At 44.9% G+C, this 144,179-nt stretch overlaps 1 protein-coding gene and 1 long non-coding RNA gene across 2 annotated transcripts; both read left to right on the forward strand.

The window, feature by feature from the left end:
• The first annotated feature begins 47,256 nt into the window (after positions 1-47,256).
• On the forward strand, positions 47,257-104,565 carry LOC140695089 (uncharacterized). Its single transcript, XR_012070777.1, has 8 exons — positions 47,257-47,531; positions 47,984-48,123; positions 52,562-52,780; positions 76,006-76,127; positions 77,158-77,382; positions 95,992-96,118; positions 103,940-103,989; positions 104,480-104,565. It is a non-coding gene; the product is annotated as an uncharacterized lncRNA (long non-coding RNA).
• A 3,403-nt stretch (positions 104,566-107,968) lies between these two features.
• Positions 107,969-116,913, forward strand: LOC140695088 (uncharacterized). The gene is made up of 8 exons (XM_072958008.1): positions 107,969-108,007; positions 108,163-108,283; positions 108,862-108,940; positions 114,044-114,231; positions 114,430-114,628; positions 115,201-115,291; positions 116,204-116,320; positions 116,740-116,913. Exons 2-8 carry the CDS (start codon positions 108,194-108,196, stop codon positions 116,807-116,809), a joined length of 834 nt encoding a protein of 277 aa, XP_072814109.1. The 5' UTR covers positions 107,969-108,007; positions 108,163-108,193; the 3' UTR covers positions 116,810-116,913.
• The last annotated feature ends 27,266 nt before the right edge of the window (positions 116,914-144,179 follow it).

Consider the following 144,179-nt stretch of genomic DNA (forward strand, 5'->3'; position numbering starts at 1 on the left):
TCTCTAGAAACATTTATCAGAAAGGAAAAACAAAAATGTAGCTTTTCAAACCAGTTATATTTTTATATCTGAGTTCTTAGGTTAACCATTAGATATATTTTTCTGCATTTAAACTTTATTTTAATAGGTACCAATAAAACAGCCGTTTATAATGAGATCTCTTTAAACTTTCACCAATTAAAAAGTTTTTCCAAATTAAAAAATCCATCATATGGCCATCAATTTATATATATATAAATAAATAAATATATATATATATATATATAGTGATTTTAAACCAATAAGATGAAGAGGCCCTTCCACATGAGAGTCGGGGTGTTGCCTAAATAAAATTCAAAGGTTTACTCTCCAAAAGCTTAAAGCCTTCGTGGTCCAGGCTGATGCAACAAAGTTTAAGATGGCAAAATATCTGAAAATTGGTACAATCAAAGAATTGCTTAGAATCCCAATTTATTTGCGTGGCCACCGTATGTACACAATACTTGAACTTTTGTATGGCAGAGTCCAAGGTTTCCTTTAAAAACTAAACTAAACATATATATACTTACATGCACACACTTAAAACATCCAGAGAAAGATAAAACGTTTACATTTCAAGGACACAGGAAGAGAAATCCAAGTTCCCACTAAAGGGGATTTTGTTTTTATAAGTTCAGAATGCCAAAAAATGTTTTTATCAGGCCTGGTTATTTCCAGAGTGAGTTTTTTTTTTTTCTTATTCCCGATTAATGTTGTAAGTTTTGTATGTACATAAATCTGGCTGGGGTTTTACTTGGAGACTGGCAATCTGTCATTTCTTTTTCTTTTCTTTTCTGTTCTTTATTTTTTTTTTGAAAGTTCTATTCCCCATTGTAAGGTCGGGTTCTCAGAATAAATTTGCTAGTAAGATTTCCCACAGGGACAACTCTGTGGCATGAAGTCTTTGTGTCTACCACTCCTGGAAGATTCCCTGTCACCTGAGAATGCTGTTACCAGCCAGGAGGATGGTCCAAAATTTGGAGTTGAAAGTTTCCTCATAAGAGTTTTACTTTTATCCTGAAAAATTCAATGGAGGTAACCAAATTGAGGAAAACATTAGACCAGCCTCTTACCTAACCACTCAGTCCTGAACCCAGTGTCTTTCAACTTGGACCCACTCGGGATGTCTCCACTGGGTGGGTAATTCACCTCAGTTTCTTTCAACTGGAGGGCCACGTACCTGGATACACCGCCAGATAAAACTTAGGATCATCAACCAATATGTGAGATCTGAGAACCAGGAGAGACTCAGCCAAATTCATCTGGACCCCCCGAGGAGGCGGATGAGCACAAAGGGCCACTGCTGGTACCAAGGCTCTGGTTACTTGGAGAGTTCAGGTGGAGAGAAATCTGCTGTGGTGCTTCATGGTGTCCAAAACTGTTGACTGAAATAAACGTGCAGCCTAAAAGTTAAGAGTTATGTTTCATTTGGCGGGAGGACTCGAGCCAGGATGACCGTCTCTCAGAACTCTCTGAGGGACTGCTCCCAAGAGGTTGAGGCAGAGCTAGGATATATAGGAGCTTTACAACAAAGACCAGGTTGTTGGAACAATAAAAGATTACTTGTTATCTAAAGAAAGCCAGGTATCTCAAGTTCAAGAATTTAGTGATTTTGTATGAATGGGAGGAAGCAAATATTAGGACTCACTGAATTCATTTTTTAGACAAGCACCTAGCTATCTCGGGCCAGTAGCCCGTCCTTTCTTATTCTGAGTCTGCTCAGAGGGCACCATTGTGAGTTGCTGCAGTGGCTGGGCTGCAGGCCTGTCCTCGCCGGGGAGTGGCGGAAGCCTTTAATGACTTGGTATCAGTATTCTTTGTTTACTGACATGGTTGCAGTATTCTCATTCACATTGTAGTATTTTCGTTCACAGACCGAATATGGATCATCTGCAAACTTGGAAAGCAACCGAGATGGAATTACTGCAGATACCTTCTGCTTTAATAAGCCGTGTGCAAACATAAACACGGAGGAAGCATACACTTGGATTTGGAGGTGTAGGAAAGGGATCCTGCACATTGCAGGAGAACGCAATGCAGAATTCCTTAAGTCCAACTTTCTTTACTGTAGTGGTTTCTGAGAACAGTTTATGGTAATTAAACAACATTGACAAACGGTGGCACACATTGCTTTTAAGGGATGGCCGGCTGCAAACTTTTATATTGGACAGGTGGAATTCATAGGCAAGTGGTCAGGTGGATGGGAGAGAGATGGAGCCAAGGCCTGGGCCCAGATTCCGGTTTAAATTGCCATTTCTTCACCATAGGGCCTTGGAATAGAATGCATACTCTCAACCTGTTGGTGAATCTGTGAAATGGGCATGATAATATTCATTTCTTCCTGGGATTGTTGTAAGATCTAAAGAGTATTATAGCACACATGAAGCATTTAACACCCTGGCACTTAGCAGTGTTCACTGTGTGGGGCCGCCCCGCTTAGCGTGCGTCAGAGCCGTAAAGGCAGCATTTGTCTGTTGAGGATGCACTTGTAGCCCCTTGGCTAGGTTGTGAATTTGTTGATTTCCTTTAATACTTGTAACTCTGTGTGACATGGGCAGTTATTTTCATGGACAGATGAGGAATCTCAGGGTAAAGAAGACTGTGTAATTTGCCCAAGGTCAGACCATAATTTTGGGTGCAGGGGCCTCAGTTCAGCATGGGCCCCTGGGCCTTCTGCTCTCTCCGTTCAGCACCAGAGCCAGATATGGAGTTGGCTGTTTCCCTGCCCAGAATATCCGGCAGGACCCAAGACACACCTGGCCCTGTGCTGCTTGAGCAAAAACTCCGGAGGAGAGGGAGTAAACAAAAGGGATAAACATAAAAACAGACGACAGCAAACTGTGATCAGCTCTGAGAAGGAAAGGAACACGTCTCGCCGTGCAGAGCTGGGAGCTTTCCCGTCTGGGCTGCTCTGGGGGTGTTCATCTCAGCTAAACAAGTTCTGCTGTTGCAGCAAGGCAGGAAGGCAGGGCGCATGTGGGCAGGTAGACAGGGCCTCATTGATCGTACTCATTCCCCATTAAGCGGCAGCTTTCACGGGCACTTACCTAGTAAACATTGGCCATAATCTTCACGCAATTTGCTTGGTAGTTTTATTGACCCCAGCTTTGAGATGAGGTCATTGAAGCTGGGGAGTTTGTTGCATGCCCGTGATTACCTTGCAAATACCCCCACTGGTCTTTCAACCTAGACTGGTGTGGCTGTCATGCCCCATCCCTGTGAATGGCATCGTGTAGCTTCTCCCAAGTGGCCCAAGTGACTGACATTGATATGCTTAATTCGTAGGAAATGGTATGTGGCAATAAGAGAAAAAGATAGTAAGAAATTGTTTGGAAAACAAGAAAAAAACCTATTCTTCCCCAGCTGGGGGAGCGTAACCTGTATCACCCACCCTAATCACTGCCTGTCACCTCCTCCCTGAGGATTCTGTGTTCAGAAGCCACTCTGAGCCTTGGGAGAACATTTTTCCTCATGACACTTTTGACTAGGACCCGCGACATCTCTGTCCCTGGTTAACACTCTCTTCAAAGCCGTTTAAATTTTTTGCAGGTTCCTCCACTCTGATGTAAGAATACCCTGTATAACTTCTTGATGCAGCTCCTTAATGAAGATCTTGTGATGGAAACCTAGCCAAAACTGGGATGTATGCACATAGTGACTGCAACTTCAGCACATTGTGAGTTCATAATCAGAGGGGTGGGTGACTCAGGAAAGGCTTTTTTAAGGTAACAAGGGGAAAGTGAAAGGACGCTTGCTGTGTGAGAAAGAAACATCTCGGTCACAGCCAGCAAGACACCTGTGTTCATGATGGGGTGTGGCGAGTGCAGAGTTCTCACAAAGAAAGAAGTGATGTGATGGGAGGGAGGACAGTTGGGTAATTTATTGGGGAGGAAAAAAGTGGGCTGAACATTTCCTGGTTGAACAAGAGGATTGTGACATGACGTGCTTGTATTTTGGAGAGAAGGGTTTTGTGGGGACAGGCCTAGGAGTACGCTGTATGGCTGGGGAGTCAGCACAACAGAGAAACACAGAGAACCGGGCAGACCCCAAGGCCCAAGCTGGGGGAGAGGCTGCCCGCAAATTGGAACCCTGGAAGCTGGTTCTGTCCCTTAGCTGGGGCCTCAGACGTCACTTCACAGCCCAGTCCTGTTGATACAAGAATAAAAAACGTTGGGCATGAGAAGGGCTGTGTCCCAGGCTTTCGTTGAGCCCCTGGGATGTGCCCCACCAGATTTTGTTCTTTGACTTCATGCAGTAAAGAATTCAAGAGCAAGCCAGTGTTGAGTAAAGGTATATATATTCAGACAGATACATTGAAATGCAAGAGAAACGTCACGAGGTGTGGGGGTTTCATGCACAGATTAGAAGTAGGTACACACCCCACAGACAGAAGGTCTGTCTTCTCCAAAGAGGGACAGAGAGTGGTGACCGCGAGGTGGCGCTGTGTTGCTTGTTTTCTTGGGCTTGGTGGTTTCATATGCTAATAAGTAGAAGGACCAGCCTTAGGGCAAGGGGCTAGGATTCCCAGGGAGTTGGCCATTTCCCACCCTTTGACCTTTTGTGGCTATCATTGGGACTGCCATGGTGCCTGGGGCATGTTATTCACCAGGTTACTATTACAATGGATGTTTATTGAATCTCAAGATCTGCTAGAAGTTAAATCTCTTCATCCTGAGCCTCAAGGCCTATTGGGGGTTGAATCCTTCACCATTTTGATGTCAATTGCTGCGGCCTTCCTTGAATGGCTGTGCTCTTCCCCCTTCCATCCTGTATCACTGTGATGACACAAAGACAGCAAAGGCCGGGCCCTAACCGTGCTCCTGCATTTAACGGCAGGAGGTGTGGTGTGGGCTTATGATGACTCTGAGTGGTGAGAAGGATGTTTCAGATTTTCCCACGTGAGACATGGCGACTTACCAGCAGCCTCCCCAGATTTATCTCACGGGCATTATCGCTTGTGTTGTTATGGAAACAAAAGGCCAGCCAAGAAATAAGAATCACACAGAGGGTTGGAGTACTGAGATTTATTACGCTGGCGGGCTCAGAGGGGTTTCTTTTCCAAAGCTCTGAGCACCTCCAAGACGTGCACATGAGGTTTTATAGGGTTAATTACAAGTATGGGGCTAATACCCAATAAGGCTCAAACAACAAAAAGCAAGGAATCAGTACACTGAAGCTTATCAATTTGGAACAGATCACGTTACTGACAACTGTTGACCTTGGATTTTCGGGTTAGCTTATTAGCCCAGTAAACTGACACTAAACTTCAGATTTACCAGGTAGCCCAGCAAAACTTAGATCAGGAAACCGACACTTATCACACTTTGATTTGTGACTTAGCTTGTTAGGCCAGCTGTGGTTTTCCTTCAGTGTCACTTATCTTTTGAATTTTTCTTTTTTTCTTTTTTTTAATATTTAATCCAAATTTAATATCAGGGTTCTTTGGGAAAGAAATTTCTCTTTTTCTTTTCTTTGGTGATCTTTTAGGGGGGCAGTTAATTAGATGTATTTACCTGTTAGTGGAAGCCCTGGGGCTTCAACCCAGGACCCCGTGCACGCTAAGCACACGCTCTACCACCCGCCCCATCATCTTTTCTTTTTGGTTTCGCTGCCAAGAATCCTACAGCTGAATTTCTAGTCAGCCTTAAGCCCTTCCCTGACTTCATGGAATCCATTTTTATGAGTTTACTTCCCCCTGGTTTCATTTAAGTATTGAATCTCCATTTTCTCTTCACTCTCCGTTTTGCCTTTTGTTGTTATGGTTGTTAAGCTGTGTTTAACAGAATTGTTTAAATTCTCTTTTAGCAAGAGGCTGAATGTAAATAAATATGTAAGCAAACAGCACAATTAAATGCTTTTATACATTCTGAGCTGTTTAGTAGTAACTTAAAAACCGAATTGAATATTAAAGTGATAGCATTTTAAAAATATTTTTTAATTTTTCATAAAAATATAGCTGATTTAAAATATGATATTAGTTTCAGGTGTACAATAGATGCTCCATTTATAGTTACTGTAAAACATTGTCTGTATTCCCTGTGTTGTAAGATACATCCCTCTAGCGTGTTTACATTACATGTTGCAGTTTGTATAAGAAAGTTGGGTAACGCAGAGTCTGGAACGTGGCTGTGTATGACTCAGGTTCACGCTCACCCTGCCTGTCAGAGCTCAGGCCTTCACTCCTTTCTGCAGGGGAGCGAGTGGAGGCAGCTCTCATCAGCGCTGTCACCACCCTCTGAGTGGCAGTGACAGCAGTGACTGTGTGTGGACGTGCAAATAGTTTTTCCAAGAGCTTTATATGCGTTTCTGCATTTAATAATTAAAGCCCTCCTGTGAGGAAGCGTTTTAAGTTTTTAATGCATAATACATTTTATTTTGATATTGATAGATTTCAAACCTCTGGAAAATTTACAGGAGTAGTACAATAAACGCTTAGATACAGTTCACTTTAAAGGGCACTATTTGGCTTTCTGTGTCTGGCTTATTTTAGCATAAAGTTTCAAGGTTCATCCATAATTGTAGCCTGAATCAGTACTTTATTCTTTTTGCTTGATAATATCCTTTTCCTTTGTTTTCGTTTTTGGTCTATTTAAAAATATTTTCATTGAAGTCTTGTTAGTTTATAATTTTGTGTTAGTTTCTTGTGTACAGCACAACACTTCAGCTAAATAGGAACCTACCTGTATTCATTTTCATCCTCTTTTTAAACATAAGTTACTATAAGATATTAAATATATTCTCCTGTGCTATACAGTATAAACTTGCTGTTTATTCTTTACATACTCAGTATCTGCAAATCTTGAACTCCCAGTTTATTCCTTCCCACACCCTCTCCCCACTGGTAACCATAGTTTGGTTTCTATGTCTCTGTGTCTGTTTCTGTTCTGTAGATAAGTTTATTTTTTTGTTTCTTTCTATTTTTTTTTTTTTAGAGTCCACATGTGAGCAATCTCATGTGGTATTTTCCTTTCTCTTTCTGGCTTACTTCACTTAGAATGACATTCTCCAGGTCCATTGATGTTGCTGCCAATGTCATTATTTTATTATTATTTTATGGCTGAATAGTAGTCTATTGGACAAATATGCTACAACCTCTTTATCCAGTCATCTCTCAGTGGACATTTCGGTTGCTTCCATGTCTTGATATTGTAAATAGTGCTGCTGCGTACATTGGGGTGTAGGTGTCTTTTTCAATTAGGGTTCCTTCTGGATATATGCCCAGGAGTGGGATTGCTGGGTCATCTGGGAGGTCAATTTTATGTCTTTAGAGGAACATCTATACACTTTTCCACAATGGCTCCACCAAACTGTATCCCCACCACAGTGCAGGTGTGTTCCCAATTCTCCGCAGACTTTCCAGTATTTATTGTCAGTGAACTTCTGAATGATGGCTATTCTGACTGGTGAGAGGTGATACTTGATTGCAGTTTTGATTTGCATTTCTCTGATAATGATATTGAATATTTTTTTATGTGGCTACTGGCCATTTGTACGTCTTCATTGGAGAAATGTTTCTTTAGGACTTCTGCCAATTTTTGAATTGAATTGTTTGTTTTTCTTTCTTATTAAGTGTAAAAGCTGTTTACATATTCTGGGAATTAAGCCCCTAGCAGTTTCATTTATTGTAAATATTTTCTCCCATTCCATAGGTTGGTTGTCTTTTTGTTTTGCTTACTGTTTCCATAGCTGTGCAAAAGCTTGTAAGTTTAATTAGATCCCTCTTGTATATTTTTGGTTGTTTTTCTATTGCTTGAGTAGACTGCTCTAGGAAAACATTGCTGAGATGTATGTCAGATGTTTTGCCTATGGTTGCTTCTAAGAGGTTTATAGTGTCTTGTCTACATGTTTAAGTCTTTAACACATTTTGTATTCATTTTTGTATATTCTGTGAGGGAGTAGTCTAACTTCAATGATTTACATGCAGCTGTTAAGTTTTCCCTACACCATTTGCTGAAGAGGCTGTCTTTACTCCATTGTATGTTCTCACCTCCTTTGTCAAAGTTTCAATGACCAAAAGTTTGTGGGCCTATTCTTGGTAAATGTGTTTATCCGTTCATTGATGGATGGATATTGTTAGTAACTTTTGGCTACTCTGAATGATACTGCTATGAATATTGATGTGAAATTTTTTATGAGAATATGTTTTCATTCTGTTGGCTGTACATTTGCCCCGCCATATCTGTAGTTTCCACTACATGAATCCAGATGGTTGATTGTAAAGGGACTCGAACATCCTTGGATTATGGTATCCAGGGTGTGGGGTTCCTGAAACCAACCCCCCAAGGATATTGAGAGATGACTCTATATGTAGGAGTGGAATTGCTGAGACATATAACTCTAAGCTTTTGAGGAAATACCAGACTTCTCCAAAGAAGCTGCAACATTGTTCCTTTCCCCTGGCCGCATATGAGGTTTCTCTGCCTCCTGAACGACATTTGTTATTGTCCATGTTTTGGTTATAACCATCCTAGTGGGTGTAAAATGAGATCTCATTTTGTTTTTGACTTCCCTAGTGATGCTGAGCATCTTTTCATATGATTATTGGCCATTTGTATATCTATTTAAATTCGTGGTAAATTTAAAAATTGGGTGTATTTTTTTGTATTGTTCAGTTGTAAGCATTCGTTATATATCCTGGATACTACTCTCTTATTAGATACATGCTTTGCAAAATTTTTCTTCTATTCTGCACATTGTCCTTTAACTATATTTTTTTAAACATTAAAACAATTTCTTTACAAGGGAGGTAGTTTGATGTAAAGATTTATTTTATTTTTTTGCAAAGCACGCACTCTCTGACTTGAGATACCCTTTTCCCCTGTCATTTCACTTTCTTGATGATGTCCTTTGTAAGAAAAAGGTTTTAGTTTTGAAGAAGTCCAGTTTATCTGCTTTTTCCTTCTATCACTTGTGCTCTTGGTTTTGTATCTAGGAAACCAAAGCCTATCCTAGGCCCACAAAGATTTATACTGTGTCTTCTTTTAGAAAGTTTATAGGTTTAATTTTTACATTTCTGTCTGTGATCTATTTTCAATTAATTTTATTTGTTATATAAAATATGGGTGTTCAGATTCCAGATTGATTCTTTTGCCTGCAGATACCCAGCTGTCCCTGAACCATTAGTTGAATAGACTATTCTTTCAATGGAGTGTGTTTGGCCCCCTAGTGGAAAAGTGTCTGTAAATGTAAGTTTTTCCCCGTGGGTTTTTATTGTGTCTCTTAGACTTATTTATCCAAACTTATGCCAGTATCATACTGACTTAGTACTATAGCATTTTAGTACACTTTAAAGTGAGTCCTCCAACTTTACTCTTCTTTTTCAAGGTTGTTTTTGCTGTCCTGGGCCCCTTGCACGTCCATGTGAATTTTGGGATCAGTTTTTCAATTTTGCATAGAAGTCAGCTGGAATTTTGATAGGGATTCCACTGAATATATAGTTCACTTTGAGGATTCTTAACATTTTTAATAATATTGTCAATCATTCCATGAAAATGGGATGTCTTCCATATATGTAGATCTTTTAAAATTTATTCTGGTGATACTTCAAAAAGTTCAATGTACAAATCTTGTAAATTTTTGTTAAATGTATCTCTCACTTTATTTTTAATGCTGTTGTAAATGGAAAGGCTGAATTTCTTATGGGTGGGACTATGTATCAATCTTCTTATTTGTAGAATTCCTTCACAACAAATACCCTTGGTATATATTTGCTACATAAATCTATCCACAACTATTCCCCGCCCCGTGTTATAAGAAACCAAGACCCAAGGTAAGCTACTTGAAAACACCTATGTGGAAGTGAGAAATGAGACCCTTGGGTGGGTCTTTGTGCAGATGATACTGAGAGCTTATTCTGAATGGCTTCTTCTTAATTACTTTTAAACAACCCTTTCAGTGTATTTAGTCAGATACATTAAGATTATGCCCTTTTGATGTGCGGAGTAGCTAAGACTATAATTTTCAAATAAATTCTAGTGAGAGTGTTGTACTTGAAACCTAATTTGCATCAATCTTTGAAGATTTATGTTTCAGGAGCTTTGACTAAAGAACAACTGTCTTTATTCTATAATGAGAACTAAATGCTCAAGCAACATGTAAGAGTTTGAGCAAACTGCCCCCGCCCCGTAGTGCTGGGTGGCTGCAGCTGTAACTGGAGTCAGCACTTACCTCTCCCAGTATGCTTGTGCTGATCTGCTCAAAGTGGTTCGTCCAACAGTTTGTCAGTAGTCTGTTGGACAAAGTCATAAAACATTGATTGAAGGTTGCTAGAATGCAATATATTCTTATTAATATTAAGTAAGCACATATTGAATGCTTACTGTATGATGGAATTGTCCCTCAGCCTCACATGAATATTATTTCTCTTGAAACCTCACATATTTCCTTGTTATTCTCACTTTACAGATAAGGAGACTGAGAATTAGGTCTTCTCTCTTTGGGGGGAGCTCATTATTAATGATGGGCAGTTGTAAGGAAAAAGATATTGATTCATCATGAGAAAATATTTTTGTGAGAGTCAGCAATGAAGAAGATGAACACTGAAGAAGGTGATCATTGTTCGAGTGAGACAAGCCCTGGGTTGTGCGGAGTCAGCATCCCTGTCCTAGACACGGCACGTGTAGAGCTGCGTGGTGGGTGAGGCGGCGCGGCCGTGCAGGGAAGGCGGATGCTGGGGCCTTAGGCTGTGCTCAGGCCTGGTTGGGCTTTCTCCTAAGGGGAGTGAACCATCATTGACAGATTTTAAGTAGGAGAGTGGGGTGCTCTCATAGTTCATATTTGTCTTCTAGAATGTTTGGAAACATTTAGAAGGCTTGGCAGGAGATGATGTGATGAGTCAGAGTAGGGTGGCTGCGAGGTGTAGCAGTGTCCAATTTTCAAGTGGTTTTCAGGCCCAGGCTTGTGGCTTAGTAGCCGTGTCAGTTTGAATGACGCACGCAAGGAAGTGAAACAATTTATCTAATCAATTGAAGCAGTGATGTACCCAATTCCCAGGACTATTGTGGAGATCCAGTGAGATACACTGTGCAGTGTGCAGCGTGGTCTCCAGCAGAGGGTCAGTGCTGAGTGAGTGCCAGTGAGTATCTGGTAGGTCAGTTGAGGGTAGTGGGACTCGGTGTCTGAGGATATCTGGTCCCTGAAGGAGGGGTCCATTCACATCTGTGAGTGATGGGCCTGAGTTGGGAGACGCAGGGAGACCTTACCCTCCGACCAGGGGCCCTGGTAAGGACGGCTATGGGAGGAACACCGTGAAGTCAGCTCTTTGCATGTGGAGTTGGAGCTGCCTTTGAGACAACTAACTGCAGTGTCACGAGCTTAAAGAGGAGATCTGGGCCCAGGTTGTGCATTTTCCTAAAATCTCAACTCCTAAGGACGCCGAAGTATTGATCACTGAACGTGAAGTCATACTTTAAAGGACAAACGAATAGTAGTATTATCTCTGTCATCAAAGCTCACGTCTATTTATTCATCACTCACTTTGCTAATTGGGTACTTACAGAGCTCACTTCACCGTCCTCCCGTGGGCTCAGGCTCCACAGAAAAGAGCTGGTGAGACTCCCTCTTTTCTAGAATAAGACACATTTAGCTTGTAGACTTCTGTACCTCGCCAGACTTAGGAAATTAGTTTGTTGGTTTAATTGTATTTTCTGTTGGCCATGTCCTGACAGGAGAGAAATTTTACCTCATGGTCATGTTTCAATTAGCTGTTACTGAGAATTGCTGATCTGATACATAGTGTATGTATTACATTAACTTTGTAGAGTAGTTATCATTTTTCTGTCTTTGCCCTTTAATTTTGTTTGCCCCTTCAGTGTTCTATTCTTTTTGGGGCCTTATTTTTTTTTAATTAAAAAATGTCTGTTAGCAGTTAAGAAAAAAAAAGCACAGAAAAAATGCACATGAGAACTAAATTTAGAAAATGTCTAGTGTGTTTTCTGTCTCGGCAATGGAGGGTACTAGAAACTCCTGAAAACCTTCATTACACAAGTTCCTTAAAATGCTGATTGAGAAATAAAACCTTCCTTCCTCATCTTTCAAGCTGCACAACTCATTGTCAAGAAAGTGAGGGAAAATTCTCAGAAGCCAAGACAAACGAGAAAGCAGGGTTTCTGAGAGATACGTGAGCGTTAGAAGCCGTGGTGTGCTGGTTGGCTCCTGAACTGATTTTCAGTTGCCTTGACAGGAGGGAGGGATGTGAGCCCCAGACCTCTCACACTAGGAGTTGGATGGGTGATCATATAATGGGCCAAGCCCATCCTGAGAATCTTGCTTTACTAAAGGGTGAAATAGGAAAAAAAAATTCCTCAAAACAAGAAAGTAAGAAAAGTCAATTTTGTTGGAAGAGGGGAAAAATAACAAATCCAAAGTAAGGATATAGTTTAAAGCTGTTCTGGCATGAGAGTGACCACAAACTCCTGGCAGAAAAGCACAGCTACTCCTTGATTGATAAGTTGTATTTTGAATGAATCAGTGAACAGCTATTCCGAAAAAGGCCTCCAGAGTCTTGTGGATCAAGATACTGGACAGCAAACACCTCTCTTCCAAGGTCTCATTCAAATAACCAGAAAGGTTTTAAAGGAAACTAACAATAATCTGAGTTGTATTTATTGACATTACTATATGCTAAGAATTCAGAGGTGACTATGGAGTTGTCTCCTATTTTATGGACCTTATTTTCTCTTTGGGGAGAAAAATGACATAGCTGGGTATCTTGGTGGAGGGAGGTGTTAGTCTGTTGCAATTAGCCAGGAGAGGAGATTAAGAAAACAGTGAAAGATCGGTGAACTTTTTAGCTGAGGACAGTCTTGTTCACTTGGCTTTTAATTGCAGGCTCAATGAGCTGTCACTGGGGGGAATAGATCTTACGGAGGATGGACTTAGCTCAGGCCTCTTTTGAATGGACAAGTGAACCTGGAAAAAGACAGTCAAATCTGTGCAGACATTAAAGTTCACTTGAACGTGCTGCATCCCTGAGCCAAAGATAGGACAAATATGCAGCAATTCTTGAGGACAGAAGAGTGGTTTTTAAGGTTCTCCAAGAATGAATCCCATGGAACCGAGATGGCCAGTTGTCAAACTGAGACTTTGTTCTTTGGACGGTGTACCCAGCAAGGGTATTGGCCTTTTATATGTTTCCATTTGTCTTTAATACATGTCTGTTGATGAGGACATGGGCACAAATGTTTGACACCTTGTCGAGGCGATTTTGGATACCTGCCTAGAAGCACGGGCACAGTTGTGGCTGCTTCATACATCTTGCAGCCCATCCCTTTCCCCGGCTCCGTGATCACGGCAGAGTGGTTCCTTGTTGACCTGTCCGTTTCCTCTGTGACATCATAACCCATGAAAAGACCGGAGCATATTAACTTGGCTTTGTTAAAGTCAAAGAAACAGATCAAATATGGAGTCAGATTTGTTCTTTCCTATTTCAGTAGTACCATGGAGATGGCAGTTTGGGCAGCTTTTTGTAGTGTCCTGGAGGCTTTCTCTCTCAGCTTCTGGGTGCCTCTATTGAAAACCCTTCATTGCTGTCTGGCCTGCTGGTAATGCACACTGCCTGTTTTGCCCTGAAGATGTGTTCTGTTTATAAACTCATCTCTACTCCTTGGAAAACAACTCAAGAAAAACTCAGTTGGTTTTCCACCAGCCATGGGCAGGGGTGAGGTAAACCGTGTTATTATTTCATAAAATAATAGTAATAATAGTAATAGTCATAGTAGTAGTACTTGTAGTAATAGTAATAATAATAATAATAATAATAATAATAATAATAATAATAATAATAATATTAATAGAAGTCTTAAAACAGGACAGAGCACATTGGAGAGAGTCAAAAAATGCTTTCTGGCTTAAATCAAAAGTGATGACTAATGATTCCATGGCTGCTGTATTTGCTAAGCTAATTACTCCTTTGCTCCATTACACATTTCTTTTATCTGAAAAAGAAATACAAGGAAATGGTTTAAAAAAAACTCAGAGAACAAAAATACACAAGTGAAAGAAGTTTTCCCTCATCCTCTGTTCTTTCAGCCCTCTCTGGAGATGCCTCTGTTTACTATCCTTTGGGTGCTTTTCCAGATATGCTTTGCACATTCCCACCTATGTATGTAAATTCCTTTAAAATTTTAGTTATTTTTAACTTAAAGGGGTTTAAATCCTCAAGTGGCATCTGGCCGGGTAATATAACAGAACAAATCTGACTCCATATTAGATTTGTTCCTTTGAATTTAACCCTATGCTCTGTCACCTAGGCTTCATCTTGCTTGTAAAACAATGTTGCCTAGAGCCTGAAATAAACAGGAGACCCTATTCTGAAGGCTCTGACCTTTAAGGATATTTAACACTTTTTCATTCATTAAAAGATAGCAAATTGCAGAATAGAAAATAACGTTTCTTTTGTTGGAGGTTTACAGGGATCTGACCCACGCAGATAGCTGCAAGAAGAAAGGATTCTAACAAGAAGGAATTCCTACACTAAGAAGTTTGCACTAACCAAGCACATAGGAAAGGAGCCTGAATTGTGACTTGGGGAGATGGTTTTCCAGGACATTAGTTTGCCATCTAGGTCTACAGAAACTTGCTATTCCATGCCCCAACATCTGGTCTCCCAACTTATTGGCCTGTCCTGCACTGAGGAGAATTAATTTCGACTTGGTAACACTCCTATCTACCTAGAAAGCTGGGCACTGGAGCTGAGTGTTATGGAAACAGGCCAGCCAAGACAAAAGCACCAATCGGAGTGTTGGAGTACTCAGAATTATTATGCCGGTGGGCTCAGAGGGGCTTCGGCTCCGAAGTTTTGAGTACCTCCAAGACGTGCACATGAGGTTTTAAAGGCTTAGTTACAAGTAAGGGGGCATTAGCCAATAAGGCTCAAAGAACAAAAAGCAAGGAATAAGTACACTGGAGCTTATCAATTTGTAACAGATCACATTACTGACACTTGTTGAGCTTGGAATTACGAGTTAGGTTGTTAGGCCAATAAACTGACACTAAACTTCAGATTTACGAGATAGCCCAGCATAATTTAGATCAGTAAACTGACACTTATCACACTTAGATTTGTGACTTAGCTTGTTAGCCCAGCTGGACTTTTCCTTCACATGAGGACAGCTCTCCCACACCCAGGGAACTACTGTGAGCCCTTGATGTTTCCACTAGGGTGGGGTATGGTTTACCCAGGAGGGATGGGGACTATGCACCAACACTCAGGCAGTCTGCTCTGTCTGGGGCTCTGATCTTGTACCATCCCGCTCCCCGCCAGCCCAACACCTGGGACAGTGGAGCTAAGGCAGAGATCCTGCCTGCCTGTTTCCCAGCGTGTAAAAGGGGAATATGTGCTCTTCCCAAGGTAGTTCTGAGCGACAACACCTGCGGGTGCTTGGTTCTCAGAGCAACAGAAAACCCAGCTCCGCGTGGGGGCAACGGGTGTGATCTCCCTAGGGTTTCTGCAGAAGCATCGGACGGAGGGTTGGATCACGGTGGTAAAATTGAGCTGCGGGGCTTGAAGGGTAACAGAAGGGTACAGAGGCAGGTCTGCCGCCTAGGGGTGCCCCAGAGGTAAAGCTTTTTTTCTCCAACTCCTCTAAGACCCTCCCTTCTCCAGATCCCTTCCTTCTCTCTGCTCATCCTGTCCATCTGTATCCCTCCAATTTTCCCGTCCTCTCCACCCGCTCCCATCTTCTCCCTCCCTCGCTGTCCCACCTTCTCTCACAGAACCCAGAGAGGATCGCTGGCCCTCCTGCGCATGCGCAGTCAGTGCCAAGTGGTCCGCTGGTTGGGAGCTCCATATCCGAGCCGGGGATCGGGCCCAAAGGCTTCTCAACTACGTCGCCCGGTAGGCCTTTGGTTCCTGCCTGGGGTCGGGGCCTCTGACTGTGGAAGTGCAAGGTGGGGGGCTCCTGGGAAAGGGGTCAGGCGGCTGCGGGAGGGCGGTCCGCCTGTCACAGACCCCAAGGGCGCTAGTCAGCCCGTGTTCAGATGAATTGCTCAGGCCAGACCCCTCTGCCAGCGCCACCTGCCCCGGCGTCCCGGCCACAGTGTCCAGGGCCTGGTGTGCACCTGCCATCTCTCACCCAGCCGGGATCCCCTCAGTCCGCGGCTGGCGTCCCCTTCCCCTCTCCCTCCCGCTAGTCCTCTCCTCCCGGGCTTCCTCTTCTCGTCCGGCGGCCCGTCCCCGCCCCTGGGCGGGCTGTGTCCCGGGCGGGCGGGGTCTGCGGACCCGGACGGGGGCGGGCGCTTGGGACTGTGGCTGGGGCTGTCCTCCGAGCGAGGCTGCAGCCCGCGTCCCCCTCCCCGCTTTCCCTGCCCCGCGACCCCGGGGCTGCCCTGCTCTCCCTTTCCCGCTCCCTGAGGACCAGCTCTGTGGCGTGGGCGCTGCTACCTGGGCTGAAAGCCTCCGGCTCTAACGCCCAGCTTCTCCTGGTGGAGTCGGGAAAAGGGAGCGTCACTGCTAAGCGAGGTTCTGTCTCCCCCCTCCATGTTTCTGCCTCAGGTAAGTACCTTGAACACTTTCAGGTGTTATGATGGCGGTGCTTGTTGATGTCACGTGTTTTTATAGTGAGAGGGATTGCAGTGGTGAAAGCAGGGCTTGGTTCTGTTAAAAATGTGCTGAAGGCATGAGGCTGTGACATCCTCCTTCCTTCCCTCTCCCAGGGTGAAAGGAGTGATCCTCGATTTTCAAAAGATAGTTACAGTCCCTAACTAGCCCAGCCCAGCTATTGTGCGTTAACAGGAACAGCACCACCAGAGGCCTTGGAGACCCAGGGATATTGCAGTCCTAAAGTGCTCCTGGCAGAGTTTGGCTTGTTTAGGTTTTTTGTTTTTCTTAAATTGTGGGACAGACTAGTGTATAAACTGAAAAATAATTGTCAAGAAATAATTTTCATAGGACAGTTTTATTGTGATATAGTTCACAAACCATGAATTCCATCCATTTAAATGGTACAATTCAGCAGCTTTTTGCATATTCACAGTGGTGCATCCATTATTATTCCAGAACGTTTTCATCACTTCAGAAAGAGCAGTGGAAATGAATGACCTATCCACCCCTCCCAAGTGGTGGTTCTAAAGAAATTTCTTGGCTATTCCTGACCATAAATTAACTTGTTATATTCCAAGAAAAATCTGGTAGGAATTCTAACCAGAATTGAAATGAATCTGTCTATCAAAACAGGAAGAATTTATAACTTTATGGCATAAACTTCTTCTACCCATGAATATATCTGGGACCCTATCTTTTCATCTGACCAGAGCCTGGCCCATGTGAAGTTCTCACTACTTTTTGGGCTTGTGAATGATGAGATTCTATACATCGTTAGTTGCAACTGTAGCCTTTCACAGAAGAGAAAAGTAACCTCAGTGAAGCAAGTGACTCTCTGATGGTCAGAAAGAGTGACAGCCAGTGCTGGAGTGATCCAGTGGACTTGGTGTTTGCAGCTAGATTTCTCGACCACCTACAGTTAAGGGGATTAGAGAGTTCTTTTATTTTTTCTTAATGGCGTTGCATTTATTTTTACTTATTTTTTAAAATTATTTTTTATTTAAGTGTAGTCAATTTACAATGTTATTTTCAAGTGTGCAGCAGAGATTCAGTTATAAACATATGCATATGTATATATATATGTTTTAGATTGTTTTTAGTATAAATCACTACAAGAAATTGAATATAGTTCCCTGTGTTATATAGCAGGCCCTTGTCATTTATTTTATATTTACTAATTTGTATCTGTTAATCCCCCCTTTCCTGCCTGCTAAACACAGTTTGCATTCTATGTCCATGTGTCCATTACTAGGAGCACCGTTTTTCCTAGTAATATATGCTCTTTTGCTGCTTTCAGTTTCAGTAATTCCATCTTATCTGTGGGCGCTTTTCTTCTGGTGGCCTTAATGTGGTTTGCACACGTGGTAATAGAGATCTGTATTTGGGAGAACCCCAGGCCTCGTGTAGTCCCTGGTACAGAGTGCCCACTGAATTGATGCTTGAACTGGGAAAAAAGCACAGTAAATGTTGGAATTTCCACTATGGTTGAGAATTCTATAACCTCTTTTGACAAACTTAATATTGGCTGCACCCATTCTGGGTAATTTGGTGGAAATTCATGTTATGGTGGTGAAGAGACGGGGCCTTGTATGCTTCTTCTCTTTCTGTTTTCTAACACTCATTCTCCTGGGCCTTCCAGATCCTCCCCTAGAAGTGCCAGGTCTGGCTTGGTGCTGCACTGAGGCAATATTTGTTAATAAGGCCCTTTCCTCATCTCTTCTGAGCCTCCGGTTTTTTCTCTGCACAATGAGGGCTTAGACTAGATAACTACTTTTCAGTTTCTTTTAAAGCCATGTTTCCTTTGAGAAACAGAAAATGCAAATCTCTCCTCTCAAACCAACCCTTTAGATTTTGAAAAGTCCTCCAAGGAGTGACATAGCTCTTTGTGGAAAATGAATGTGATTGTGATTCCAGGTGACACAGAAAAGACTCTTCAGAGATTGATTGCAGGGAGAGGGCAGGAAAGGGGCAGTATGTCACACTTTCTAGTGTGAGCACTGGAGCAGGGGCTTGGATTTAAATACGGTGTCTGACGTGGCCTCTCTCTAATCTTGTAGAATGTGATAAACTTCTCTACCTCAGTTTCTTGATGTGTCAAGTTGGGGTGATAATATTTTAAGGCTTTTGTGAAACATTATGCACATAAGCCATTTGTGTATGGGTAGAAACAAGACCTGCTAGGGATTCAGGGATTTGTTTAAAAAAAAAAAATCTTGTCCATAGCACTCTGTCTGTGTGTATTTAGTAGTTCCTGAAGGGTGAGGGTGAGTCTAAAGTCCATCGTGGGACAGGTGGCCCATGGTTCTCTGTGCCCCTGAATGCCCCCTCCTCCCCAGTCCTCTTCCTCAGTCCAGGATGAAGTTCCCTAGTAGATTTACTCAGAGGTCTTGTGAAAATGGCTATTCATTTTATTGTTTCACCAAGAAGGGCTGCCATCATGACCTCAGCCCTCCCCGGCCGCCACACCAACCCGGATCCCACCCCGGTCCATGTCCACTGGCCCCGCCAACGGCGCTGCCGTACGTTTACCGTCTGTGAGACGCCGCCCCAGAAAGGATGTCGGCCGCCGACTGACGCGGCCAGAACTAGTGGCCCGGCCAAGCAAGCCGCCATCCCCAGCAGCAAACACCGCCATGGCCCCGGGCAGCTGCACACTTCCGGAGCCCGCTGCCTGCCCCAGAAGCGCACGCCAGCCCGCGAGGAGCGCGGCGTCTTTATCCATGGCAACGCCGCGGGGCCCTCCCCTAGCGCTTGCGTCTGCGTCCTCCCGAGGCTAGACGTGCAAGGGCAGAACTTTCGGAGCCAATGGGAGCAAGGGCGCGGCCAGGACGGGGGTGGGGGGAGGCTTATGGGGCAGCTGGGCGGGGCCGGGGCGGGCGGGGCCGCGCGGAGGTCCTCAGCTGCAGGTGGCACCGGCCGGAGGCTGGGGCAATGCTGCCAACAGTGGGCGCGGCGGCGGGGCAGCGGGGCGGGGGCACCCTCACCTGTCTGTGTGCGGGGCTCAGCCTGGGCTCCGCGGCCTCCGCTTGCACCGGAAGTGGACCCAGGCTACCTGTGGGCAAGATAGAGGACTGAGCCCAGGCAGGCACGTCTGGCCAGGTAGGGCACCTGAAGTGCAGATCCGCCAGGCCGGCTGCCGGCCTTGAATACGCGCTGCTAGGCAGTTTCCAAGAAGACGGGATCTGTCCCAAGAGGGGAGGTAGGGCAGGGTGCCAGATGCCTGGTTGGGTGCGGTCTTACAGGAGAGCCACGTTGAGAGGGTGCAGAGCAGCCCCTGTGTTGGCGGGGCTAGGAATTTGGGGTATAGGGTGGGGATGATGTGTGCCATTCCCTGTGGTCTCCCAAAGAACTCGCACCCCCAAGCAAAGGACCCTGCTCCCTCCACCCTTCACTGCATCCCCTGCCTTCCCCAGCACCACCGCCCCTGCCCCCGGAGTGTCCCATGACCTCTCCCCACACCAGGCACCGTCCCTGTTACAGGTACTTATCTCCTGGTGGTTCCAGCCCAAGGGTGGGGGCTGTATCTAACCAGTTAGGATGCCTGGAGCCTTTGTATGAAACCTCAGACTATAATGCAGGCGTGCACAGAGGCCCCTCAAACAGGATTCCCTGCATTCCCTCCCCACCACGCACCCACAGCGCAGCTGCCACACCAGGCCAAGCCTGCAGGAGGACCGCTGTTCCCTCTCCTCCTGTCCCTGATCAAGAGTGCACCGCCCACACTGCTGGGTATTTAGTGGGCCTTAGAAGAGCAGCTGGTATTTTCATGGACAAATATTTGCTCTTTTGGGAAGAGTTGAGTGCAAAGGGATGTAGGGTATGCCTTTTCTGTTGTCCTGGAACTGGTGACTAGGATGCAAACTTAAGTCAAAGCAGTTTTTAGAGAGAGCCGCAATATATCTTACCCAAAGATCACTGTTCCCCTACAAAGGCAACACCACCTGGCGGGTGGGGTCCTGGTCCCTCTTTCTGGAGGTTGGGCTTTGCACCCTCCAGCTGGGACAGAGCCCGAAACAGCTCTGAACACGCTCCAACAGGCTTTCCCAGCACAAACTGCCTTTATTTTGAATCTGGCTGAAGGAAGCAGCTGAGAAATCTGGGTAAATCTTCCTGGGTGTAACCATGCCTTTTGTGCTGAAAGAAAGAGCGGCTCTCCACATGCTAACAGCTTAGAACTGAATGTGTGTCGAAGCCTTCATGCATGTAGCATGTTGGGAACAGCGTTTCATGGTGAGGGGAACTCTATAACTTACATGTGTATGGGGAAGCCCTCACTCCAACAGGGTTTTCCTGCACAAACTGCCTTTATTTCGAAATTGGCTCTTGCTGAGAAATCTTGGTAAGTGTTCTTAAGTGTAGCCATGCCCATTATGCAGGATGAAAGAGCGGCTCTACACTTTTTCACATCTCAGAAATGAATGTGTGTTGAAGCCGTCATTCATGTAGCGTGTTGGGAACACAGAATTTAGTGGTGAGAACTATGTAAATTACATGTCTATGATGAAGCACTCTCTCGAGCCGGGTATTCCAGTGCATACTGCCTTTATTTCGAAACTGGCTTCTCAGAAGCCTGTGGTCTCCACTGCAGGTCTGTCTCCAAACCCAGGGCCAGCATGGTAACTCTGCTCCCCCTGTCTATTCTGGAAGTTCTAGGTGTCCTCCATGGCCCTTCCACCATTATGTTTTTGGAAAACCCCGCAGATGGAATGGGCCTGAGAACAGGAGAGCTGGATGCCAGAAGCCACTGCTCAGTGTGAGGCTCCTGGGAGGGGCATCTCCTCTCCGTGGGCTCTGATCTAACCTCCCCTCTCCCCCACCCCCACCCCTCTCCTCCTGCATTTCCTGATTGATCCCTGGATAATGGTCCATACCAGGAATGACCTGGGAGAGGTTTTATGAGTCTTTAAGTGGAAAAAAAAAAGAAATCTTTAGACAAGTTACTGAAAGTAACTTCCAGCTTTACCGGGAAAGACCTCATTCCAATGTTTAAGGCTAGTTGACAGGGTGTCAAATTGCTTAACCACTCACATCTGAGCAAGTGCTACCTCTCTCTCCAGCTCCCCGCAGCATCCACCTGTGGCAACTTGGCCAAAAGAAGGCAAGAAAGCTCTTTCCCCTCGCCAGCACCAGCGTGGCTTTGGAGTCAGTGGAGGCTGAGAGAAAGAGCCCCGCCCTGAGGTTTGAGGGGCCTCCAGCCACAGCCAGAGGAGCGGGGGTTTTCAGAGTGGCCCAGCAGGGAAACCAGGCAAGGCCACCTGGCCCAAGTCTTCCCTGCCCAGAGAGCCCCATGAACTGCTTTGGGCCACACTCCCCGTTTGGGCCCCCTGCAAAAAGATACCACGGGAGCCACACCTGAGAAGGCAGAAGGACAGCCCTTTAGCCTGGGGTCCCAGCAGGTGTGTCCTGTGAGACCTGTGGCCACATAAGTTCCTTGTCTCTCCAGGTCACTGAAGGGACTGTGCTGGGCATCTTGGTGGTCAGGGACATGGGAACACCTCTAAACTCTGAAGAAGGACAGAGAGACTCTTCCTGGAAGCAAGGATTCCAGGGAGACACCTTGCCCAGAACTGGGGGACTGTGTCCTGAGCAGACCCCTGGGAGGCAATGTGGGGCTGTGGGGTCCTCTTCTGAGAAGGGAGCAGGTGAGTTTTCCGGGGGTGGGGTCCTGCTTTGTCCAGATATGTCCTTGTGTAAGACTCATTTACAAACACCTCCAAGTCCACCTAGGGGTGGCCCCAGAGGTGGGGGTAGAGGAGGAGAGTGAAGGGTGCAGACTTAGGGCCCCCTGAGCCACCCAGGGAGCCAAGGGTCAGTGGGAACATCTTGGGAGTCTAGTGCAGGGGTGGAGGACGAGCACTAAGAACATGCCAAGTCATGCAATAAAGTGACCCGTGACCACGAGACACAGGTGGCCGTACACCAAAAGAGGCAGATAGAAATTTAGACCCAGGATCTGAGAACCTTGAGAGGGGCTGGAGGGTCCCAGGAACCCTCAGGAACAGCTCTTCTAGGGGCACAGACATCCCAATACACACATTTCTCATGGAAGCTTTTTGGGGTGCAGAGTGAGTTACCAGGATCCTGAACTTAGTATGGAATCACGGTTCCTGGCAATAAATTGCTGTCATTTGTCCCTGGACATGCACAGGGGAGCTGACTGCTGTGGGGGTCACTGCAGGACTAGAATCTTCTGGTGTCTGCTCTGTGACCACAGAAACCCAGGGGGATTTCTCAACGGGAGAACCTGGAGACCATGCCTGCAAGGACCACCCTCATGGGATGGCCAAGGAGCTCGTGGTACCCAGGTCACCAAGTGACGAAGTTGTGAGGTTGCCTGGGGAATCGTGGGGGCATGTAGATTTCTGAGGTCAGCACGTGGGCCCAGCACTGCTGGATGGTCTGCACAAAGAGGGGCCTGCCCTCCTGATGATGGCTCTTAACACCTGCAGGGAAACTGCTCCCAGGGCTCCTGGAGGTCCATATTGAGAGTGTCCTGCCAGCCTTGTGGGGTCACCTTCCCCTGATGCAGAAGCAGACCTCTCTCCCTTGAGGCCCAGGGGACACCTGGCTCAGGTGCCACCTGTGTGCCCTGGACACGCAGAGCCCCAGAGCTCTGGCACAGCCTGGGGTGTGGTGGTGTCCGGGCAAGAAAGGCCCTGGGAAGGGGGTCATTCAAGGGCAGAGGCCACTCTGCAGGGATGCTGGACCTGGCAGCAATGCACTGCTTCAGTACTCCCTTGGGTTGGGTCTCCAACCTGTGGGATGGAAGGGCCACTCCTTCCTGTGTTGCAGTCGGGGGAACTAGATCCATCGTCAAGGTCAGCCCTGAAAATGGAGGCTGCGCTACCTCCATTCCTGGAAAGAAAATCAGTCCCCTCCAGTCCAGGTGATTCAGAAAGTCATTCAGCAATGTTCGGGGCCCCCACTTTAGGCTTTGAATTAGAGCTGAGCGGCTTAGGAGGCCAGATCCCTGACCGTGGCTCCAGGAGCAGGTTTTCTGCTGGGGGACAGGATCCTCACAAACACCTGTGTCTTTGTGGGACACTCCCCTCTGACAAGCTGGGAGGCAGGGTGCAGTTGTGGGAAATCGTGTTTACATGAGCAGAGGGCCACCATGTGGTGGGGGCACAGGAGACTGTGAGAATGAGTCCCACAGCCTTTCTGGAATCAAAAAACTGGCAAATGTGAAAAAGTGCATAATTTGTTTTATTGAACAGGCTGCTTATGTACGTTTGGAGGACCAGGTTCAAGGACTCAGCATCCCTCCAGGACAATAGCCTCAAGAGAAGAACAGACAGAGCAGGAGGAGATCTGGGGTTTCTCCCAGGAATGAGGTGGAACAGGGATTTCTGCAGATTTGCAAGGAGTCCCCGACCACTGAGCATGGGGTTACAGCCCCACGAGACCCCTGTCATGTTTGGCTTGGGCTCTGGTTCTGGCCTGCTCATGTATTCTTCCAGCAGAGTTCCAGAAACTCAGAGGGTGGACTTAGAGGGGCTGCGTTTGGAACCTAGTGAGGAGTTGGAGGGTCCTTTATATTGAGTCCCTTCATCCTAATCACCGTAGCTGAAGCCCAACACCCCCCAGGCCCCCATGGTTGCCGTGGAGGGAGAACAAGCCTGGCAGGCGACCTAGGGGTCCCACTACTGTGTCCTTCCCTTGTCTTCGTTCCCTTTCACCCCGGAAGGTGTGATTGTCTCGTGTCATGGTGGCCTCCACAATGTCCCTCCCGGTAATCTCTCTTCTCCATCAGGTGGGGTTCCCAACCCCGCTCAGCCTTCTCTGCATGGATGCTGAAGGACCAGGCCCACCTGAAGTTCTGAGCTCGAGCAGTAAGGTGGAAACAAAGAAACCAATGGAAAAAAGAAGCAAGTGATTGTGGCAAAGCTCCCCACCACAGAGAAGCTGCCCTGAGTGGAAGGGAGAGTGTGGGCATGCCCGTTTGTTTCCTATCTCCCAGTGCTCTTAGCTTTCTTATTGCCTACCTGCATGGTTACAACAAAATGATCTGCAAAACTGAAAATATTTACTCTCTCGCTTTTACAGAAAAGGCTGGCCAGCCTCTGGTCCGGTACCAGGCAAGAGATTGGAGTTCCTTTCCAGTTTGGAAACATCTTGGCAGGCCCAGGTTTGCAAAGGTCTTTAAGAGTAGTTACGGAGTTTTGCTTTTAAACTTTTTTACGGCTGTATATACTTGTGAGATGTGGTTGTGATGTATAATTCTGAGCCGGGATTTTCTCAAACTGTTTCTCACTTCTTATACCAGACATTCCTAAATTCCAAGTGGAACTGCATATTAAGGAAGCCATGGAATTTAGCAAAAGGATACAGATCTCATTTCCTTTTAAGCATCGGTGTACCTCCATCATGGCAGTATTTGTTATGTGTTATTGATAGGGGAACTAAGTAGTAAACAGATTAATAGAAACTAGGGGATTTTAGGTACACAGGTTCATCTTTTCAACATTGTTTGTAATATTTGCAGTTTAAGATGACCATTCCTGAGAAACAGGCAGCCTCTTAGAATGAAATAGCATTTCCTCTGAACCATAATTAATTTTTATTTTGTAGACAGCAGGAAGGGTAATAACACGTCACACATTTGGGGACGTCAAAGAGAAAATGTAACTTTCTGGGAGCGCACTCCCCCGCCTCCCCCTGCCCTTTTTACTGTCCCATTCTCCCTGGAAGGCTCTTTCTTATCTTCTGCTCATGGCTCCAGTAACTCTTTCTTCCTCCTTGTTCCTCAGCTGGTAAGGTTAGTTTTCTACTTTGAACAAGCAAACAAGCCAACAGAAGAGAAATTTCACAAGCAACTCCCAGCACATCCGCTCGCCTTCTGATGTCTGTGACCTCACTCTCGGTGCCCCACCGCTTATTAAAAGTGGCATCGAAAGCCAGTTCCTCCAAAAGTCCCCGAGGCCCCATCCCTCCCATCTTCTCTGGGTTGTCACTCCCAAAACCATCCTCTCTTTCACTGCCTCATCTATTTTGTTCTCCTGCTAGTTGGCACCATCAGTATATAAACGTCCATCCTCTTAAACCAACAGCACTCCTTGACCCTAATTCACCCCCACCAATTGCCACCCTGTGTCTTTGCAGCAAATCTTTAAGGAGTTGTTTAAACTCACTGTCTGCATCTTCTCTTGAGCCATCCCCTTTTACACCCATTCTGGCTTTTCGCCTGATCCCTCGCTCTATGGAAACTGCCCTGTCAAGGCCATCAGTGACCCCATGTTGCTAAATATAGTGGTCAATTTTGACTCCTCATCATGCTTGGCCCCTCGGCAGCATTTGACCCAGCTCTTCCATCCCTCCTACCCCGTGTTCCTGCTTCACTCAACCCCCAGCCCATCTCTCTGTCTGTTTCTGCTTTTGGCCTGCTGGCTGGTCCTTTGCCAATGTCTCCTGTTTTTTCCAAACATATACTGTGGGTGTTCCCCAGGGTGGGTTCCTGGGCCTCTCCTCTCTCTCTCTGCTATTCCTTTGGTGGAAGCAACCCAGCCTTGGATATTGGCATGCCATCAATTTCTCGATTTCTCCAAAATTCCCTGATTTCCCCTTTCCATCTGAGCCTTTATCCCTGAGACTCACATCACATTCTTTTCCTTTCATTCATCTTGCTTTCACATTCATACATATGTTCTACTATGAAATTACTTTTCCAAATTTTGAATCAGTACATATATATCATGTAAAATGCTCAAATATGTATTATTTCCACTAAGATGCTAATTCTACCTTAGAACATTTCTGCACTTCTGTATTTATGTGAATAAAGCGAATAGTATTTCTACAAGCCTCATAGTTAAACACTGTTAGTTTGGGGCTATTATGTAACATGAAATTATGGTACATCAACATAGTCGTTTTTCATTTATTTTTATGTAACACCGAGATGAGGTTTTTGCCCTGAAGACTGGTTTTATTGAAATTTTACCTACGTTACGGACAGTCAGTTTATGTGAAAGCCCTCATTTCTCCCCTTTTTGATATATGCTCCATTTGGCTATATATAACATATAACTTGGCATGAAACAAAATTCCCAAATCATTCACATAATACAATTAATATGTTTAATTATATTTTTTAAATGTTAAAAAGAAAAAGAAAACAGATTCCTCTACCTATTAGGCACTTCTGTGGCAATATGTAACACACCCCTTAACCATGACATTGAAGAACTGAGCTGATACCAGCCCCTTTCCACCTGCTCAGCCCCACCTTTTCCCATCCCCTTTCCCATCCGGAGAGGACATCCCTCCCATTGTCCAGGCCCAGATGTTGGAACCATGTCCTTTCTCTCTCTTTCTTTTACACTCACAGACAGCAAATCCAGCTTGTTAGAAAATTCTGGATATTCTGTCTTAATTAAATACCTGCTCTCTGCTCCCCGCCCTCCTAAGAGCCACCTTCAGCCTTTCCTGGATACCAATAGCCTTCTGTTTCCATCTTTGCTTTCCTACAATCTCTCATCCACACAGAGTCAGAGGGAGCCTGTAAAAACATACATTGGGGGTGGTGGGTGTTGCTCAGTGGTAGGGCGCATGCTTAGCATGCTTGAGATCCTGGGTTCAATCACCAGCACATTTCATTAAAATAAATAAATTACTTCCCCCCAAAAAACACAAACACAAAAGCATAAGTTGGACTACATCACCCCTCCCCTCAAAACTCACTAAACGGGTCACCATGTCATTAGGAGCCAAAGTCGTCACAAAGGCCTCAGGACCCGGCGTGCTCTGCCTCTCTGCCCACACTCTCCCCCTCACTCTGGGGGCCTCTGGCTCCGGCTCTTCCTTCTTCCTCCGGATCTATTCTGCTTCAAGTTCATTACTCCGTGAGATCTGCCAGGATTGCCTTATTCTCTCCTGCCTGCCTCCCACCCCACCGCCATCACCCGAGTTTGCTCATATCACTCTTTTTTAAAAATTTTTCCAAACTCTTGCTACCCCAACATGCTGCCTGTTTCCTCTGCTAAAATTCTGAGCCCCCAGTGATGGGGAGTCATGTCTATTTTGTTGACTGATAAAGCCCGAGAGCCTTGGGAACGGTCTAGTTAGGAGATTCCCGTATGTAGTAGGAGCTTATACACATTTGCTGAATGAATGTAGATGCCCTGGTCCAATCCGATGGAGCACTTCTGTGACGTGCTCAAAGAATAACTCTCCTTTCCACCTGAGAGGGGGTGACAACTTCCCTGGTGATTAAAGGCAAGAATTTTTTGCTTTATGCTGTTAACCTTAGGCGGGGAGACTGGGGGATCTTCATATATATTTTTAAATTTGGTTCACTCTGCACTTGGTCTTTGGTCTCTGTATAATTTTGAGAAACTCTTTATGAGTGATCATTCTTTGATCAGATTGAACAGGTTCCAGGGGGAAGGACCAAGCCTGTCCCATCAGCCATCCTATGTGTCTTGTCCTGGGACCCAGTGGATGCTCAGCATGTAAGTGAACCGACAGGAGTGAGTGAAGAGATGGGAGCATCTCATTATTGTGGCGGATCTCTGTCCAATGCCTTGAGATTTGGGGAAGGGTTTACGAGTGCAGAAGGGAGAGGTCAGGTCCTCTGTGCTTTTCCTGAGTGCCCTGGCCTTACCCATTCCCCCAGCCCCCTCTGGGCAGCCAAGCCAAGGAGCTGGGCCACCAGGGGTTGTGCTGATCAATAATCCACCTTCACCCCAATTCCGGGGGTAGGTACACATGGTTGTAGACACTGGAGTCAGGTCCTTGGAGGAATTCCTCACCGAACTATGTTTTGGACCTTTTATTTTTCTCTAGAACCTCCAGCTGAAGAAGATTGTCTTAGACACATGAAAGTTGAGGACACCTTCTGTCCCCTCGCAACCCAGGTGGGCCTGGGAGTCTGCTTTTTCTATAGCCGATGGGCTCGTGTTGATTTGGGCATCCCTGTGCCTGAATTCCTGCAGTACACTCGGTGGTAAGGATGGGGGTGCCTGGCAGGGAGGGAAGCGGGTTGGGAGACTGTACAGCTGGGCTGATGTTAACCTGGGGTGAGCGGGAGCTTGCTGATGCATGGCATCTCGGGGCAGGGAACTCTCCACACTCAAGAGGGGTTCCCACTCCCGCAGGGTCCCTTTGATCAGGGTGCTGGGCTGTCAGGGGACCACAGGGGTCCCAGTGAGGATTAGGGTGCCTTCAGGCAATGGGAAGTGTGGGGTCCAGTGGCAATTGAATTAACTCTGCACCCAAACCCAGCCCCCACCTCTTTCAGCCTGTTTCCTAATCTGCAAAACTGGAATGTTATTAAACATCTCACGGGGTCATTGATGGGCTGGGACAGACTACACAGTCAGGAGCTGGAATTCTTCTGTCCCCTGATTGTTTGCCTTCTTTCTGACTATTTGCTCTCACAAGCTCAGTCTCTCTGTCTCTCGCTCTTTCACTTCTAAGTTTCTCTCATGCTCTGGTTTCATTTGATTTCCAACCACCGCCCCTCCCCTCCGCCAAACTCCAGATGAGTGAACTTGATTTCTATGTGTCAGTTCCAAATTCCCAGGAAAGATGCTCTGTCACCCTCTGGATCTGCTGTCCAACCCATGAGTTGTGGCCAGATGAGCGAGTCCCTCTGGGACCAGCAGAGGGTCTCTGCCCAGCCCCCAGCCACCACTGTGGGAGCACATAGCTCTCCATGGAGGAAGTACTGGCTGTGACCTTGTGTCACTAAGTGTGAATTTATGTCTTCTCTTGAACCACCTTCATCCTCCTAAACAAAGATGAAAATTAAACACTCCCGGGATTTGTGTCATGGAACACTCAGGGTGGGGGCTAATGGGGCTGGAATTTCTGCTGTATTTAAGGGGCTACAGTGAATCCCCAACGAGAGCCTGCAAAGGGAACAGCACCAGCCCCACCCGGCACTTAGGGCGCTGAGTCTGCGTGACGTTGAGCCAGGCTTCTGACCACAGCTCAGGGGTCTGGTCTGACCAGTTAGCCTTTGAAACCAACCAGCTTTGGATTCCTCAATCCCACCCTGAGGTTTTACCTGAACCATCAGCTTCTGTATCTCTGAAGACAGATGCTGAGGACCCTTCACGTAAGCCGTTCGCACAGCCCTGTTCAGGCCTTTGTGCTGCACGGTCTGCCCGGCGAGCTGACCGAGGTTGGTATTTTACTGATGTTAGAAGTAGTCTGGTTTCCCGATGTACTGTTTCACTGAACAAGCAACAGAAGCCACTTCTCGCTGATAAAAGCAGAAAAGGGACATAATGAAAAGATACTGGGAGGGTGTGTGGAGTGGCCAGGACCGGAGCCAACCCAGGAGCTGTAGGAGGTGTTAGGGAGCCCCAGGCACCAGGCTGGGAGGGGTGCTACCGGGCCCCCTGCCACCCCAGAAGGGACCCCCCTCCACCCGACCCTCCACCTCACTCACTGCAGGTTCATGTCCCGGCAGGGCCAGGTCACACTGAAGCCACCAGCACACACCTCAGTTGGGGAGCTGGCCCCGTCTGAGCTGCGGGCGTGCCTGGTGTGGGGAGAGGCCCAGTTAGAGGAAGGCAGTTCCCCTACTGTTCCGAGTTAAGGTGCAAGTCAGTGCCCATCACTCAGGAGAGCCAGGCTGGACGGACCTCATTGTGGTGACTAGGCTGTCTGAGTTCACTTATTACTTTCTACGTTTGAAGGCCCTGGAGGGAGAAAAAGTGAAGGTTCTAGTACTTATTTTGTGTTTCCCACGTACCAGGTGTGGTAAACAAGCCACTTCAGACAAGGCCCGGAGCAACCACGTAAATAGGCCACGGAGCAAGTCGTGCAGTCAGGCCTCTGTGGTCCCGAAACCCGTGTCCCCATCGGCTCCATAGTTACCAGTGGAAACTAGGGGGATTTATGGGACTGTGTGCTCCTGTGAGGGCTGGGATATGTGTGTTTAAGTCCACATCTTCAGAAACTCGGCTAGAACCACAGCCACTGATTGCACGGTGGCAGAGGAAGGGAGGATTCCAGCCTCTGGTCCAGCTCGTGTGGAGCTCAGAAGTTCTTCCTCCTGTCCTGAAAATAACACCAAATCTGAGGGAGCTGCAAACCCACTGCTCTTCTTAGATCCCAGAAGACTGAGGGGGAAAGCTGCTTCCAACCCAGAGAGGTTGCAAAGGGAACAGCGGGCAGGCTTGGAGAGTCACAGCTCCCAAGGCAGAACCTGCTTTTGTAAGAACCCCGGGGGCAGGCAGATTTAACAGGTCCCTGAGGCCAGCAGGAGGCTCAGTGTGGGGAAATCAGAGTGTGACAACTCCAGGGGGCCAGTCAGAGGGGCCCCATGCTCTTTTTCATGTATTTTACATCCAGGACCGTGTCCTGTTCTCAGAATGAAGGTCAGAGGATAACTCCTCATGCTTCCTGCCTGGAGAGGAGAAAATAACTGTATTGAAATACACCCAGAACATTCTGTTTCATTGGGGGAAGTTGTTTTTTGTTTGTTTTATTAATGAGAAATTATTTTACCAGAGCCTAACCAACCTGGGAGAAGGGAAATCCCTTCTGTGTCACCCAAATTGGGGTGGGGGGAAAGAGACACACTTGTGGAGGTCACAGCTCAGGGCACAGGCTCAATGAGAACTAATCACAGGACTGCAGATGCCCTGCTCTGTCCCGCTCCCCCAACACCTTACCTCCATGTCAGTAGGGCCCGTGTGTAATAACAGGAATAATACTAACAGAAGTAAATGTCTCAGGAGTGTCTAGGGAAAACCCAAAGACAGCGGGGAGATGAAAACAAGGACACACAGGCTGTTTTAGCCTCTCACACCAATAGCTGTAGCAAACTACACACAGCCCAGCCCCAGTAGATAAACAGACAACCTCACAGAAGAAATTATTTATTTTGGTTCTCTTACCCAGTGCATTCCATGGTGCATCCTCGCCTAGAATTGAGTGGAAGCAAGTCCATCTCAGAAGGGACATAACTGAAGAGGGATGGCTTCCCAGACTCTGAGGGGCAGAGAGAGCACCAGCCTGGGTTAGAGAAAGGTGAGGGGTGGGGTAGGGTGTGGGCTGCCTTCTTCCCCATATAAGGAACCTTCCTGAGGCCAGCACAGTAGGAGGGAGGGCCATGGGGTGGAAGCAGCCAGACTTCATCCTGAGAACTGTTGGGATGCCTCAAAGGGACCATTCAGGTGCCCAAACTGGGCCCTGATTGAGGGAGCCAGTCGGTCTGACTCAGAGCCCAGGACTGAGGTGGGCTCACAGCAGGCCGGTATTACTTGGCCGGATCCATTTCACTTCTCCGAAGCCCTGTGTAAAACATGAAGCGTGGACGGCCTGGTGAGCACAGCTCTGCCCTCAAGACCGGTTTCAACTCCTCTCTTCCCAGAGAACAGCATCTCTGAACCCGTCCTGGGTGACCTCACAGAGATCACCCTAGTGGCCCAGGCTAGTGACCGGGAACATGTACCTTCCTGCAGGCAACCCCTGACGTCCACTGATGCATCATATACTGGCAAAGAGTGAGTCACTGTGCATTGGTCTAACAGCAGAGACTCTGCCAAAGGCCCAAGAGGTGGTGTGTGGGACATGCAGGGGTGCAGGAGTGTAAGCAGTGCAAAAGTGTAACTGGTGACAGGGGTGCAGGGGCTGTGGAGGGCGCAGGCATTTCAGGGGATGTGGGGGTGGAGGGATGCAGAATTGCAGAGAGTAGCAGGGGTGCAGAGGTGCAGGGAGTGTAGGGATGCAGGGAGGTGCTCAGGGACCTGGCCAGGATAAGAAGGCAAGTGCACATCCTTGCAGTCAGCCTGACCCCGGTAGGCTATTGCAATGCTTTTGGGCGGCGGCGGCGGCGGTGGCGGTTGGGAGGCTGCCCGGGCAAGCCGATCGATTTCTTCTCTTCCCTGCAGCCTGGCCTGGGGTGGGGCTTGGCCGCCGGAGATTCGCCAGATGTTGCACTCCAGGTAAGCTTGCTCCTGGGAGGTGGGGCGGTTAGGTCAGAAGGCAGTGGCAGCGGCAGAGGGGCGGAGCGGGTCTACCCCTGGTGAACGGGTGGAATAGCTGCCTTGTCCCGGCTGCTGGGCCTGGGAGCGGCCTCTTCTTCCCCAGGTCGCCGGACACTCCTGTCCCACTCAGCTTGCTGAGTGCGGAGTGGGGGCGGGGCCGTTAAGGTGCGGGACCCACGGGGGGAGGGAGGCTGCCGCGGGGGAGCCGATCAATTCGCTCCGCTCTCCCCAGAGGCGGAGCCAGGGGCGGCTTCTGCTGCCCTAGAGGCGGGACGCGGGTCTCCAGATGAACTTGCTCCTGGGAGGCGGCGGCGGAGGCGGCAGGGGCAGGGGATGTGTTCCAGGGAGTTGCTCCATTTCTTCTCTCCCCCACGGCCTGGCTTGGGGGCGACGTCTGCCGCCGGAGATTTGCCTCAGGTCCGACTCCAGGTGAGCTTGCTCCTGGGAGATGGGTGCGGTGCGGTCAGGGGGCTGGTAAGGTGGTGGCTGCAGGCATAGGGAGGCTGCCCCGGAGGAGACTGTGGATTAGCTCCATGTCTGCACCGCGTGGCCTGAAGGCGGCCTCTGCTGCTCCAGGTCCCGGGACACCCCTGTCCCACTTTGCCTGCTGGGGGCGGGAGGCAGGGTAGTCAGGGTGCAGGGGTGGCGGTGGTCGGGGGCCTGCAGCGGGGGAGCGGACCATTTGCTCCCATCTTCCCCGCGTCTTGTCCTGGGGGCGGTCGCTGTTGCCCTGTGTTATGAGACGCGTGTATCCTAGTCGGCCTGACCCCGGGAGTTGGACTTGGTACTTTGGGGGTGGTGGCAGCAGCGGCAGGTTTTCCCATGGAACTTGTCCATTTGCTCCCACTTCCCCCCATGGTTTGCCCTGGGGGCGGTCCCTGTTGTCCCAAGTTCGTCGGACGTCCATCTCCAGGTCAGCCTGCTCCCTAGAGGAGGCCACTGTGAGGTCATGGGCAAGAGTGGTGGCTGCTGCGGGGGTAGGGGCTGCCTTGGGGAGCTGGTGGATTGGCTCCCGTCTCCCCGATGGCCTGGTGTGGGAGTGGCCTCTCCTGCCCCAGGTCACCAGACGCACCTGTCCCACTCAGCCTGCTGGGGGAGGGGCGCCCTGGGCGGTGCCTTTAAGGTGCGGGGGTGGCGATGGCGGGGGTAGAAGACCTGCAGCGCGGAGCCTGTCAATTTGCTCTCCTCTTCCCCGTGACCAATCCTGGGGGCGTCCTCTGCTGCCCAAGAAGCCGGATGCCCGTCTCCAGGTCAGCTTGCTCCTGGGAGACGGGCCCGATGCGGTCGAGGGGCAGAGGCAGTTGCGACGGCCGGCTGCCCCGCCTAATGGGGCCACTTCTTCTCCTCTCCCCTGACCTGGCCTGGGGACGTCCTCTCTGGCGCAAGATTCGCCTGACACCCCACACCTGGTCTGACTGCTCCTGGAAGGTGGGCGCGGTGAGATCAGGAGGTGGAGAGGACAGGGGCTGCCCCTGGAGAGCTGGAGGATAAGCTCCAATCTCTCTGCAGGCCTGACGTGGGGGCGGCCTCTGCTGCCCCTCGTTCCCAGGTCACACTTCTTCGGGTCATATTTCCCCGGGGTTGCGGTAGGGTGCGGGGGCGTCGGGGTGTTGGCGGGGGTATGGAGCCTGCCGCTCGGGAGCTGGGGGTTTAGCTCCCATCTTTTCCGCAGATTGGCCTGAGGGCAGCCTCTGTTGCTCCAGGTCGCAAAGCAATTTCCCTGACAGCTTAGCCACCAGAGGTGGGCAGGATGGGCTGAGAGGGCTGAGGCAGCCGCCAAGGCAGCGACGGAGGGGGCTGTCCCTGGCCAGCTGGTCAATTTGTTCCCATCTCAACCTTTGCTGCCGCAGTTTCGCAGAACGCCCTTCTCCAGTTTATTCTTCTCCAGGGAGGTGGGCGCAGTGCATGCAGCCCGAGGTCTGGGCTCTCCCTTGGGAGGGGCAGAACTCTCTTGTTCTCCTTTGTCTTTATTCTTCAGCGAAGTGGTTACTGGACGCAATTCTTAATTCTGAGAAAGTGTAGCCTGTGTTATGGAAGAGCTGCTGGACAGTGAGGTTTCTGGGTGGATTTTCACATCAGCTGATGCCCCAGGCAGGCAGGAAAGCTATTACTCAGAGCTTCTTAGTCTGGGGTTGGGGATGGCCCCGCCATCCTTGCCATGCTTTTTAAAAATGTGTTACTCCCCTCTTTTTCCTAGGTGACATTTTAGGTTATTGGGTCTCAGATTGCTGGCACTCTCATCCCTGTTCTCAGACATCTTTTAAACTTGGGTGAAGTGATAAGTAGGGGAAGATGATTTACTGAAAGGTAAGAATACTTAAATTCGCATTAAAGCTACATTCTGTCAATCTTTCTAAAATGATTTTCCTCTGATTCTAAATCCACGACTTAGTGAATGTTGTACTCCTGTGTAAATTATTGATCTTCACATCACATTTGTTGAGTGGTCAACGAGATTTGTTAATTAGATTATTCCTGAAAGGAAAAGTTCAGGCTTTTCAGAATTCCTTGTCTGATGTCACCCAGGCAGTCACAGTAGAAGACAGAGCTGATATAAAAATCCCTCAGCTGCCTGAACTGCAAAGCTTCTGGGATTACTGATCCCTGAAATGCAGGTGACTCTTGATGATAATCTGGGGGATGGTTTAAATGATCAGATTCTTCCAGTCCTATAAATGGGTTCCGTGGCCCCAGCCCCGGGAGAACTGGACATAAGGGCCATATCGTGTGTGGTGGGATGGGAAGGCAAGGTGTAAGAGCTGGAATCACTGAGATTCCACACTCGCTAAACACAGACTCCAGAGCCTAATTGTTGTCAGGTTCTGTTCTGGATTTGAGAGTGTGTTCATACATGATTCTTGCCCTTCTGGAGTCACTGCCTGGGTGGAAGTAACCTTTACATAGATCTGTGGAGGATGACATTTAAGTAGATGGGCTGTTATGGTTCTCAATGTGCCCAGGCTTGCTCTTCCAGGCACTCGTGGGACTAACGCGAGTCATGTTATTCACTCATTCACTGATTTATTACCCTTGAATTGATCACTCGTCCCACAGTAAGTGAAACAAGGTAACAGGAAGCTGAGTTTTGTCCCCTCTCCTATCACTGATTGTTTTTCAGTCGGGCGCCCTGCGTATGCATTGTGAAACGGTGGTATTTCGTGCCCAATGGGGCAGCACTGTCAGTTCTGAGAATCAGGGGAGACACATGGGTAGGACAGCACCCTGACACACATGGCACCCCCCATCCCGTGAGACAGAATTGTCGATGCTCAGGTGACCCGATGTAGACTGCGGTGCTAAACCTGAGCATGTTTAGTTATCCTGGTGGCTATGAAAATACAGACTACCAGTCGCTACCTCTGGAGACTCTGAGGGTGTGCACCCCAGGATTCTGCATTTTAAGAAGCACTTTAACGAATCCTGATGAAGAGATCTGAGTGTCCCACGGAGAAACACTGGTGTGCGAGGCACCAATATTGAGGATTCTCAGGGAACGATGTCTTTTTAGGATGGTCCATGGGCCCTCACTTTAGACTTTTGCCTTGGGTTTAATTGTATGTGTTCAGAAGTGATGTCTTTCAATTCCAGTGCATGTCAGCATGCTCTGTGCAGGGATTTACTCTCAGTAGATGGCAAAAACTATGATTCTTCAGGTCACCGAGCTACACTGTGAACGATATTTTATTTTGGTTTTCTTTGTAGCAATGCAGAGTCTCCCGAGAAGAGATTTAGACTCAACAGCTTTGTGTCAGACTTTGGAAGACCGCTGCTGCCCAAGGTGTTCTCTGGCAGTGCAATGACGAATCTAGGTCCCTCTTTCACTGTTACATCAATGAAGTGGACCACTTGGACAAGGCCAAAGCTGGTATCCCTACCATAGCCCTTTACAGTGTTATTCGGCTCCAGGAAGCCATCAGATGCAGCAGGTGGCCAGAGGAGGAGCCGAACAGACTCATGAAATGTGACATCCCCAACTTTATCAACACGGACCAGAACTCTGCCTTTGTGGAAGATGATTTCCTGATTTTGTAACTACCGATTGTTCTAGAAAATAAGCCAGTTGCCCAGAACTCACACAAAGACTTGAATTGAGAAACGTGCTTTCTCAGGTATCTTTCTGAAGATGTGAAGTCTGTCTTTGTATGGAAGGAAGTCCCCTTTCACAAAACTGAATGTGTTTGTGTCTGAGAGAGGGAAATGGAGACAGAAAGACGAAGAAGCAGAAGAGAGCCCCCTCAGAAGAGATCTAGTTAAGGTGAGTTTTTGTGCCTTTAAAAAACATTTGGGGTTTTAGGGGGAACAAAGTATTTACACTGTCTTATTCTCCTCATTGGAAACCTTGGCCCCGTCGTCAGAGTCAGCGGCCTTGAACGGGGGTTGCACGCTGCGTTTCATCTGGCACTGCCACTTCCACGCTCTGCCTTTAGCACGTTGCTTTGCCTGTCAGGGTTGCCACCCTTTTAACTGTAAGGTGAGGAGTCTGGAGTAGATGATCCACCCCAGCTCTGCTGTTTTGCAAATTTCTGATTTCGTATTCGGATGAGTCTGGGATACACCCAGAGCAGTATAAACCAGGCCCTACCTCCTGCCTATTGCTGGGGCATCCCTCAGGTCTGTGCCTTCTACTCAACCCTTTACTGAGCCCAGCTTTTGTCAGGAGCCCAAGTGCCTACCGGGATGGCAGGGGACTTGTCTTTCGTGGTCACGGTGGCCAAGAATTCTATTGGTGTGCTGAAACAACTCTTCTGAGATCCTCCACCCACCCCTGCTCAAACCTAATGACAGCACTACGGTTCCTTTCCTAGGAGGAGGATCAATCCATGGTGCATTTTATGACAATCCTGTCCCCAGGGATGCACGGAAGTTTATCAGCTGAGTGAGGGGAGGTGCCTCTGTGTCCCTGTATCTCTGTCTGCTGACAGTTCGCTGCCACCGGCTACTGAACAAGAAAAGTGCTATTCACCATGTTGTGTGTTTTCCAAATGTGTAGGTGATGGTCTTGTGGCTCGTGCGTGGGCTTTGATTTGGGATGGTGAAGGGCTTATAAATACCTCATCAACATGTATTCGAGGTGGCCTGGTGCCACACAGATTTGATTCATGAAGGCATCAAGCCTGCACACTGGTTTGGAAACAACTTGGTTTTGATCATTCACACTGCGTGCATGACTCGCTGCTAATCTCTGGGTGGTTTTTTCATTTCAGATTTATTCACCCCATGTCTTGCTTAAGCTGAAAAATACATTTATTTCACCAGAATATTCTCTGATTCTTTGTTTACACACATCCAGTTTTTTTAATTCCTTTAAAAATGATTCTGTGTTTATAATGCCTCCTAATTTCTATCATCTCTATGTTGCCAGTGGCCTGAGACATGCACCAGATTTGATGCCGGAACAGTTCCACCAAAAGAAATCCCTTTGCCGTAATATCTTTTGAGGAAAATATTATTCTTTAAGGCTCTAACAGTAAATCGTAGAAGAAAGCATGGAACATTTCTTGTAGTTAATACATGTTCATGCGAAAAGAAATGATATTTTCATTAAACAATGTTGATTTTAATAACTTTTACAAATGTGAACATTATTATTCATAATTTAAGTAACCAGATAAAACCACAGTTATTTATTATGAAGATTGAAAACTATTGACATGGTCTCTTAATTAGAAGTAGCTTTATTAGAAGACTGAAGGGTATTTAAAAGATGGAAAAATACCCATGATGACACCATCATTTTTATTAACTAAATATCAAGAACTGTGCAGGGATAAGATTTAACCCTCTGCAAACTGCCAAGTTAGCATGAGGTAGTTTGTGGATGCTGCCAGAGGACAGGACACTCCCCCAGGATCAGAGACAAAGGACTCCCTGCCAGCACAGAAGGCAGCCTGTGGTTCAAGTTCATATTGGTTCCTGAGTTCCTTTCCTATTGCTGTTGTAACAAAGGACCACAGACTCAGTGGCTTAAAGCAATACACATTCATCTTCTCACTGTTCTAGGGTGCAGTAGTGCAAAGTCAATGTCAGTGGGCTAAAACCAAGGAGTGGCCAAGGCTAAGTTCCACACCTAGGCTCTTGGGAGGGATTCATCATCCTACCTTTCCCAGCTTGCAGAGGTGCTCACACTCCTTGGCCCAGGGCCCTGTGTCACTGTGACCTCTGCTGCCACTTTACATCTCTGTCTCTGACTATATAGATATAGAGGAAGAGTCTTCTACATCTGGTATGGACCCTTTTTCCTACATGGACATTGTATCCTTATTTATGTGCAGATGAAAACCCCTTCCCTCCAGGGTGCGGTGGCATCAGCTCACAAGATGACCACTCTGGGCTTTAAGTGTCCTCTTTGTATTGTCATCAGGGAACTTCTCTTTCCATAGTTAGCTCTGTGTTACTTTGTTGTTATATTTTACCCAGAATTACTGAAAGTTTTACTTAAAAGGGATCCTAATTAGCTCTGTTTACCTGTTTCCAGAGCTGAAAGCTTCAGTTCTAGAGTATCAGTTTGATTTTTCCTAAAAATACATTCCAGTATATTTCTCTGGTGAAAGTCTCTACCCTGTTATCTATTCTCCCATCATTTCCTTATTTTCTTGAATATATTAAAAGTATTTTATAGCCTTTATTGGTAACTCTGATGCCTACATCACCTGGGGTTTGCATCCTTTGTCTAATGCTCCTTATTCTCATGTTATCTGTCATATAGTCTGGACATGTTGCATGTCTAGAAATTCTTTATTACATGGCAGACATTGCAAATGAAAAATCCATGTTATCTTCTGTGAGAGCTTTTCTACCTTCCCGTTAGGCAGACAGTGTGAGGGACTGATCATGTCACTCCAATCAGGCGCTGAGGTGGATCAGGACTAAAGTGCCTTTTTTCTTAAAACAGCTTTGAGGTATACTTGGCAAAATAATTTTCACACGTTTAAAGTGTACAGCTTAATATGTTTTGACGTAAGAATATCCCCAAGGAACCATGACCACACTCAAGACAGTGAACATACCCATCACCCACAAAGCTTCTCTCCTGACTTTTTTTGTCCCTCCCTCCCTCCCTGTCTCTTCCCCTGGGAACCATTGATCTGCTTTCTATCACAACATATTGGTTTGCATTTTCAAGATCCTTATATGAATGGATTCATGCAGTATCTACTCTATGTTGTCTGACTTCTTTCATTCAGTGTAATTATTTTGAGAATCATCTGTGTTGCTGTATTAATAGCTTATTTGTCTTATAGTAGAGTATTGTTTAGTGCTGAGTTTTTACTGAAGAGTTTATTGTGAGCAGTGTTTGTATAGACCATCATTTCTTTCTGCATTTACTTCTTGATGGATGCATGGGTTATTTACAACTTGTGCTATTATAAATAAAATAGCAGTGAATATTTGGTTATAAGTCTTTGTATGGACATATGCTTTTCCTTTCTAAAGCACCAGATGAGGAATATCTGGATTATATGGTACATAGGTGTTTACCTTTTTAAAAGAATCTGTTAAAGACTTTTCCAAAATGGTTGTACTATTGTAAATTCCTCGTGGTGTGTATCAGTTCTGGTTGCTCTACTTCCTTGCCAGCACCTTGTAAGGTCAGTCTTTCTAACTGTATTCATTCTAGTGTGTATGTGAACTAGTATCTCACTGTGGTTTTTAAAAGCATTTCTCTAATGACTAATGACACCTTTAATCAGCATCTTTTCATATGCTTATTATCCATCTGGATATCTTTACTGAAGTGTGTTTTCTGGCCTCATTCATTCAGGTGTTTGAATTATTATTGAATTTTGAGACCTCTTTATTCTGGATCAGATACAAAGAGAGACCTTTATCAGATATATGATCTGCAAATAGCTTCTGTCTATGGCTTGTCTTTTCATTTGCTTAGCAGTGTTTAGAAGAGCATTGAAGAGTCTTCATGTTCATAAAGTTCACTCTATCAGTTTCTTTTTAAAATAGATGATACTTTTGGTGTCATAGCAAAGAAAAATTTGCCAAACCCAAGGCCATAAACCTTAAGCCTATGCTTGTTCTCCTAGCTGTTTTATAGTTTTAGATTTCCTATTAAGATCTATGATCCATTTTGAGGTAAATTTTGTATATTTTGTGAGGTGTGGATCAAAGTTCATTTTTTTTTTTTTGCGTATCACGATCTAATTGTTCCAGCACTACATGCTGAAAAGATCCTTTCTCCACAGCATCCTTTTTGAGAATCAATTGTCTGTATAAGTCTTGGTTTAGTTCTGAACATTCTATTGTGTTCCATTATTCTATTTTCCTGTTTTACACCAACACCCTAATTTCTGATTACTGTAGCTTTACAAAAAATTTTGAAAATCAGATAGTGCAAGTCTTCCAACTTTGTTTTTCTTGTTCAAAGTTGTTTTGGATTTTTGGGATCCTTTGAATTTTTATATGAATTATAGAATAAGTTTTTAAATTCCTTACATCCTGTTCTGCCAAAATTCCACCCATGTCTTTGGCCGTCTCCAAAGCCACATTTTCTGAAGAAGTCTCTCTAGATCCCAGGTGAAAGGAATTTCTCTTTCGTCTGTGCTCAAATCACATTTGATATTATTTGATTCCATTTAATCATATTTGCCTGTATGTACTTGTCTGACCTTTCCAGCCATTTAGTAAATCTCAAAAGATTAGGAATCTTGACTTGGTTCCCTCTGTGTGCTGAGAAACTAGTTCTATGCTTTGCAGGAGTGAGCCCTGCAGTAAGAGGTATCTGCAGCACACATCTAGCTCATTGCTTGAATATTGTCAAGGAATTCTGCAGATTTAGAATTGTTTATTGATTGTTGTCTCCAAGACGGCTCAGTCTTTTTTATTTCTATTGCTACTGCTGCAGTTTCAAAGAACAATGGGCTAGTTATTTTGCAAATATCAAATCATACTCTAATTGTGTTGTCACGCAAATTATGTGCTGCTGTGTCTTAACAACCTGCTTAGTGTTCACAGGCTCCTTCACTCATGGAAAATTTGGGAGAATGTCATATCCTTAGAGATAGCAATGCTGTCTTTGGCGACCTGAGCAGCAGTATCTGAATTCACTCCTGCTGTTTTTCCAGTGTCCCCTCTAGACCTCCTCCAGCCCTCCATGGGGGGCCCTGCAGTTCTGCCCTAGAAAAGCCTGTTGCTTCTCAGGAAGACTTCCCTATGAAACATAACCATGTCCTTCTTGTGGGGACATTCAGTCCAGAGACCTGAAAGCAGGGGAAATTATTTAGCCTGCTTTTGGTAGAACCTAAATTCTTCCATACTTGTTAGAAGCAATTTCAATGAGGAAACTGTTTTGGCATCTAACAAATCAGCATAAATGACTGATGAGGAAGATCAGCTTCCCCATCCCACTCAGTCGTCATGTTGATGTGACACACACATTGGCAAACATTTTCTCCTGTGAGCAACATAAAGTTCAAGACGTTATGAATGGCTTTTTGTTTTTATTTCTTAGTCTTTCCACATTCACTGTGTCTCGTGAGATTATATGAATCCTGCTTATTTTCAGCCCAGCACTAAACTTTTTAAAAGGATCACGTGTTTAAAAGGCTAGTGGACAATTTTTTAGAAGACAGAAATCCTTAGATTTTGGTCCCAGAGTTGAATCTTGGTTAGTGGTGAATGAAAATTCCCGTTAAAATTTTAAATTCAGTGATATAAAGTCTTAAAAATAGTTAAATATTAGTCAATTTCATTAAACACTATAAGAGTTATTTACCTTTAAGCCTGTTTCTGGGGCAATTTTGCAATGATTCCCTCCCTTTATCGATTCCCTCTTTATCAGAATCCTTGAGAGGCCCCTGTCATCATTGTCAGTATCATCATCATCATCATGGAACTGATTCTTCTGGAAGATTCTAGGAAAATAAAGAGATGGACGGGATTATGTGTAGGTCAGTGTGTGCATATACAATAAGAACAGCTGTCAGACATTAGATGCAAGATACCCATTTCATTTAGGGGAGAATGTGGTCATGAAATCCTGATGTGGTGAATGAAGGAAGCGGTGGGAACAGGATAGTCAATGGAAAGGAGGAGGAAGTGAGTGAATTGGAGAGCATAGATCCTTGGTTAGTTGATCAGCACATTGGTGAGAATGAGGGGAGTGTGATGGCAGAATCATGTCCCTCCCCGGCCACAGGGTAGCCACCTGTGACATGTTACTGTACATGGCAAAAGGGATGACAGATATTTTAGGATTAAAAATCTTAGAGGATTTCTGTCTCCTAAATTGTCTATTAGTTAGCCTTTAAACCCATGATACATTATTATAGATTAGTGCAGGGGCACAAATAAAATGGATTCATATAATCTCACCAGACAAACTGAATGTAGAAAGGATAAGGAAGAAAAACAAAAAGTCACTTATAAGTGCCTTGAACCATAAATTGCTCATGAGGAAATGTTACACAAGGTGAATGTCACAGCCACATACACACTGCCTGAGTGGGATGGGACAAGGGGATCCTGAGATGAGACAATAGGGTGAGTAGTCTGGATTGTCCAGGTGGGCTGAATGTAATCACAGGGGTCCTTAAATTGGAGGATATTTCCCAGCTGAGTTTAAAATCAGAGGGAGGTGTAGCGATGGAGCAATGTTCAGAAAGGCTGCTGACCATGAAAATGGAGGAAGTTGAGGGGCACAAGCTGAGGAAGGTGGGTGACCTCTGTAAACTGGAAAAAAAAAGGAAACATTCTCTTCTAGACCCTCTAGAAGGAAGGAACCCTGCTGGTATCTTGAATTTATCCCAATGAGAACTATGTTGGATCTCTGACATCCACAGCCATAAGCTAATAAGTCTGTGCTGGTTTAAGCTATTAAGCTTATGGGAATTTGTTACAGTGGTAATAGGAAAATAACATAGTGAGTGGTAGTGTAAGGGATTAAAGGTCTAGGATGGGGTGTGGAGAGAATTCTGACATTTACACCTAAAAAACAACCAGGTGAAGTGGGAAGGTGTTTTAAGGAAGACCTACCTGGCAGGGCTGTCAAGCAGACTGGAGTGAGCGAATCCTTGGAGTTAGAGGAATCAATTAAACCTCACAAGGAAAATAAGAAATAAAATGTAGCAGGGCTTCAGTGTTAGTAGATGTAGGAATGGAAATGGGCAGAGAGATATAAACATTATTTTGAAATTAGCTACAGGTTTGATGACTGCATGTTTGGGAGAGTTAGCCGATGTGTGGACTGAATGCATCCCCTCAAAATCCATATGTCGAAACCTCATCTCCCAGGGTGATGATATAGGGATGCGGGGCCTTTGGGAGGTGATTAGTAGGATAAAATGAGGTCATGAGAGTAGAGCCCTCATGAATGGTATTAGTGCTCTTATACAGGGCCCCAAAGTGCTTGCTTCTCTCTCCTCTCTGGGCCATGAAGATAGTGGGAAGACAGCCATCTTCAAGCTGGCAATCCTCTCCCAGATACATTGACCTTGAAAGCCTCAGCCTCCAAACCATAAGGAATATGCTGGTTGTTTAAGCCACCCGACACACGGTAATTTGTTACAGAATCCCAGACTGACGAAGACAGTGGAGAATGCCACTGTGTTTTGCACTGATTGCCTGGAGAATGCTGAAACCCAGGGAAGTGGGCAGCACAGACGTTTACTCATTTAATCCTGCCAACACTGTAGGGGATAGAGTCTACATTTTCCTCGCTATTTAAAAGGTAAGGAAAAGAGGCACAAACAATAACAATGACAACGACAACAACAACAACAACAGCAACAATAATTTGTCCAAGATTCACACAGAACTCCCTGGAGGGAGAGTGAGAATTAATACTTATGCAGGCTGGCCCCAGAGCCCCTGCTCATAACTACTAAGTCAGATCACCTTGCTTATTTAATCAGTTTTTTTCAACTGTGATATGAGTGTACTGTGTCCAGTAACTTATAATTTCAAAATACCTCACTGTAAGGGAAACTTTAGTCCCAGGCATTACAACCCACAGAAAGCTAGACATACAAAAATAACTTGTTAAGGCAAGATAACCAATAATGTTTTTAAATATTATACCTGCTGACCCTTTGCAATAAAGTGTTTTTTATAATTCTGTCTGGCTACAGAATAACATCATAATCCTGCATGTGGCTGGTGGCTCCCGTGTTGGACAGCACGGGTCTAGAGAATTTAAATGACTTGCCCAGCCTTGCCCAGGAAGCTCGTGGTGGGATCAGAGCTATAGTCTGGGACTGTTCCTTCCTATCCAAGTCCCTCATGGAAGTTTAGAAGCTTCTCCTTTGGTGCCCAGCTGTCTATCCGTACTTATGACATCTTGTCAGGTGCCCCGGCCTGCTCCTGAACATCAGCCAGAACCCACTTCTGCTCTTTTTTGGCCAGGTAATACCTTCTAGCAACTTCCATTGCCTTCTTGGCATCAGTTTTTACATGGAAGGGTAGTGGCTAGAGAAGGAAATGTGTCCACATGACAGGTTTTTCATAAATAAAGTAGGAGTGGTCAAGAGAAGAAAACCTCAGGAATACGAGTGGAAGCAGGTCATTTAATATACCAAATGCGTACTTTCAATGTATGTTTGTGTTTCCGAGTCCACGCTTGTTCTACTCGTGCATTATAGGCCAACACATCAGGAGACAAGGATTTGGGGCAAGAAATAGCGGCTTTAATTTGTAAAGCCAGTGGAGAAGATGGTAGACCAATGTCCTGGAGAACCATCATCCCAAGTCAGAATTCAGGCTCTTCTTATATTAAAAAGGGGAAGCGGGAATGCTTGGTTGATGCAAACTTGGTGTATGAATTCTTTGTTTTTAGAATCCTTTGTTCTTGCAGCTCTTCACCTGGGTCAGATCCGTGTAAACCTCCAACAAGCAAATGTTATTTTCTATTCTGTATCTTGTTATCTTTATACGAATGGAAAAGTGATAATATCCTTCAAAGTCAGAGCCTTGAGAATAGGGTCTCCTGTATATTTCAGGATCTAGGCAACATTGTTTCACAAAAGGTGCAGAAACAGCAAGACTAAGCCTAGGAAACAGGGCACAGGTTTAAAGTCAAAGGAACAGATCTAATATGGAGTCAGATTTGTTCTTTCCTATTTCAGTAGTGCCATGGAGAAGGCACTGTGGGCAGCTTTCTGTAGAGTCCTGGAGGCTTTCTCTCTCAGCCTCTGTGCGCCTCTATTGAAAACCCGTCATCGCTATCTGGCCTGCTGGAAAACCAGTCCGCCTGTTTTGCCCTGAAGTTGTGTTCTGTTTATAACTCATCTCTACTCCTTGGAAAACAACTCAGTAAAAACTCAGTTGGTTTCCCACCAGCCCTGAGCAGGGGTGAGGGATAGCATGTTATTATTTTATAAAAAAATATATATAAAAATGTTTTAAAACAGCACTGGTCACATAGGAGAGAGACAATCAATGCTTCCTGGCTTAAATCGAAAATGATGACTCAGTGAGTCTATGGCTGCTGTATTTGCTGAGCTAGTTACTCCTTTGCTCCATTACACATTTATTTTAACTGAAAAAGAAATATATGCATATGGTTAAAAAAATTCAAACAGAGCAAAAAATACTCAAGTGAAAGAAGTTTTCCCTCATCCTCTGTTCTTACACGCCTCCCTGGAGATGCCAATGTTTACAATCCTTTGTGTGCTTTTCCAGATATGCTATGCAAGTTCCCACCAATGTATGTAAATTCCTTTAAAGTTTTACTTATTTTTAACTTTAAGGGATTTAAATCCTCAAGTGGCTTCTGCCACAGTAATAGAAAAGAAGAAATCTGACTCCATATTAGATCTGTTCCTTTGACTTTAACCCTGTGCTCTGTCTCCTAGGCTTCTTCTTGCTTGTAAAACAATGTTGCCTAGAGCCTAAAATATACAGGCGAGCCTATTCTGAAGGCTCTGACCTTTAAGGGTATTTAACACTTTTCCAATCATATAAAGATAACACGTTGCAGAATAGAAAATAACGTTTGTTTTGTTGGAGGTTTACAGGGATCTGACCCAGGGAGATAGCTGCAAGAACAAAGGATTCTAAAAACAAAGAATTCCTACACCAAGAAGTTTGCAAAAACCAAGCACATAGGAAAGCAGCCTGAATTCTGACTTGGGGAGATGGTTTTCCAGGACATTAGTTTGCCATCTAGGTCTACAGAAACTTGCTATTCCATGCCCCAACACTTGGTCTCCCAACTTACTGGCCTGTCCTGCACTGAGGAGAATGAATTTGGACTCAATAACACTTCTACCTACCTAGCAAGTTGGACACTGGGACTGAGGGCAGCTCTCCCACACACAGGGGCCTACGGTGAGCCCTTGATTATTCCCCGAGGTTGGGGTGTGGTTTACCCAGGAGGGATGGGGACTCTACACCAACACTCAGGCAGTCTGCTCCTTCTGGGGCTCTGACATTTTACCTCCCGCTCCCTGCCAGCCCAACATTTGGGACAGTGGAGCTAAGGCAGAGATCGTGCCTGCCTGTTTCCCAGCGTGTAAAAGGGGAATATGTACTCTTCCCAAGGTAGTTCTGAGAAACAACACCTGCGGGTGCTTGGTTCCCTGAGCAACAGTAAACCTAGCTCCTTGTGGGGGCAACGGGTATGATACCCGTAGGGTTTCTGCAGAGACCTTAGCTGGAGGGCTGGGCCAGGGACGTAAAATATGAGCTGTGGGCAATGACGGGTAAGAGAAGGGTGTATAGGCAGGACTGCTGCCTCCTTCGGGGTGCCACAAGAGGTAAAACGCTTTCTCCCCATCTCTGTTACTCCCCTCCCAATTCCAGATAACTGCCTTCCCTCTGCTCCTCCTGTCCATGTGTCTCCCTCCACTTTTCCCCGCCTCCCCTCCTCCTCCCCTATTCTCCCTCCCTCGGTTCCCCTTCTCTCTCAGGACCCAGAGCGGATCGCTGGCCCTCCTGCGCATGCGCAGTTGCTGCCAGCTGGACCGCGGGTTGGAAGCTCCAGCTCCGAGCCGGGGATCGGCCCCAATGGCTTCTCAGCTCTGTCGCCCTGTAGGCCTTTGGCTACTGCCTGGGGCCGGGGCCTCTGGCTGTGGAAGTGCAAGGTGAGGGGATATCGGGAAAGGGGTGAGGCGGCTGCGGGAGGGCGGTCGGCGTGTCACAGCCCCCCAGGGCGCCAGTCAGCGTGTGTTCAGCTGGATTGCTCGGGCCAGACCCCTCTGCCCGCGCCACCTGCCCCGGCGTCCCGGCCACAGCTGTCCAGGGCCAGGTGTGCCCCTGCGCCTCTTGGCCCAGCCGGGCTCCCCTCAGTCCGCGGCTGGCGTCCGCTTCCCCTCTCCCGCCCGCGAGTCCTCCCCTCCCGGGCTTCCTCTCCTAGGCCGCCGACCCGTCCCCACCACTGGGCGGGCTGTGTCCCGGGCGGGCGGGGTCTGCACACCCGGACGGGGCGGGCGGCTTGGGCTGGGGCTGGGGCTGGCCTCCGAGCGGGGCTGCAGCCCGCACCCCCCCTTTCCCTCCCCCCTAGGGCTGCCCTCCTTTCCCTTTCACCCTCCCTCAGGACCAGCTCAGTGGCGTGTGTGCTGCTCCCCGGACTGAGAGCCTCTGGCTGTAGCGCCCAGCTTCACCTGGTGGAGTCGGGAAAAGGGAGCATCAGTGCTGAGCAAGCTTCTGTCTCCTCCCTCAGTGTTTCTGCCGCAGGTAAGTATCTTGAACACTTTCAGGTGTTATGATGGCGGTGCTTGTTGATGTCACGTGTTTTTATAGTGAGAGGGATTAACAGTGGTGAAAGCAGGGCTTGGTTCTGTTAAAAATGAGCTGAAGGCATGAAGCTGTGATATCCTCCTTCCTTCCCTCTCCAAGGGTGAAACGTGTGACAGTCAATTTTAAAAAGATAGTTACAGTCCCTAGCTAGCCCAGCCCAGCTAGTGTGTGTTAACAGGAACAGCATCACCAGAGGCCTTGGAGACCCAGGGATATTGCAGTCCTAAAGAACTCCTGGCACAGTTTGGTTTGTATTGGTTTTTTGTTTTTCTTAAATTGTGGGACAGACTAGTGGTATAAAAAGAAAAATATTTGTCAAGAAATATTTTTTCATATAACAGCGTTATTGTGATATAGTTCACACACCATGAAGTACATCCATTTAAATGGTAAAATTCAGCAGCTTTTAGCATATTCACAGTTGTGCAACCATTATTATTCCAGAACGTTTTTATCACTTCAGAAAGAGCAGTGGAAATTAATGACCTATCCACCCCTCCCCAGTGGTGGTTCTAAAGAAATTTCTTGGCTAATCTTGACCATAAATTCACTTGTTACATTCCAAGAAAAATCTGGTAGGAATTCTAATCAGAATTGCAATGAATCTGTCTATCAAAACAGGAAGAATTAACGTCTTTATGGCACAAACTTCTTCTACCCATGAATATATTTCGGACCCTATATTTTCCTCTGTCCAGAGCCTGGCCCATGGGAAGTCCTCACTACTTGTTGGGCTTGTGAATGATGAGATTCTATACATCGTTAGTTGCAGCTGTAGCCTTTCACAGAAGAGAAAAGAAACCTCAGTGAAGCAAGTGACTCTCTGATGGTCAGAAAGAGTGACAGCCATTGCTGGAGTGATCCAGTGGACTTGGTGTTTACAACCAGAATTCTCCACCACCTACAGCTAAGGGGATTAGAGTGTTCTTTTATTTTTTCTTAATGGCGTTGCTTTTATTTTTACTTATTTTTTAAATTATTTTTTATTTAAGTGTAGTCAATTTACAATGTTAGTTTCAGGTGTACAGCAGAGATTCAGTTATAAACATATGCATATGTATATACATATGTTTTAGATTGTTTTTAGTATAACTCATTACAAGAAATTGAATATAGTTCCCTGTGTTATATAGCAGGTCCTTGTCATTTATTTTATATTTACTAATTTGTATCTGTTAATCCCTCCTTTCCTGCCTGCTAAATACAGTTTGCTTTCTATGTCCATGAGTCCATTTATAGGAGCACCATTTTTCCTAGTAATATATGCTCTTTGGCTGCTTTCAGTTTCAGTAATTCCATCTTATCTGTGGGCGCTTTTCTTCTGGTTGCCTTTATGTGGTTTGCACACGTGGTAATAGAGATCTTTATTTGGGAGAACTCCAGGTCTCGTGTAGTCCCTGGTACAGAATGCCCACTGAATTGATGATTGAACTGGGAAAAAAGCACAGTAAATGCTGGAATTTCCACTATGGTTGAGAATTCCAGGTTTCAATAACCTGTTTAGACAACCTTACTATTGGCTGCACCCATACTGGGTAATTTGGTGGAAATTCATGGTATGGTGGTGTAGAGACGGGACCTTATATTCTTCTTCTCTTTCTATTTTCTAACACTCATTTTCCTGGGCCTTCCAGATCCTCCCCCAGAAGTGCCCAGGGCTGGCTTAGTGCTGCACTGAGGCAATATTTGTTAATAACGCCCTTTCCTCTTCTCCTCTGAGCCTCCGTTTCTTTCTGTGCACAATGAGCGCTTAGACTAGATAAATACTTTTCAGTTTCTTTTAAAGCCATGTTTCCTTTGAGAAACAGAAAATGCAAATATCTCCTCTCAACCCAACCCTTTAGATTTTGGTATGTCCTCCAAGGAGTGACATAGCTCTTTGTGAAAAATTGATGTGATTTAGATTGCAGGTGACACAGAAAAGACTCTTCAGAGATTTATTGCAGGGAGAGGGCAGGAAAGAGGCAGTATGTGACACTTTCTAGTGTGAGCAACGGAGCAGGGACTTGGATTTAAATACGGTGTCTGACGTGGCCTCTCTCTAATCTTGTAGAATGTGATAAACTTCTCTACCTCAGTTTCTTGATGTGTCAAGTTGGGGTGATAATATTTTAAGGCTTCTGTGAAACATTATACAAATAAGACATTTGTGTCTCGGTAGAAACAAGATCTGCTAGGGATTCAGGGATTTGTTTAAAAAAAATTCTTGTCCATAGCACTCTGTCTGTGTGTATTTAGAAGTTCCTGGAGGGTGAGGGTGAGTCTAAAGTCCATTGTGGGACAGGTGGCCCATATTTCTCCGTGTCCCAGTTTACCCCCTACTCCCCAGTCCTCTTCCTCAGTCCAGGATGAAGTTCCCTAGTAGATTTACACAGAGGTCTTGTGGAAATGGCTTTTCATTTTGTTGTTTCACCAAGAAGGGCTGCCATCATGATCTCTGTGGTCAGGTTTTGAAGGGCTGCCATCATGATATCTGGTAAGAATTCTATGCAATTTGGAGTTCCAATTTAATGAAAAGAAAAAAATTACAAATAGAAAATTAGAACAAGGGTGGTGACAGGGGCTCTTTTAAGTGGACACCATTAGCTTTGTTAGCTTCAGGTGCTGTGGCCTGTTGCCACGAGGACCCATCCTCTTGCTCTGAAGTTGGAGGGACTAGTGGGCTCAGTGGGAATGTTAACTGAGTGTATCTCATGGGCTGGGCATTGTCCTATTTGTACTGTGTGTTCCTTATTTGAGACAGTGAGCTCACCTAACTTCGATAACCTCTTTAAAATATTAGACTTTTAATTTTGAGATGTAATGTAGATTCCCATGTGGTAGTAAGAGATTATATGGAGAGGGCCTATGGACCCTTTGCCCAGTTTTCTTAATGGTTCCATCATGCAGTGTTGGGGTACAATTCATTACTGACTCACTAACAATTTGAGGTTTGTGTTATTGCCCTTATTTCTATTCACGATTAAACTGGGGCTTCGTGAAGCACGCAGGCCTGTCCAGGTCACCCACATTGTTAATGCAGAGTCGGGTGAACGTGGGCTTGGGATTTCCAGGCAGTACCATTATGATGGTTTGTGGCAGGGAGCAGCATTCACTTTGCTTGTTTATTCATTCATTCAACAAACATTTATTGAGTAAACTCTGTGGGTCAGATGCTTTCATAGAGTTATCTGATTCTTCAGCAGTACTGAGAATCAGGTAATGTTTATATTTTTTAATCTGAGAAAATTAGCTCTGAGAGGTTATAACCTCCCCAAAGGAAGTATAACTCATAAAGGAGGGATAGAACATGTGTACAGTCACCTCCTTTTATGCAGGTGGTACCCTATGCATTTTACATTTTCAAACATCCGTAATCCAGATATATTCTTGTAAGGCAAGGCTTTTTTTTTAATTGAAGTATAGTCAAGTTTACAATGTTGTGTCAATTGCAAGGTGTTTTTTGACTTTTGAATTAAAAAATACTTTTTCAGGAGGGAAATTAGGTGTATTTATTTGTTTGATTTTTTAAAATGAGGTACTGGGGTTTGAACCCAGGACCTCGTACATGCTAAGCATGTGCTCCACCAATGAACAGTACCCTCTACCCCAAGGCAAGTTTTCTTATCCATTATTATGAAGCTTAGGAGTTCAAATAAATTGAATAGGAATCCAGATCTTTTGATCCTACTGTGGTCCTTCTCTTTATATTCTGCTGAAGGGGGTTGGGGAAGCATTTCCTTTGTTCATTTCTTTATTCAGCATTTTTGAGCAGTGACTTTGCATCAGGGCCTTGCTAGGTGCTTGGAAATAGAAAATAAGAAATGACCTTTCTCTGCAGAGGCAGGAAGCCTAGACCAAAAGCTGGGTAATGTGATCCGAGCTACAGTAGCCATATGCAGACTCTGAGGACAAACTGTACCCTTGGATTTGCTTTGGCTTCCCTTGTCTTCTGGCTGGTACACACCAGGTCACCGCAACCCAGATGGGCCCGTAGCACACAGCAGAGAATGTACCTCGATCTCCTCTCCCCTCTCGGCAGGGCCTGCAACATGAGCATCCCTGACTACGTGCAGTGTGCTGAGGACCACCAGACTCGTCCCGTTGTGGTCCAATCCATAGAGATCATCTCAGAGGAGAATTTCTTTTGCATCTATCAGCTACTCACCTCGGTTAGCCATATCAGCCCTTGTGGCTCCCAGTGGACACTCTGTATCCACTACAGGCACCGCTATGTGCCCGAGAATCGGTGGAGCGTCTTCCAGAAACACCCCAAGGTCGTGGGCCTTGTCACCATTACCGAATGTCTCTCTGCCAAGGCCTTCGAGAAGCTCCACATGCAGAGGAGCTGTATGGTGCATCGCTTAATGACTCTCAGCTTTTTGTCTTTGTGCAGCATGGGGAGGTAGCCGAGCAGACACGCACCGACGTTGCCTTCAATCTAAGAGTACTGCAGGGTGGTGGAGAAGAGGATCGAGGACTTCACTGAGTCACTCTTCATCTTGCTCAAGTCCAAGTGGCTGGATGGTGGCCCCAAGAATTCTGGGGACAAGATCCCCCTCCCCTGCATCCCGTTTGAGAAGGAGGACTTCATGGGACTGGACACAGACAGCAGGTAAGTTTACCTGGAAGCCAGTCCACCTTGGCTGTGTGCTGGATTGCTTCCCTACATCCAGAAAGGGATCAGCAAGGAAGAAGTCAATCTTGTAGCCAAGGGGGGAGGGAGGTGCAGCCCGCCGGTTTCCAGACATTTCAAAGTGAATCCGCCTTTATTTCAGAGAGATCCTTTTAGGGTTAGTGTGGACACTTACTCCCGCTTTACAGCCAGGAACATGGTGGGACCCCTGGAGTTGCTGTCCAATAAAGTAGCCAAAGCCACATGCTAGGAGCACTGGGGAGGAGGCTGGACTCAGCTGAGATGTACTGTAGGTCAAATGCACATCAGACGCTGAGGCTTGTCTAGTAAAAGTACATAAACTATCTCTCTACTTCCTATATTGATTACATGTCAAAATAATAGTATTTTACATACAGTAGATTAAGTAAGATCTGTTCTTAAAATCACATTCTAGTATTTGTTTTTTGTTTGTTGGTTTGTTTCTTTGTTTCAAATTTTAAACGTGGCAACTGGGAAACTTTCTTTACATGGCTCTCATTTCATTTCTGTTGCGCAGCCTGTCCTGGTACATGCTCATCCCTTTGCTTATAGATGAGATGCTGAGCCCCGAGAGGCAGAACGAGGCGCTGGTTGAGCTGCGGCTGGAGCCGCTGTCACCTGCCTCCCAGGCCCAGCACCTTTTCAGCTCAGGCCGTCTCTTCCTGCCCGACAGCCACCATGCCAAGTTAGGACATCAGAAACACCGCCAGGGACTTCCTAATGAACTCCTTATGCAGGGAAAGGCGTATCACGGTGTATGGGACAGAGCAGGGAAATGTTCATTCCCACTTTGTCCCTGTGATTAAGTCAATGGCCCCACTTTGCCTCGGAAGTACAGATGAGCTCTTCTGGGCTGCCTACCCCCCACCTTCTGCTCTGTTTCCCCGTATATCTATCATGTTTTCCCTCGGGCTGAAGAGGGTGAGATGCCTTTGCCGAGACGTGGTCCCCCTTTGCTGGGGTGAGTGAGGGAAGCTGTGTCCCCCCGGCCTACGGCCTCGGTCCTTGAGTCTGGAGAGGGCTCATGGTGGTCCCACAGGTGGCGGTCAGAAGACCTGGCATGTGCTACCGGGCCCGCTTTGGAGGTGGTGCTCTGTGATTCTTGAACTTACCTAAGATCAGATCCTACTTTCTGGTTGTTGGTAAGTTGGAGGAGAAGATGCTAGGGAATTAATAAAAAGAATGTCTAGACCAGCCCTGTGAGTGAGAAGCACAGGGGACACTAGTCCCACCTGCGAGAGCCCACCTAGCAGGCTCTGGATGAATTTTCTGTTCCTCCCCAGAAATACCTCTATGGCTTAAGGAAGAGGAGAGGCATGTCGTGGCCATGATCTGTACTTGTCCTCACAGGGCCCTGTGATCTACATGCCCGCACTCCCCATCTGCTTCTTGGAGATGAGCTGGCATGTTTAGGAGCCTGGGCACTGCTGAGGGCATAGCTCCCAGCACCGTGCTACACAGAGTCTCGCTCCGTTCACCTCATCTGTCAACTCCTGCTGAGGCCCCAGACATTAGTCAAGTAGGTGCATCAGCGAAACCTAAGCAGGGACCACCTTCTCCCCCTGGACAGACTGGTGAGTGAGCAGTGGAAGCCTGGAGCCCTGCCCCAGCCCCCACGCCAGTGCCACTTCTTTTGTCATAGGAGGCACTGGTGACATTTTTGCTCAACAAATGCTTGTCTCTGAGTCTGCAGACCCACCAGAGGATGCCAGCTTGTTTTTGCCTTTTGAAGTCTGCCCTTGGGACTTGGCGGAGTAGCCGGATGTGTACTTAGCCCACAGTGGTTCAGCGCATTAAACCTGCCTCCTTGTGGGTCTGTCTATTCTGGTACCATAAGGGCTCAGCCAGCATCTGAACGTCATTGAGATAACGCGGCCAGTGAGCTCGGGTCAAGCACATTCTCCTCCAGTCACTTTTACTCCATTGTTTCTTTTACTATTCCACAGTCATTAATTTTTTAAACAATGCTTTGGTGCAGGAGCAGAGCCTCATTCTCTCCTGCTACTCTTGGTGGAAGTGAGTAAAACGGTTCAGACTGAAATGCGACAATAATTTGTAGCTCAAAAGCTGCCTAGTCGCTTGTAGGTCGAATTTTGGTTAGGGGAGCTGAACACGTTGTGGTCCCCCGGCAGCGCCGCTCCCCTCAGGCCCCTGCTTTCCCTTGAGCAGGAGGTGAGGTTGGGCCTCACCATCCCCGCGTCCCTGGCCTCACACACTCACATAAATTCTTGTACATGCAGTCAAAATTATTTTTGTTCTTGTGTGATTCTAATTTTCTCTTGTTCCTCTTTTCCTTTTTCTTTACTCCTTTTTCACTTGTACTGCCCAGTGAGCATGTTGTTGCTTCTGAAAATGTGGGCTGTGCACACCCTGCATTGGAAATAGCCAGATTGCCCTCCGTACAGTCTCCATCGCTTTAAAAAGCAACAACTTAACAGCTGTTTTGATCCATCTATTATCTTAGTCATTTTTTATTTTCTAATTTTTTGGAATATTTGCTTTGTTAGCTCATCACCCACTGGTGTTTGATACCTGTTGAAATCCTTGCTTTTGAGGAACATGTTTGGTCCTCCTTTTATTTGATGACAAATGCGCCCTTATTAAATTTGTTTCATTGTTTTGAAGAAGTAAGATGTGAATTGATTTAGTCGGCTGCTCAGGGATTCTTTTCATGGAGTATTTAAACTTGTAAGGTCAAACTCTGCAGCATTTTGCTCGATTCCTGCTTTTACACAAACGTGCTCAGCACGCGGTTCCTGGCTGTCGCTGTGTGACGTGCGTGACGTCGCTTCCTGGCCGGCGGTCACTGGTGAGGATGTGGCCGCCACGGAGGTGACAGCTGCAGGGGACGCTGTTGGAGGAAGAGGTCACCGTTTGGTTCTTTAATTTTTTTTTTTTGCATTCAACTTCCCCGTGCCATTTACTTTACTTTGCCTTCATAAATGGGCAGAATTGGGTCTAAAATCCATGCCACTATTTTTTCCCTTTACGAGGCTGGTTTTTCTGAGTATCAGGACAACATGGCCTTCTCCTAAGTAGCTGGCTTACCTGGATCTGTTGGGCAAAGGGACTGCTAAAAGGGCCGTAGCTTCCTCTCTGCTCCAGCCAGTGGGCATTCAGAGCTGGGTCTGTGGTTTGCCTCAGCAGCCGTGCAGACCTTCCTGCCTCGGCCTTTACTTTTAACCCATGTTGGCAGTAAAGAGCTGAATCCGTTTCTGTTGCAGCTGACGCCCACCACGTGGGCCCCCTAACGTGTCGTTAGTTTGTGGTAGTCAGTCCCCAACACCCCAGTCAACAATGAAGGAAGATGATTTGTCCAACCCAGGACCTTGGATTCTCAACCCTACCCTGGTTCATCTCACCTGGTGGAATTGTTTGGCCACCACCATCATGCTGACCATGAGGCCTTGTTTCTCCTTTCATGCTCTGGTCCAAATGTGGACACTTCATTTTTCACTGAATTTGTCTCGCTTGAGACAGGCCAGAATATCTGAATGAGTCCATCACATTCTGGGTGGGGAACAGAACAGAAGTAAGTGTCGCAAGTAGATGGAGTCTAGGCTGTCCGGGTTGGCAAATGCAGGCTGGGATCTGTGATGGCTGGGCTGTACACTGGACACAGGCCTTTCCCATGGCTCCTGAGAGCCCATGAGTTGAAGTGATAACAGCCTTGCGTGGGTTCCCCCATCCTCATCTGCTCATTGGCAAGTGTGTCTGCTAATTAGGAGCTCCCCCAGACCTCGGGCCCTTCAAAGCTCAGACCATGGGAGAACCTTGAGTCCCTTCTCCTGGGCCTCCTGTGTGAGAATCCACTGCCTTCTGAGGTGACCAGCGGCAGGAGATGCCTCCCCATCCAGGGAGCACCCTACGGAGGACTGTTAGTGCACCATGCTGTGAGCTTGTGTGTTTCCGGCCATGGTCCCTACAGAACTACAGTTGAGATGGGCTTATTGATGGAGATAACAGGACTGATTCCAGGGCAGGGCCTGGGGGAGGGAACAGTGGAAATTGAATGTGACCTCAGACACCTCGGTGGGTGCTGGGGCTGTTACTAAAATGGGGAGTCTGGGAGATACCTGACAGGAATGGAATTCCAGAGTAAATGGTGGACATGAGGCATTTTTAAGATGCCATTTGTCATCCAAATTAGGACTTCAAAGAGGCACTCGGGTCGATGAGCCTGGGGCTCAGGTGAAGGAGCCGGACTAGAGATACACGTTGGGAGTCGTCATTCTTAGCTGGTGTTCACAGCCTTGCATGTGAATTAGATCATCTCGAGAGCTGCAGACTGAGACTGAGGGGGGCAGGGCTGTGTCTTGGTTGGAGGAAAGCCCAGACCATACAGCTCTGGTGTGTCAGTCAGTGGCGTTTGCCATTTTCAAAGCAATGCCAGTTATCCTTAAGGGGCCAGGGGCTGGGCAGGGCCAGCCAGGAAGAAATCTGAAGGGAGGGTCGTGGCCACGTGTGCGTCTTGGGAAGGTGCAGAGGCTGCAGGGTACGGGAGGGTAGACTCCTCAGAAGCTAGAGTTGCAGTGAGGAGTGGGGAGAAGTTAGTCACAATCACCTGTGAGGGAGGGAGGGAGGCCTAGGGAGCCCCACCTTACCGGACTCGCTTTCCCATGAACAGAAGGCAGTCAGACAGAGGATCTGAGGTGAGAAGGGATGGGCACTGGGAGGGGAGCCAACCTGGAGAATGGTGCTTGCAAAATTCTGGAATAGTCTCCCTGAAAAATAGAGTTAAAAATACCCAGACTCTTAAGAACATTGTTAGTGACTTGGGAGGAGGCAGTTGTTTTTCTGGCCTCCTAAGGGTAAGGCATGTATCCAGGGATACACAGAAGATACGGGCAGTCTGTTCCGGGGGCTTGATCGTTACCGGGGGAACAGTGCAAGTTTAAAGGGGGAGAAGGGCAGCGGAGGGAAACTAGCCAGGTCCCGTGTCAGGTACCAGTCGGCCGCCCTACTTGCGTGTTTCATTCACATCCATGCCTCCCAGGTGGGCGGCGGCAGCCCCCTTTTGGGGATTGGGAAGCCTTCTCAGAGGGGTTAAAGAATTGGTCCATTTAGCGACTAGTAAATGCTGTAGCAGGATTCAAGCAGGGCCTTGTCAGAATTCAAGGGCATGTTCTCTCTACTGTTTCCAGTACTTCCCTGTTATACCTGGAATGGTGAAGTGGGTCAGTTTTGGAGCCTTTCAGAAAAAGTATGATTTAAGCGCCTCTGGACTGTTTCACAAAGCTCAGCATTCTTTGATGGTTCTGAAGCACGCAGTGATTTTCGTCCCAGAGAGGTAACGTCTAACTCCTTTGATGATGACGTGGTTGCAAATGGTGTACAGGTGCAAAACCAGACTTTGCAGCTTCTGAAGGGAAACTCTCCAGTTCTCCCTTGGTCGGCTTTCTTCCACGGGATGTAACTGTGCTGCAGCGTAGGCCTGAGCTTTCCATATGGAGTGAGAGTTTAATATCCGATGTTAGCATAAAACGGTCAGATGAAGAAAATCGAAGTTGACAATTTATTTTTGGGTTTCATTAGTCAAGATATACTATCAGTTAATGGCCCATATAGCAAATGAAATTGAGTACAGGACATTGCATTTCTTACTTTCTATTTAGAGTTCTCTTACAGAATAATGTTGCCTGCTTTGGAACATCAGCTCCACCACTCACGGCACCTATCAGTGTGTTGGTGTGATTGCATTTACAGAGTGAATGTAATCTGGGCTTCCTCAGCCCCAAACACTTCAGTGCAGAATCACGGGCTGTAGACGTCTGTTAGTCACGCAAATACTTCTAAAATTATATGATTCCAGAAAAGAAAGAAGAGAGAGAGAGAGATTGCCTTTATCAAATTTCCTTTCAGTTCTAAATGAAAACTGTTGTTGAGCAGCTCTGGTTTCCTTTGGATAAGAATATATACATTTCTTTGCATGTAACCTGGGTTTTGGGCTAGAACACCAAGTTCTTGCTGTCCACAAGCCACAAAAATAGTAGCCAAATGGCACACGTGTGAAATATTTTATACTTTTTTCTGAGAAAGTATCCTTGAATTTGGGACTTGGGCTGTGATTTCTGCTTTTTGATTCCCCCACCTGTCTTGTAATCTCTCACTCCTTCCCACGTGGTTCCCAAGTGTTCGTGGTCTCAAAGGAGCGGGCAAACACCCAGTTGGTCACCATGTACTGCTGCTATAGATAGAGCCCAGACAAGACTTAAAGGACATTATCAGAGAGAACTTCCTGGAAGAAATGGGCTGTACATTCAGTTGTGAGGACAGAGTAAGAGTCAGCCAAGAGAAGGAGTCAAGAATGTGGCTCAGGTCGCAGGTGCAGCCCGGGCAGAGGCCTGGAGGCTTTTGGCGTGGGGACCCGGGGAGAGTGCCCTGTGCGGTCCAGGGTGGAGGGAGCCCCTGCTGGGGAGGACACTGGAGAGAGTCCGGGGTGTAGGGCTTTGGAAGAAGTTGAGTTTTACTAGAACTGACACAGTAGGCAGTGAAGGGTGTCAACAGAAGTGACCCTCAGGGAAGGTACTTCTGGTTTTGCTTCTGATATACTACAGACAAAAGGGTCGGGACGGGTGAGAGCAGGTATGTCTGTCCCTTTGAGATCCAACCCGTCATTCATTTATTCATAACACGTGCACTTCAGTGAGTCTAGGGGAGAGAGAGTGTAGCCACATAAATAAGCAAAATGTATTTGCTTCTTGAGAGCTTAGCGTTGTCAGTTAGCCTAGAATGTTCTAGGAAGAGAGGAACAAATTGTGGAGGTTGGAGGGAGGGAAGGCTTCCTTGGGAAACAGTCAAAATGAACCTGGAGGCAAGTGGGAAGTAGGAGCAGGTCAGGGGGCTCCTGAGGTCACTGGGGACCTATGTAATGAGATGAGGCTGGGCGAGCAGGGTCTGGGGTGGGGCTAGAACTCTACCAGGGAGCCTCTGAACTGTTTGAAGTGGGGTTGATGTAATCAAATTTGTGCTTTGGGAAGGCTGTCGTGGCTTTGTGTGTGTGTGTAGCGGGGAAGAGGTGGAGGGTGCCACCAACTGGGGGATCATTTGAAGGCCATTCACAGGCTGGGATATGGGCTTCGGGGCTACTTGGGGACGGCAGGGGCAGTGTGGATGCCGGCTTTTCTTATGGGGGACTTGTTAGCGGGGCTGCCCTAGAGGCACCTTGTGGCTGGAAGAAAACTGATGGAGGCTGCCAGGGGGACATTCCTCTTCTCTCTTTCCATGCCTAGTGTGATTATCTTAGCTCAGCCAACATTTGGAACAAAAGAGCTAATCTCCAGGGTTGCCCAGGCCTTTGTAGAGCTCCTTCGAGTGAGATCTGATAGGATTTAGGTTTGTGTTCAGATCTGGATGTTCACTTAGCTAGAAACGTCCTGTCATTTCGATTTCCATAGGGGTTTTTATTCCTGATAAAGATTGCTTTCTTGGTGAGAGGAAAATTATTACAGCTGTTGTCTTTTTCAAAAAAAATCATATGTTTTAAGAGCTTTAATATTCAAAAGAATAGGAATATATAAAATATTTAAGGAAGTCTTTGGTGTGGTTTCTTTGCTTTCTGAGCTAATGTGGACTTAGTGCCTTTGTATTACTTAATAGCACATCCTTGTCAGTATTTAAAGAGCTGTTAGTGAGCACCCCAGGCCCCACCTCTCAAAGAATCGTTAAAGTTTGCTCTGAAATAGTGAGGTCATAAACGTCTTGTTTTCAGAAATCAAAAGGTTTTAAATACGCACCATAGCTCCATTTATAAAATAATAATAAGTTCAAAATTAAGAAAATGGAGGATAATTGATTTTTTTTAAAGCCTAAACATAAACTTTCTTGTGCTAATTTTGCAACTGGAAATTTTGAAAAGAAAAATCCTACTGCAATATCATCTACGTGGTATATATATATGAGTTTCACGTTTGAAAAGTAACTGCGCAGTGGTTTTCAAAGTCAGGAGCATTCCAGCTCAAATACTGGCAGTGGTGGCTGCTGGTTTTCAATGGAAGAGCCTAAATTTGCCTTCTTAGCTTTTTTTTTTTTTGTACTGAGAAGGTTGAGTAGTGCTTTGCCAGCATGATTTTCGGGCAATTTGAGGGCAGATGTCGTGTTCCAGCAGTGAGATATTTCCATGCATTTTATTTTCTGGATATCACCAGGGCACATGTGGGGTTTGTGCCTGCAGGCTGGAATGCTGCAGGACTCCCTAATCCATCACCATTATGTCCTGGTGCTGCTCCGGTCAGTGAATGATTTTCTGTGACTTGGAGGTAATGTGGTCTGATGGTGATGATCAGACGTGCAGTTAAATGCTATTAATTGAAATAAGAGTAACCTAGAAACATTGCTCTAACAATACAGGATGAGGGAGGAGGATTGGCTGAGCTGCTTGCAGTGGGATGTCTTCTCAGGTGACTCCCTCACCGTGATTCCTGCCAATATCCGCCCCAGCCCTGCACGGTAGTCCTGCCGAAGCAAGCAAGCACTTTGCTCAGAAACGCACTGAATTTCCTTGCGCCTCTGTTTGTTGGCTTTTTTTTGAAAACACATTTTGCCCTTTGCTTAAATGCCATCCATGCTAGTCACCCCTTACACTCATTCTTCTGGACCTCGTCCATACATAGCTGCTGAATGGATGAACAGAATGTAGTATCTCCATGTAGTGGAACATTATTCACACGTAAGAGTGAATAAAAAAGAAAAAAAAAAGAGGAAAATGAAAAATGCCACCTGTTTTGGGAAGTCCACCCTGACTGTTCAACCCACACTTTCCCTTTGAAACACAATCACTTATGCTCCACTCTACTCTTTTTGATAGTACTTACCACCTTCTAATAATCTTTAACGTTTCCAAAAAAAATAAAAAATAAAGAGATGCTGATGCCACTTCAAAATATACAAGCCTTGCTAACAGCATGTTAATTGAAAGGAAGCAGACACAAACGGCCAGATATTGTTGATTTCAGTGATCTGAAAAGCCCAGAAAAGGCACATGCAGAGGCAGAGAGCAGGTGATGGTTGGAAGGGGCTGGGTGGATGGGGATTACGGAGTGAATGCTAGTGATAGGGGGATTCTTTTGGGCTGATGAAGTGTTCTGGAAATAGAAGGTGTTGAGGGCTGCACAACTGTGATTGTGCAGAAGACTGCTGAGCGCTGTGTCTGGGAGTGCCTGTTGTTGGGGCATCTTTATTTTGTTCACATCCTGCAATGTGAAGGGCCATCTTCTGCTGTGGTCATTCTACTCCTGTGAGTGGTGAGGGTCAGGACTTTGTAGAGTCCTGTTTCTTTTCTCCCTCTGGCTGAGTGTAGGCAAAAAAATTTAAGCCTGAGAAAGTGCTCCATCTACAGAAATGTCTTTCAGTTTTGCCTGGTGTAAAAATCTTGAGAGCTTTTAACCGTTGAGGCTAGTCTGTGGGGGTAAATAGCCTATGAAGCCTGGGTGAGCCCGGGAAGAGCCGCGCTTCCCTCCCAGACACGGGTGGGGATTTCACCCCCTTTCAGGCAGTGAAGGGCCCAGACCCGTGGGCAGACTTGACAATCGTGAATATTTACGTGTATCCGCTGCTTCATCTTGGATATTAATTTCAAGCTGAGTCAGTTTGTGACGGCAGCCTCATCCTACATCAGGAATTTATAGTATCTGCTCTTTGAGGTGAAGACCTGACAGACTTGATTATTTAACAGTCTGCTTTGAATTGATATCTCAGATTCCTTTGTCAAAAGCAAAACAGCAGAAATACAGACGTCCTTTAATTCCAATGTGGCCTGGAACGGGTTTAGTGTCTGTGCCTCAGTGGCCTTATCTGCGGGTGGGGAAGATGATAACAGTGCTTCCCTCAGAGGAGCTGGTGAGGGGAGAGTGAGAAGCACAAATGGAGGACTTACACGAGATGCTCATAAATGACCGAATTTAGTGCTCTCCGCCTGGTGAGGCCTTAGGGGTAGAGATGTCAGAACAGAGCAGTCCTAGCCGGAGCTCGATACGTGATGGTAGCTGTTATGATCAGTATCACCACTGTGGGTTATCAGGTAGTTTTAAGACTTGGTAATATGATTTCATGAATAATGTTAAAAGACTAGACATCTCAGATCCAGTTTACATAGTCCTCAAGATTTCTTCTGAGAATTGGATGGTTTCTTCCCTATCTTAAATCTGAGATGAGTCTCTAAAAATTTCCGTATTCCTCCATCCTTTTGCTTTAATTCTCTATTTCTTAAAAAACAAAGTTTTTAGATGGAGTTACTGGGGACTGAATTGAGGGCCTCATGCATGCTAAGCACATACTCTCCCAAATGAGGTATAATCTCTTCCCTGATTTTTTTTTTTAAATTTACATCTTAATTTTCAGAGGTTAGAGGCCTCTAATTATTTTTCTGGAGACTTGTCCATGAACCTGTAAATCTACAATTAATGGACAAAATTTGGTTTATTAAAAAAAATTCTATAGAATATTCTACAGTCCACCCAAAAGGAAATACTCATGGACTTAAAATGTTTCTCCTTTAAGGTGATTTCTCCTGTTTGGTCGAGCTTAATTTGTTAACAGCCAACCTCATCATCATAATGACCAAACTCGCTGTGAGTGGACGCCTAACTGAGGCTAAAATGCTTTGCTCATATTTTACTTCATAGCAAGTGTTTGATTGTAGGTATCAGTGTCTCCTTTTTTGTAGCTGAGGGATTGAGAGATGGGTCAGCTTGCCCCAAATGACACGCAGCTGGCGGTGGCTAGCTCGATGCTGGAATCCAGGCTGCACAGGATGAATTCTCAATTGCTCCTCTAATCAGCTTCCCGTTGAGTGTTTTCCCGAACTCCTGTGAGCCCATAAATGACCGATTTTAGCTATCTCAGCCTGATGAGGTCTTCAAAGGAGAGACACCAGTGAGAATGAGAGGCAGAGTGGCATAAATTAAAATTGTACATTTTCACAAATGTTTTATTCTCAGGTAATGACTGTAAAGGAAATAGTTTTTTAATTTAGTGCTTTGTGAGAACTAAAAACAAAACATTTAAAATAACTATTGTGCAAGAGAGAAGTGGTCTTTGAAAGTCCAACTGTTGCTAATGATGTTACTTGTTTTTTCTAGTGGTGCTTATTTACTGAAAAATTTCCAAACACTGAATTTGTTTTATGTAGTCTTAGTATGAAAGAAAACTTTGTCAGTGAGTATTGTAAGTAAAATCCTTACTCTTTTCTTTCCTGATGATGAATATCTTAGTTGTTTACATGGCTTAAGTATATTTCGTCATTTGTGAAATTTGAGTAATATGGTTTACCTTGTCTGACTGTGAGAGCTGGACGCCTTGTATACAAAGCACCGTAGAGGTGCTTAATAAAAATGTGCTTTCACAGTGACTGATAGTTTAGAAGTATCAACTCTGAATACTAAAAAGGGTAGCTTATTTCTGATGCATATTCAATATGTGTATATATGATATACATTAATATGGCTTCAAGTAACTAGGATTGTTTTTTTTTAAGTGCAGTATGAAGCTTTAATGAAATCTGTGTCATTCTAGTGAGACAGGGACTACTTAAATTGCCTTAAGCAGACGACCTTGAAGATTATTTACACAGAATGTAAGCTCAGAATTCATGTTGCCGTGTAACCATCCATCAGACATTTAATTTCTCGGGATTCTGACCAGAACCATTAAGTTTAGAAAAATCCACATTGATTATTATCAGGGAATAAGCTTCTCTCTTTTGTGACTAAAGAAAATTTTGATTTTTTTCTGCACTCTTTTCAGGTTTTAAAATTTCAAAATTTTGATTTGACATGTCACTTTTTTAATAGAGAGAATAAAGCTCATGCTGTTTTAATATGTAAATAAATGTTTTTGTATTTCAATACCCTTCTATGATTTCCTGGCTCTTTGAGAAGTATTTTGCAAGATACTTAGATTACCTACTGTTGGAAAAATACAGACGTGACTTTTATGAATATAGGCCTAGTACAGTTCTGTTGGTTTTTACTACAGTGCAAGACATGAGACCTAGGAGAGCTTTGCTGCTGATTGCCAGGAGGACAGATCTCAGGTCTCAGTCTCCCCTCGTGTAAAATGAAGTGGCTGGACTGGATTCTTTCCTCTTCTAAGATGAGCTTCCATGAGCCTATGTCTTTTGTTTATATTTAGGAGTATTAGCAATATCAGATTAAATACTGAATACCCCTCCATCCCCCCGAAGCAAAGTGCAGTATATGCTACATAAGCTTCTAGTTATCTGATTCTCGTTTCTCATCTTACAGTCAATTTTTGTGTTGCATGTTTCCCGGCAACCTGGAAGGTCTTTTTAGCCATAGGTGGCGCTGTTGCAACTTTTTACAGTCTTAATTTTTCTGTTTGTAAAATAAGGCTTAAACAATGTGATTTTATTTTGATTCCTTTGCTTAATGCTTCAGAATAGCACAACGTCCATTATGTCTTTCTACCTGGAAAATTTTTTCTGCTTATATCATAGTTTTATTCTTTTATCTCGCTGTGAACATTTCAGACTTGCTGTGCAAACAATGGCAAAATCGGGCTTTTCTTCTAGTGTTAGAAACCAGTGAGCCGGGATATTATAAAACAGCTAGAAGCTGCCTCTGGAGCACCATAAAGCTGAAAGGTGTGTTGAGTTCCCTGAGTATTGACCCCGCCGCTGTGTGTTAATTGGTGGGAGTTGATTTGGTACATATATGATGGGGTGTAGTTTCTTGACTTGGGTTTGCCTGCACGTGCTGACACTGAACCATGTGATCCTGAGTCAGCTCGTTCTGAGTTTTCCCCTCGTCTGTGAGAAGGGGACACTCATATCTGCTTTGTAGAATTGTGAGAATTAGTAATTATGTAACATGTTTACCACAGTGGGTATGTCAAGAGAGCTCATAAACTTTAGCTGCTGTTTTGTGTGCAGCCATCATTATATAGTCTTTGGTAATTACAAAGAAACAAGAAAATAAGAAAAGCTGATTTTATGATGAAAGATATTTGAGGACGTTCCATAATTCCTACACCCATAATTTAGCATCAGCAGAGTCAGAACTGTTACACAGTCGCCCTGGACCAACGTTAAGCCACAGAAATTTTTGTTACTTCATATATGTTGGGGCCTAAGGGGAACCAATACTTATACACATGTTGTCTCCAGCAGCCAACTGAGAGATGACACAAAAGAGTAGGCAGGCGATAAATGTCTTCTTTGTTACTGATGAAGCCACGTTCTCCATGAACTTCAGGGCTGTGGATAAATGAGTGTCATGATACTGTGTCCCAGAAGTAGAGACTCACCCTGTCCCAGGTATCTCTGGGCCACAGCAAGCCTTCCCTTGAGAGAATGAGCCCCATCATGCACAGGGCTGTTCTGCAATGGAGCTGAGCATCCAGGGTGCTTCCCTAGGGTAGTCAACACTGGAGGGAAAGGAAGGGTTTCACATGCCCTGCTTGTCTCCCCGGAATCACAACTCAATCTGTTAATGTGAGGAGGGCTAGCTGTGGGCCAGGGGTCAGGGCTGTGAAGGGAGTAGCACTCTGCATGGCCCAGAGGAGTGGGGAGGAGGTATCCCTTCCATCAGTTTAAACAGGTGGTGGGATGGAACAGAAGGGTTCATCCCATGAGTTTATAAAAGGAGAAATAAGAATTTCCTTTGGGTATTAGTCTAGCCAGGAAACACAGAAGATGATTAGGAAGGAGACTTGTAAACCACTGTAATATTAATTTGACATTTGTTGAGCACCCAAAATGTGCTACATTCTTTTCTGAGCGTTTTACAGAAATGAATCCTTCAATCTTCTCAACAAGCGAGTAAGGAAGGTTTGATTGTTATCCCAGTTTCACAGTGTGGAAATTGAGGCACACAGAGGGTAAGTTGACCAAGGTCACAGAACTAGTAAGTGGCAGAGCAAGTATTTTAACCCTGGCTGTATGGTATTGTGGCTCCCAGAATGGGCTTTGGGTGTTTAGATGTATCTGCATCCCTCGATTTCTGTACGTCTGTGCATCAATTAGCCCAGAAAGGACAGGGAAAGGAGAGTTACACAGGTGCTCACAGTCGTGTCTCGGCAACTGTCCACGAAGAGTGCACCGTGATTAGAATTAATTGTTTTCCAGGCAGCAGATCTGTTGGTATAACAGAAATTTAGTCCATTGAATTCATCTAGAAATCCTTCCTGCTCTGCTTCTGTCCACACTTGCCATGTGACTGCCTGCCCGTGTTTGGGCCGTGGAGGAGAACATATACTCATGGTTGAACTCTGATATTGCAGTCTGGTTCATAGTTTCACATCTTCTGTTACATTAATAAGTTAAATTTCTGGTTTTCTTGCATCAGTGTCTCATGAGTTTGGTTAATGTGAAACCAGTCCATGGGAGCCCAGGGGTTATGATGGTATAAATTTTTAGCACGTTGTGGCACTTCTAGCCATGCAGACATGACTGGGGGATGTACGCCTTTCTCACTGATTTCTCCCAACAGCAGGGTCCTCTCACGGATGTGAGGCTGGGAGCTCTCTGAGTAGCTCAGTCAGAGGCCAAGTCCACCAATCCGAAAATGATGAAGTACCTGGAAGTGGGTTTAATAAAAGTAAAGGGCTTCCAGGTAGTCCGATGGGCTGTTCAAGAAATTTGGTGAAAAGCTGTCCACTGTCTGTGGTTTAGCTGCTTCTTTGCTATTGAAAAGTCTGGAGTAGATGAAGGGATTTTAAAAAGCAGAAAGGAGTGATTTCAGGTGGTACATCCACACCGGTGAGAAGTGATGGATGACCGCCTGTGTGAGGCACAGACAGAGTCTTACAAACTTCATAAAACAGCTTCAAATGCTCTGCCATCTGAGTGCGCTTCATATGGGGTCCAGTTCATCACTGGTCACGCTGTGAGGGCAAGTAACTGACGATGGCAGAAAGGACACGGAGGCATCAAAAAGGTCTCACTCATGTTCCCTGTTTAAAGAATGTGGCACAGTGTATTATATTTGAGCTGGTTTTTCACTGAACAGTTTTTAGTGTTTTCTGGGACTCCCCAGTGCCCCAAGGTTCCATGCAGCTGGGTGTCCCCTCATTGCAGCTCCGTCAGCGCTTGCCCTGGGCTGATGTGGTGTCACGGGAAGCAGGACGGTCAGCGTCCCCGGCTCCTCTGAGCTCCGTCTCCTCATCTGCAGAGCCTGGTTTCCCATCCGTGTCTACTTAGTAGGGTTGCTGAGAATCACACGTGATGGTTATCAGGTGTGATTTCTGGTTGTCTCTGCGATTGGCAAATAGCCAATAATTGATAGAAACTCTTGTTTTTTTTATTGTAATTGTGTCTCCTAGATTGCAGTGGTTTTTAGTCTGCATTTTTTTATAACTTTACTCATTTTTAAATATGCCCTTATTTTATTTATTTTTTTTTTTGAGGTACTGGGGACTGAAGCCAGGACATTGTGCATGCTATGCAGGTGCTCTACAACTGAGTAATACCCACCCTCCTTTTCTGCACTTAAAAATAAATATTGCAATACACAAAATAGCTCTTAAACTCCATCATGGGACCTGGTCTCTGTATAGGCAAATGAACACGTATACTATTTCAATAAGAATAAATGCTGTTGAGACATAAGTTTCTGAATCTGTTAATGTGCTTAAAAACGATCATAGCTAGTGATAAACACGAGACTTAGATCAAGGACTTTTTAGGGTATGTTTTGCCATCATGGGAAATTACATTCTACCGAGAAGGCTAATTGGGTCTCTTTGATATTTGGATGGTTTAGCAGGTGATCAAGGCTTTCCAAAGCTGACAGTTTTGTATTTTAAACTAACTACAAAGTTATCTTCTAGAAGATGGAAATCCTAAGCTTGTGAATTTCCCAGTAATCCAGGGGGTATGTGTCTGTGTCTGTGTCTGTGTGAACGTTTGTGTGTGTGATTTCAGGAATGTAGAAATAAGTTCCATATAGACTTCTGATATCTTTCTCTTCCAGTTCAAGGTTTAAGCATATACTTACACAAATAAATTGATTTTCTTTTGTCATTTGGCATATTGGCGGGAATAAGAGGTTCTCATACTTGTTTCAGAAGGGTTGGGAAGCATGAGCTTAGAAAACGGGAGGAGAAAGAGGCAGAGAGACACTTCACACTTTGTGCAGTATATGAGAAACGGTAGCTTTTCTTTTCTCTTTTCTTCTAAAGCAAACTGGCTCTGAATTGTAACACACTATTACTCAGAATTGCTTTTCTAATCAGATACAAGTGCCTCAGATTTTTCAAGGCAACATGAATGATGAAATGTGTTTTAGCATTTATCTTTAAAAGTAGTTTTATTTCTCAAGTAAAAGACTATAGCCTGTTTCTTCCAGCGTCTCAAGAAATTCTCATTGATCTATGTACATGTTCTATGTGCTTATTTTCTTTTCTTTTTTTTTAAGTGCTTGTTTCATTGTGGTGTGAATCAATGTTTAAAATTTCTGGATTTTGATCTTTAGAAAATGCTGATATATCAGAACTGTTAAAAACCTGATTGTTCTTTGGTCCTTGTTTGGTGGGGCACCCTATTGATTACTCTTGTCTGTTAAAGAGAGAAATTCTTCCTCTAGCCTGCAGATCATTAAGTGTATGGTTTGCAGTATGCCTTTAAATTTCATTGAATGCATTGAACATGATTGTCCAGTGAATTTTGAGTTGACTCATAGTAATGACTTTGCTTTGATTCTGTGGCTTTTGCTCCTCTCCACAAGAGCTTGAATTCTCTGTTGCATTTTGTATACGTGTTCTTCACAGTGGAAGAAATTTTGCATTTTTTACAGAGGTGGTTTTTCCTAACACCTCTGAATGCCTTCTGTAATTGATACAACAAAAATCTGTTATTTCAATGCTTAATTATTTCATAAACTAGTTTTTGGCTTAATCAGAAACAATGACAGAGTGATAATAAAAAATAGGAAAACTTTCCTTCCTTTGAAGAATAGAAATCAGGTGGTCAGGCTCACCCATGCTTTGGGCCTGACACACTTAATCTCATGTCATTGTGTATCATGATTCGGAGATGGAGTTGCTTCAGGTTTATTGATTTTTGTTTTAACATTTGTGTTGAATTCTTTCTCCAGGCTTATGTATCCTGTTGGGTTTGTTGAAACTGTAGAAGGGAAACAAAAGCTTTTTTTGGTTTCCGGAGGCCTGAGTTGCTGATGATAAGGGTTGAGGGTGGGCTGAGGACCAGAGTGACACTCCCTCTGCTCCCAGCTGAAATTGATGAACAATGAAATCAATTAAGTGTATCGGTATTTGACCAATAGAAGTTAGCGAGCCCAAACTGGCTAGTTATGCCCAAAGAAAGTACTGAATTCACCTGCAGAATTAGGTGCTTTACCAAGAAGAAGCAGCTTAGAGCAATCAGAAAAATCAGTCCTATGATGAGATATAAAGTAAATATAATATCTTTTATTTCTGAAACTTTTCTACGTTAAGTTGTGTAGAGCTAAAATTAAGTTTCAAGCACCAGGAGTTAACAGTGTGGGTGGTTCTGTATGATCATTATTCAGGAATGTGCCTAGACTCTGCTAGAGTGGCTGAAGCTGGCAGGAAAAGACCCAGAGCCAGGATTTGTCACCTTAGGGTGTCCTCCATAATGGTTCCATGTGGGAGCCCATGATTGGGTTAACAAATTGTAACAGATCCCAGCCGCCTGTCAAATTTAAGAAGAAAACGTATGCTTAGTAACTGCTTTGCAAGCAAGTGCCTGTGCATCCTCACTCCTGTCTCCTTGCCTTAAAAAGCAGAGATAATGCTTTGCTTGCGTAGATGATGTTTTAGATAGCACTCTGCTCATCGCAAAGCAATGACCCAGGCCCACAGCTATAAAGGCTGGGCTTGTGTGCAGTTAGATACTCTATTATCCCCCAAGCAAGGACCTAGCTGGTCTGGTGGTCTGCTTTGTAATTCACATGTCTAAAGGATGTATCTTATTCCCCTCACCCCATGACTTACCTAAAGATACACTAAGCCTTTGTACTCATGGTGGATTCTACAATCTCTGTCTCATCCTTCTTTCCCCAAGTTCCTGCTTACTATCACACAACTGTTAATGACGTTTTCCTTTGATTATACACAATAAATATGGGATCATTTGAGAGGCTCGTGGAGTTGGGTCCCTACGCCCTCTCTCTTTCGTGACTTTTTCCACAGAGTCTTGAGTATTCATTCCCTGTACGTAAGACTTCTGCCAGCCAGAACCCACAGTTCCAGGTGAGAAGGATGCAGGCTTTATCTCTCCTACCCGAGGGAGAGAGAGTAGAAAATTGAGATCTGCTCTTCCGTGGTCCCTTCCTGCCCCAGGTCTGCTCCAGTTCACCTGCAGCCTTCTGGCCTCTGCTCACACTGCCTCTGTCCCAGGACTGACAGCAGCCTTTTCTTCCCTGGTAAACATTTCCTGTGCCTTTTAGAAGTTGGTCTCTTCTCTGCAATACAACCCTGGCAGATGTGATGGTGGTAAACGTGCTGGAGGGCAGTCACTTGGGGACTGCCAGGAGCCATGCTGATTCTCCTGAGTCTCTCATTCGGGGTTACAGAACTGTCGAGCAGCAGAGGAAGCCCTTTAACGTGAGGCCAGCTCAGCATTGCATCACTTTCATTTTATTTTTGAATTTTCAGTGGAGAAATTATTTGTAGCAAACTGTTCCAGATTTTTGGCTGCCTGCTTTCCTCACCACCATTTCCTTGTTGGCTCTGGTGCTTGTTGTAAGAACCAGGTTTCTTCTCTGGTTATTTCTAGCAGCTGGGCTTGCCGAATCCTTGATCTGCATTTGAAGCAGAATGCTTCTTCGTGATGTCAAGCTGATTTTCCTATTTCTGAATATTTCGTGTACACTCAGCAACTCTTTCAAGTGAAATGCTCTTGTCCAATTCTGTTAACCCATATTTGCCGATCTCCTGCTTTCATGCTGAGGGCAGTTTCTTCTTCCTGTAATAAAAGTTAGCAATTTGCATTTACTATTTGAAGGTTCTGGCCCTAGGTGCTTTTGTCCTTAACAGTTTTAATACAATTCACCCATTAAAATGTGCAGCGGTTTTTACTCAAAGCCCAGAATTGTGCATCGCAGTCAATCTTAGAATATTTTCATCCCCCAACAGGAAGCCCTGTATGCACAAGCAGTCATTCCCATCTTCCTCATCCTCCCCCAGCCCCAGGCAGCCATTGTTCTCTCTCTATGGATTTGCCTGTGCTGGACATTTCATGTAAAACAAGTTATTTCATGTAAATGGAACTGTCTATTGTGACTGACTTCTTTCACACTGAGTAACTTTTTCAATGTATTTCCAGGTTGTGGCCTGGGTCAGTACTCTATGCTTTGCTATTGCTGAATTATATTCTACTGTATATCTGGGCCCTACTGTTTACCCATTCATCAGGTGATAGTCGTTTGTGTTGTGTCTGCTTTTTGTTTGTGAAGAGTAATGGCGCCGTGAATACTCCTGTAGGAATTTTTATGTGGACATTTGTTTTCAGTTCTCTTACTTGTGTGACCAGAGAGCAGAAATGCTGGGTCATTCATAAACCAAATGTTCAACTCTCTGAGGACCTGCCAGGCTGTTTTCTAAAGTGGCCACCCTGTGTTACATCCTCAAAAGCAAGGGCTGCGCGCTCCGCTTCCTCTGTGTCTTCATTAGTGCTTGTTACACATTTTTTTTTATTATAACCTATTGTAGTAAGTGTGAAGCGGTTTCTCCTAGTGGTTTTGACTTGATTTCTTTTACAGCTAATGATATTGAACATCGTTTGATTGTGCTTATTGGCCATTTGTATATTTTCTTTGAAAAATACATTTTCAGATACTTTATACACATTTTAATTGAGTTCTCTTTTTCTTGTTGAGTTGTAGGAGTTTTTTCTTTTATTTGAAGATACAAATACTTAATCAGATAAATAATTTGAAAAAATTTTCTCCTCTCAGATGTTTTTTCACCTTCTGGATGGTGTCCTTTGAAGCAAATTTTTAACATTTGATGAACTCCAATTTATCACTGTTTTCTTTGTTCCTTGAGCTTTTGGGGTAATATTTAAAATCTGAGGTATTTTATTTAAACTTTTATATAAAAAATAACTTAATTCTTAAGACTGTTCTAGGAGATGGGTGCTGTGGCTGTCCCCAGTCTATGGATAGGAGACTGAGGTGCAGAAAATTTCACTGAAATATCAGTGTCACAGCTACCCAGTGCTGTGGGATTTCAGACCCTCATGTTTGTCCCCAGCATTTGTGATCTTCACCACCACGCTCCACTACTGCCTGGAATCATTAATGAAAAAGTTTTCCTTTTTTGATTTCTTGATTGTTTGTTTTCTCATTGGGGAACTCACCTCTTCATTTTCCTTGCAGAGATCTGTGTAGGTTTATTTTAGATCTCATGTACTTATTTATTACACAGGCTCCAGCGATGATTGTGCCTAGTTGATCTAATCAATTCATACTCAAGTCTTTCCTGCTCATGACACTAAAAAGAGAGTCATGATTTACATAATGCTCAAAGAAGAATGTACTTGAGTGATTTTATTTTTCTAACCAATCAAACAAATCAAATAAAAACCCGGTGTTGGAACAGATTATAAGCCCTGCAGAATAGGGTCACTGTCTTCCTTGTGTTTCATTTGATTTGTCACAGTGTCTGGATAGTGCCTTGCTGTCCAGCAGTTTTGTGAGTATACGGTGCTCGTGAATCATTGTAAGGAAAGAATTTTGACAACAGACTGTGTTGTTCATTTCACAAGGGAAAAGATCATATAGAAATACTGCTCAGATTTATTTTAAAATTAAGCTTGGTGTTTTGAGAAGGGTTCAAGAAACCATACAAAAATCTTTTTCACTAATTTTAAATCTATCTTAGACACATTATGCATACATGGCAGAGTAACTTATCAACTAGTTTTGACAAGAGGAGTGTATTATTGATTATCTATTTTAGTTGAAATATTCTACCTGGGATAAAGTAATCAGTGCCCATAAATGAACAAATATGTTTGTATTTCTATGCAACATGGGGGCAGACTTCATATGTTTTTATATAATATATATGACTGTGTGTTTTAATCTGTCTGTCAGTGTTTTTATAGTTTTTCATCAATGTTGTAACTTTAGAATTCTTCTATGGAAATCACCCCCAATTCTAGTGCAGTTTGTACTGTGTATCCTGTCTTATGCATGGGATTCCACTGTCCCCTCACTGAGGAATTTCCTCTCCTATTGAGTTAGTAGCAGAGTTAAAGGAACTGTGATTTCTAGGCCTTTGCTCTCCATGTGTTTGCAGTTGGCTGTCAATCAAGATTTTCTCTTTCTTGAGTTTTCATTGTTCAATTAGAATTTTGGAAATAACAATTAATATGTTGCAACACTCTCCCTAGAAACTTGATGTGTTTGTGCTTTTCCGTTTCCAATTTACAAAAAATGTAAATGCACTCTTGTTTTTAAATAGTCCTTTTTCACTAGATATTTGTTTACTTCTTTATAGTCAAAATATTTTTTTCCCAATGAATGAATAGGTTTGCATGTTTTAAAAGATACCTTACTTTTTAAATTTCTTATTCTAACAGGTATATTCGTTGTACAGAATTTAGAAAATAAGGATAAACACAATTATAACTTAAAAATGGCCTCTAATCTCACCTGGAGATACAGTTGTAAGGTTTGAAATTGAGAATTACAAGTCCTCTCAAACTGTTCTTCTATTTCAAGTACGGTTTGGTTACTGAGATCCTCGAATTCCCATATGAATTGTAGCAGCAGACAGTCAGTTTCTGCAGAGGAACCCACTGGGATTGTGATCGAGTCCACGTTGAATATATGGATCGCTCTGGGGAGCACTGCCATCCCAAGAATGCTGTCATTTGATTCAGGAATGTGCGTGGTGTGTCTGTCCAGGTATTTAGGTATTCTTTAATTTTTTTCAGCATTGCATAGAGTTTACATTGGATTATTTTACTATATATTTTGCCTTTATACTGAGGACAAGTGTGCAAGGTACCGGGATCAGAAGTGTATTGGAGCTCCGCAGCTTGCTGCCACCATGGACGCTGTGCTCTTGCTTCGCCCACTGTACAATGTTGCACAAAATAGGACCTAAGTAACTCTCTCTTGAAAGAATGATTATATGATTGCTGGATGATGCTTGAGAGTCCTTGTGATGATGTCTTTTTCCCAGAATTTCCCCTCTTCTTTACTATGCCCTTTCCCTTCCTTTCCTCCAGCCTGTGTTTCAGCCTGCCTGTGGCATTGATTTTCCTTGTCTGTGGACTCTTCCTTTCACTAGTTCGTGATAATGTTACATGTGAGATGTGGAAACTTGCTAGATGTCAAGAAAGAGGAAATCCATTGCATTCTAGTTTTTTTAGAGTGTGCTATTGTATTATCGATTGAAATGAAATCAGGCTGACCCATTGAGCCATCCCCTGAGCTCTTTTTGCCTTCCTACAGGTGATACTGCTCTCGTTGCTGCATGTGCCCTTCCCCCAGACTTGGTTTTGGGGTTGAGTAAGTCACCGTCACTGGAGCCCTCTCTTTAAATGATGAAGAGAACATTTGCTCTTTCTCCCTGTTTGGGGACTTGGATGAGATGAGGCAACAGATAAAGAATGGAGCCCCACCTCATTCTGACCCCCGCTCTTTCCGTTCCTTTCTCCAGGGGAAGAGTACAATTCAAAAATATAAAGATTGTGAACTAATGAGATAGACAAGACAACCGATCATTTATTAAATACCCTTTCATGCCAGAAACAAATGTATTATACACACAAAAAGCACATAAAATACGGTAGTACTGTGGTTACAAACATGGGTCCGAGTTCGAGTCCTGGTCTGGAGTGACAAGTCCTGTGAGATGGAGAATTGGTAGGTCGGCTTAGCCTCTCTTGGACTTGTTTTCTGTCCTGCAGAGATGGGGCTCGCTAGGCGTCCCTCCCCCGTAGAGGTGCTGAGGGGTGTAAAAGACACGTGTAGGCAGACCGAGCACAGCTGCTCTTTCCTCGTAAGTGCAGGATAGCATCGCTTTTGCGGTGATGGCTTTATGACTGCACCGTGTAGACTCTCAGTGCTCCAAAGGGATGCCTTGCAGATTGGAGATGGGATTCTCACTTCTGTATATACCCAAGGATTGTGTTATTGGGCCTTGCTAATTTGACTCTATTCTTTAGAAAGTACATAATGTAGATATATTTTTCAAACATGCATGATTTTTTCTTTTATTATTTATAGTTCTACCCTCTCATCTCTTGGTGTGACTTTTCATGGAATCCAGGAAACAGTCCTAAGCAACCTGCCTCTTCACACTTCTCCGTGGTGGTTTCCTTCCCTGACTAGAAGAGGGTTTTGCATAGGTAATTTTGATTGCTCCCCTTCTCTTGGAGACTCTCTGTTTTTCTGCCCATCTCTCACCTGTCCATCTGTCCATTTCTCTACCCACTCATTCTTCTGACTTGTTTCAATAAGCATTTCAGGCAGCTTACAGAAGAACAGGTACCAAATAAACAGGTGAGAAAATGGGGCCAAGTTCATACAGTGAGGCTAGGAGTTGAGCCTGTGTGAGAGTTGCCAGCGTGAGACACACGCCTCTGCCTTGTGACTTATAAGATAGACAACATCAATGTGCCTGAAGCTCCCAGCAGACACAGGGAAACAGGGTTTGTGGGAGATGCTCATTGGCTGTGAAATAAATAAGTGGCTTAGTAGAAGCCCAGCCTTTCCAAGTACTAAGGCTTAGGAGAATATTTTAGTGTCTTCCAAAATCAGATTATTGCATCTTTTCTTTTTCAGAGTTTTATGTATAGTTGGTTTACATTCTATACCTGGAAATTTCTCCAAAACTTCTGCCCACGTGAGTCCCATGACTCGGGAATGGGGTGGTTCTGCTCATTGACGGGTGTTGGCCAGAAACGGAAAATGACAGCCTCAAAGGAGCCTGGGATTTATCAGTTATGTTTTGTCAGTGCTGTAGATTTCAGAAAATGCTTTCACCTTTTCTTTCCATCTGAGGCAGCAGCGCGCTCTCTTACCAGCATCAGGAGCTCAGGGCCACGGGATGGTGGGGGCTGACTGCACTGCCGTCAAGACAGCTGAGCTAGTCACTGCAGGTGTGGTTCTTTTACATACTGCAGTTCATGCTCTTTACTAGAATGTTTCAACAGGGAGTTAATTAACTGAGTTAATTAACATTTTATAAATATGATGCTTTGTTGAAAAGACAGTCATAGGCAGAATATAAGTTGTGATCACTTTAAAAATGGTTTCATTACTGAAATTTCAGTAGGAAAGATCCAGTTTATCTTATTTCCGCCTCTCTTTAAAAGTAACAAAGAAACAAGACAGAAAAAGCAGAGGATGATTTCTGTTCTTCCTCTCGGCTTGCAGGTGCCCTCACCTCCAGTGGCATCCATCCAGACACCAGCACTGACACTGGCCGTGCTCAGAACTGCCTCAGCCCTGAAGACACATCTGACAAATGGAAGGGGGACGCGCCCTGTTACAGCAGGTGCTCTCACTTTGTGGGTCCTTATGTAACTGCGCGGTGTTATTCAGGATCGCCCTTTCTACACTTTGTGACGCTGCTGCGGTGTCTCCTAGTTATTTGTTTCTGTAAGTACTCGTGTAATTTTCCAATGTGTGGTACTAGACATCTAAAAATGCATTTTTCAGATGAAAAATAGTGTGTATTTAATATAAATGTATGAAAAAAGGGTCAAATGGATCTATCCTGGTGCCAGTACTCAGAGATAATAATTAACACATTAACATCTATTTTCTGTTCTTTTCATCAGTGTGTATTACCTCTGTCATAAAAACCAGCGAGCAATGTGTGCCTGTATACTGTGTGGAGACCTCCATTTTCCATTCGGCTTATTACACATTTTTCTACAATATTCTATCTCCCCTGGCATGATTTTTAATGACTAGTATAGCATTCTGTCTTGTGGAGTCCTCGTCCATTTTACTTTGGACTTAAATAAACTTTTAAATTCCAAGTATACTTAACTGAAATTCTGAAAAGAGATCTGTTGTGGTACCGAAAGTCCCCTACATCCCTTCCCCTTTTTTCCTGAGAGTAAAAACTGCTGACAATGTGGAGTATATATTTCATGACCTTTATGCCTATGTCATATAAATAAACTCATACATACACGTATATGAGAAATCTATGTCTATGTGTGTGTATATATGCTTTATTGAAAAATAAGGCCATACTATATGTTTTCTGCAGCTCGGTTTATTCACTCAGGTATATATCACAGACGTCCTCTCTCTCCAGACTCACCCGGTCCTTTCAGATAGAGTAGAGGGTTTTCCTGATATGCAGGTTTGGTCTCTTGTGTAAGGACACCTTTCGTGGGAGCGTACTGTGGACAAGGCCTTGGACCACGCCGAAACACCGGAACTTTAGTGCCCACAGCTCACCGTGATTTACCGCATCATTGTCTTGATGGTGGACACTTAAGTTTTCTCCATTTTCCACTGTCAGAAAGGGTGTTTGACTGGCATACTTCTTATACAAACATTCCTGTGATCTTGTATGAGTATTATTTTCGTTAAGGTTTCTGGAAATTTAGTCCTTGGATGTGACAACTACATAAATCACAGGCTCCTTTCAAGTGAATCAAGAAATTCCTTCTCCTGTGGGGCATGAAAAGATGTAGAATAACTTATGTAACCAATTCTCTATCGCTGGATATGATTTCACTTCAGCTTTTCTTCTCACCATTGTAAACAGTGCTGTGTAAATGCTCTGATAAGTACATCTTTTTGAACTGAATTTTTCTAAATGAAACGATTCCAAAATGTGGAGTTCAGCCTGTGTGTACACACGTTTTTCAGAGTTTACATATCCATTGACATGTCATCCTCCAAAAGATCGCTCACAGTTTGTTCTCTCAAAGATGGACACTAGCTAGAATATCTTTTAAAAATATGTGCCAATATGATGAGCAAAAGTACTTTTTCATTGTTTTAATTTGCACTTGATGACCAGTGAGGTATTGAGCATTTTTCACTCATTAGCCATCTGACTTTTAAAAAGTGAATGATCTCTTTTGTCCTTTGCACACATTTAAGTGAGGCAGCTTCTTGTTGCTTTGTGACAGCTCTATGTATATTATGAACATTAACCCCTTGTCTTCATCAACATGTATCAGAGAGCTTTTCCTTGTCATATTTTGCCTTTCATTTTGTTCAGTAGGTTCATTTTTGTTGTGGCCCAAAATAATCTTAAGATTGTAAATGTCTTCTTTTTGGGTTTTATTCCTGATATTATTCTTAGAAATACTTTCTTATAATGGTATAAATTTCTTCTGTAGGTTTTTTTAATCTCTAAGATGGAGATGATGATGGTACTTGTTATAGTGAAGAGAAGTTGAATTAATATGAGCAAAGAATTATATTCGCTGTTATTAGTACTTTCTAATATTCACATCACATTCTGTAATTTTTCTTGCGGTCATTATGACTGGAATAGAATTTGTTTTTTCCAGGGGATTCTCTGATTGTCCCAAGACAATTATTGAATTCCTACTTTGCTTTTTAACTTGAAATCCCACCTGTAAAGAATACTTATGTACACTAGAGTCTCTTTTTGAGCTCATGGTTTATTTTTATCAATCTTACTTTCTTACACTAGCACTATATCTTACATATTGTAAACATTTATTTAATATCTGACAGTGCGATTTTTTGATTCTCTTTTCGATCCCAAATTTTCTTGGTTAGTATTATGACTTTATTATTCCTGAAGAATTCTAATATAATTTTTCAAGTTAAAAAAAAAAAGAAGTGCTCTCGTGGGATTTTTTAGTACTTTTGAATTATCTTTAGGAGAACGTACATTTTTACAAAACTGCTTTCCTGCATACAAAATGTTGATGTCTCTACTTTCACACCTCTTACTTTACCCCACAGTACAGTCCTGTACTTCCTCCATGTACAACATGGGCATTGTTTTTGAGTTTATTCCAGATTATTGTTGATGTTTTTGTTAATTATTTAAGTCAGAATTTTTTGCTATTGTATATTTTAACTGTTAAAACTGACACCTAGGAAGGCAGATTCGGTTTGTAAATACTCACTTTGTAACTTCTCATTTAAAATTGTAAGTATTAAGTACTTGTTACAGAATCCTTTCTTTTCTGTTTTTAAAAATTTGTTTCCAAGATTCTCAAAATGGTCATAGCAAAGTAGTATAGGTGGGGACAGAGATGGAGAGAGGTAGTGTGGCTCATGTACAAACTGTGAGCACTTTCATGGCTGTGTTTATGCTGGAAAAGCCGCTGAAGAGTCCAGGATAAAACAGGGGTGGCTTTGTATGCAGTTGAAAGCCAGCTTTCTTGCCTGGTGAAGCCTGGTGGGCGTGACAGGTAGATGATCAAGGTCGAATGGAGGTTATTGGCTGCACAGAGCGCTGTGTCTGAGAACTGGAGAATATCGCCATGGGAAATGCTTGGTGCCAGGAACAAAGCAGAGGAGCTGGGGACCCTGTGTGTTAAGGAATTTCCAGCCCTCGGAGTGGGAAGATCAGACTCTGCATTCAGATCTGAGTTTGAATTCATCCTCTTTAGTTTACTTGTCCTCTGACTTTGGTCAAGCTATATACCCTATTTCACTTCCTGTTTTCTTATCTCTCAAAATAGGAGAATTACAGCCTGCTGCCAGATTGTTTGATCAGGTTAAATATTTAGTGTCTATAAGATGCCACGTACAGTCACAAGCTCAGTGAGAAATGGGCTGTCACCTGTTCTTCTGCAACTCAGTGCTTGACAAGACATGTGGGAAAGCCAGTCCCTAATTTGTGTGTGATGCAAGTAGGAACAAAATTAATGTCTTGCCTTTCCCTAGCAGTATACTTACAGCTTTGCTTCATTTACTTCTTTCCTCCTTTCCTTTCCCCTTTCCCATCCTCCACCAAAAGATCCTGAGACTCTCTCAGAATAGTAGATTCAAATTACTTTAAAGGTTGGCTCATCCTCATGAAATGATAGTAACATAAAAAAAATCTGTGCACATCCCACAATACATTGTATTTGATTTACACACACACGTGTGCACACATACACACACACAATCAGGCTACCTTCCACTTGCAGAGGGATAAGGACCACTTTTTCTGAGTTTTCACTCACTGAGCTTGAGAACAATGTCTCTTACACAGACTTTCACCAGGCTTCGTGCATGGTGTTTTTAATTGAATTTCGGCTTTGTGGCCATAGATATAGTCTCCTAATAGAAGAGAGAAAGTGGAGACATAGACATTCCGCTGAGATATTGGTGTCATCATATTTTAGTTGGAAAGGACTTAAGACAGCATAGAGTCGTAATATTATATGGGTGAGAATCCATGATGTTGTAACTTGGACAAGAACATGGACCTTCTGCCGTCTTGTCCACAAAGGTGAAGAGGCAACTGGGCAGGGGATGGTAGGGATCCTTCTTGCTTGAGTTCCATGTTCTTGCTAGTTTTCATTGCTCAGTTGCCTTTAGTTTATGTCCATGAGGCCTCTCATGGGAAGGTCACTCTGTCCTGATAGATTGAGTTTCTTATCAGCAAAAAGCTCTGGACCCACTCATATTTCCCAGAGTTTTCTGCTGACCTGCTGACACTTTATATAATTGAGACCTAAGAAACTACAGAATATAAAATCCTTATTGTTATTGTTTGCCCTCGAGTTCCATAGGAAGGGGTGCTGTCTCAGGCTGTCTAAAGCCAGATCTGAACAAAGATAGGGTGACAGGCTGTGCTGCTGGTCCTCCACAGTTGAAGGGGATTTCCAACTTAGCTTTATATTCAAGGCAGATGAGTTCAAATCTTGCCTTTACCAGTTATTATCTTTGTGAATTTGGGGAGAAACTGTACTTTTTTGTGTCCAAATTTGTTTATCTGTAAGTAAGTTCAGTATTTATTTTAAGGTTTCTGTTTTAGAATTGAATGAGCTAATACTCTCATTTATACCTAAACTAGTGATCTCATGGTTCTATGCTGGTGCCTTGGTAGTTGATTACTAAGGGACTCCGCAGTGAGATTGGGGGTGGGGGACCCTGGATAATAGAGCTTATATTCCAGGATATGCTTGTAAAAGACTGGATGTGCAGTGGATTTTTAGTAAATATCTACTCCTTTCCTAATCTGCATTGATTGTGTATATATCTTTATACTAATATATGAACAATTTTTATTGCAATTTAAATATCTTTGTAGTATTTACAATATCTAGTTATAAAAATACGTGAAATAAAAAGATTTGAATTTATTTTCTTTTCAATAAGCAAAACAAAATAAAATAGAAAAGAAAAAAGTTTTGAAGGAGTAGAAATAATTTTATTTCTGTGGAATCAATTCCTTGTAATAGGTTTTTTGTTCATGTTGTTAAAAAGCATATAAAATTGATAGGTGGTGAAATACTGGAAATGAGGAAACAGTGGAGACATACTACCTCTAAGGCAGTCAATTTGTTACCAAGTCCAAACTCGTTCTGCTTGCTGCATGACAGGCCGATTAATCGGGAGATGAGATGTTGGAGTAAGGAAAAGAGACTTTATTTGTAAAGCTGGCAGACCCAGAAAATGGCATATTGTTATCCAGTAGAACTCTCTTCCCCAGGGCAGAATTCAGTCTCCTTTTATACTAAAAAGCGGCAGGGATGTGGCTGGTTGTTGCAAACTTCTTGCTGTATGAATTGTTTGTCCTTGAAATCCTTTGTTCCTGCAGCTGTCCATGTGGGTCAAATTATGGTGCCCCTGTAAAACCTCCAAAAAAAAAGAAAGGTTATTCACTATTTTACAACTTGCCATCTATACATAAGTGTAGAAGAGCAAATATCCTTAAAGATCAGAGCCCGGAGAATAGGCCCTCCTGGATATTTCAGGCTAAAGGCAACTTTCTTTTACAAAAGGTGCAGAGATAGCAAGTCTGAGCCTAGAAAACAAGGTACAGGATTAAAGCCAAATGAACACATCTAACATGGAGTGAAATTTGTTCTTTCTATTACAATTTCTTTTTCTCCCTCATAAATAATTTTAGTAAGAAACATGAGCAATTTTTTTATTTTTGCTTCTTAATAAAGGACTACAACTACAATTTAGTGAGCAGGGATGCTGTGCGTGCCTTGGTGTCACAGCAAACTCTTGTTGGTGGTGGTCGACCCTGCAACATGCCTGATGCCCCGTGAGTGTTGGTGAGGGTCCCCCTAACCAGGGGCTCTATTCAGGAACCACCATATGCGCGTTGACCTCTGGCACCTCTTTTTCAGCTGCAGGAAATTTTTTCAGATTCTATGATAGAAAAATCACTCCAGCTAGGGATAATCAGGGAGTAAAGGAAGAGGAAAAGGGCTTGAAGTAGAGTAGAAGAGAAAGACAGAAGCTCAGGGAGCCTGGGGGCTTGGCAGCGCTGCCTCGGGAGAGAGAGGAGCAGAGGTGTGGATGGGACCGGCTACAGAACCAGCTCCTGCAGCTTTCCCTGCACCCAAGCCACACAGCTTTTAATAGGGCCCAGGACTCTCTCCTGGCTGGATGTCACCCTGGGCAGAACCTTGAGAATCGAAGGTAAGGGGTGGGCAGCACTCACCTAGGGGGTCACTGAGGACTTTGGTCAAGTCCACATTGACTTTTCCAGTCATGTGCCTTCACCTGTTCTTTATCTCAGGATCTGAGAAGCAGGAGCAAGGAACTCAGGGAGAGATGCAGGAAGATATCTGACTGTGTTAAGAGACGACAGTCACAGTGACACTGGGAGCGAAGACACTTGCAGCAAAGTAAAATAACTTCACAACCATTGCATCAGAGCTGCATGTGTGAGAGAGCCTAAGCCTGTCTCAGAGTGCAGGGGACAAGCGGAATGGAATGGTAAAATTAACACTGACAATTGAAATTTTGTTAAATAGCCTGCTACTTTTAATTTTATCACTTCACTGTATGCAGGTGTATTTCTATGAGCATTTATAGGTTCACACAACCCCACCAGCCCCTCTTGCCCCCATGGGGGATGGGATTTCTCAAGCACAGTGCCCCTCCTGCTTGCTTGGGCCACGCTGCGGGTCCTCACCTGGGGCCGGACTGCTACAGTACACTGAGTCCCCGAGGCACGGCCTGGGATACATGACAGGAACAACTGTGCTCTTGGCTGAGGGCCTCCATTTCCCCCTGCAGTGTAAGAATGCCGGTGACTCAGTTAGAAGCATGCATCCAAGCCGTCCTTCCGTGTCATCACCATCTAGAAGCGGTGCCTGAATCTTCTGAATTTCTGCAGAATGTGGTTTACAATCACCTTGAACAAGTGAGTGTGTGTCCTCTTTCAATTGGAGGAGTTACTGCCATTTTCCTGGAACTTACTCACCACTAGTCCATCTGATTTTTCTGTGCTAGGATTCAGTATGGCCTGCTAATAACTCTGCAGTCAGATCTAGAAACCCTGATGAAGAGGATTATTTATTTTCTTTCTTTATATGATGGTATTTTACTTTCAAATTTCTGAGTTTTCAGTTCTTGGAGGAATGTTTTGGGGGTTGGAGAAACAATTTTGCTCTTACCATCTTTGTGACCTGTTGCTATATGCGTCTCACCTGTCTTCTGTCACTTGTGAGGCGGTTCTATTTTTGACCCTGTCCGGGTTGTTCATATTTTAAAACATAAAATCTGTAAAAGTACAGTCCCTTTTACTCTGAAGACATTCCACAAATACTCCTTTAATCTGGGTATGGTTTTAAGAAGACACAATAATTGGAATATATACTTGCAGGTTGCCAGTGCAAAATCCCCAAATTAATAGTCGAGCTCAACATCTAAAATCTTTCTAATCTACCATGGATTTGTATGGATAAGTGAAGTAGTTTGCTAAGAACTCAATCCTCCCAAGCTGATGCTCTGCCAGATGGTGGAGCCGAGGGACGAGGGTGTGTCCTGCCCTTACTGAGCTGACAGTTTCATGGCAAGGACCTTCACCAGGTGAAGAAATTGAAGTTTCTTCTAAGAACAGTGGGTCTGAAATGAGTCCAAAAGCGTGGGAGAGACACAATCACATTTGTCTCAAGTAGGGGAGAGTGGCTGTGGGGCCACCTGGGAGACTCATGAGTCCAGGTGGGCAGTGTTGTTGGCTTCCAATTGAGCGGTGGGACGGTCAGTGGGTAAAAGCGAACAGATTGAAGGCATGTTTAGATGGTAAAGAGGAAAGGATCAATGCTGTCTGTGAAGGTAGGATGGAGTAAGGCCCAGGTTTCTGGGTGGATTAATGAGTTAAATAATGGTCCTGCTGTGTTCTGAGGAGGGAAAGCAGCAGAGGGAGTTCTGGGGGAAAACTGATGAGTTCAGCTGTGGGTAAAGTGAAAGGCTGTTAGATGTGTGGTCTGGGAGCTCTGGTGAGAGCCAGTAGTGAGTAGGGGGCGGGGAGAGAGACTTTCAAATCATTTTGTCTTGTGAAAATACATACAAGAATGAGTAATGACACAACCCCTGTATATTCTGGATTTAAAACCCAGTAACATTTTGCTATATTGACTGCAGGGGTTCTTAATTTTTTAATAGAAATAAAATAAATAGAAACAAAATAGTGGAGTTAATGAATATCTTAGAGTTGATGTGTGTCCTTGTATGTATTTTCATACCTCATCTGTTTATAAACATAATCTACAAAAAGTTAACTTGCTTAGCATTAGAGTTAAACAGAGGGACGTGACACACTCTGTTGGTGGTTCAAGGTGATTTCTTGGGCAAATTATGTAGCCTCTCTGTGCCTTAGTTGCATCTTCTGTGACTGCCCCCATGCCCCTCATCACAGCTGATTTCCTAGACTTGAAGTTGGGAGGGAGGCTGCTGAAGGGAGTAAGAGGTGGCAACTGCTAGGGTCACTGAAGAGAGAGACAAAAACAGATTAAAGCCGAGAAACTGAGTGCTAATACCCTCAAAGGAGAAAGAATCCCTTAGTTTTTTGAGCCACTTAGCCTAAGAGAACGAAAATCATGTGGATCCAAAGCTCTTGAGCATATGAGTATTGTGGGTGGGAGGGTTTCATCAGAAAAGGGTTGAGAAAAGGCCTTTTGGTTTCCTTTTACGTTTCCAGTAAGGATGAGGCGCAGAAGAAAAACCACCCGTTTCACAGTAGAAGGTGCTGTTTTGTGCGAAACTGTCCGAAGGTTGGAAACCATTCATCAGTGGTGCTGGCAAAAGAAGAGACTTCTGGATTGGGTGGGGCACTTGCTGTGACTTCCAGGTGACCTGCTGGCTGGGGGCTGTGAGGCGGGCAGTAGGTTTGCAGTGTGACCTGGGTATAATCCCTGGCATTGAGGCTGCTGATCTGACTAGCAGAGCTGGGCAGACACCGTCCTAACGGGGCTGCTCGGGATGAGGCCTGGGACACCTGCCATGCTGAGGGCGAGAGGAGAGCTCCCCTGAGGTTGTGTCCCTGTGAAGATTAGAAACGTCCTCCTGCAGGGGAGGAAGAGCCTCTGAGCAGCGGGCCGGATGCACAGGCAAGACCAGCCTGAGCACGGAGATTTCAGGAAGCCGGAATTCATACAGGCCCGAACAGCCTTGTTCCTGAGAAACTGGAGGGAAAAGATGCTGCAAATGCAGGCTAAGTTCAGACACTATTGTGTGTCATGAGTGATAGGAAAAGACTGTTCAGGCAGCCACGAGAGAACCCTGTGGTTGTCCCAGTTGGGCGTCACACAGGAGGGAGGAGCAGAGTTATATACTTTGCCACTTATTAGCTGTGTGACTTTGAGCAATATCACCCCACTTCTCTCTATATATATCTACATCTGTAAAGAGACACAGTGACAAGCTCGTGTCATCAGAATGCTTTGTTTAGCTCTGATCCCCTTTGTCCAGTCCTGTCAGTGCTGCCCTGCAAGGTTCTGCAGCGGCTGCTCTTGCCCTGTGATGGGAGGGCATAAAAGGGCATTGTAGCACCCGAGGGCAGAAAGGGGTTGCTTTAAAAGCAGACATGTAGCGTCCTGCAGCTGCAGACCTGCAGGCAGTTTGGTTCATGGTCGTGGAGAGGACTTTGGAGGCCTTAGCGTCGTCTTAAGACTTGTTTTCCCTTGGGGACCTGATTTGCCTTTGCAGATTAATGTTGAAGATTTGGGCTTCTGGCAAAGCTGTTTTCAGAGATGGGTATATACGTAAAATATCATATAAAATAAAATGATTTATTTAACGTGTGCGACTTTGCAGCTGTTGGGAAGAGCTGTGTTGGCCTGGTCTCCACGGGGGACACCAAGGGTCAGCAGAGCGTGCGGGAGGGAAGGCAGCCTGCAGTGCTTCTGCGGGGTGTTCTCCCCAGCAGGGCGCTCTGCTGAGTTGTCTCTTCTCTGAGTTTGGTTGCCAGAGGAGCAGACAGCAAAGTAATGAGTTCTGGAGGGATTGTATAATGACAGGAAGAAATAGGAACCTGGAGATTTTCTGGACTAAAACACGCTTTTGGTTCCTGATTCAGTGTGTTCCATTACAGAATTGATGAGTTGTGTCTATTCTGGAACGTCATTGAAATAAACGTTCAGCCTAAATGTTAAGGGCTTTGATTTATTTGGCTGGAGGACTCGAGCCGGGATGACAGCCTCTCAGATCACTCTGAGGGACTGCTCCCAAGAGGTAGTGGAGGAGCTAGGATAAATAGAATCTTTACAACAAAGATCAGGTAATTGGAACAATAAAATATTGCTTGTTATCTAAAGAAAACCAGATATCTCAAGTTCAAGTATTTAGTGGTTTTCTATGTATGGTGGGAAGCAAACATTTGGGTCATTGAATTCATTCCTTTGGCAAGCACCTGGCTATCTAGGGCCAGTATCCTGTCCTTTCTTGCACTGAGTCTGCTCAGAGGGCACCACTGTGAGTGGCTGAGAGGCCGGGCTGTAGGCATGAACTCGCTGGGGGTTGGCAGCAGCCGCTGATGATTTGGATTCAGCATTCTTTGTTTACTGACATGGTTGCAGTATTTTCATGCACATTGTAGTATTTTCATTCACAGTGTTCCCCCTTGGTCCTAAATTCGACCAATATTTTGAGAGACATTTCATGACCAATTTTGTCCCACGGTGCTAGGATGGCTCATTCCTAGTTCAGGTGAAGAATCTTCTGAGTTGCCATTCAAGGTGTTAGTTTTTTTTATCAGGCCCTGTTGATACTAAAAGTTCTCTGGATCACCTGTCTTACTACTCTATTATGATCCAGGAAGTGTTTACCCATCTTTGCTCATTCCCATACCTAGAATCACACTATTATATTTATTTTATTCAGGGTTATAAATTTTATCTGTTTCTTCAAGATGTTTAGCCATCATCCATCTTGTGGGCCTAGTTACACATTGGGAAATGTAACAGACAACAATTTTATAAAATAGACAGGATATAAGTAATACAGCTAGTAACGTTAATAAAGTCACGAGTAAGAATTTAATAGTCGAGAAGTTGTATTTTTGGGTTAAAATTTTGCTTGTGTTTCTGAGTTTGATCCTATGAGAAAGTTCATATTTATGGTCAGGGTCAGGGCAGGTATTAATTGGCCAGTTGAAATCTCCCACCTTGTAAGATCAACAGTGGCCTAAACAGAACTATAAATTCTTTTTAGAATAACGTTTCTGAGGGCTATCTAGTTAGAGCCTTGGAGTAGGGAAACCCACCAAGGTAACACAGAAGTACTAGACATAGGTAATTTATCATAAACTTAACAATTGGAGTAGTTCATAATCAAAGGTTGGAGAAATTATCAAAGTAATTGGTATACAGTCCTGGTCCGGTGTCTTGGGTCAGCAGTCTAGCTCAGATGTCGTCTTCTTCTCATCCTGGTATGGAAGCTTTTTCTCCATTTGGGCATTGTTTTAAGGTGAGCAGTGCTCTATAGGCCAGTGCACTGCAGGGGCTGTTTCAGATAGGAAATGAATCCGAGACTCCGTTTCCTTCAGCTTTGGTGTGTATGGTCTAGTTAAGAGTATCTGAAAAAGGGTCTTTCCATTCAGGTTGGAGACAGTTCTTTAAGTCATGCCTGTTGCAGTATGTATAATCCCCTGGCTGCAGGTCATGGGGCATTGGAATTTTACCCAAGGATAGATTACTGAGCTTCAGAATCAAACCTAGAGTATTCTTTTCATAATTCAATTAAACTGTACAGCAGTGTGACATAACAGCAAGGAATGATCTGGGAAGTGTCTTAGTAAATATGGACCTCAATTAACAAAACTAGAATTTAATATCCACTAAAATATAATTTTTTTCTCTCTAAAGTTACCCTCAGTTTTCTCAAATATAGCCAAATCAAGATTAATTTCTTTACAAATTAAATCTGATTATTTGATCATATAGGCTTTTTAAATTGACTGTGTTGGAAGTTTTAATACGGAGTCTCAGGGTAGAATGTTAATAAGGTTTTCTAAGGCCAAGAAAGCCACGTCAAGGCTTTTCATGGATTTTTGCCTTACAGATTTAGGTAAATTCTTTTCTCTTTAAAATCCTTAAAATACCTTTATACTCCTATATCTCTTAGGAGATGATCTCCCTAATTTGTCTGATAGAGCCACTGGGGACCTAAGTATTTTTAGTCTTTTGAGGGATCAGATAGAGAGAAAAGATAACTGTTCCAAGTCTGTATACATAGTTATAATTTATCAAATTGCTGTGAACCATAACTAGCTTAAGGAGAAGAGATTCTTTATGTCTGGGAAACAGGTTAAAAGGCAGTAGTATTTCAAACAATATCAAAAATTATAACCATATTCAGCTGGTTAATCAGTCCCATGTAACTAATTCTTTTAATGAGAGTTTTCATTAGAACTTTAAAATGTCTTACCCAGTTTAGTTCAGTGCTGTAGTTTGAAATTTATTAGAAATCAGTAAATCTCCTTGAAGAGAAAGCATTTTGCAAAACCATCAGAAGAAAACAATTAACTGTCTATAAATGACAAAAGATTTAAAAGCATGGTTAAACACCGTTACACTATAATCAATAAAGAAACCTGTTCACTATACCCATAATTATCACTGGTAACATTTCAGATAAACCAGAATTTTAGGGAGTCCATATAATTTCTACAATACCTATATTAATAATATTTCTCATTCAATATAACCTTAGAAGTTTTATGATTCATTTGACAATTCCATGTTATTTAAAATGCCAAATGAAACTTTATAGTTAAAAATCTCTCTTTGGGATGTTTCAGGGGCCTTCTGTAGCATCCCAAACTTAACTGGAGATTAAAAGAATTTTAATTAATTAAATTAATTTTTATTTAATTAATTAGAATTTTATATTTGGGGAGCTTTGTGAAAGATTTCAGAACACTTGATCAGATAAACATATAGATCACTGTAATGTAGTACTAATTCATTAACAAGAAAATATGTCAAATGTAAAGGCAGAACAGATCAGCTAAGTGGTATAAGATGTTTTACAATCTGTTACTGAAGGTGGATTAATATTTTAAGAAAATTTTTTCCTCTTAACAGAGAGAAAACCAAATCTAATCTTGTTCCAGCTAACTTCTAAGATTCATTTACGTTGCCCAATTTGATTCTAAACTTAGCCAATTCTGACCACGTACAAAACTTTCCTCAGGGTTCCTTTTCCACAAGCCTTCCACAGCTTTCTATACTTATATTAGTGTGTCCCTTATTTTGTCTTCCATTCAGAGGTAACCAGCTTCAGGAGAAAGTCACTATTTTTCATTAACAAAGTATTATTCCATTCTTACATCTTCCTTTACGCATTTATATTACTTTCCTAGGATACTGAGATCATTCCCTTACTAATAGAGACTATTTCTGTGTGACACCAACCATTTATTAATATTTCTAAACACCTTTAGTTTCACTGTAAGAGGAAGTTAAATGTTAAGTAATTCATATTTCAATCTTATTTTATCTGAAAATGGCATAGATATTTAATAAAATCTTGTCATTTAACTTAATTTAGCACAACTCTAGAATTTAAAGATATCAAACATTTAGAGATTATTTTAAGCATACATTTTAAAAATATATTTTAAATATTTACCCAAAGCTCTCATCTCATTTACATTTAATTTACTTAAAATTTTACCACAGCACATTACTGTTATTTTTTTTTTGACAAATCTGCAACAGATATAACAGGATCTTATTTGACTTTCATTAAACCTAGGTACAGTAAAGGTATTATAGTTAAGATGGATGATTTTAAAGATGTCTACATTTATTAGAACATACTTAAACTAAACAATATCAAATATTACCTTAATACTGAATATTTTCCAATTCACATGACACTGAAAGTCAATTTGTTAAGTTTTTATTTTAAAAATACTTAATTTTTAAGCTCTTATATTTTTACATCAATTAAGCAGAGCTCTTTGACTTCGAAATTTTTTTTTTTAGCAGTAGAAATATCTCACTTCTATAATCTGTATGCAGGCTTATAAACAGACAAAAGCTAGAGATCTCATAGCTTCACTTTAAAACTTACTTATATTTATAATAATAGTTGGAGTAAGCTGAATTTGCTTGCTCAAATCACTAAGGCTTACTATTTATGAAACAGATAATTAAGATTTCCTCACAAAGTCTGAAGGACCCGTCAGAGTTCTGAGTTCTAAAATGCCAAAAATTTCATGGCCTCAAGTTTTATTTCGTTGAGCTAATTAGGCTCAGTCCTAGGTCACTGTTTGTTGTATTTATATTTCTGATCTGCAAGACAAAGACACTCTCTTCCAGGACCCCAGATAAATGCTCTGTCACCCAGACCCAATTTTATCTCCTTAATTGGCATTTTTGTATCAGTGAGAAGAGCTGTAAACAAAGAATTCCATGTTTTAAAACTAAGGTTTTCTTTATTTTGTCTTCCAAAGCTTGCATAAGACATTTATTAAGGTCTCTTTTCCTTGAGTTATAAGTTAAACCCAGGGTAAACCTATTTTTTTTTTTTAGCTACTCAAATTACTTTTTAGATTTACGTTATATTGGACGTCTCAAGTAACTATATTGGTTTCCTTTAATTTGTTCAATTAATATTTTCAGAGGGATAGACATGTGCCCAGCCTTATAATACCAAGAAGGGGAAGCGTTTTTCCACTGAAACATATCTATCCCACAACATAAGCAAAAGGTTTATATAAAGACCATCTAAATATACCAATTTCACAAACTTTTATCTCAATTTTATTAAATCTTATACCTTTAATTTTTATATTTATTAAGTTTAATCAATAATTCTTATTTCTAGAAGGAGTGACAGAAACCTTATTTTGTGGGTGTACATTGTATATAATTTTATAGAAGTCTCTAGGATGCCCAAGTTTCAGCCAAAGAGCTTAGGCCCTTCTCGATTTTTAATTTCATTAATTGGTCTGTTGTCCCAATCCTTGATCAAGTATTTCAGTCTACATATAAATATATGTTAAACTGTGGTAAATAAAACGGACTTGTTTGAACTTTAATGTTGGGGGGGAGTAGGTGAACTCTTTGGCCCTTTTTTTTTAACTTTACGTAGTGTAGTATCAAAACCCTGTATGTAAATCCAAAAGTGTCCATTTTATTTATCTCATTCAAAATAACCATATAAAAATATTTATCCTTTTGGGATAAGCCACTTATCTGTTTTTTTGACATTTTTACAATCCTTTTTCCAGTTATTCAACCTAATTAACATTAATTATACTAAGTTTTTATTAGCATCTCTAGAAACATTTATCAGAAAGGAAAAACAAAAATGTAGCTTTTCAAACCAGTTATATTTTTATATCTGAGTTCTTAGGTTAACCATTAGATATATTTTTCTGCATTTAAACTTTATTTTAATAGGTACCAATAAAACAGCCGTTTATAATGAGATCTCTTTAAACTTTCACCAATTAAAAAGTTTTTCCAAATTAAAAAATCCATCATATGGCCATCAATTTATATATATATATAAATAAATATATATATATATATATATATATATAGTGATTTTAAACCAATAAGATGAAGAGGCCCTTCCACATGAGAGTCAGGGTGTTGCCTAAATAAAATTCAAAGGTTTACTCTCCAAAAGCTTAAAGCCTTCGTGGTCCAGGCTGATGCAACAAAGTTTAAGATGGCAAAATATCTGAAAATTGGTACAATCAAAGAATTGCTTAGAATCCCAATTTATTTGCGTGGCCACCGTATGTACACAATACTTGAACTTTTGTATGGCAGAGTCCAAGGTTTCCTTTAAAAACTAAACTAAACATATATATACTTACATGCACACACTTAAAACATCCAGAGAAAGATAAAACGTTTACATTTCAAGGACACAGGAAGAGAAATCCAAGTTCCCACTAAAGGGGATTTTGTTTTTATAAGTTCAGAATGCCAAAAAATGTTTTTATCAGGCCTGGTTATTTCCAGAGTGAGTTTTTTTTTTTCTTATTCCCGATTAATGTTGTAAGTTTTGTATGTACATAAATCTGGCTGGGGTTTTACTTGGAGACTGGCAATCTGTCATTTCTTTTTCTTTTCTTTTCTGTTCTTTATTTTTTTTTTGAAAGTTCTATTCCCCATTGTAAGGTCGGGTTCTCAGAATAAATTTGCTAGTAAGATTTCCCACAGGGACAACTCTGTGGCATGAAGTCTTTGTGTCTACCACTCCTGGAAGATTCCCTGTCACCTGAGAATGCTGTTACCAGCCAGGAGGATGGTCCAAAATTTGGAGTTGAAAGTTTCCTCATAAGAGTTTTACTTTTATCCTGAAAAATTCAATGGAGGTAACCAAATTGAGGAAAACATTAGACCAGCCTCTTACCTAACCACTCAGTCCTGAACCCAGTGTCTTTCAACTTGGACCCACTCGGGATGTCTCCACTGGGTGGGTAATTCACCTCAGTTTCTTTCAACTGGAGGGCCACGTACCTGGATACACCGCCAGATAAAACTTAGGATCATCAACCAATATGTGAGATCTGAGAACCAGGAGAGACTCAGCCAAATTCATCTGGACCCCCCGAGGAGGTGGATGAGCACAAAGGGCCACTGCTGGTACCAAGGCTCTGGTTACTTGGAGAGTTCAGGTGGAGAGAAATCTGCTGTGGTGCTTCATGGTGTCCAAAACTGTTGACTGAAATAAACGTGCAGCCTAAAAGTTAAGAGTTATGTTTCATTTGGCGGGAGGACTCGAGCCAGGATGACCGTCTCTCAGAACTCTCTGAGGGACTGCTCCCAAGAGGTTGAGGCAGAGCTAGGATATATAGGAGCTTTACAACAAAGACCAGGTTGTTGGAACAATAAAAGATTACTTGTTATCTAAAGAAAGCCAGGTATCTCAAGTTCAAGAATTTAGTGATTTTGTATGAATGGGAGGAAGCAAATATTAGGACTCACTGAATTCATTTTTTAGACAAGCACCTAGCTATCTCGGGCCAGTAGCCCGTCCTTTCTTATTCTGAGTCTGCTCAGAGGGCACCATTGTGAGTTGCTGCAGTGGCTGGGCTGCAGGCCTGTCCTCGCCGGGGAGTGGCGGAAGCCTTTAATGACTTGGTATCAGTATTCTTTGTTTACTGACATGGTTGCAGTATTCTCATTCACATTGTAGTATTTTCGTTCACAGACCGAATATGGATCATCTGCAAACTTGGAAAGCAACCGAGATGGAATTACTGCAGATACCTTCTGCTTTAATAAGCCGTGTGCAAACATAAACACGGAGGAAGCATACACTTGGATTTGGAGGTGTAGGAAAGGGATCCTGCACATTGCAGGAGAACGCAATGCAGAATTCCTTAAGTCCAACTTTCTTTACTGTAGTGGTTTCTGAGAACAGTTTATGGTAATTAAACAACATTGACAAACGGTGGCACACATTGCTTTTAAGGGATGGCCGGCTGCAAACTTTTATATTGGACAGGTGGAATTCATAGGCAAGTGGTCAGGTGGATGGGAGAGAGATGGAGCCAAGGCCTGGGCCCAGATTCCGGTTTAAATTGCCATTTCTTCACCATAGGGCCTTGGAATAGAATGCATACTCTCAACCTGTTGGTGAATCTGTGAAATGGGCATGATAATATTCATTTCTTCCTGGGATTGTTGTAAGATCTAAAGAGTATTATAGCACACATGAAGCATTTAACACCCTGGCACTTAGCAGTGTTCACTGTGTGGGGCCGCCCCGCTTAGCGTGCGTCAGAGCCGTAAAGGCAGCATTTGTCTGTTGAGGATGCACTTGTAGCCCCTTGGCTAGGTTGTGAATTTGTTGATTTCCTTTAATACTTGTAACTCTGTGTGACATGGGCAGTTATTTTCATGGACAGATGAGGAATCTCAGGGTAAAGAAGACTGTGTAATTTGCCCAAGGTCAGACCATAATTTTGGGTGCAGGGGCCTCAGTTCAGCATGGGCCCCTGGGCCTTCTGCTCTCTCCGTTCAGCACCAGAGCCAGATATGGAGTTGGCTGTTTCCCTGCCCAGAATATCCGGCAGGACCCAAGACACACCTGGCCCTGTGCTGCTTGAGCAAAAACTCCGGAGGAGAGGGAGTTACAAAAGGGATAAACATAAAAACAGACGACAGCAAACTGTGATCAGCTCTGAGAAGGAAAGGAACACGTCTCGCCGTGCAGAGCTGGGAGCTTTCCCGTCTGGGCTGCTCTGGGGGTGTTCATCTCAGCTAAACAAGTTCTGCTGTTGCAGCAAGGCAGGAAGGCAGGGCGCATGTGGGCAGGTAGACAGGGCCTCATTGATCGTACTCATTCCCCATTAAGCGGCAGCTTTCACGGGCACTTACCTAGTAAACATTGGCCATAATCTTCACGCAATTTGCTTGGTAGTTTTATTGACCCCAGCTTTGAGATGAGGTCATTGAAGCTGGGGAGTTTGTTGCATGCCCGTGATTACCTTGCAAATACCCCCACTGGTCTTTCAACCTAGACTGGTGTGGCTGTCATGCCCCATCCCTGTGAATGGCATCGTGTAGCTTCTCCCAAGTGGCCCAAATGACTGACATTGATATGCTTAATTCGTAGGAAATGGTATGTGGCAATAAGAGAAAAAGATAGTAAGAAATTGTTTGGAAAACAAGAAAAAAACCTATTCTTCCCCAGCTGGGGGAGCGTAACCTGTATCACCCACCCTAATCACTGCCTGTCACCTCCTCCCTGAGGATTCTGTGTTCAGAAGCCACTCTGAGCCTTGGGAGAACATTTTTCCTCATGACACTTTTGACTAGGACCCGCGACATCTCTGTCCCTGGTTAACACTCTCTTCAAAGCCGTTTAAATTTTTTGCAGGTTCCTCCACTCTGATGTAAGAATACCCTGTATAACTTCTTGATGCAGCTCCTTAATGAAGATCTTGTGATGGATACCTAGCCAAAACTGGGATGTATGCACATAGTGACTGCAACTTCAGCACATTGTGAGTTCATAATCAGAGGGGTGGGTGACTCAGGAAAGGCTTTTTTAAGGTAACAAGGGGAAAGTGAAAGGACGCTTGCTGTGTGAGAAAGAAACATCTCGGTCACAGCCAGCAAGACACCTGTGTTCATGATGGGGTGTGGCGAGTGCAGAGTTCTCACAAAGAAAGAAGTGATGTGATGGGAGGGAGGACAGTTGGGTAATTTATTGGGGAGGAAAAAAGTGGGCTGAACATTTCCTGGTTGAACAAGAGGATTGTGACATGACGTGCTTGTATTTTGGAGAGAAGGGTTTTGTGGGGACAGGCCTAGGAGTACGCTGTATGGCTGGGGAGTCAGCACAACAGAGAAACACAGAGAACCGGGCAGACCCCAAGGCCCAAGCTGGGGGAGAGGCTGCCCGCAAATTGGAACCCTGGAAGCTGGTTCTGTCCCTTAGCTGGGGCCTCAGACGTCACTTCACAGCCCAGTCCTGTTGATACAAGAATAAAAAACGTTGGGCATGAGAAGGGCTGTGTCCCAGGCTTTCGTTGAGCCCCTGGGATGTGCCCCACCAGATTTTGTTCTTTGACTTCATGCAGTAAAGAATTCAAGAGCAAGCCAGTGTTGAGTAAAGGTATATATATTCAGACAGATACATTGAAATGCAAGAGAAACGTCACGAGGTGTGGGGGTTTCATGCACAGATTAGAAGTAGGTACACACCCCACAGACAGAAGGTCTGTCTTCTCCAAAGAGGGACAGAGAGTGGTGACCGCGAGGTGGCGCTGTGTTGCTTGTTTTCTTGGGCTTGGTGGTTTCATATGCTAATAAGTAGAAGGACCAGCCTTAGGGCAAGGGGCTAGGATTCCCAGGGAGTTGGCCATTTCCCACCCTTTGACCTTTTGTGGCTATCATTGGGACTGCCATGGTGCCTGGGGCATGTTATTCACCAGGTTACTATTACAATGGATGTTTATTGAATCTCAAGATCTGCTAGAAGTTAAATCTCTTCATCCTGAGCCTCAAGGCCTATTGGGGGTTGAATCCTTCACCATTTTGATGTCAATTGCTGCGGCCTTCCTTGAATGGCTGTGCTCTTCCCCCTTCCATCCTGTATCACTGTGATGACACAAAGACAGCAAAGGCCGGGCCCTAACCGTGCTCCTGCATTTAACGGCAGGAGGTGTGGTGTGGGCTTATGATGACTCTGAGTGGTGAGAAGGATGTTTCAGATTTTCCCACGTGAGACATGGCGACTTACCAGCAGCCTCCCCAGATTTATCTCACGGGCATTATCGCTTGTGTTGTTATGGAAACAAAAGGCCAGCCAAGAAATAAGAATCACACAGAGGGTTGGAGTACTGAGATTTATTACGCTGGCGGGCTCAGAGGGGTTTCTTTTCCAAAGCTCTGAGCACCTCCAAGACGTGCACATGAGGTTTTATAGGGTTAATTACAAGTATGGGGCTAATACCCAATAAGGCTCAAACAACAAAAAGCAAGGAATCAGTACACTGAAGCTTATCAATTTGGAACAGATCACGTTACTGACAACTGTTGACCTTGGATTTTCGGGTTAGCTTATTAGCCCAGTAAACTGACACTAAACTTCAGATTTACCAGGTAGCCCAGCAAAACTTAGATCAGGAAACCGACACTTATCACACTTTGATTTGTGACTTAGCTTGTTAGGCCAGCTGTGGTTTTCCTTCAGTGTCACTTATCTTTTGAATTTTTCTTTTTTTCTTTTTTTTAATATTTAATCCAAATTTAATATCAGGGTTCTTTGGGAAAGAAATTTCTCTTTTTCTTTTCTTTGGTGATCTTTTAGGGGGGCAGTTAATTAGATGTATTTACCTGTTAGTGGAAGCCCTGGGGCTTCAACCCAGGACCCCGTGCACGCTAAGCACACGCTCTACCACCCGCCCCATCATCTTTTCTTTTTGGTTTCGCTGCCAAGAATCCTACAGCTGAATTTCTAGTCAGCCTTAAGCCCTTCCCTGACTTCATGGAATCCATTTTTATGAGTTTACTTCCCCCTGGTTTCATTTAAGTATTGAATCTCCATTTTCTCTTCACTCTCCGTTTTGCCTTTTGTTGTTATGGTTGTTAAGCTGTGTTTAACAGAATTGTTTAAATTCTCTTTTAGCAAGAGGCTGAATGTAAATAAATATGTAAGCAAACAGCACAATTAAATGCTTTTATACATTCTGAGCTGTTTAGTAGTAACTTAAAAACCGAATTGAATATTAAAGTGATAGCATTTTAAAAATATTTTTTAATTTTTCATAAAAATATAGCTGATTTAAAATATGATATTAGTTTCAGGTGTACAATAGATGCTCCATTTATAGTTACTGTAAAACATTGTCTGTATTCCCTGTGTTGTAAGATACATCCCTCTAGCGTGTTTACATTACATGTTGCAGTTTGTATAAGAAAGTTGGGTAACGCAGAGTCTGGAACGTGGCTGTGTATGACTCAGGTTCACGCTCACCCTGCCTGTCAGAGCTCAGGCCTTCACTCCTTTCTGCAGGGGAGCGAGTGGAGGCAGCTCTCATCAGCGCTGTCACCACCCTCTGAGTGGCAGTGACAGCAGTGACTGTGTGTGGACGTGCAAATAGTTTTTCCAAGAGCTTTATATGCGTTTCTGCATTTAATAATTAAAGCCCTCCTGTGAGGAAGCGTTTTAAGTTTTTAATGCATAATACATTTTATTTTGATATTGATAGATTTCAAACCTCTGGAAAATTTACAGGAGTAGTACAATAAACGCTTAGATACAGTTCACTTTAAAGGGCACTATTTGGCTTTCTGTGTCTGGCTTATTTTAGCATAAAGTTTCAAGGTTCATCCATAATTGTAGCCTGAATCAGTACTTTATTCTTTTTGCTTGATAATATCCTTTTCCTTTGTTTTCGTTTTTGGTCTATTTAAAAATATTTTCATTGAAGTCTTGTTAGTTTATAATTTTGTGTTAGTTTCTTGTGTACAGCACAACACTTCAGCTAAATAGGAACCTACCTGTATTCATTTTCATCCTCTTTTTAAACATAAGTTACTATAAGATATTAAATATATTCTCCTGTGCTATACAGTATAAACTTGCTGTTTATTCTTTACATACTCAGTATCTGCAAATCTTGAACTCCCAGTTTATTCCTTCCCACACCCTCTCCCCACTGGTAACCATAGTTTGGTTTCTATGTCTCTGTGTCTGTTTCTGTTCTGTAGATAAGTTTATTTTTTTGTTTCTTTCTATTTTTTTTTTTTTAGAGTCCACATGTGAGCAATCTCATATGGTATTTTCCTTTCTCTTTCTGGCTTACTTCACTTAGAATGACATTCTCCAGGTCCATTGATGTTGCTGCCAATGTCATTATTTTATTATTATTTTATGGCTGAATAGTAGTCTATTGGACAAATATGCTACAACCTCTTTATCCAGTCATCTCTCAGTGGACATTTCGGTTGCTTCCATGTCTTGATATTGTAAATAGTGCTGCTGCGTACATTGGGGTGTAGGTGTCTTTTTCAATTAGGGTTCCTTCTGGATATATGCCCAGGAGTGGGATTGCTGGGTCATCTGGGAGGTCAATTTTATGTCTTTAGAGGAACATCTATACACTTTTCCACAATGGCTCCACCAAACTGTATCCCCACCACAGTGCAGGTGTGTTCCCAATTCTCCGCAGACTTTCCAGTATTTATTGTCAGTGAACTTCTGAATGATGGCTATTCTGACTGGTGAGAGGTGATACTTGATTGCAGTTTTGATTTGCATTTCTCTGATAATGATATTGAATATTTTTTTATGTGGCTACTGGCCATTTGTACGTCTTCATTGGAGAAATGTTTCTTTAGGACTTCTGCCAATTTTTGAATTGAATTGTTTGTTTTTCTTTCTTATTAAGTGTAAAAGCTGTTTACATATTCTGGGAATTAAGCCCCTAGCAGTTTCATTTATTGTAAATATTTTCTCCCATTCCATAGGTTGGTTGTCTTTTTGTTTTGCTTACTGTTTCCATAGCTGTGCAAAAGCTTGTAAGTTTAATTAGATCCCTCTTGTATATTTTTGGTTGTTTTTCTATTGCTTGAGTAGACTGCTCTAGGAAAACATTGCTGAGATGTATGTCAGATGTTTTGCCTATGGTTGCTTCTAAGAGGTTTATAGTGTCTTGTCTACATGTTTAAGTCTTTAACACATTTTGTATTCATTTTTGTATATTCTGTGAGGGAGTAGTCTAACTTCAATGATTTACATGCAGCTGTTAAGTTTTCCCTACACCATTTGCTGAAGAGGCTGTCTTTACTCCATTGTATGTTCTCACCTCCTTTGTCAAAGTTTCAATGACCAAAAGTTTGTGGGCCTATTCTTGGTAAATGTGTTTATCCGTTCATTGATGGATGGATATTGTTAGTAACTTTTGGCTACTCTGAATGATACTGCTATGAATATTGATGTGAAATTTTTTATGAGAATATGTTTTCATTCTGTTGGCTGTACATTTGCCCCGCCATATCTGTAGTTTCCACTACATGAATCCAGATGGTTGATTGTAAAGGGACTCGAACATCCTTGGATTATGGTATCCAGGGTGTGGGGTTCCTGAAACCAACCCCCCAAGGATATTGAGAGATGACTCTATATGTAGGAGTGGAATTGCTGAGACATATAACTCTAAGCTTTTGAGGAAATACCAGACTTCTCCAAAGAAGCTGCAACATTGTTCCTTTCCCCTGGCCGCATATGAGGTTTCTCTGCCTCCTGAACGACATTTGTTATTGTCCATGTTTTGGTTATAACCATCCTAGTGGGTGTAAAATGAGATCTCATTTTGTTTTTGACTTCCCTAGTGATGCTGAGCATCTTTTCATATGATTATTGGCCATTTGTATATCTATTTAAATTCGTGGTAAATTTAAAAATTGGGTGTATTTTTTTGTATTGTTCAGTTGTAAGCATTCGTTATATATCCTGGATACTACTCTCTTATTAGATACATGCTTTGCAAAATTTTTCTTCTATTCTGCACATTGTCCTTTAACTATATTTTTTTAAACATTAAAACAATTTCTTTACAAGGGAGGTAGTTTGATGTAAAGATTTATTTTATTTTTTTGCAAAGCACGCACTCTCTGACTTGAGATACCCTTTTCCCCTGTCATTTCACTTTCTTGATGATGTCCTTTGTAAGAAAAAGGTTTTAGTTTTGATGAAGTCCAGTTTATCTGCTTTTTCCTTCTATCACTTGTGCTCTTGGTTTTGTATCTAGGAAACCAAAGCCTATCCTAGGCCCACAAAGATTTATACTGTGTCTTCTTTTAGAAAGTTTATAGGTTTAATTTTTACATTTCTGTCTGTGATCTATTTTCAATTAATTTTATTTGTTATATAAAATATGGGTGTTCAGATTCCAGATTGATTCTTTTGCCTGCAGATACCCAGCTGTCCCTGAACCATTAGTTGAATAGACTATTCTTTCAATGGAGTGTTTTTGGCCCCCTAGTGGAAAAGTGTCTGTAAATGTAAGTTTTTCCCCGTGGGTTTTTATTGTGTCTCTTAGACTTATTTATCCAAACTTATGCCAGTATCATACTGACTTAGTACTATAGCATTTTAGTACACTTTAAAGTGAGTCCTCCAACTTTACTCTTCTTTTTCAAGGTTGTTTTTGCTGTCCTGGGCCCCTTGCAGGTCCATGTGAATTTTGGGATCAGTTTTTCAATTTTGCATAGAAGTCAGCTGGAATTTTGATAGGGATTCCACTGAATATATAGTTCACTTTGAGGATTCTTAACATTTTTAATAATATTGTCAATCATTCCATGAAAATGGGATGTCTTCCATATATGTAGATCTTTTAAAATTTATTCTGGTGATACTTCAAAAAGTTCAATGTACAAATCTTGTAAATTTTTGTTAAATGTATCTCTCACTTTATTTTTAATGCTGTTGTAAATGGAAAGGCTGAATTTCTTATGGGTGGGACTATGTATCAATCTTCTTATTTGTAGAATTCCTTCACAACAAATACCCTTGGTATATATTTGCTACATAAATCTATCCACAACTATTCCCCGCCCCGTGTTATAAGAAACCAAGACCCAAGGTAAGCTACTTGAAAACACCTATGTGGAAGTGAGAAATGAGACCCTTGGGTGGGTCTTTGTGCAGATGATACTGAGAGCTTATTCTGAATGGCTTCTTCTTAATTACTTTTAAACAACCCTTTCAGTGTATTTAGTCAGATACATTAAGATTATGCCCTTTTGATGTGCGGAGTAGCTAAGACTATAATTTTCAAATAAATTCTAGTGAGAGTGTTGTACTTGAAACCTAATTTGCATCAATCTTTGAAGATTTATGTTTCAGGAGCTTTGACTAAAGAACAACTGTCTTTATTCTATAATGAGAACTAAATGCTCAAGCAACATGTAAGAGTTTGAGCAAACTGCCCCCGCCCCGTAGTGCTGGGTGGCTGCAGCTGTAACTGGAGTCAGCACTTACCTCTCCCAGTATGCTTGTGCTGATCTGCTCAAAGTGGTTCGTCCAACAGTTTGTCAGTAGTCTGTTGGACAAAGTCATAAAACATTGATTGAAGGTTGCTAGAATGCAATATATTCTTATTAATATTAAGTAAGCACATATTGAATGCTTACTGTATGATGGAATTGTCCCTCAGCCTCACATGAATATTATTTCTCTTGAAACCTCACATATTTCCTTGTTATTCTCACTTTACAGATAAGGAGACTGAGAATTAGGTCTTCTCTCTTTGGGGGGAGCTCATTATTAATGATGGGCAGTTGTAAGGAAAAAGATATTGATTCATCATGAGAAAACATTTTTGTGAGAGTCAGCAATGAAGAAGATGAACACTGAAGAAGGTGATCATTGTTCGAGTGAGACAAGCCCTGGGTTGTGCGGAGTCAGCATCCCTGTCCTAGACACGGCACGTGTAGAGCTGCGTGGTGGGTGAGGCGGCGCGGCCGTGCAGGGAAAGCGGATGCTGGGGCCTTAGGCTGTGCTCAGGCCTGGTTGGGCTTTCTCCTAAGGGGAGTGAACCATCATTGACAGATTTTAAGTAGGAGAGTGGGGTGCTCTCATAGTTCATATTTGTCTTCTAGAATGTTTGGAAACATTTAGAAGGCTTGGCAGGAGATGATGTGATGAGTCAGAGTAGGGTGGCTGCGAGGTGTAGCAGTGTCCAATTTTCAAGTGGTTTTCAGGCCCAGGCTTGTGGCTTAGTAGCCGTGTCAGTTTGAAGGACGCACGCAAGGAAGTGAAACAATTTATCTAATCAATTGAAGCAGTGATGTACCCAATTCCCAGGACTATTGTGGAGATCCAGTGAGATACACTGTGCAGTGTGCAGCGTGGTCTCCAGCAGAGGGTCAGTGCTGAGTGAGTGCCAGTGAGTATCTGGTAGGTCAGTTGAGGGTAGTGGGACTCGGTGTCTGAGGATATCTGGTCCCTGAAGGAGGGGTCCATTCACATCTGTGGGTGATGGGCCTGAGTTGGGAGACGCAGGGAGACCTTACCCTCCGACCAGGGGCCCTGGTAAGGACGGCTATGGGAGGAACACCGTGAAGTCAGCTCTTTGCATGTGGAGTTGGAGCTGCCTTTGAGACAACTAACTGCAGTGTCACGAGCTTAAAGAGGAGATCTGGGCCCAGGTTGTGCATTTTCCTAAAATCTCAACTCCTAAGGACGCCGAAGTATTGATCACTGAACGTGAAGTCATACTTTAAAGGACAAACGAATAGTAGTATTATCTCTGTCATCAAAGCTCACGTCTATTTATTCATCACTCACTTTGCTAATTGGGTACTTACAGAGCTCACTTCACCGTCCTCCCGTGGGCTCAGGCTCCACAGAAAAGAGCTGGTGAGACTCCCTCTTTTCTAGAATAAGACACATTTAGCTTGTAGACTTCTGTACCTCGCCAGACTTAGGAAATTAGTTTGTTGGTTTAATTGTATTTTCTGTTGGCCATGTCCTGACAGGAGAGAAATTTTACCTCATGGTCATGTTTCAATTAGCTGTTACTGAGAATTGCTGATCTGATACATAGTGTATGTATTACATTAACTTTGTAGAGTAGTTATCATTTTTCTGTCTTTGCCCTTTAATTTTGTTTGCCCCTTCAGTGTTCTATTCTTTTTGGGGCCTTATTTTTTTTTAATTAAAAAATGTCTGTTAGCAGTTAAGAAAAAAAAAGCACAGAAAAAATGCACATGAGAACTAAATTTAGAAAATGTCTAGTGTGTTTTCTGTCTCGGCAATGGAGGGTACTAGAAACTCCTGAAAACCTTCATTACACAAGTTCCTTAAAATGCTGATTGAGAAATAAAACCTTCCTTCCTCATCTTTCAAGCTGCACAACTCATTGTCAAGAAAGTGAGGGAAAATTCTCAGAAGCCAAGACAAACGAGAAAGCAGGGTTTCTGAGAGATACGTGAGCATTAGAAGCCGTGGTGTGCTGGTTGGCTCCTGAACTGATTTTCAGTTGCCTTGACAGGAGGGAGGGATGTGAGCCCCAGACCTCTCACACTAGGAGTTGGATGGGTGATCATATAATGGGCCAAGCCCATCCTGAGAATCTTGCTTTACTAAAGGGTGAAATAGGAAAAAAAAATTCCTCAAAACAAGAAAGTAAGAAAAGTCAATTTTGTTGGAAGAGGGGAAAAATAACAAATCCAAAGTAAGGATATAGTTTAAAGCTGTTCTGGCATGAGAGTGACCACAAACTCCTGGCAGAAAAGCACAGCTACTCCTTGATTGATAAGTTGTATTTTGAATGAATCAGTGAACAGCTATTCCGAAAAAGGCCTCCAGAGTCTTGTGGATCAAGATACTGGACAGCAAACACCTCTCTTCCAAGGTCTCATTCAAATAACCAGAAAGGTTTTAAAGGAAACTAACAATAATCTGAGTTGTATTTATTGACATTACTATATGCTAAGAATTCAGAGGTGACTATGGAGTTGTCTCCTATTTTATGGACCTTATTTTCTCTTTGGGGAGAAAAATGACATAGTTGGGTATCTTGGTGGAGGGAGGTGTTAGTCTGTTGCAATTAGCCAGGAGAGGAGATTAAGAAAACAGTGAAAGATCGGTGAACTTTTTAGCTGAGGACAGTCTTGTTCACTTGGCTTTTAATTGCAGGCTCAATGAGCTGTCACTGGGGGGAATAGATCTTACGGAGGATGGACTTAGCTCAGCCCTCTTTTGAATGGACAAGTGAACCTGGAAAAAGACAGTCAAATCTGTGCAGACATTAAAGTTCACTTGAACGTGCTGCATCCCTGAGCCAAAGATAGGACAAATATGCAGCAATTCTTGAGGACAGAAGAGTGGTTTTTAAGGTTCTCCAAGAATGAATCCCATGGAACCGAGATGGCCAGTTGTCAAACTGAGACTTTGTTCTTTGGACGGTGTACCCAGCAAGGGTATTGGCCTTTTATATGTTTCCATTTGTCTTTAATACATGTCTGTTGATGAGGACATGGGCACAAATGTTTGACACCTTGTCGAGGCGATTTTGGATACCTGCCTAGAAGCACGGGCACAGTTGTGGCTGCTTCATACATCTTGCAGCCCATCCCTTTCCCCGGCTCCGTGATCACGGCAGAGTGGTTCCTTGTTGACCTGTCCGTTTCCTCTGTGACATCATAACCCATGAAAAGACCGGAGCATATTAACTTGGCTTTGTTAAAGTCAAAGAAACAGATCAAATATGGAGTCAGATTTGTTCTTTCCTATTTCAGTAGTACCATGGAGATGGCAGTTTGGGCAGCTTTTTGTAGTGTCCTGGAGGCTTTCTCTCTCAGCTTCTGGGTGCCTCTATTGAAAACCCTTCATTGCTGTCTGGCCTGCTGGTAATGCACACTGCCTGTTTTGCCCTGAAGATGTGTTCTGTTTATAAACTCATCTCTACTCCTTGGAAAACAACTCAAGAAAAACTCAGTTGGTTTTCCACCAGCCATGGGCAGGGGTGAGGTAAACCGTGTTATTATTTCATAAAATAATAGTAATAATAGTAATAGTCATAGTAGTAGTACTTGTAGTAATAGTAATAATAATAATAATAATAATAATAATAATAATAATAACAATAATAATAATAATAATATTAATAGAAGTCTTAAAACAGGACAGAGCACATTGGAGAGAGTCAAAAAATGCTTTCTGGCTTAAATCAAAAGTGATGACTAATGATTCCATGGCTGCTGTATTTGCTAAGCTAATTACTCCTTTGCTCCATTACACATTTGTTTTATCTGAAAAAGAAATACAAGGAAATGGTTTAAAAAAAACTCAGAGAACAAAAATACACAAGTGAAAGAAGTTTTCCCTCATCCTCTGTTCTTTCAGCCCTCTCTGGAGATGCCTCTGTTTACTATCCTTTGGGTGCTTTTCCAGATATGCTTTGCACATTCCCACCTATGTATGTAAATTCCTTTAAAATTTTAGTTATTTTTAACTTAAAGGGGTTTAAATCCTCAAGTGGCATCTGGCCGGGTAATATAACAGAACAAATCTGACTCCATATTAGATTTGTTCCTTTGAATTTAACCCTATGCTCTGTCACCTAGGCTTCATCTTGCTTGTAAAACAATGTTGCCTAGAGCCTGAAATAAACAGGAGACCCTATTCTGAAGGCTCTGACCTTTAAGGATATTTAACACTTTTTCATTCATTAAAAGATAGCAAATTGCAGAATAGAAAATAACGTTTCTTTTGTTGGAGGTTTACAGGGATCTGACCCACGCAGATAGCTGCAAGAAGAAAGGATTCTAACAAGAAGGAATTCCTACACTAAGAAGTTTGCACTAACCAAGCACATAGGAAAGGAGCCTGAATTGTGACTTGGGGAGATGGTTTTCCAGGACATTAGTTTGCCATCTAGGTCTACAGAAACTTGCTATTCCATGCCCCAACATCTGGTCTCCCAACTTATTGGCCTGTCCTGCACTGAGGAGAATTAATTTCGACTTGGTAACACTCCTATCTACCTAGAAAGCTGGGCACTGGAGCTGAGTGTTATGGAAACAGGCCAGCCAAGACAAAAGCACCAATCGGAGTGTTGGAGTACTCAGAATTATTATGCCGGTGGGCTCAGAGGGGCTTCGGCTCCGAAGTTTTGAGTACCTCCAAGACGTGCACATGAGGTTTTAAAGGCTTAGTTACAAGTAAGGGGGCATTAGCCAATAAGGCTCAAAGAACAAAAAGCAAGGAATAAGTACACTGGAGCTTATCAATTTGTAACAGATCACATTACTGACACTTGTTGAGCTTGGAATTACGAGTTAGGTTGTTAGGCCAATAAACTGACACTAAACTTCAGATTTACGAGATAGCCCAGCATAATTTAGATCAGTAAACTGACACTTATCACACTTAGATTTGTGACTTAGCTTGTTAGCCCAGCTGGACTTTTCCTTCACATGAGGACAGCTCTCCCACACCCAGGGAACTACTGTGAGCCCTTGATGTTTCCACTAGGGTGGGGTATGGTTTACCCAGGAGGGATGGGGACTATGCACCAACACTCAGGCAGTCTGCTCTGTCTGGGGCTCTGATCTTGTACCATCCCGCTCCCCGCCAGCCCAACACCTGGGACAGTGGAGCTAAGGCAGAGATCCTGCCTGCCTGTTTCCCAGCGTGTAAAAGGGGAATATGTGCTCTTCCCAAGGTAGTTCTGAGCGACAACACCTGCGGGTGCTTGGTTCTCAGAGCAACAGAAAACCCAGCTCCGCGTGGGGGCAACGTGTGATCTCCCTAGGGTTTCTGCAGAAGCATCGGACGGAGGGTTGGATCACGGTGGTAAAATTGAGCTGCGGGGCTTGAAGGGTAACAGAAGGGTACAGAGGCAGGTCTGCCGCCTAGGGGTGCCCCAGAGGTAAAGCTTTTATCTCCAACTCCTCTAAGACCCTCCCTTCTCCAGATCCCTTCCTTCTCTCTGCTCATCCTGTCCATCTGTATCCCTCCAATTTTCCCGTCCTCTCCACCCGCTCCCATCTTCTCCCTCCCTCGCTGTCCCACCTTCTCTCACAGAACCCAGAGAGGATCGCTGGCCCTCCTGCGCATGCGCAGTCAGTGCCAAGTGGTCCGCTGGTTGGGAGCTCCATATCCGAGCCGGGGATCGGGCCCAAAGGCTTCTCAACTACGTCGCCCGGTAGGCCTTTGGTTCCTGCCTGGGGTCGGGGCCTCTGACTGTGGAAGTGCAAGGTGGGGGGCTCCTGGGAAAGGGGTCAGGCGGCTGCGGGAGGGCGGTCCGCCTGTCACAGACCCCAAGGGCGCTAGTCAGCCCGTGTTCAGATGAATTGCTCAGGCCAGACCCCTCTGCCAGCGCCACCTGCCCCGGCGTCCCGGCCACAGTGTCCAGGGCCTGGTGTGCACCTGCCATCTCTCACCCAGCCGGGATCCCCTCAGTCCGCGGCTGGCGTCCCCTTCCCCTCTCCCTCCCGCTAGTCCTCTCCTCCCGGGCTTCCTCTTCTCGTCCGGCGGCCCGTCCCCGCCCCTGGGCGGGCTGTGTCCCGGGCGGGCGGGGTCTGCGGACCCGGACGGGGGCGGGCGCTTGGGACTGTGGCTGGGGCTGTCCTCCGAGCGAGGCTGCAGCCCGCGTCCCCCTCCCCGCTTTCCCTGCCCCGCGACCCCGGGGCTGCCCTGCTCTCCCTTTCCCGCTCCCTGAGGACCAGCTCTGTGGCGTGGGCGCTGCTACCTGGGCTGAAAGCCTCCGGCTCTAACGCCCAGCTTCTCCTGGTGGAGTCGGGAAAAGGGAGCGTCACTGCTAAGCGAGGTTCTGTCTCCCCCCTCCATGTTTCTGCCTCAGGTAAGTACCTTGAACACTTTCAGGTGTTATGATGGCGGTGCTTGTTGATGTCACGTGTTTTTATAGTGAGAGGGATTGCAGTGGTGAAAGCAGGGCTTGGTTCTGTTAAAAATGTGCTGAAGGCATGAGGCTGTGACATCCTCCTTCCTTCCCTCTCTCAGGGTGAAAGGAGTGATCCTCGATTTTCAAAAGATAGTTACAGTCCCTAACTAGCCCAGCCCAGCTATTGTGCGTTAACAGGAACAGCACCACCAGAGGCCTTGGAGACCCAGGGATATTGCAGTCCTAAAGTGCTCCTGGCAGAGTTTGGCTTGTTTAGGTTTTTTGTTTTTCTTAAATTGTGGGACAGACTAGTGTATAAACTGAAAAATAATTGTCAAGAAATAATTTTCATAGGACAGTTTTATTGTGATATAGTTCACAAACCATGAATTCCATCCATTTAAATGGTACAATTCAGCAGCTTTTTGCATATTCACAGTGGTGCATCCATTATTATTCCAGAACGTTTTCATCACTTCAGAAAGAGCAGTGGAAATGAATGACCTATCCACCCCTCCCAAGTGGTGGTTCTAAAGAAATTTCTTGGCTATTCCTGACCATAAATTAACTTGTTATATTCCAAGAAAAATCTGGTAGGAATTCTAACCAGAATTGAAATGAATCTGTCTATCAAAACAGGAAGAATTTATAACTTTATGGCATAAACTTCTTCTACCCATGAATATATCTGGGACCCTATCTTTTCATCTGACCAGAGCCTGGCCCATGTGAAGTTCTCACTACTTTTTGGGCTTGTGAATGATGAGATTCTATACATCGTTAGTTGCAACTGTAGCCTTTCACAGAAGAGAAAAGTAACCTCAGTGAAGCAAGTGACTCTCTGATGGTCAGAAAGAGTGACAGCCAGTGCTGGAGTGATCCAGTGGACTTGGTGTTTGCAGCTAGATTTCTCGACCACCTACAGTTAAGGGGATTAGAGAGTTCTTTTATTTTTTCTTAATGGCGTTGCATTTATTTTTACTTATTTTTTAAAATTATTTTTTATTTAAGTGTAGTCAATTTACAATGTTATTTTCAAGTGTGCAGCAGAGATTCAGTTATAAACATATGCATATGTATATATATATGTTTTAGATTGTTTTTAGTATAAATCACTACAAGAAATTGAATATAGTTCCCTGTGTTATATAGCAGGCCCTTGTCATTTATTTTATATTTACTAATTTGTATCTGTTAATCCCCCCTTTCCTGCCTGCTAAACACAGTTTGCATTCTATGTCCATGTGTCCATTACTAGGAGCACCGTTTTTCCTAGTAATATATGCTCTTTTGCTGCTTTCAGTTTCAGTAATTCCATCTTATCTGTGGGCGCTTTTCTTCTGGTGGCCTTAATGTGGTTTGCACACGTGGTAATAGAGATCTGTATTTGGGAGAACCCCAGGCCTCGTGTAGTCCCTGGTACAGAGTGCCCACTGAATTGATGCTTGAACTGGGAAAAAAGCACAGTAAATGTTGGAATTTCCACTATGGTTGAGAATTCTATAACCTCTTTTGACAAACTTAATATTGGCTGCACCCATTCTGGGTAATTTGGTGGAAATTCATGTTATGGTGGTGAAGAGACGGGGCCTTGTATGCTTCTTCTCTTTCTGTTTTCTAACACTCATTCTCCTGGGCCTTCCAGATCCTCCCCTAGAAGTGCCAGGTCTGGCTTGGTGCTGCACTGAGGCAATATTTGTTAATAAGGCCCTTTCCTCATCTCTTCTGAGCCTCCGGTTTTTTCTCTGCACAATGAGGGCTTAGACTAGATAACTACTTTTCAGTTTCTTTTAAAGCCATGTTTCCTTTGAGAAACAGAAAATGCAAATCTCTCCTCTCAAACCAACCCTTTAGATTTTGAAAAGTCCTCCAAGGAGTGACATAGCTCTTTGTGGAAAATGAATGTGATTGTGATTCCAGGTGACACAGAAAAGACTCTTCAGAGATTGATTGCAGGGAGAGGGCAGGAAAGGGGCAGTATGTCACACTTTCTAGTGTGAGCACTGGAGCAGGGGCTTGGATTTAAATATGGTGTCTGACGTGGCCTCTCTCTAATCTTGTAGAATGTGATAAACTTCTCTACCTCAGTTTCTTGATGTGTCAAGTTGGGGTGATAATATTTTAAGGCTTTTGTGAAACATTATGCACATAAGCCATTTGTGTATGGGTAGAAACAAGACCTGCTAGGGATTCAGGGATTTGTTTAAAAAAAAAATCTTGTCCATAGCACTCTGTCTGTGTGTATTTAGTAGTTCCTGAAGGGTGAGGGTGAGTCTAAAGTCCATCGTGGGACAGGTGGCCCATGGTTCTCTGTGCCCCTGAATGCCCCCTCCTCCCCAGTCCTCTTCCTCAGTCCAGGATGAAGTTCCCTAGTAGATTTACTCAGAGGTCTTGTGAAAATGGCTATTCATTTTATTGTTTCACCAAGAAGGGCTGCCATCATGACCTCAGCCCTCCCCGGCCGCCACACCAACCCGGATCCCACCCCGGTCCATGTCCACTGGCCCCGCCAACGGCGCTGCCGTACGTTTACCGTCTGTGAGACGCCGCCCCAGAAAGGATGTCGGCCGCCGACTGACGCGGCCAGAACTAGTGGCCCGGCCAAGCAAGCCGCCATCCCCAGCAGCAAACACCGCCATGGCCCCGGGCAGCTGCACACTTCCGGAGCCCGCTGCCTGCCCCAGAAGCGCACGCCAGCCCGCGAGGAGCGCGGCGTCTTTATCCATGGCAACGCCGCGGGGCCCTCCCCTAGCGCTTGCGTCTGCGTCCTCCCGAGGCTAGACGTGCAAGGGCAGAACTTTCGGAGCCAATGGGAGCAAGGGCGCGGCCAGGACGGGGGTGGGGGGAGGCTTATGGGGCAGCTGGGCGGGGCCGTGGCGGGCGGGGCTGCGCGGAGGTCCTCAGCTGCAGGTGGCACCGGCCGGAGGCTGGGGCAATGCTGCCAACAGTGGGCGCGGCGGCGGGGCAGCGGGGCGGGGGCACCCTCACCTGTCTGTGTGCGGGGCTCAGCCTGGGCTCCGCGGCCTCCGCTTGCACCGGAAGTGGACCCAGGCTACCTGTGGGCAAGATAGAGGACTGAGCCCAGGCAGGCACGTCTGGCCAGGTAGGGCACCTGAAGTGCAGATCCGCCAGGCCGGCTGCCGGCCTTGAATACGCGCTGCTAGGCAGTTTCCAAGAAGACGGGATCTGTCCCAAGAGGGGAGGTAGGGCAGGGTGCCAGATGCCTGGTTGGGTGCGGTCTTACAGGAGAGCCACGTTGAGAGGGTGCAGAGCAGCCCCTGTGTTGGCGGGGCTAGGAATTTGGGGTATAGGGTGGGGATGATGTGTGCCATTCCCTGTGGTCTCCCAAAGAACTCGCACCCCCAAGCAAAGGACCCTGCTCCCTCCACCCTTCACTGCATCCCCTGCCTTCCCCAGCACCACCGCCCCTGCCCCCGGAGTGTCCCATGACCTCTCCCCACACCAGGCACCGTCCCTGTTACAGGTACTTATCTCCTGGTGGTTCCAGCCCAAGGGTGGGGGCTGTATCTAACCAGTTAGGATGCCTGGAGCCTTTGTATGAAACCTCAGACTATAATGCAGGCGTGCACAGAGGCCCCTCAAACAGGATTCCCTGCATTCCCTCCCCACCACGCACCCACAGCGCAGCTGCCACACCAGGCCAAGCCTGCAGGAGGACCGCTGTTCCCTCTCCTCCTGTCCCTGATCAAGAGTGCACCGCCCACACTGCTGGGTATTTAGTGGGCCTTAGAAGAGCAGCTGGTATTTTCATGGACAAATATTTGCTCTTTTGGGAAGAGTTGAGTGCAAAGGGATGTAGGGTATGCCTTTTCTGTTGTCCTGGAACTGGTGACTAGGATGCAAACTTAAGTCAAAGCAGTTTTTAGAGAGAGCCGCAATATATCTTACCCAAAGATCACTGTTCCCCTACAAAGGCAACACCACCTGGCGGGTGGGGTCCTGGTCCCTCTTTCTGGAGGTTGGGCTTTGCACCCTCCAGCTGGGACAGAGCCCGAAACAGCTCTGAACACGCTCCAACAGGCTTTCCCAGCACAAACTGCCTTTATTTTGAATCTGGCTGAAGGAAGCAGCTGAGAAATCTGGGTAAATCTTCCTGGGTGTAACCATGCCTTTTGTGCTGAATGAAAGAGCGGCTCTCCACATGCTAACAGCTTAGAACTGAATGTGTGTCGAAGCCTTCATGCATGTAGCATGTTGGGAACAGCGTTTCATGGTGAGGGGAACTCTATAACTTACATGTGTATGGGGAAGCCCTCACTCCAACAGGGTTTTCCTGCACAAACTGCCTTTATTTCGAAATTGGCTCTTGCTGAGAAATCTTGGTAAGTGTTCTTAAGTGTAGCCATGCCCATTATGCAGGATGAAAGAGCGGCTCTACACTTTTTCACATCTCAGAAATGAATGTGTGTTGAAGCCGTCATTCATGTAGCGTGTTGGGAACACAGAATTTAGTGGTGAGAACTATGTAAATTACATGTCTATGATGAAGCACTCTCTCGAGCCGGGTATTCCAGTGCATACTGCCTTTATTTCGAAACTGGCTTCTCAGAAGCCTGTGGTCTCCACTGCAGGTCTGTCTCCAAACCCAGGGCCAGCATGGTAACTCTGCTCCCCCTGTCTATTCTGGAAGTTCTAGGTGTCCTCCATGGCCCTTCCACCATTATGTTTTTGGAAAACCCCGCAGATGGAATGGGCCTGAGAACAGGAGAGCTGGATGCCAGAAGCCACTGCCCAGTGTGAGGCTCCTGGGAGGGGCATCTCCTCTCCGTGGGCTCTGATCTAACCTCCCCTCTCCCCCACCCCCACCCCTCTCCTCCTGCATTTCCTGATTGATCCCTGGATAATGGTCCATACCAGGAATGACCTGGGAGAGGTTTTATGAGTCTTTAAGTGGAAAAAAAAAAGAAATCTTTAGACAAGTTACTGAAAGTAACTTCCAGCTTTACCGGGAAAGACCTCATTCCAATGTTTAAGGCTAGTTGACAGGGTGTCAAATTGCTTAACCACTCACATCTGAGCAAGTGCTACCTCTCTCTCCAGCTCCCCGCAGCATCCACCTGTGGCAACTTGGCCAAAAGAAGGCAAGAAAGCTCTTTCCCCTCGCCAGCACCAGCGTGGCTTTGGAGTCAGTGGAGGCTGAGAGAAAGAGCCCCGCCCTGAGGTTTGAGGGGCCTCCAGCCACAGCCAGAGGAGCGGGGGTTTTCAGAGTGGCCCAGCAGGGAAACCAGGCAAGGCCACCTGGCCCAAGTCTTCCCTGCCCAGAGAGCCCCATGAACTGCTTTGGGCCACACTCCCCGTTTGGGCCCCCTGCAAAAAGTTACCACGGGAGCCACACCTGAGAAGGCAGAAGGACAGCCCTTTAGCCTGGGGTCCCAGCAGGTGTGTCCTGTGAGACCTGTGGCCACATAAGTTCCTTGTCTCTCCAGGTCACTGAAGGGACTGTGCTGGGCATCTTGGTGGTCAGGGACATGGGAACACCTCTAAACTCTGAAGAAGGACAGAGAGACTCTTCCTGGAAGCAAGGATTCCAGGGAGACACCTTGCCCAGAACTGGGGGACTGTGTCCTGAGCAGACCCCTGGGAGGCAATGTGGGGCTGTGGGGTCCTCTTCTGAGAAGGGAGCAGGTGAGTTTTCCGGGGGTGGGGTCCTGCTTTGTCCAGACATGTCCTTGTGTAAGACTCATTTACAAACACCTCCAAGTCCACCTAGGGGTGGCCCCAGAGGTGGGGGTAGAGGAGGAGAGTGAAGGGTGCAGACTTAGGGCCCCCTGAGCCACCCAGGGAGCCAAGGGTCAGTGGGAACATCTTGGGAGTCTAGTGCAGGGGTGGAGGACGAGCACTAAGAACATGCCAAGTCATGCAATAAAGTGACCCGTGACCACGAGACACAGGTGGCCGTACACCAAAAGAGGCAGATAGAAATTTAGACCCAGGATCTGAGAACCTTGAGAGGGGCTGGAGGGTCCCAGGAACCCTCAGGAACAGCTCTTCTAGGGGCACAGACATCCCAATACACACATTTCTCATGGAAGCTTTTTGGGGTGCAGAGTGAGTTACCAGGATCCTGAACTTAGTATGGAATCACGGTTCCTGGCAATAAATTGCTGTCATTTGTCCCTGGACATGCACAGGGGAGCTGACTGCTGTGGGGGTCACTGCAGGACTAGAATCTTCTGGTGTCTGCTCTGTGACCACAGAAACCCAGGGGGATTTCTCAACGGGAGAACCTGGAGACCATGCCTGCAAGGACCACCCTCATGGGATGGCCAAGGAGCTCGTGGTACCCAGGTCACCAAGTGACGAAGTTGTGAGGTTGCCTGGGGAATCGTGGGGGCATGTAGATTTCTGAGGTCAGCACGTGGGCCCAGCACTGCTGGATGGTCTGCACAAAGAGGGGCCTGCCCTCCTGATGATGGCTCTTAACACCTGCAGGGAAACTGCTCCCAGGGCTCCTGGAGGTCCATATTGAGAGTGTCCTGCCAGCCTTGTGGGGTCACCTTCCCCTGATGCAGAAGCAGACCTCTCTCCCTTGAGGCCCAGGGGACACCTGGCTCAGGTGCCACCTGTGTGCCCTGGACACGCAGAGCCCCAGAGCTCTGGCACAGCCTGGGGTGTGGTGGTGTCCGGGCAAGAAAGGCCCTGGGAAGGGGGTCATTCAAGGGCAGAGGCCACTCTGCAGGGATGCTGGACCTGGCAGCAATGCACTGCTTCAGTACTCCCTTGGGTTGGGTCTCCAACCTGTGGGATGGAAGGGCCACTCCTTCCTGCGGTGCAGTCGGGGGAACTAGATCCATCGTCAAGGTCAGCCCTGAAAATGGAGGCTGCGCTACCTCCATTCCTGGAAAGAAAATCAGTCCCCTCCAGTCCAGGTGATTCAGAAAGTCATTCAGCAATGTTCGGGGCCCCCACTTTAGGCTTTGAATTAGAGCTGAGCGGCTTAGGAGGCCAGATCCCTGACCGTGGCTCCAGGAGCAGGTTTTCTGCTGGGGGACAGGATCCTCACAAACACCTGTGTCTTTGTGGGACACTCCCCTCTGACAAGCTGGGAGGCAGGGTGCAGTTGTGGGAAATCGTGTTTACATGAGCAGAGGGCCACCATGTGGTGGGGGCACAGGAGACTGTGAGAATGAGTCCCACAGCCTTTCTGGAATCAAAAAACTGGCAAATGTGAAAAAGTGCATAATTTGTTTTATTGAACAGGCTGCTTATGTACGTTTGGAGGACCAGGTTCAATGACTCAGCATCCCTCCAGGACAATAGCCTCAAGAGAAGAACAGACAGAGCAGGAGGAGATCTGGGGTTTCTCCCAGGAATGAGGTGGAACAGGGATTTCTGCAGATTTGCAAGGAGTCCCCGACCACTGAGCATGGGGTTACAGCCCCACGAGACCCCTGTCATGTTTGGCTTGGGCTCTGGTTCTGGCCTGCTCATGTATTCTTCCAGCAGAGTTCCAGAAACTCAGAGGGTGGACTTAGAGGGGCTGCGTTTGGAACCTAGTGAGGAGTTGGAGGGTCCTTTATATTGAGTCCCTTCATCCTAATCACCGTAGCTGAAGCCCAACACCCCCCAGGCCCCCATGGTTGCCGTGGAGGGAGAACAAGCCTGGCAGGCGACCTAGGGGTCCCACTACTGTGTCCTTCCCTTGTCTTCGTTCCCTTTCACCCCGGAAGGTGTGATTGTCTCGTGTCATGGTGGCCTCCACAATGTCCCTCCCGGTAATCTCTCTTCTCCATCAGGTGGGGTTCCCAACCCCGCTCAGCCTTCTCTGCATGGATGCTGAAGGACCAGGCCCACCTGAAGTTCTGAGCTCGAGCAGTAAGGTGGAAACAAAGAAACCAATGGAAAAAAGAAGCAAGTGATTGTGGCAAAGCTCCCCACCACAGAGAAGCTGCCCTGAGTGGAAGGGAGAGTGTGGGCATGCCCGTTTGTTTCCTATCTCCCAGTGCTCTTAGCTTTCTTATTGCCTACCTGCATGGTTACAACAAAATGATCTGCAAAACTGAAAATATTTACTCTCTCGCTTTTACAGAAAAGGCTGGCCAGCCTCTGGTCCGGTACCAGGCAAGAGATTGGAGTTCCTTTCCAGTTTGGAAACATCTTGGAAGGCCCAGGTTTGCAAAGGTCTTTAAGAGTAGTTACGGAGTTTTGCTTTTAAACTTTTTTACGGCTGTATATACTTGTGAGATGTGGTTGTGATGTATAATTCTGAGCCGGGATTTTCTCAAACTGTTTCTCACTTCTTATACCAGACATTCCTAAATTCCAAGTGGAACTGCATATTAAGGAAGCCATGGAATTTAGCAAAAGGATACAGATCTCATTTCCTTTTAAGCATCGGTGTACCTCCATCATGGCAGTATTTGTTATGTGTTATTGATAGGGGAACTAAGTAGTAAACAGATTAATAGAAACTAGGGGATTTTAGGTACACAGGTTCATCTTTTCAACATTGTTTGTAATATTTGCAGTTTAAGATGACCATTCCTGAGAAACAGGCAGCCTCTTAGAATGAAATAGCATTTCCTCTGAACCATAATTAATTTTTATTTTGTAGACAGCAGGAAGGGTAATAACACGTCACACATTTGGGGACGTCAAAGAGAAAATGTAACTTTCTGGGAGCGCACTCCCCCGCCTCCCCCTGCCCTTTTTACTGTCCCATTCTCCCTGGAAGGCTCTTTCTTATCTTCTGCTCATGGCTCCAGTAACTCTTTCTTCCTCCTTGTTCCTCAGCTGGTAAGGTTAGTTTTCTACTTTGAACAAGCAAACAAGCCAACAGAAGAGAAATTTCACAAGCAACTCCCAGCACATCCGCTCGCCTTCTGATGTCTGTGACCTCACTCTCGGTGCCCCACCGCTTATTAAAAGTGGCATCGAAAGCCAGTTCCTCCAAAAGTCCCCGAGGCCCCATCCCTCCCATCTTCTCTGGGTTGTCACTCCCAAAACCATCCTCTCTTTCACTGCCTCATCTATTTTGTTCTCCTGCTAGTTGGCACCATCAGTATATAAACGTCCATCCTCTTAAACCAACAGCACTCCTTGACCCTAATTCACCCCCACCAATTGCCACCCTGTGTCTTTGCAGCAAATCTTTAAGGAGTTGTTTAAACTCACTGTCTGCATCTTCTCTTGAGCCATCCCCTTTTACACCCATTCTGGCTTTTCGCCTGATCCCTCGCTCTATGGAAACTGCCCTGTCAAGGCCATCAGTGACCCCATGTTGCTAAATATAGTGGTCAATTTTGACTCCTCATCATGCTTGGCCCCTCGGCAGCATTTGACCCAGCTCTTCCATCCCTCCTACCCCGTGTTCCTGCTTCACTCAACCCCCAGCCCATCTCTCTGTCTGTTTCTGCTTTTGGCCTGCTGGCTGGTCCTTTGCCAATGTCTCCTGTTTTTTCCAAACATATACTGTGGGTGTTCCCCAGGGTGGGTTCCTGGGCCTCTCCTCTCTCTCTCTGCTATTCCTTTGGTGGAAGCAACCCAGCCTTGGAAATTGGCATGCCATCAATTTCTCGATTTCTCCAAAATTCCCTGATTTCCCCTTTCCATCTGAGCCTTTATCCCTGAGACTCACATCACATTCTTTTCCTTTCATTCATCTTGCTTTCACATTCATACATATGTTCTACTATGAAATTACTTTTCCAAATTTTGAATCAGTACATATATATCATGTAAAATGCTCAAATATGTATTATTTCCACTAAGATGCTAATTCTACCTTAGAACATTTCTGCACTTCTGTATTTATGTGAATAAAGCGAATAGTATTTCTACAAGCCTCATAGTTAAACACTGTTAGTTTGGGGCTATTATGTAACATGAAATTATGGTACATCAACATAGTCGTTTTTCATTTATTTTTATGTAACACCGAGATGAGGTTTTTGCCCTGAAGACTGGTTTTATTGAAATTTTACCTACGTTACGGACAGTCAGTTTATGTGAAAGCCCTCATTTCTCCCCTTTTTGATATATGCTCCATTTGGCTATATATAACATATAACTTGGCATGAAACAAAATTCCCAAATCATTCACATAATACAATTAATATGTTTAATTATATTTTTTAAATGTTAAAAAGAAAAAGAAAACAGATTCCTCTACCTATTAGGCACTTCTGTGGCAATATGTAACACACCCCTTAACCATGACATTGAAGAACTGAGCTGATACCAGCCCCTTTCCACCTGCTCAGCCCCACCTTTTCCCATCCCCTTTCCCATCCGGAGAGGACATCCCTCCCATTGTCCAGGCCCAGATGTTGGAACCATGTCCTTTCTCTCTCTTTCTTTTACACTCACAGACAGCAAATCCAGCTTGTTAGAAAATTCTGGATAGTCTGTCTTAATTAAATACCTGCTCTCTGCTCCCCGCCCTCCTAAGAGCCACCTTCAGCCTTTCCTGGATACCAATAGCCTTCTGTTTCCATCTTTGCTTTCCTACAATCTCTCATCCACACAGAGTCAGAGGGAGCCTGTAAAAACATACATTGGGGGTGGTGGGTGTTGCTCAGTGGTAGGGCGCATGCTTAGCATGCTTGAGATCCTGGGTTCAATCACCAGCACATTTCATTAAAATAAATAAATTACTTCCCCCCAAAAAACACAAACACAAAAGCATAAGTTGGACTACATCACCCCTCCCCTCAAAACTCACTAAACGGGTCACCATGTCATTAGGAGCCAAAGTCGTCACAAAGGCCTCAGGACCCGGCGTGCTCTGCCTCTCTGCCCACACTCTCCCCCTCACTCTGGGGGCCTCTGGCTCCGGCTCTTCCTTCTTCCTCCGGATCTATTCTGCTTCAAGTTCATTACTCCGTGAGATCTGCCAGGATTGCCTTATTCTCTCCTGCCTGCCTCCCACCCCACCGCCATCACCCGAGTTTGCTCATATCACTCTTTTTTAAAAATTTTTCCAAACTCTTGCTACCCCAACATGCTGCCTGTTTCCTCTGCTAAAATTCTGAGCCCCCAGTGATGGGGAGTCATGTCTATTTTGTTGACTGATAAAGCCCGAGAGCCTTGGGAACGGTCTAGTTAGGAGATTCCCGTATGTAGTAGGAGCTTATACACATTTGCTGAATGAATGTAGATGCCCTGGTCCAATCCGATGGAGCACTTCTGTGACGTGCTCAAAGAATAACTCTCCTTTCCACCTGAGAGGGGGTGACAACTTCCCTGGTGATTAAAGGCAAGAATTTTTTGCTTTATGCTGTTAACCTTAGGCGGGGAGACTGGGGGATCTTCATATATATTTTTAAATTTGGTTCACTCTGCACTTGGTCTTTGGTCTCTGTATAATTTTGAGAAACTCTTTATGAGTGATCATTCTTTGATCAGATTGAACAGGTTCCAGGGGGAAGGACCAAGCCTGTCCCATCAGCCATCCTATGTGTCTTGTCCTGGGACCCAGTGGATGCTCAGCATGTAAGTGAACCGACAGGAGTGAGTGAAGAGATGGGAGCATCTCATTATTGTGGCGGATCTCTGTCCAATGCCTTGAGATTTGGGGAAGGGTTTACGAGTGCAGAAGGGAGAGGTCAGGTCCTCTGTGCTTTTCCTGAGTGCCCTGGCCTTACCCATTCCCCCAGCCCCCTCTGGGCAGCCAAGCCAAGGAGCTGGGCCACCAGGGGTTGTGCTGATCAATAATCCACCTTCACCCCAATTCCGGGGGTAGGTACACATGGTTGTAGACACTGGAGTCAGGTCCTTGGAGGAATTCCTCACCGAACTATGTTTTGGACCTTTTATTTTTCTCTAGAACCTCCAGCTGAAGAAGATTGTCTTAGACACATGAAAGTTGAGGACACCTTCTGTCCCCTCGCAACCCAGGTGGGCCTGGGAGTCTGCTTTTTCTATAGCCGATGGGCTCGTGTTGATTTGGGCATCCCTGTGCCTGAATTCCTGCAGTACACTCGGTGGTAAGGATGGGGGTGCCTGGCAGGGAGGGAAGCGGGTTGGGAGACTGTACAGCTGGGCTGATGTTAACCTGGGGTGAGCGGGAGCTTGCTGATGCATGGCATCTCGGGGCAGGGAACTCTCCACACTCAAGAGGGGTTCCCACTCCCGCAGGGTCCCTTTGATCAGGGTGCTGGGCTGTCAGGGGACCACAGGGGTCCCAGTGAGGATTAGGGTGCCTTCAGGCAATGGGAAGTGTGGGGTCCAGTGGCAATTGAATTAACTCTGCACCCAAACCCAGCCCCCACCTCTTTCAGCCTGTTTCCTAATCTGCAAAACTGGAATGTTATTAAACATCTCACGGGGTCATTGATGGGCTGGGACAGACTACACAGTCAGGAGCTGGAATTCTTCTGTCCCCTGATTGTTTGCCTTCTTTCTGACTATTTGCTCTCACAAGCTCAGTCTCTCTGTCTCTCGCTCTTTCACTTCTAAGTTTCTCTCATGCTCTGGTTTCATTTGATTTCCAACCACCGCCCCTCCCCTCCGCCAAACTCCAGATGAGTGAACTTGATTTCTATGTGTCAGTTCCAAATTCCCAGGAAAGATGCTCTGTCACCCTCTGGATCTGCTGTCCAACCCATGAGTTGTGGCCAGATGAGCGAGTCCCTCTGGGACCAGCAGAGGGTCTCTGCCCAGCCCCCAGCCACCACTGTGGGAGCACATAGCTCTCCATGGAGGAAGTACTGGCTGTGACCTTGTGTCACTAAGTGTGAATTTATGTCTTCTCTTGAACCACCTTCATCCTCCTAAACAAAGATGAAAATTAAACACTCCCGGGATTTGTGTCATGGAACACTCAGGGTGGGGGCTAATGGGGCTGGAATTTCTGCTGTATTTAAGGGGCTACAGTGAATCCCCAACGAGAGCCTGCAAAGGGAACAGCACCAGCCCCACCCGGCACTTAGGGCGCTGAGTCTGCGTGACGTTGAGCCAGGCTTCTGACCACAGCTCAGGGGTCTGGTCTGACCAGTTAGCCTTTGAAACCAACCAGCTTTGGATTCCTCAATCCCACCCTGAGGTTTTACCTGAACCATCAGCTTCTGTATCTCTGAAGACAGATGCTGAGGACCCTTCACGTAAGCCGTTCGCACAGCCCTGTTCAGGCCTTTGTGCTGCACGGTCTGCCCGGCGAGCTGACCGAGGTTGGTATTTTACTGATGTTAGAAGTAGTCTGGTTTCCCGATGTACTGTTTCACTGAACAAGCAACAGAAGCCACTTCTCGCTGATAAAAGCAGAAAAGGGACATAATGAAAAGATACTGGGAGGGTGTGTGGAGTGGCCAGGACCGGAGCCAACCCAGGAGCTGTAGGAGGTGTTAGGGAGCCCCAGGCACCAGGCTGGGAGGGGTGCTACCGGGCCCCCTGCCACCCCAGAAGGGACCCCCCTCCACCCGACCCTCCACCTCACTCACTGCAGGTTCATGTCCCGGCAGGGCCAGGTCACACTGAAGCCACCAGCACACACCTCAGTTGGGGAGCTGGCCCCGTCTGAGCTGCGGGCGTGCCTGGTGTGGGGAGAGGCCCAGTTAGAGGAAGGCAGTTCCCCTACTGTTCCGAGTTAAGGTGCAAGTCAGTGCCCATCACTCAGGAGAGCCAGGCTGGACGGACCTCATTGTGGTGACTAGGCTGTCTGAGTTCACTTATTACTTTCTACGTTTGAAGGCCCTGGAGGGAGAAAAAGTGAAGGTTCTAGTACTTATTTTGTGTTTCCCACGTACCAGGTGTGGTAAACAAGCCACTTCAGACAAGGCCCGGAGCAACCACGTAAATAGGCCACGGAGCAAGTCGTGCAGTCAGGCCTCTGTGGTCCCGAAACCCGTGTCCCCATCGGCTCCATAGTTACCAGTGGAAACTAGGGGGATTTATGGGACTGTGTGCTCCTGTGAGGGCTGGGATATGTGTGTTTAAGTCCACATCTTCAGAAACTCGGCTAGAACCACAGCCACTGATTGCACGGTGGCAGAGGAAGGGAGGATTCCAGCCTCTGGTCCAGCTCGTGTGGAGCTCAGAAGTTCTTCCTCCTGTCCTGAAAATAACACCAAATCTGAGGGAGCTGCAAACCCACTGCTCTTCTTAGATCCCAGAAGACTGAGGGGGAAAGCTGCTTCCAACCCAGAGAGGTTGCAAAGGGAACAGCGGGCAGGCTTGGAGAGTCACAGCTCCCAAGGCAGAACCTGCTTTTGTAAGAACCCCGGGGGCAGGCAGATTTAACAGGTCCCTGAGGCCAGCAGGAGGCTCAGTGTGGGGAAATCAGAGTGTGACAACTCCAGGGGGCCAGTCAGAGGGGCCCCATGCTCTTTTTCATGTATTTTACATCCAGGACCGTGTCCTGTTCTCAGAATGAAGGTCAGAGGATAACTCCTCATGCTTCCTGCCTGGAGAGGAGAAAATAACTGTATTGAAATACACCCAGAACATTCTGTTTCATTGGGGGAAGTTGTTTTTTGTTTGTTTTATTAATGAGAAATTATTTTACCAGAGCCTAACCAACCTGGGAGAAGGGAAATCCCTTCTGTGTCACCCAAATTGGGGTGGGGGGAAAGAGACACACTTGTGGAGGTCACAGCTCAGGGCACAGGCTCAATGAGAACTAATCACAGGACTGCAGATGCCCTGCTCTGTCCCGCTCCCCCAACACCTTACCTCCATGTCAGTAGGGCCCGTGTGTAATAACAGGAATAATACTAACAGAAGTAAATGTCTCAGGAGTGTCTAGGGAAAACCCAAAGACAGCGGGGAGATGAAAACAAGGACACACAGGCTGTTTTAGCCTCTCACACCAATAGCTGTAGCAAACTACACACAGCCCAGCCCCAGTAGATAAACAGACAACCTCACAGAAGAAATTATTTATTTTGGTTCTCTTACCCAGTGCATTCCATGGTGCATCCTCGCCTAGAATTGAGTGGAAGCAAGTCCATCTCAGAAGGGACATAACTGAAGAGGGATGGCTTCCCAGACTCTGAGGGGCAGAGAGAGCACCAGCCTGGGTTAGAGAAAGGTGAGGGGTGGGGTAGGGTGTGGGCTGCCTTCTTCCCCATATAAGGAACCTTCCTGAGGCCAGCACAGTAGGAGGGAGGGCCATGGGGTGGAAGCAGCCAGACTTCATCCTGAGAACTGTTGGGATGCCTCAAAGGGACCATTCAGGTGCCCAAACTGGGCCCTGATTGAGGGAGCCAGTCGGTCTGACTCAGAGCCCAGGACTGAGGTGGGCTCACAGCAGGCCGGTATTACTTGGCCGGATCCATTTCACTTCTCCGAAGCCCTGTGTAAAACATGAAGCGTGGACGGCCTGGTGAGCACAGCTCTGCCCTCAAGACCGGTTTCAACTCCTCTCTTCCCAGAGAACAGCATCTCTGAACCCGTCCTGGGTGACCTCACAGAGATCACCCTAGTGGCCCAGGCTAGTGACCGGGAACATGTACCTTCCTGCAGGCAACCCCTGACGTCCACTGATGCATCATATACTGGCAAAGAGTGAGTCACTGTGCATTGGTCTAACAGCAGAGACTCTGCCAAAGGCCCAAGAGGTGGTGTGTGGGACATGCAGGGGTGCAGGAGTGTAAGCAGTGCAAAAGTGTAACTGGTGACAGGGGTGCAGGGGCTGTGGAGGGCGCAGGCATTTCAGGGGATGTGGGGGTGGAGGGATGCAGAATTGCAGAGAGTAGCAGGGGTGCAGAGGTGCAGGGAGTGTAGGGATGCAGGGAGGTGCTCAGGGACCTGGCCAGGATAAGAAGGCAAGTGCACATCCTTGCAGTCAGCCTGACCCCGGTAGGCTATTGCAATGCTTTTGGGCGGCGGCGGCGGCGGTGGCGGTTGGGAGGCTGCCCGGGCAAGCCGATCGATTTCTTCTCTTCCCTGCAGCCTGGCCTGGGGTGGGGCTTGGCCGCCGGAGATTCGCCAGATGTTGCACTCCAGGTAAGCTTGCTCCTGGGAGGTGGGGCGGTTAGGTCAGAAGGCAGTGGCAGCGGCAGAGGGGCGGAGCGGGTCTACCCCTGGTGAACGGGTGGAATAGCTGCCTTGTCCCGGCTGCTGGGCCTGGGAGCGGCCTCTTCTTCCCCAGGTCGCCGGACACTCCTGTCCCACTCAGCTTGCTGAGTGCGGAGTGGGGGCGGGGCCGTTAAGGTGCGGGACCCACGGGGGGAGGGAGGCTGCCGCGGGGGAGCCGATCAATTCGCTCCGCTCTCCCCAGAGGCGGAGCCAGGGGCGGCTTCTGCTGCCCTAGAGGCGGGACGCGGGTCTCCAGATGAACTTGCTCCTGGGAGGCGGCGGCGGAGGCGGCAGGGGCAGGGGATGTGTTCCAGGGAGTTGCTCCATTTCTTCTCTCCCCCACGGCCTGGCTTGGGGGCGACGTCTGCCGCCGGAGATTTGCCTCAGGTCCGACTCCAGGTGAGCTTGCTCCTGGGAGATGGGTGCGGTGCGGTCAGGGGGCTGGTAAGGTGGTGGCTGCAGGCATAGGGAGGCTGCCCCGGAGGAGACTGTGGATTAGCTCCATGTCTGCACCGCGTGGCCTGAAGGCGGCCTCTGCTGCTCCAGGTCCCGGGACACCCCTGTCCCACTTTGCCTGCTGGGGGCGGGAGGCAGGGTAGTCAGGGTGCAGGGGTGGCGGTGGTCGGGGGCCTGCAGCGGGGGAGCGGACCATTTGCTCCCATCTTCCCCGCGTCTTGTCCTGGGGGCGGTCGCTGTTGCCCTGTGTTATGAGACGCGTGTATCCTAGTCGGCCTGACCCCGGGAGTTGGACTTGGTACTTTGGGGGTGGTGGCAGCAGCGGCAGGTTTTCCCATGGAACTTGTCCATTTGCTCCCACTTCCCCCCATGGTTTGCCCTGGGGGCGGTCCCTGTTGTCCCAAGTTCGTCGGACGTCCATCTCCAGGTCAGCCTGCTCCCTAGAGGAGGCCACTGTGAGGTCATGGGCAAGAGTGGTGGCTGCTGCGGGGGTAGGGGCTGCCTTGGGGAGCTGGTGGATTGGCTCCCGTCTCCCCGATGGCCTGGTGTGGGAGTGGCCTCTCCTGCCCCAGGTCACCAGACGCACCTGTCCCACTCAGCCTGCTGGGGGAGGGGCGCCCTGGGCGGTGCCTTTAAGGTGCGGGGGTGGCGATGGCGGGGGTAGAAGACCTGCAGCGCGGAGCCTGTCAATTTGCTCTCCTCTTCCCCGTGACCAATCCTGGGGGCGTCCTCTGCTGCCCAAGAAGCCGGATGCCCGTCTCCAGGTCAGCTTGCTCCTGGGAGACGGGCCCGATGCGGTCGAGGGGCAGAGGCAGTTGCGACGGCCGGCTGCCCCGCCTAATGGGGCCACTTCTTCTCCTCTCCCCTGACCTGGCCTGGGGACGTCCTCTCTGGCGCAAGATTCGCCTGACACCCCACACCTGGTCTGACTGCTCCTGGAAGGTGGGCGCGGTGAGATCAGGAGGTGGAGAGGACAGGGGCTGCCCCTGGAGAGCTGGAGGATAAGCTCCAATCTCTCTGCAGGCCTGACGTGGGGGCGGCCTCTGCTGCCCCTCGTTCCCAGGTCACACTTCTTCGGGTCATATTTCCCCGGGGTTGCGGTAGGGTGCGGGGGCGTCGGGGTGTTGGCGGGGGTATGGAGCCTGCCGCTCGGGAGCTGGGGGTTTAGCTCCCATCTTTTCCGCAGATTGGCCTGAGGGCAGCCTCTGTTGCTCCAGGTCGCAAAGCAATTTCCCTGACAGCTTAGCCACCAGAGGTGGGCAGGATGGGCTGAGAGGGCTGAGGCAGCCGCCAAGGCAGCGACGGAGGGGGCTGTCCCTGGCCAGCTGGTCAATTTGTTCCCATCTCAACCTTTGCTGCCGCAGTTTCGCAGAACGCCCTTCTCCAGTTTATTCTTCTCCAGGGAGGTGGGCGCAGTGCATGCAGCCCGAGGTCTGGGCTCTCCCTTGGGAGGGGCAGAACTCTCTTGTTCTCCTTTGTCTTTATTCTTCAGCGAAGTGGTTACTGGACGCAATTCTTAATTCTGAGAAAGTGTAGCCTGTGTTATGGAAGAGCTGCTGGACAGTGAGGTTTCTGGGTGGATTTTCACATCAGCTGATGCCCCAGGCAGGCAGGAAAGCTATTACTCAGAGCTTCTTAGTCTGGGGTTGGGGATGGCCCCGCCATCCTTGCCATGCTTTTTAAAAATGTGTTACTCCCCTCTTTTTCCTAGGTGACATTTTAGGTTATTGGGTCTCAGATTGCTGGCACTCTCATCCCTGTTCTCAGACATCTTTTAAACTTGGGTGAAGTGATAAGTAGGGGAAGATGATTTACTGAAAGGTAAGAATACTTAAATTCGCATTAAAGCTACATTCTGTCAATCTTTCTAAAATGATTTTCCTCTGATTCTAAATCCACGACTTAGTGAATGTTGTACTCCTGTGTAAATTATTGATCTTCACATCACATTTGTTGAGTGGTCAACGAGATTTGTTAATTAGATTATTCCTGAAAGGAAAAGTTCAGGCTTTTCAGAATTCCTTGTCTGATGTCACCCAGGCAGTCACAGTAGAAGACAGAGCTGATATAAAAATCCCTCAGCTGCCTGAACTGCAAAGCTTCTGGGATTACTGATCCCTGAAATGCAGGTGACTCTTGATGATAATCTGGGGGATGGTTTAAATGATCAGATTCTTCCAGTCCTATAAATGGGTTCCGTGGCCCCAGCCCCGGGAGAACTGGACATAAGGGCCATATCGTGTGTGGTGGGATGGGAAGGCAAGGTGTAAGAGCTGGAATCACTGAGATTCCACACTCGCTAAACACAGACTCCAGAGCCTAATTGTTGTCAGGTTCTGTTCTGGATTTGAGAGTGTGTTCATACATGATTCTTGCCCTTCTGGAGTCACTGCCTGGGTGGAAGTAACCTTTACATAGATCTGTGGAGGATGACATTTAAGTAGATGGGCTGTTATGGTTCTCAATGTGCCCAGGCTTGCTCTTCCAGGCACTCGTGGGACTAACGCGAGTCATGTTATTCACTCATTCACTGATTTATTACCCTTGAATTGATCACTCGTCCCACAGTAAGTGAAACAAGGTAACAGGAAGCTGAGTTTTGTCCCCTCTCCTATCACTGATTGTTTTTCAGTCGGGCGCCCTGCGTATGCATTGTGAAACGGTGGTATTTCGTGCCCAATGGGGCAGCACTGTCAGTTCTGAGAATCAGGGGAGACACATGGGTAGGACAGCACCCTGACACACATGGCACCCCCCATCCCGTGAGACAGAATTGTCGATGCTCAGGTGACCCGATGTAGACTGCGGTGCTAAACCTGAGCATGTTTAGTTATCCTGGTGGCTATGAAAATACAGACTACCAGTCGCTACCTCTGGAGACTCTGAGGGTGTGCACCCCAGGATTCTGCATTTTAAGAAGCACTTTAACGAATCCTGATGAAGAGATCTGAGTGTCCCACGGAGAAACACTGGTGTGCGAGGCACCAATATTGAGGATTCTCAGGGAACGATGTCTTTTTAGGATGGTCCATGGGCCCTCACTTTAGACTTTTGCCTTGGGTTTAATTGTATGTGTTCAGAAGTGATGTCTTTCAATTCCAGTGCATGTCAGCATGCTCTGTGCAGGGATTTACTCTCAGTAGATGGCAAAAACTATGATTCTTCAGGTCACCGAGCTACACTGTGAACGATATTTTATTTTGGTTTTCTTTGTAGCAATGCAGAGTCTCCCGAGAAGAGATTTAGACTCAACAGCTTTGTGTCAGACTTTGGAAGACCGCTGCTGCCCAAGGTGTTCTCTGGCAGTGCAATGACGAATCTAGGTCCCTCTTTCACTGTTACATCAATGAAGTGGACCACTTGGACAAGGCCAAAGCTGGTATCCCTACCATAGCCCTTTACAGTGTTATTCGGCTCCAGGAAGCCATCAGATGCAGCAGGTGGCCAGAGGAGGAGCCGAACAGACTCATGAAATGTGACATCCCCAACTTTATCAACACGGACCAGAACTCTGCCTTTGTGGAAGATGATTTCCTGATTTTGTAACTACCGATTGTTCTAGAAAATAAGCCAGTTGCCCAGAACTCACACAAAGACTTGAATTGAGAAACGTGCTTTCTCAGGTATCTTTCTGAAGATGTGAAGTCTGTCTTTGTATGGAAGGAAGTCCCCTTTCACAAAACTGAATGTGTTTGTGTCTGAGAGAGGGAAATGGAGACAGAAAGACGAAGAAGCAGAAGAGAGCCCCCTCAGAAGAGATCTAGTTAAGGTGAGTTTTTGTGCCTTTAAAAAACATTTGGGGTTTTAGGGGGAACAAAGTATTTACACTGTCTTATTCTCCTCATTGGAAACCTTGGCCCCGTCGTCAGAGTCAGCGGCCTTGAACGGGGGTTGCACGCTGCGTTTCATCTGGCACTGCCACTTCCACGCTCTGCCTTTAGCACGTTGCTTTGCCTGTCAGGGTTGCCACCCTTTTAACTGTAAGGTGAGGAGTCTGGAGTAGATGATCCACCCCAGCTCTGCTGTTTTGCAAATTTCTGATTTCGTATTCGGATGAGTCTGGGATACACCCAGAGCAGTATAAACCAGGCCCTACCTCCTGCCTATTGCTGGGGCATCCCTCAGGTCTGTGCCTTCTACTCAACCCTTTACTGAGCCCAGCTTTTGTCAGGAGCCCAAGTGCCTACCGGGATGGCAGGGGACTTGTCTTTCGTGGTCACGGTGGCCAAGAATTCTATTGGTGTGCTGAAACAACTCTTCTGAGATCCTCCACCCACCCCTGCTCAAACCTAATGACAGCACTACGGTTCCTTTCCTAGGAGGAGGATCAATCCATGGTGCATTTTATGACAATCCTGTCCCCAGGGATGCACGGAAGTTTATCAGCTGAGTGAGGGGAGGTGCCTCTGTGTCCCTGTATCTCTGTCTGCTGACAGTTCGCTGCCACCGGCTACTGAACAAGAAAAGTGCTATTCACCATGTTGTGTGTTTTCCAAATGTGTAGGTGATGGTCTTGTGGCTCGTGCGTGGGCTTTGATTTGGGATGGTGAAGGGCTTATAAATACCTCATCAACATGTATTCGAGGTGGCCTGGTGCCACACAGATTTGATTCATGAAGGCATCAAGCCTGCACACTGGTTTGGAAACAACTTGGTTTTGATCATTCACACTGCATGCATGACTCGCTGCTAATCTCTGGGTGGTTTTTTCATTTCAGATTTATTCACCCCATGTCTTGCTTAAGCTGAAAAATACATTTATTTCACCAGAATATTCTCTGATTCTTTGTTTACACACATCCAGTTTTTTTAATTCCTTTAAAAATGATTCTGTGTTTATAATGCCTCCTAATTTCTATCATCTCTATGTTGCCAGTGGCCTGAGACATGCACCAGATTTGATGCCGGAACAGTTCCACCAAAAGAAATCCCTTTGCCGTAATATCTTTTGAGGAAAATATTATTCTTTAAGGCTCTAACAGTAAATCGTAGAAGAAAGCATGGAACATTTCTTGTAGTTAATACATGTTCATGCGAAAAGAAATGATATTTTCATTAAACAATGTTGATTTTAATAACTTTTACAAATGTGAACATTATTATTCATAATTTAAGTAACCAGATAAAACCACAGTTATTTATTATGAAGATTGAAAACTATTTACATGGTCTCTTAATTAGAAGTAGCTTTATTAGAAGACTGAAGGGTATTTAAAAGATGGAAAAATACCCATGATGACACCATCATTTTTATTAACTAAATATCAAGAACTGTGCAGGGATAAGATTTAACCCTCTGCAAACTGCCAAGTTAGCATGAGGTAGTTTGTGGATGCTGCCAGAGGACAGGACACTCCCCCAGGATCAGAGACAAAGGACTCCCTGCCAGCACAGAAGGCAGCCTGTGGTTCAAGTTCATATTGGTTCCTGAGTTCCTTTCCTATTGCTGTTGTAACAAAGGACCACAGACTCAGTGGCTTAAAGCAATACACATTCATCTTCTCACTGTTCTAGGGTGCAGTAGTGCAAAGTCAATGTCAGTGGGCTAAAACCAAGGAGTGGCCAAGGCTAAGTTCCACACCTAGGCTCTTGGGAGGGATTCATCATCCTACCTTTCCCAGCTTGCAGAGGTGCTCACACTCCTTGGCCCAGGGCCCTGTGTCACTGTGACCTCTGCTGCCACTTTACATCTCTGTCTCTGACTATATAGATATAGAGGAAGAGTCTTCTACATCTGGTATGGACCCTTTTTCCTACATGGACATTGTATCCTTATTTATGTGCAGATGAAAACCCCTTCCCTCCAGGGTGCGGTGGCATCAGCTCACAAGATGACCACTCTGGGCTTTAAGTGTCCTCTTTGTATTGTCATCAGGGAACTTCTCTTTCCATAGTTAGCTCTGTGTTACTTTGTTGTTATATTTTACCCAGAATTACTGAAAGTTTTACTTAAAAGGGATCCTAATTAGCTCTGTTTACCTGTTTCCAGAGCTGAAAGCTTCAGTTCTAGAGTATCAGTTTGATTTTTCCTAAAAATACATTCCAGTATATTTCTCTGGTGAAAGTCTCTACCCTGTTATCTATTCTCCCATCATTTCCTTATTTTCTTGAATATATTAAAAGTATTTTATAGCCTTTATTGGTAACTCTGATGCCTACATCACCTGGGGTTTGCATCCTTTGTCTAATGCTCCTTATTCTCATGTTATCTGTCATATAGTCTGGACATGTTGCATGTCTAGAAATTCTTTATTACATGGCAGACATTGCAAATGAAAAATCCATGTTATCTTCTGTGAGAGCTTTTCTACCTTCCCGTTAGGCAGACAGTGTGAGGGACTGATCATGTCACTCCAATCAGGCGCTGAGGTGGATCAGGACTAAAGTGCCTTTTTTCTTAAAACAGCTTTGAGGTATACTTGGCAAAATAATTTTCACACGTTTAAAGTGTACAGCTTAATATGTTTTGACGTAAGAATATCCCCAAGGAACCATGACCACACTCAAGACAGTGAACATACCCATCACCCACAAAGCTTCTCTCCTGACTTTTTTTGTCCCTCCCTCCCTCCCTGTCTCTTCCCCTGGGAACCATTGATCTGCTTTCTATCACAACATATTGGTTTGCATTTTCAAGATCCTTATATGAATGGATTCATGCAGTATCTACTCTATGTTGTCTGACTTCTTTCATTCAGTGTAATTATTTTGAGAATCATCTGTGTTGCTGTATTAATAGCTTATTTGTCTTATAGTAGAGTATTGTTTAGTGCTGAGTTTTTACTGAAGAGTTTATTGTGAGCAGTGTTTGTATAGACCATCATTTCTTTCTGCATTTACTTCTTGATGGATGCATGGGTTATTTACAACTTGTGCTATTATAAATAAAATAGCAGTGAATATTTGGTTATAAGTCTTTGTATGGACATATGCTTTTCCTTTCTAAAGCACCAGATGAGGAATATCTGGATTATATGGTACATAGGTGTTTACCTTTTTAAAAGAATCTGTTAAAGACTTTTCCAAAATGGTTGTACTATTGTAAATTCCTCGTGGTGTGTATCAGTTCTGGTTGCTCTACTTCCTTGCCAGCACCTTGTAAGGTCAGTCTTTCTAACTGTATTCATTCTAGTGTGTATGTGAACTAGTATCTCACTGTGGTTTTTAAAAGCATTTCTCTAATGACTAATGACACCTTTAATCAGCATCTTTTCATATGCTTATTATCCATCTGGATATCTTTACTGAAGTGTGTTTTCTGGCCTCATTCATTCAGGTGTTTGAATTATTATTGAATTTTGAGACCTCTTTATTCTGGATCAGATACAAAGAGAGACCTTTATCAGATATATGATCTGCAAATAGCTTCTGTCTATGGCTTGTCTTTTCATTTGCTTAGCAGTGTTTAGAAGAGCATTGAAGAGTCTTCATGTTCATAAAGTTCACTCTATCAGTTTCTTTTTAAAATAGATGATACTTTTGGTGTCATAGCAAAGAAAAATTTGCCAAACCCAAGGCCATAAACCTTAAGCCTATGCTTGTTCTCCTAGCTGTTTTATAGTTTTAGATTTCCTATTAAGATCTATGATCCATTTTGAGGTAAATTTTGTATATTTTGTGAGGTGTGGATCAAAGTTCATTTTTTTTTTTTTGCGTATCACGATCTAATTGTTCCAGCACTACATGCTGAAAAGATCCTTTCTCCACAGCATCCTTTTTGAGAATCAATTGTCTGTATAAGTCTTGGTTTAGTTCTGAACATTCTATTGTGTTCCATTATTCTATTTTCCTGTTTTACACCAACACCCTAATTTCTGATTACTGTAGCTTTACAAAAAAAGTTTGAAAATCAGATAGTGCAAGTCTTCCAACTTTGTTTTTCTTGTTCAAAGTTGTTTTGGATTTTTGGGATCCTTTGAATTTTTATATGAATTATAGAATAAGTTTTTAAATTCCTTACATCCTGTTCTGCCAAAATTCCACCCATGTCTTTGGCCGTCTCCAAAGCCACATTTTCTGAAGAAGTCTCTCTAGATCCCAGGTGAAAGGAATTTCTCTTTCGTCTGTGCTCAAATCACATTTGATATTATTTGATTCCATTTAATCATATTTGCCTGTATGTACTTGTCTGACCTTTCCAGCCATTTAGTAAATCTCAAAAGATTAGGAATCTTGACTTGGTTCCCTCTGTGTGCTGAGAAACTAGTTCTATGCTTTGCAGGAGTGAGCCCTGCAGTAAGAGGTATCTGCAGCACACATCTAGCTCATTGCTTGAATATTGTCAAGGAATTCTGCAGATTTAGAATTGTTTATTGATTGTTGTCTCCAAGACGGCTCAGTCTTTTTTATTTCTATTGCTACTGCTGCAGTTTCAAAGAACAATGGGCTAGTTATTTTGCAAATATCAAATCATACTCTAATTGTGTTGTCACGCAAATTATGTGCTGCTGTGTCTTAACAACCTGCTTAGTGTTCACAGGCTCCTTCACTCATGGAAAATTTGGGAGAATGTCATATCCTTAGAGATAGCAATGCTGTCTTTGGCGACCTGAGCAGCAGTATCTGAATTCACTCCTGCTGTTTTTCCAGTGTCCCCTCTAGACCTCCTCCAGCCCTCCATGGGGGGCCCTGCAGTTCTGCCCTAGAAAAGCCTGTTGCTTCTCAGGAAGACTTCCCTATGAAACATAACCATGTCCTTCTTGTGGGGACATTCAGTCCAGAGACCTGAAAGCAGGGGAAATTATTTAGCCTGCTTTTGGTAGAACCTAAATTCTTCCATACTTGTTAGAAGCAATTTCAATGAGGAAACTGTTTTGGCATCTAACAAATCAGCATAAATGACTGATGAGGAAGATCAGCTTCCCCATCCCACTCAGTCGTCATGTTGATGTGACACACACATTGGCAAACATTTTCTCCTGTGAGCAACATAAAGTTCAAGACGTTATGAATGGCTTTTTGTTTTTATTTCTTAGTCTTTCCACATTCACTGTGTCTCGTGAGATTATATGAATCCTGCTTATTTTCAGCCCAGCACTAAACTTTTTAAAAGGATCACGTGTTTAAAAGGCTAGTGGACAATTTTTTAGAAGACAGAAATCCTTAGATTTTGGTCCCAGAGTTGAATCTTGGTTAGTGGTGAATGAAAATTCCCGTTAAAATTTTAAATTCAGTGATATAAAGTCTTAAAAATAGTTAAATATTAGTCAATTTCATTAAACACTATAAGAGTTATTTACCTTTAAGCCTGTTTCTGGGGCAATTTTGCAATGATTCCCTCCCTTTATCGATTCCCTCTTTATCAGAATCCTTGAGAGGCCCCTGTCATCATTGTCAGTATCATCATCATCATCATGGAACTGATTCTTCTGGAAGATTCTAGGAAAATAAAGAGATGGACGGGATTATGTGTAGGTCAGTGTGTGCATATACAATAAGAACAGCTGTCAGACATTAGATGCAAGATACCCATTTCATTTAGGGGAGAATGTGGTCATGAAATCCTGATGTGGTGAATGAAGGAAGCGGTGGGAACAGGATAGTCAATGGAAAGGAGGAGGAAGTGAGTGAATTGGAGAGCATAGATCCTTGGTTAGTTGATCAGCACATTGGTGAGAATGAGGGGAGTGTGATGGCAGAATCATGTCCCTCCCCGGCCACAGGGTAGCCACCTGTGACATGTTACTGTACATGGCAAAAGGGATGACAGATATTTTAGGATTAAAAATCTTAGAGGATTTCTGTCTCCTAAATTGTCTATTAGTTAGCCTTTAAACCCATGATACATTATTATAGATTAGTGCAGGGGCACAAATAAAATGGATTCATATAATCTCACCAGACAAACTGAATGTAGAAAGGATAAGGAAGAAAAACAAAAAGTCACTTATAAGTGCCTTGAACCATAAATTGCTCATGAGGAAATGTTACACAAGGTGAATGTCACAGCCACATACACACTGCCTGAGTGGGATGGGACAAGGGGATCCTGAGATGAGACAATAGGGTGAGTAGTCTGGATTGTCCAGGTGGGCTGAATGTAATCACAGGGGTCCTTAAATTGGAGGATATTTCCCAGCTGAGTTTAAAATCAGAGGGAGGTGTAGCGATGGAGCAATGTTCAGAAAGGCTGCTGACCATGAAAATGGAGGAAGTTGAGGGGCACAAGCTGAGGAAGGTGGGTGACCTCTGTAAACTGGAAAAAAAAAGGAAACATTCTCTTCTAGACCCTCTAGAAGGAAGGAACCCTGCTGGTATCTTGAATTTATCCCAATGAGAACTATGTTGGATCTCTGACATCCACAGCCATAAGCTAATAAGTCTGTGCTGGTTTAAGCTATTAAGCTTATGGGAATTTGTTACAGTGGTAATAGGAAAATAACATAGTGAGTGGTAGTGTAAGGGATTAAAGGTCTAGGATGGGGTGTGGAGAGAATTCTGACATTTACACCTAAAAAACAACCAGGTGAAGTGGGAAGGTGTTTTAAGGAAGACCTACCTGGCAGGGCTGTCAAGCAGACTGGAGTGAGCGAATCCTTGGAGTTAGAGGAATCAATTAAACCTCACAAGGAAAATAAGAAATAAAATGTAGCAGGGCTTCAGTGTTAGTAGATGTAGGAATGGAAATGGGCAGAGAGATATAAACATTATTTTGAAATTAGCTACAGGTTTGATGACTGCATGTTTGGGAGAGTTAGCCGATGTGTGGACTGAATGCATCCCCTCAAAATCCATATGTCGAAACCTCATCTCCCAGGGTGATGATATAGGGATGCGGGGCCTTTGGGAGGTGATTAGTAGGATAAAATGAGGTCATGAGAGTAGAGCCCTCATGAATGGTATTAGTGTTCTTATACAGGGCCCCAAAGTGCTTGCTTCTCTCTCCTCTCTGGGCCATGAAGATAGTGGGAAGACAGCCATCTTCAAGCTGGCAATCCTCTCCCAGATACATTGACCTTGAAAGCCTCAGCCTCCAAACCATAAGGAATATGCTGGTTGTTTAAGCCACCCGACACACGGTAATTTGTTACAGAATCCCAGACTGACGAAGACAGTGGAGAATGCCACTGTGTTTTGCACTGATTGCCTGGAGAATGCTGAAACCCAGGGAAGTGGGCAGCACAGACGTTTACTCATTTAATCCTGCCAACACTGTAGGGGATAGAGTCTACATTTTCCTCGCTATTTAAAAGGTAAGGAAAAGAGGCACAAACAATAACAATGACAACGACAACAACAACAACAACAGCAACAATAATTTGTCCAAGATTCACACAGAACTCCCTGGAGGGAGAGTGAGAATTAATACTTATGCAGGCTGGCCCCAGAGCCCCTGCTCATAACTACTAAGTCAGATCACCTTGCTTATTTAATCAGTTTTTTTCAACTGTGATATGAGTGTACTGTGTCCAGTAACTTATAATTTCAAAATACCTCACTGTAAGGGAAACTTTAGTCCCAGGCATTACAACCCACAGAAAGCTAGACATACAAAAATAACTTGTTAAGGCAAGATAACCAATAATGTTTTTAAATATTATACCTGCTGACCCTTTGCAATAAAGTGTTTTTTATAATTCTGTCTGGCTACAGAATAACATCATAATCCTGCATGTGGCTGGTGGCTCCCGTGTTGGACAGCACGGGTCTAGAGAATTTAAATGACTTGCCCAGCCTTGCCCAGGAAGCTCGTGGTGGGATCAGAGCTATAGTCTGGGACTGTTCCTTCCTATCCAAGTCCCTCATGGAAGTTTAGAAGCTTCTCCTTTGGTGCCCAGCTGTCTATCCGTACTTATGACATCTTGTCAGGTGCCCCGGCCTGCTCCTGAACATCAGCCAGAACCCACTTCTGCTCTTTTTTGGCCAGGTAATACCTTCTAGCAACTTCCATTGCCTTCTTGGCATCAGTTTTTACATGGAAGGGTAGTGGCTAGAGAAGGAAATGTGTCCACATGACAGGTTTTTCATAAATAAAGTAGGAGTGGTCAAGAGAAGAAAACCTCAGGAATACGAGTGGAAGCAGGTCATTTAATATACCAAATGCGTACTTTCAATGTATGTTTGTGTTTCCGAGTCCACGCTTGTTCTACTCGTGCATTATAGGCCAACACATCAGGAGACAAGGATTTGGGGCAAGAAATAGCGGCTTTAATTTGTAAAGCCAGTGGAGAAGATGGTAGACCAATGTCCTGGAGAACCATCATCCCAAGTCAGAATTCAGGCTCTTCTTATATTAAAAAGGGGAAGCGGGAATGCTTGGTTGATGCAAACTTGGTGTATGAATTCTTTGTTTTTAGAATCCTTTGTTCTTGCAGCTCTTCACCTGGGTCAGATCCGTGTAAACCTCCAACAAGCAAATGTTATTTTCTATTCTGTATCTTGTTATCTTTATACGAATGGAAAAGTGATAATATCCTTCAAAGTCAGAGCCTTGAGAATAGGGTCTCCTGTATATTTCAGGATCTAGGCAACATTGTTTCACAAAAGGTGCAGAAACAGCAAGACTAAGCCTAGGAAACAGGGCACAGGTTTAAAGTCAAAGGAACAGATCTAATATGGAGTCAGATTTGTTCTTTCCTATTTCAGTAGTGCCATGGAGAAGGCACTGTGGGCAGCTTTCTGTAGAGTCCTGGAGGCTTTCTCTCTCAGCCTCTGTGCGCCTCTATTGAAAACCCGTCATCGCTATCTGGCCTGCTGGAAAACCAGTCCGCCTGTTTTGCCCTGAAGTTGTGTTCTGTTTATAACTCATCTCTACTCCTTGGAAAACAACTCAGTAAAAACTCAGTTGGTTTCCCACCAGCCCTGAGCAGGGGTGAGGGATAGCATGTTATTATTTTATAAAAAAATATATATAAAAATGTTTTAAAACAGCACTGGTCACATAGGAGAGAGACAATCAATGCTTCCTGGCTTAAATCGAAAATGATGACTCAGTGAGTCTATGGCTGCTGTATTTGCTGAGCTAGTTACTCCTTTGCTCCATTACACATTTATTTTAACTGAAAAAGAAATATATGCATATGGTTAAAAAAATTCAAACAGAGCAAAAAATACTCAAGTGAAAGAAGTTTTCCCTCATCCTCTGTTCTTACACGCCTCCCTGGAGATGCCAATGTTTACAATCCTTTGTGTGCTTTTCCAGATATGCTATGCAAGTTCCCACCAATGTATGTAAATTCCTTTAAAGTTTTACTTATTTTTAACTTTAAGGGATTTAAATCCTCAAGTGGCTTCTGCCACAGTAATAGAAAAGAAGAAATCTGACTCCATATTAGATCTGTTCCTTTGACTTTAACCCTGTGCTCTGTCTCCTAGGCTTCTTCTTGCTTGTAAAACAATGTTGCCTAGAGCCTAAAATATACAGGCGAGCCTATTCTGAAGGCTCTGACCTTTAAGGGTATTTAACACTTTTCCAATCATATAAAGATAACACGTTGCAGAATAGAAAATAACGTTTGTTTTGTTGGAGGTTTACAGGGATCTGACCCAGGGAGATAGCTGCAAGAACAAAGGATTCTAAAAACAAAGAATTCCTACACCAAGAAGTTTGCAAAAACCAAGCACATAGGAAAGCAGCCTGAATTCTGACTTGGGGAGATGGTTTTCCAGGACATTAGTTTGCCATCTAGGTCTACAGAAACTTGCTATTCCATGCCCCAACACTTGGTCTCCCAACTTACTGGCCTGTCCTGCACTGAGGAGAATGAATTTGGACTCAATAACACTTCTACCTACCTAGCAAGTTGGACACTGGGACTGAGGGCAGCTCTCCCACACACAGGGGCCTACGGTGAGCCCTTGATTATTCCCCGAGGTTGGGGTGTGGTTTACCCAGGAGGGATGGGGACTCTACACCAACACTCAGGCAGTCTGCTCCTTCTGGGGCTCTGACATTTTACCTCCCGCTCCCTGCCAGCCCAACATTTGGGACAGTGGAGCTAAGGCAGAGATCGTGCCTGCCTGTTTCCCAGCGTGTAAAAGGGGAATATGTACTCTTCCCAAGGTAGTTCTGAGAAACAACACCTGCGGGTGCTTGGTTCCCTGAGCAACAGTAAACCTAGCTCCTTGTGGGGGCAACGGGTATGATACCCGTAGGGTTTCTGCAGAGACCTTAGCTGGAGGGCTGGGCCAGGGACGTAAAATATGAGCTGTGGGCAATGACGGGTAAGAGAAGGGTGTATAGGCAGGACTGCTGCCTCCTTCGGGGTGCCACAAGAGGTAAAACGCTTTCTCCCCATCTCTGTTACTCCCCTCCCAATTCCAGATAACTGCCTTCCCTCTGCTCCTCCTGTCCATGTGTCTCCCTCCACTTTTCCCCGCCTCCCCTCCTCCTCCCCTATTCTCCCTCCCTCGGTTCCCCTTCCCTCTCAGGACCCAGAGCGGATCGCTGGCCCTCCTGCGCATGCGCAGTTGCTGCCAGCTGGACCGCGGGTTGGAAGCTCCAGCTCCGAGCCGGGGATCGGCCCCAATGGCTTCTCAGCTCTGTCGCCCTGTAGGCCTTTGGCTACTGCCTGGGGCCGGGGCCTCTGGCTGTGGAAGTGCAAGGTGAGGGGATATCGGGAAAGGGGTGAGGCGGCTGCGGGAGGGCGGTCGGCGTGTCACAGCCCCCCAGGGCGCCAGTCAGCGTGTGTTCAGCTGGATTGCTCGGGCCAGACCCCTCTGCCCGCGCCACCTGCCCCGGCGTCCCGGCCACAGCTGTCCAGGGCCAGGTGTGCCCCTGCGCCTCTTGGCCCAGCCGGGCTCCCCTCAGTCCGCGGCTGGCGTCCGCTTCCCCTCTCCCGCCCGCGAGTCCTCCCCTCCCGGGCTTCCTCTCCTAGGCCGCCGACCCGTCCCCACCACTGGGCGGGCTGTGTCCCGGGCGGGCGGGGTCTGCACACCCGGACGGGGCGGGCGGCTTGGGCTGGGGCTGGGGCTGGCCTCCGAGCGGGGCTGCAGCCCGCACCCCCCCTTTCCCTCCCCCCTAGGGCTGCCCTCCTTTCCCTTTCACCCTCCCTCAGGACCAGCTCAGTGGCGTGTGTGCTGCTCCCCGGACTGAGAGCCTCTGGCTGTAGCGCCCAGCTTCACCTGGTGGAGTCGGGAAAAGGGAGCATCAGTGCTGAGCAAGCTTCTGTCTCCTCCCTCAGTGTTTCTGCCGCAGGTAAGTATCTTGAACACTTTCAGGTGTTATGATGGCGGTGCTTGTTGATGTCACGTGTTTTTATAGTGAGAGGGATTAACAGTGGTGAAAGCAGGGCTTGGTTCTGTTAAAAATGAGCTGAAGGCATGAAGCTGTGATATCCTCCTTCCTTCCCTCTCCAAGGGTGAAACGTGTGACAGTCAATTTTAAAAAGATAGTTACAGTCCCTAGCTAGCCCAGCCCAGCTAGTGTGTGTTAACAGGAACAGCATCACCAGAGGCCTTGGAGACCCAGGGATATTGCAGTCCTAAAGAACTCCTGGCACAGTTTGGTTTGTATTGGTTTTTTGTTTTTCTTAAATTGTGGGACAGACTAGTGGTATAAAAAGAAAAATATTTGTCAAGAAATATTTTTTCATATAACAGCGTTATTGTGATATAGTTCACACACCATGAAGTACATCCATTTAAATGGTAAAATTCAGCAGCTTTTAGCATATTCACAGTTGTGCAACCATTATTATTCCAGAACGTTTTTATCACTTCAGAAAGAGCAGTGGAAATTAATGACCTATCCACCCCTCCCCAGTGGTGGTTCTAAAGAAATTTCTTGGCTAATCTTGACCATAAATTCACTTGTTACATTCCAAGAAAAATCTGGTAGGAATTCTAATCAGAATTGCAATGAATCTGTCTATCAAAACAGGAAGAATTAACGTCTTTATGGCACAAACTTCTTCTACCCATGAATATATTTCGGACCCTATATTTTCCTCTGTCCAGAGCCTGGCCCATGGGAAGTCCTCACTACTTGTTGGGCTTGTGAATGATGAGATTCTATACATCGTTAGTTGCAGCTGTAGCCTTTCACAGAAGAGAAAAGAAACCTCAGTGAAGCAAGTGACTCTCTGATGGTCAGAAAGAGTGACAGCCATTGCTGGAGTGATCCAGTGGACTTGGTGTTTACAACCAGAATTCTCCACCACCTACAGCTAAGGGGATTAGAGTGTTCTTTTATTTTTTCTTAATGGCGTTGCTTTTATTTTTACTTATTTTTTAAATTATTTTTTATTTAAGTGTAGTCAATTTACAATGTTAGTTTCAGGTGTACAGCAGAGATTCAGTTATAAACATATGCATATGTATATACATATGTTTTAGATTGTTTTTAGTATAACTCATTACAAGAAATTGAATATAGTTCCCTGTGTTATATAGCAGGTCCTTGTCATTTATTTTATATTTACTAATTTGTATCTGTTAATCCCTCCTTTCCTGCCTGCTAAATACAGTTTGCTTTCTATGTCCATGAGTCCATTTATAGGAGCACCATTTTTCCTAGTAATATATGCTCTTTGGCTGCTTTCAGTTTCAGTAATTCCATCTTATCTGTGGGCGCTTTTCTTCTGGTTGCCTTTATGTGGTTTGCACACGTGGTAATAGAGATCTTTATTTGGGAGAACTCCAGGTCTCGTGTAGTCCCTGGTACAGAATGCCCACTGAATTGATGATTGAACTGGGAAAAAAGCACAGTAAATGCTGGAATTTCCACTATGGTTGAGAATTCCAGGTTTCAATAACCTGTTTAGACAACCTTACTATTGGCTGCACCCATACTGGGTAATTTGGTGGAAATTCATGGTATGGTGGTGTAGAGACGGGACCTTATATTCTTCTTCTCTTTCTATTTTCTAACACTCATTTTCCTGGGCCTTCCAGATCCTCCCCCAGAAGTGCCCAGGGCTGGCTTAGTGCTGCACTGAGGCAATATTTGTTAATAACGCCCTTTCCTCTTCTCCTCTGAGCCTCCGTTTCTTTCTGTGCACAATGAGCGCTTAGACTAGATAAATACTTTTCAGTTTCTTTTAAAGCCATGTTTCCTTTGAGAAACAGAAAATGCAAATATCTCCTCTCAACCCAACCCTTTAGATTTTGGTATGTCCTCCAAGGAGTGACATAGCTCTTTGTGAAAAATTGATGTGATTTAGATTGCAGGTGACACAGAAAAGACTCTTCAGAGATTTATTGCAGGGAGAGGGCAGGAAAGAGGCAGTATGTGACACTTTCTAGTGTGAGCAACGGAGCAGGGACTTGGATTTAAATACGGTGTCTGACGTGGCCTCTCTCTAATCTTGTAGAATGTGATAAACTTCTCTACCTCAGTTTCTTGATGTGTCAAGTTGGGGTGATAATATTTTAAGGCTTCTGTGAAACATTATACAAATAAGACATTTGTGTCTCGGTAGAAACAAGATCTGCTAGGGATTCAGGGATTTGTTTAAAAAAAATTCTTGTCCATAGCACTCTGTCTGTGTGTATTTAGAAGTTCCTGGAGGGTGAGGGTGAGTCTAAAGTCCATTGTGGGACAGGTGGCCCATATTTCTCCGTGTCCCAGTTTACCCCCTACTCCCCAGTCCTCTTCCTCAGTCCAGGATGAAGTTCCCTAGTAGATTTACACAGAGGTCTTGTGGAAATGGCTTTTCATTTTGTTGTTTCACCAAGAAGGGCTGCCATCATGATCTCTGTGGTCAGGTTTTGAAGGGCTGCCATCATGATATCTGGTAAGAATTCTATGCAATTTGGAGTTCCAATTTAATGAAAAGAAAAAAATTACAAATAGAAAATTAGAACAAGGGTGGTGACAGGGGCTCTTTTAAGTGGACACCATTAGCTTTGTTAGCTTCAGGTGCTGTGGCCTGTTGCCACGAGGACCCATCCTCTTGCTCTGAAGTTGGAGGGACTAGTGGGCTCAGTGGGAATGTTAACTGAGTGTATCTCATGGGCTGGGCATTGTCCTATTTGTACTGTGTGTTCCTTATTTGAGACAGTGAGCTCACCTAACTTCGATAACCTCTTTAAAATATTAGACTTTTAATTTTGAGATGTAATGTAGATTCCCATGTGGTAGTAAGAGATTATATGGAGAGGGCCTATGGACCCTTTGCCCAGTTTTCTTAATGGTTCCATCATGCAGTGTTGGGGTACAATTCATTACTGACTCACTAACAATTTGAGGTTTGTGTTATTGCCCTTATTTCTATTCACGATTAAACTGGGGCTTCGTGAAGCACGCAGGCCTGTCCAGGTCACCCACATTGTTAATGCAGAGTCGGGTGAACGTGGGCTTGGGATTTCCAGGCAGTACCATTATGATGGTTTGTGGCAGGGAGCAGCATTCACTTTGCTTGTTTATTCATTCATTCAACAAACATTTATTGAGTAAACTCTGTGGGTCAGATGCTTTCATAGAGTTATCTGATTCTTCAGCAGTACTGAGAATCAGGTAATGTTTATATTTTTTAATCTGAGAAAATTAGCTCTGAGAGGTTATAACCTCCCCAAAGGAAGTATAACTCATAAAGGAGGGATAGAACATGTGTACAGTCACCTCCTTTTATGCAGGTGGTACCCTATGCATTTTACATTTTCAAACATCCGTAATCCAGATATATTCTTGTAAGGCAAGGCTTTTTTTTTAATTGAAGTATAGTCAAGTTTACAATGTTGTGTCAATTGCAAGGTGTTTTTTGACTTTTGAATTAAAAAATACTTTTTCAGGAGGGAAATTAGGTGTATTTATTTGTTTGATTTTTTAAAATGAGGTACTGGGGTTTGAACCCAGGACCTCGTACATGCTAAGCATGTGCTC

Source organism: Vicugna pacos, unplaced genomic scaffold, assembly GCF_048564905.1.
Source record: "Vicugna pacos unplaced genomic scaffold, VicPac4 scaffold_133, whole genome shotgun sequence".
Classification (NCBI taxonomy): domain Eukaryota; kingdom Metazoa; phylum Chordata; class Mammalia; order Artiodactyla; family Camelidae; genus Vicugna; species Vicugna pacos.

Excerpts from the sequence above, each read along its gene's own strand:
- LOC140695088 (XM_072958008.1), top strand. The coding sequence starts at position 108,194 with ATGCGCAGTCAGTGCCAAGTGGTCCGCTGGTTGGGAGCTCCATATCCG. Across the intron at positions 108,941-114,043 it reads CCTCCATGTTTCTGCCTCAG|CTCCCCGCAGCATCCACCTG; the intron begins GTAAGTACCTTG and ends CTCTCTCTCCAG. Across the intron at positions 115,292-116,203 it reads AAGGAGCTCGTGGTACCCAG|GCTGCTTATGTACGTTTGGA; the intron begins GTCACCAAGTGA and ends TTTATTGAACAG.